The 144,179-nt window shown below is 46.9% G+C and overlaps 1 protein-coding gene, 1 long non-coding RNA gene and 1 pseudogene across 5 annotated transcripts; 1 reads left to right on the top strand and 2 right to left on the bottom strand.

Annotated features, from left to right (window-relative positions):
- Positions 1-30,364: 30,364 nt before the first annotated feature.
- On the bottom strand, positions 30,365-31,222 carry LOC149370926 (uncharacterized; annotated as a pseudogene).
- A 48,918-nt stretch (positions 31,223-80,140) lies between these two features.
- Positions 80,141-141,394, bottom strand: LOC149370925 (phospholipid-transporting ATPase ABCA3-like). Of its 3 annotated transcripts, XM_089563817.1 has the most exons (27): positions 140,446-140,496; positions 127,740-127,934; positions 125,593-125,870; positions 124,130-124,393; positions 122,473-122,711; positions 120,474-120,711; positions 119,029-119,217; positions 117,758-117,939; positions 115,237-115,374; positions 111,738-112,013; positions 110,427-110,582; positions 108,815-109,025; positions 108,129-108,289; positions 107,322-107,618; positions 103,570-103,730; positions 99,769-99,988; positions 98,329-98,565; positions 95,039-95,213; positions 93,725-93,850; positions 91,878-92,041; positions 90,490-90,610; positions 89,601-89,848; positions 89,296-89,511; positions 88,119-88,306; positions 87,001-87,174; positions 86,163-86,305; positions 80,141-81,894 (listed from the first exon to the last, which is right to left on the bottom strand). In XM_089563817.1, coding segments are annotated over exons 2-27 (5,073 nt in total). In that variant the 5' UTR covers positions 127,742-127,934; positions 140,446-140,496; the 3' UTR covers positions 80,141-81,625. The 3 variants fall into 3 exon arrangements, with proteins under 3 accessions (XP_089419943.1, XP_089419930.1, XP_089419938.1); XM_089563804.1 differs by lacking the exon at positions 127,740-127,934 and having other exon boundaries at positions 140,446-141,394; XM_089563812.1 differs by lacking the exons at positions 127,740-127,934; positions 140,446-140,496 and adding an exon at positions 140,647-141,394.
- On the top strand, positions 139,775-143,404 carry LOC149370924 (uncharacterized). Of its 2 annotated transcripts, none has more exons than XR_016286401.1 (2): positions 139,775-140,409; positions 143,184-143,404. It is a non-coding gene; the product is annotated as an uncharacterized LOC149370924 (long non-coding RNA). The 2 variants fall into 2 exon arrangements; XR_016286403.1 differs by having other exon boundaries at positions 139,775-141,185.
- The last annotated feature ends 775 nt before the right edge of the window (positions 143,405-144,179 follow it).

Raw genomic sequence — 144,179 nt, 5'->3', positions numbered from 1 at the left:
GAGTGAGGGTGAAATGACGAGGGGAGCACGGACAAAGCTAGGAACACGAAGGTGCATGTTGTCGTCTCATTGCCGTCAAAGCATGTGACGTCACTGCCTTTCAACTTCACTGTTTTTTTTTGTTTTTTTGTTCGCCAGTGGCTCAATAAACACCGACGAATAAAACTCTGTCCTGTTAAGTATGCTACCACGTAAAGATACAACACTGAAGAATTAGCTGACCCGCTCATGCACGTGGTATGTTGCGGGGAAAACATAATATCGGAAAAGAGACGGAGTTAATTAAAGCCTGAAAAATAAAAAAGAACATATCCTGAAAATGAATCAGTGCTTAAGAGCCTTCATCACTTTAGATGGCTGCGGGACATGATTGTTGCACCAGCTTTTCACTAAGTTCCTCTAGAAAACCTAGCAAAGATGCACTACTAATGAACTCCGTGCTGCCGCTGCGTTCCGGAACCGACTTCAATCAAGCAACTCCACAGCTTTATTGGCTTGTGTTCGTACTTTGGGCGCTTCGTCCGCAACTTTGCAACCATCGTTGCCCCTTTCACACAACTTCTCGGAGGCCACACTGACCTTTCTGCTTGGTGGCCGGCTTCCGACACTGCGCTTTCAAAATTACAGACCCCGCACCTCTACAAAGTGTACGGCGGAATTTAGCACACTGGTAGCCGTCAGAAACGCAGCAGTGACTTTCTGGTTTGGGAGCTCGTCGTCTGATGATGATGATGATGTCCTCAGGCTGAATGGCACATACCCACGGCGGGGGATTGGCCAGGGTGGCCGGGCGGCCACACTTCTCGGCGTCTTCTACGTCTAGCCGTTCGCCGCAACTTCTTCACTACAGTTACACCACGCTGGTGAGACCGAAGCTTGAATATGAGTCATTCGTTTAGTGTCCTCAAAAACTGCACCTTATTAACAAATTAGCGACACTGCAAAGCAGAACTAGTCGATCCATCACAAGTGAGTACTCGCGTTACTCAAGTATAACTAATAAGAAAACATACTTACCTTCCAAATTTGGATAGCAGACGTAAGATCCCCATCTTGCCTTTTTTTTCATAATTACATTACAACCCCACGTCCTATTCCGCAAAGATAATAAGGTGTGCTAAGCACACATTTAATCGACATAGCAATAAAAAAATGAAACCCCCAGCTGCACGAACAGGCGCAGCCAATTCTTTTTAACGCCTGACGACAAGTTAAGGCAATGTCCTATTCTGTAATTTACATTATTTATTGATGCTAACCATGCGTTCGCCTATTTTAAACTCTGCAGTGAATGCGTTTCCTTTGTTAGCCGCGTGCTTCAAGCTATTCTGATCGCCGAACACAGCTCCCTGACTTTTCAGAATTATTAATTATTCTAATTATTTATTAGTTAAAACGCTGAAATAAGCGACTTCTGTATTTCCTGTCGATATTCTAATTCTCGTCTTTGTGTCGGTATATTCCTACAGCCTATTCGCATCCCTACAACCTAAGAGCGCAGTACAACTCAGAACAAACAGACGGAACTTTATTCCCTTTTCCTGCATTCGTTTCATATTTCAACAATTGGGACTTTCGGGTTCGGAAGCAATTAAAGGTTCTCGCTTCAAAGATCAGAAGGGACAAAGGAATGCGATCGCTCGTAGTGCTATGCATCCTTATTGCAGAACGAGTGGCTTAGTGTCTTTTGTTTGCAATGCCGCGCTAGGTCCAGCTCTCATGACGCAAGAGTGACTTATCAAGCTGGTTCGCAATTCACTCGAAATTCATAGTCGCGTTGGAGGGGGAAAAAACAGCGCAATAAGAGGCATATAGGAGAGGCATAGAAGGGACGGACACCACCGCTTCTATGTCCCTGTCTTGTGCTTTTCTTTTTCGTTTAAACTTGGCTCTCAGGGCGCACCTGCGTGAAAGCACGAGTAATTTTGTTCGTGTACAAGGATCCTGTTCTGGGCATTGTTTCAAAGAGAAATCGAATAATGGAGAGGCAACAGCGTTGTCTGTGTTAATACGACCTCATTAAAAGCGGCGGTGTGGGGCCGGATTGCAGGCTGCCGTTTTTTTTTTCTTTGTTCTTATTGAGAGCTGGAGCCCTTTCGGGTTCACCGACCCTCATTAATTGTTGCTTTTTCCGTGCTTTAGTAATTAAAGTTCGGGCTCAGCAGTGCTCAGCGGAACAAGCTCTGCAATTGGCTTCGTTAATTTGCAGTCGCGAACGAATGTTTTTTCTAACTAACGACGTCGTGAATTCCTTTTGGACACTAGCAGCCTGAGCACTATGCTAGCTTTCTCATTAAATTCCTGACAAGTGGTAAAGTTTTACTTGCCGAATGGGCTTTAAGCACGCAGTAGTAAAGGGCTGCAGGTTAATTTTTGCCACCTGTCATTCTTTCAGGATAACTTCTCTACACGGAATTGTTTACCATCCCCCCCATAATAATACTGCCGTTGAGGTCTTTATTCCGCCTGGAACCTCAGCACCAGCAGCCTGATGCAATACAACGACTCAGTCTGCTCGGCAAATCATTCATTCATGAAAGCCGAACGTATTAAGGGCACAGGGTAAGGGAAAATTAGAAAAAAAAAATAGTTTTTTTGTTCTTTTGAAATTTGAGAAGTTCCATTCTTTCTACACATGTTCCATGATCGCACTTTCCTCAGAAAGCCATATTTCGGGCTAAAAAACGCTTTTTCCGAAACCAAGTAGTCAGCAGCCACGGCCCCTTTCCGGATATCCTCCGCGTTTATCGCCAATTTTTTCAACCAAAAAGTCCACCACCTGATTTGAAAGCTTGTCTGAAATTAGCTACATATAAAAAATTGTTTGCCAACAATTGTCCAGCTCTCTTTTTTAGCCAAGATAATCCTGAGACGCTGCGCACGTTTTTTCCACGTTTCTGCAACTGTCATGCAGCTGCGTACGAGTGCTTTCCCTGCCGATGAGTATTGTACTTTGTGCCGGTGTTGGTTGTTGTTGACAAGAGGAGATGCCTAGAGCAAAGAACGCCTTCGGCAGGCGCGAATTTCACGGCAATCGTTAGACTCATCGTGCAAAGTCAAAAGGATGTCCACGCCCTAATGAGACGCCGAACGCCAAACGCGCCAGCTCCTCGACATCGAAGCTTTCAAGATTTTCTCTGTGCTTCCAGGAAGAGGATGTGCTACAGAGCAGCAGCGAATATGCCTTAATGAACATGGACGGCATTTGTGCCGCAATTACACACAGTTGTGTGTGTAGACAGTGCGGTGGAAGTGTTGAGCTCACCGAAATTCTGACAAAGCACGTGTTTGTTAGGCTTCAAAGCACTGGACGCTGTTATTTCATTTAATGATGGTAGCATCGCATGGGCGAACGTTCTGAAGGCGTGTGGATTGAACCCAGGGCGCAGAACCATCAAGTGGCTGAGGGAAGCTGACCACAAGCGTATGTACTTTGCGGACTGAGCAACACGACAGCTGACAAAAGAGGTCCGGCAAGCAAAATTACAAGCCCAAACGCTAAACATTGACTGCGACAGTGACTACGAAGTAGGGGGCTATTAAACCAATGGCTATGAATGTGTTTGTTCGAATAAAAAATTGTTTTTCACATCTTTTTTCACTTTAGGCTCAATTATCTCGAAACAGTGTTTTTTCTTACAAAGGTACCATTATTTCCAATGTCTTTCAAGACAGACAGCTGATTTTCTTTTGCAACCATCTACATAAGTGTTGGCAACTACTGAACTAGAATTAAGCAATTTCACTCAGTAGTTTTTCTGTTATGAATTTTCAAATGTGAAAAGAAAGCCGAAATTTATGTACTACAGTTAGAAATTTCATTAAAAATGAAATTTTCTACACATTTTAATTATTCTAGTTCAGTAAAAAGAGCGCAAAATTTGGAACAAAATGATATATATATTACCAGGGTACACCTATTAGTTGGCGAGAAACATGTACCTCAACATGCCCTAAAATGCATGGGAAGTATAGGGCTTACCCTGTGCCCTTAAGTTGATTGGTTTATTGGTTTATCGGGGTTTAACGTTCCAAAGCGACTCAGGCTATGAGGGACGCTGTAGTGGAGGGCTCCGGAAATTTCGACCACCGTGGGTTCTGGAACGTATTAAGGCGAGAGCCTTATATGGCCCATTAGCAATGAAACCCGGCGGAGCCGGCGTCCAGGAGAAGTATTCCTCAAAACCCCCAATGACGTCATCAGGAAATAAAAAAAAGTCCCTCTAAGGTGTGGGTACTTCAACCAAGGACCTTCGGATTGTGAGGCGATCACGCAATCATAGGTGACAAAACCGCATTGCTTCTTGCCAAAGAAAGGTGACCCTCGTGTAAGCGTTGACTTACCACCGTAAACTAATGAAGTGTCTCATTAGAAAGGAAGAAAAAAATCTCAATTAGATAATTGATGCTTTCGCTTGCAAAGCACATAACTAGTCTTACATGCCCTCGTGCATGGTGGAAGCCACAGTCACCGAAGCCAAGAAGCATAGGTCACTTTTTTTTAATTTGTGGTGTTCATCAATGGGAAAATATTAGAGTAATTATCGTTAAATCGAAATGATTAGAGAGCTGACGAACAAAATCATATGCCGCCAGTTGGATCCGAACCCTTGACCTCGGAAGTTCCCTCGGCAATTTCGGCTTCTTTTGTATGTCAATGGCGTGTAAAATGTGGGCCAAATTTACACTTACAAATTGCGCCAGTGCTTCTCGGTGCTTTTTGAAACTACGAATGCAATAAAATGCCGGAGTACTTTTATCTTGCGATTTAGAAACAAGAAAAGTTTTTGTAGCTGTAGAAAACTTGAATCCTAAGAAACTGAGTGATGCAAGTTGAAATTTTATGCCCCTGCTGCGAGCCAAAGAAAACTACTTTATTTAGCATCTGGCACTCAGGCACGCGCAAGTAACATGAAGGGCCCTCTAGGTAAGGGCTGGGAAGATAACATTACTGCATTTGATAGCAACGGGAAAGTACTTGCGTGAAAAAAAAAATAACTCGACGAATCTTGTCTTCGCAACAAGTCTCATTCACTCCACTCGAGGTCTCACGTCCCAGTGTTTGCCCTTACCATCGTTTACTTTCTGCCGTTGTTGCCCCGCTCTCAACGTCAGACACGAGAAGCCCCCTTGAAACAGTGGTTTCAGAGGTGGACGCTGTGCTCTTTGTAAGCACTCAGCTGCCGTCCTACTCCCTGTCTTTCTCCTCTCTGCAACTCATATACTCCTCTGACGTCGGGTCTGCTGCCGTCTGCTTTTAGTGTAGTGAACAGAATGGTCAATGTCAAAATCAGTTCCTCTAGCTATTCAACCGAGCGCATTTTTTCAGCTCAAGTCGCATGCACAGTGTTTATCTTGTATCGTTTCCACCGGGAACAGTGTGTGGGACAATCATTGGGGTAAACGGCTTCGCGGCTTATGCCGTCGTGATGACTTGTAATGATGGGCGATTTCTCTTGACCAATGGGAACGTTAGTCATGCGGTCCTGGGGGCTCGTGGTCCTTATAATATCCTACAGTGGACACGTGGATTCATATCAGCCTAAGCCGTGTGTACGAGGAAATGAAGCCCTTTCATAAGCGTAAGACAGCTTTGGTGCAGTGCACTTATCAGCAGCACTTCCTCACTCCGAGGTAGGCAAAAAGTTAGGGGGTTTTGCACTGTATGCATGTTCACCCATATAATGGGTGAACATGCATATATCGCTCCGTGAGTAGAATTACAGCCGCAGTAGTCATTAAAAATAATAACATTTAACTGTCTCGTGTTGTTCAATGCTTAGAAGTTCCTCTTGCCTCCTTGTCTGGAATAAAAATAAGGCAATAAGACTACACGGTGACCAAACGCACATAAACGACGTATGCTGCAAACGGTGTTCCCTACAAAAACATACAGGAATATTCGTTGCTTTCGTACACATACAAAGAAGCTTGCTATCGGATCTTGCACTGATTACCTGATTACAGTAAAAACTAGTTGCTTATGACTACTGCCCCTATTTGATGGGCTAAAGTTGTAGCATGTCACATGAACGTTTCAGAGGGATCTTGTGACACTGCTTCGGGATTAAGAACACACCTCCAATTGGGTGGGGCCGCCGCAGTAGCGCAGTGGTTATGGCACTCGGCTGCTGATCCGAAAGGCGCGGGTTCGATCCCGGCCACGGCGGTCGCATTTTGTTGGAGGCGAAATGTTAGAAGCCCGTGTACTGCGCGATGTCAGTGCACGTTAAAGAACCCGAGCTCCGGAGCCTTCGACTACGGCGTTTCTCATAACCTGAGTTGCTTTGGGGCGTTGAACCCCATAAAACTAAACTGAACTTCAACTGAGTGGGACGGGTGCACCGGAGAACGGTGAAGAAAAAGAAACGAAACGATGTTGAAACACTGCAACGCCTTTCCATTTGCGGCAATGCAACCGTAACCGCAGCCGCTGCACTTGAGGACAAAACGTGCGTTTGCAACAAATACAAAGTACTTTTGCGTTCTACCAGTCTCGTCATTTAATGCTTTGACCCTTTGCTCTGCCTTGCGGAAGCAAAACACAAAAGTTCAAAACGAGTCTTTATAGCCAGACGCAGATTTGAGACTCATTATGCTCGCTACTCAGCAGAACCACCGACGGGTAGTCGTCAGCGCACAGCGACTGCAGTGAGCCCCGGCTCTTCAGTAAGAACCAAAAAGCGAAAAATCTACCAGACTCATTTCAAACGCCTTCAGGTTGATGAGTGGTAGAGAGAGCTGTTTTCTCATTCAAGCCAGACGGCTTTACCCGCTATAATCTGCTGGAAGGGGATTCAAAAATATTTCCACTTTGTAAGTCATGAGATGCAGCGACCGGTGCTTCGGGTCGTGCGTCGATGATTTCTACTCCGCTTCCTCCACTATTCCTCATTGCAAGAGGTTTATAGTTTTGGTCCAGGAAACTTCTTCGGAGTACTTCCGCTGAATAAGTTTTCTGCCACTCTCTAATTAATGCTGGTCGTTAGAACCAACCCTAATAAAGAGTAATCTACGCATAACGAGTTTCAGTGTGCAGGACCAACGGACACCAGAGTAAATGCGAAACGCTGAGGTCGCGAGCAATTAGTCGGAGCCATTTAGGTTCTCCTTTGCGCACGTCTTACGCAGAACCGCTGCATTTCTCACGCCCTCCTTGGCTGCACGCATTTTCTACGCGAATGCTTGGTTCATCTTGTGGGTTCTCTGAGCACGGTCAGAGAAAAAAAAATGACGCTCGATTTGAGGAGTTGGGCCAAATGCGAATTAGGTGCGCTAGCGCTAAGTTTATATTTAGTTCATCTTGCTTTCGCATTGCTTATCGTCGTTATGCTTGGTTGTTCATGATATTGTTATATGATTAAAGTGACATATCAAATGTATTCTATGTGTTGCGGGTGTTTGCATGGCATGGATGAGGCACAATAGATACATGGCACAATTTTTGTTACAGTCGTACTATGCATCCATACCAGACATGGCTCCCGTTCTGGAGAAAATCCGGTGTCGTCGGTGTTGTCGTCGTCGGCGGTTTTGTGGGTGAAAAAGCAGATGGTTCACCTGCCACCTAGGTCACGTGAGCTTGTGACGCCATCACAACTCGCCCACCGTAGCAGAGGGCAAACAACTCTTAACCTGAGGACCAGAACGACAAGAGGTTTTTTTCGTGAACATGGGCTTCAGTGCTAGACCTCTGAAAAAACACAAAAAAGCAAAATAATGTAAGTACCTAAAATAAGGGGTGTGGTTCCTGGCTTCACTGAGTTAATAACTGTGTCCCTTGTCTAAGAAATAACAGTGACCAAAAAAGACAATTCTCCTTAATTTAAAAAACATTCGTACACCTTGTCCTTACCATGTGCGGAACCAGTCTGAGAAAGGAGCCCCCGTCAAACGTTTTACCGTGTCACTGCTGGGATCAGCCACATGCGTTTTCCAATTTCTTTTTCTCGATAGGCTGATTTGCTGAGACCCAAATTATTGTATGCGCTAGGCGTTCTTTTGCTTGAAGCTACGCGTTTGAACATTTCAGTGATATTGGTAAAGCAATAGCAAGACAGGCAATTTAGGGGCGTAGTCACAAAACAAGGTTTTAATCGAAAACCAAGACTTTTCTATAACTGTTCGTGTTCTATTTCAGGAATCTGATGGAACTGAGCCTGTACAAAAACATCCGGTTTTCAACTTGGAGTTAAATCCGAACTATGCAGGCAATTCTGTCCAAGCATTTTGCGCTCAACAATTTCGAAGAAAATTCAATGTGTTTGAGATAATGACTTTGCGCTTTTGCGGTTGTGGAGACTTGGAGAGCTACTTCGGAGAAAACTGATTGGCTGGAATAAAAAAGACAGAAAATACATGAGCCCACAAAGGAAACGGGTCTCGACAGAAAAATTTCTGCTGCCGGATAATGTAGTTAGGTTAATGATCTGGCTCATCGCTATCATATCTTTTTCTTAAATTTGTTCCGGGAGAGCAGCTAATTAAGGAGCGCATCAAATAGGAACTATGTGACAATAACTAGGCGTGGTCCACCGAACGATGAATCGCGAATTCTGGACGAAGACACCTCACTAGAGATACCGAAACAAGCTTGCGTTTCGCTCTAACAGGGAGAATCTTCTGGACTGAGCACGGTGAACTATATTCCCACTCGTCCTCTTACTAATAGGCCCTGTGTAACCTTTCTCAGATCAGACGTCAACATTAAGGTTATTATAATGATCTTCGCAATATATTTTAGTTCCCACAAGCTTTGCTAAAAGATCTCCCTTTTGGTAACTCCTCTTTTATCTGTTGTGAATTTTCATTCTGAGAGTTTTCACTAGTGTTCAGTGCCTACTGCTCTAATGTGTTTATTGCTTAAAACTTAGGTTATTTTTGCTGTCGTCTACATGAAATGTATCAGTTTACATTAGTTGGCACTCTTAAACAATCTGTGCTGGGTCTCTGAACATGTTTTTTTTTGCATTTTCTTCTCTATGCAAAATAAACTTTAAAAAAAACTAAAATATAGAACGAATTGTTTTTGCTCTTGGCACTTTGCTCACCGACACCCAAATAGGCGCGCGATTAAAGTGTGTACCTAGTTCACAGAAATGTCCTTTCTAACTTTTGTCTTCCTCGCCATGAAAGAAACACTTCAAACAAAGGCAGTGCTGACACTACTGTGAGCTATTCTTATCTCTCCTTCTCTTGATCTCACCTCATTTACTTCATACTTGAGAGGGCATTACATTTCAGTCAGTGAAAAGCCCTACTAATACAAAAAAACAGCCAAATTAAAGGAGAAAGTTTTGCAAGGAAATTTTCACGAATACCTCGCACCATTGAAACAAATTTGAAGTCGCACATATATATAAACAAACGGTGTTATGATATTGTCTATTATGAGGACTTCGACCTGCCGAAGCATGACGTGGGCTATGCATTATACAAAAACATTATTATACAAAAAATTATATATACAAATATGAGCAGCTATGGAAAAACTTTGTGGTAAGCAATGTCCGTCTGTGGCCTTTTGGTGATCATCAACGCATTCCATGTATAGATGATCACAGAGATAATTATTACCAGCTATTGAAAAAATCTATGCTGCTAAATCAGTACTTTCGGAGCCATACAACTGTTTTAAGGTGTATATATAGAAGTATATCCGCTTGAAACTACAGCTAGTGGCGGCCATAGGAAAGGCGACAGCCATTTGGACCAATTGCCTATAGTCTGTCAGAGGATATTTTTGTGGGACGCCGTTGAGGGCTCAGTTTTTAGATTATTTCACACAACCATGAGTTTTAAGAGCGCTAGCTGTCTTCCGTATCTAGTTGTGTGATCACGTCACCGATTCATTCACGCAACCCGTGCCTTCATCCTCGTGCTATCTTGGTTGTCACTGTATGGGGTGCGTAGTCACAACACTCCCATATCTCTATCGTTCTCTTGCGCTGGTTTTCATCGCACTTCACCAATAGTGCTGCTACCGACTTCACGGTCGACGCCATGAGTTCAAGCAATTCGTCACCGACGTCGCTTTAGAGGGCTTCCCTATTCAAACCAGTCTAACAGCGCCTGTATGTGTGTATCTTCCATTAGTCCTTGTCTATTTCGCGCTGTTCCTCTTTAACATCACATACCAACTCACCCAAGGATCATTCCTAACAGTCTAACAAGTCAACAACATAAAAACACATGCATCTATATAGTACACCAGGCTGTGCGGTGTAAAAGCGATTACGCCCATACGCGCACATTTATGTGACCATATAGCAGGCATTAACAAGGTTGCAAGAACGGAAACGGCAGTGCACGTAGTGAATAAACGTGGAGGGTAAATGAAATGGTACGCCTTCTTCTCATTTCAAGGCGCACTTAGGACAACTCCATTCAATTTTTAGTCTTAGTAAAGATACGTGTTGTGGTTCTTTTCAGTTATGGAGATGCTCCGTTTTTTTCTGCAGCAAAAGATGCAGCTACTGCTGAGTAAATTGTATTTAAACATGGAGATAATTTTTTTCTCTCGCCATTCGATGCTATCTTGCAGTTGCAGGATTGAAGATTCCATGATCACTGTATTGAAATGAGTGCCATGTGGTGCGGAATGCGGGGGAATCAAATTGTCTTCACGTCACCACAGTTTGTCTTCGAAAACGGCCGGTCATGCCCATATGTGTATTTGTTGTTTTTCGACTTTTCCATACATTGGAGTCTGGTTACAGCGTTCGGCTGACCCAAAAGACGCGGGTTTGATCCCGGCCGTGGCGGCCGAATTTCGATGGAGGCGAAGTTCTAGAGGCCCGTGTACTGTGTGATGTCAGTGCACGTTCAGAACCCCAGGTGGTCGAACCTTCACTACGGCGCCCCTCATAACCAGAGGCGCTTTGGGACGTTAAATTCCCATAAACCAAACCAAACCATATGTTGGAGTCAAAGCAGCCTCTTTAGTTTAGAGCATGGTGACCTGCCGATACAGGCCAACTTCAAATATATGGGCTTAGCATTCATTCAATAGTTAACCAAACACCTTATGTATCGTGTCATTATTTCATGGATCGTTGAGCGAACCAGATAGTGGTGTTCAGTCGCTGTACAGTTGGAACCATTTTCTAATGTGCGTAGGCTTTTTTGCCGTTATAGAAATGCAGCCGTCAGAATTGAGGTAACCTTGATCTCAGAAAAAAAAAACTATTTTTTGTGTTCCCAATCCGCAAAAGCATATATAAACCACGCCACCCAGGACAGCTTGTGTTTAATTCTGCCTACCTCCTGCCGTTCTTTAGCGCGCACGAAACTATCAGTAAACAACAGGTATTGCGCTTCGCTTTCATTGGAATGCCGTCGCCGCGATTGTGCTGATTCGCGACATGCGGCGACACCTGAGTCGGCTCTCTCAGCCGCTGCAAAAAACAAGAAAGAATAAGATAAACATCCTGCCTGAAACAAGAACAAAGAAAAAAAGTAATTTAGAAGAGGAAATTGCGCCGACACTTGAGCACTTGTGCTTTCGTTTCTTATTCGATAACACTTGTTTCGTGGATGCCAAATTTAATTTATCCCGGAAACAGCATTTCCTAGAGAAAGAGTTTTTTTAATCCATGCGTCTCTTATCGAAAGAAAACAAAGCGGCATTCGAGCGGCCCTAAGTGTTTTTGTAATCACGCATGGATTTTTGTTTCTTTCTACTGAGATGTTAAGCTAATGTTCGTGATTTCTCGTTGCGATAGTAAACACCACTCTAATATTCCAGGCCACTGCAATGCACACAAACGCAAGTGTACGCCACTGGGCGTGGTCATTGATCTAGCCTAATCTAACTTTACGAAATGCGTCATCTGTGAGCGCGAATTTCTAATTGTGATAGGGTTAGTTCGTAAACTGGGGCACATACGTTTAGCACTTGTACGTCAGGTGTGCTCTTACACTGCAAGCGCACCAACCTGCATATTTAAACGCACGCATTGGGCAGTTAAGTATCAGTGTTTCTTGCGTGCAGTGGGTATTTCTTCAGGGCAGCTTCGACTGTTTTTTTTTTCCTTTCTACAAAAAAAAAAGCGTGCACAGCGTGCCCATATGTACATTCTATATGTTGCCGAAAGCGTTAATGTGCCCTTTGATTGTTACTGGTGGTCATTTTAAGCACCAAAAAACTTCTAAATGACGCTGCATGAAGTCGTCTTCTTGCACGGCTACAAACTACACGTCAAACTCAAAAACCCACTCTTTAAATGCTGCCTGTGAATAGAGCCTCTGTGGAATCTTTAACTATCTTTATTTTCTCATCTCCCTACGTGATATTTATATTGAAATTGAACTGGCTGCAAAGCGTTTGCGGAACATTCACCGAGTGGATAGCTATAACAAAGCACGCTTGGCAATGGCCCTGTCGCAAACCGCACTTATCCGAATTGGCTAGTCGGAGTTAATAGCTCATTCGCGGAACCTCATTTATGTCTGATGTACAAATTTGACAAGTGTTCATGGTCTCCTGATAACTGGCTCTCGTTAAGTTCAGGACAATGGTTGTCTTAAAAATTACGCAGGCATAGCGGTTGCAGTTGCTTCTTGTAGCTTGGATATATCACTGCGTGCTGTGACATCTGCGTGATATACTTGAGGTCAGGCACAACACTGCCGCCATTTTTTACACAAACTCAGTAACTGCCCATGGAGATTGCCTTTTCGGTGCTGCTCCGGAATCCTTTAATATATCAAGTGTGTTTATTAGATGCCCAATTTTTTTGTCTGTTCGAACAAAGAAAATTGTTCTTGTTGATTGTTTGGGGGGTTTAACGACCCAAAGCGACTCAGGCTATGAGGGACGCCGTATTGCGGTATTTTCGACCACCTGAAGTTCTTCAACGTGCACTGACATCACGCAGTACATGGGCCTCTAAAGCTTCACCTCCATCGAAATTCACCCACCACGGCCGAGATCGAAACCGCATTTTTTGGGTCATCAGCCAAGCTCCAGAACAAAGAAAATTAGTCATTATTCAACGAATCTGTTCGGCAAATGAACAGCCATACCGCTATACCAATTGTTATTCACCTCCGTTTATTCACTGGCTCGCACGGCTATGATATCTGCCGCTAGTTAGGATATTTTTTCTTCAGTGGCAACGAGTGCGAATATCATAAATTGTTCTTTCCAAATCGGGCGCCGGAATCCCAAATGTCTCGAGCTAAGCTATATAATCTTCTTCCTGGGGCAAGAACCCATTTTTCAAGATAATTTTATTTCCCCGCACATAATATGCCACAAAAGATGGTAGCCGTTTAGGGGCAAACCTGGAATAAAAAAGAAATTCGTTTTGCCTGGCTTAGCAGCATTTTGAAAAGGACATGAAGAGCCTCCATGTTATCTGTCTCATTTATTGGGTTTGCACCTCATCTGGGCAGCATTTGATAGGGTCTGCACTGCGAAAGTTTCACCCGACAATTTTGTTCAATGGCGTGCAAACCTATAATACTTGTATTGATTGTTTTCTGGCCGGAAAACTGTATGAGCTAAAAATTTATTTTGTTTCTTCACAAGTATTTTGCTTTTAGCTATGGGGAAATTTCGCGTATTTCACTCTGATTTTTTTTCGGATACAAGATTGTCTTGGCAAGTTCTGTCCCAATCTTACCTAAAAACAATTTTGCCAACTAAAATTTGATCAGAAAGAAAACACTTTAATGAAGCTTATATTATCATAAGTGTGTTTTTATTGTTCGATGTATTGCATTACATTTTAAACCTCATGGTTTTTATACCAAAAACTTTTAGCGGGAACACTCACAATGCGGCCAGTTTTCCTTCTTTATTGAAAAAAAATGGCAGTTGTTTAGCTCTGATTAAACCTGGTTACTTTGTGAAAGCAACGGCTGCTTTTCGTGTTGCTCGGCACGCTCCTCGTCCGTCTCTTCTGCACGCTTCCTCCTCTTGGTTTCGTTGCGACTCACAAGCCTGGCTTCTCGTAAAGGTGCTGAACTAGACGCTTCTTCTTTTCATGCCCCACCAATAGAGTGCAAGCGAGCTCGTTTAACTGCATCGGCAACTCGCCGCTCCTCGAGTCTTTTAGCACGATCTTGTACCGTTTCTTCGGCACGTCGTCTACGCTTTGTCTCGTTCCAACGCTGCCCTTCAGCTTCTCGAGAAGAAGCAGAACTTGAACCGGCCGCTTCCAAAGTTGTTGCACAGTCGCTCTGAGAAGCTGAACGACTTCTGGCTGCGTCTTCGTTCCAGCTCTTGTGTTGTCTCTTGAGCGTGATGTCTCCTCCTTGATTCGATCCATCGTTTTCGCCTGTCTTCCCCCAACTCCGTGCTCTCCATAACGACTAGTCTCCACTGAGGCAAACCGTATATATGCACTGGAAACGACACCTCCTCCCCCTATACTACGCACAACTGGCAAAGCGAGCGCCGGCGACGGCGGCGCCATCTGGTGGCGGCAGCGAGCGCCAGCGGTGGCGGCAGCTGCTGCGGATGCTAGCATTCGTGGAGTCGCCGCCACGGCGAAAGTGCGGCCACGCTGAAGAGGCGAAACTGTGGGCGTAGTGTTGCTTTCGCAACAAAAGTTTAACTGCCCACGCCAGAAAGATTGTTTCACCTGAGAAATGTTCGTACAGCAGAAAAGTATGCTTTACAGAGCGCTCAAAACAGAGTTTTTGCTTTATTTACTGATCGCTGTAGAATTGGACCACGTTTATCGTTTTTGGAGACAGTCAAGCGCCATTTCTAATTAAAAGTATCTTCCTCAAAGAGGAACTATTTTTCCAGATCATATTCGTGGTGGCTGAGTGGTTAGAGCTCTTTGCTGTCAAGCCGGAGGTCCCAAGATGGAACCCGACCGCGGCGGCCGCGTTTCGATGGAGGCGAAACGCAAAAGTCGCCCGAGTGCTGTGCGAAGCCAGTACACGTTAAAGATCCCCTGGAGGTCGAAATTATTCCGGAGGACGCCTCCATAGTATCCCTTTGTAGCTTTCTCATTCACTCCCACCGTTCTCCGGGGCAAAACTGTAGAGGTCCATGTACTGTGCGATGTCAGTGCAGGTTAAAGAACCCAAGGTGGTCGTAATTTCCGGAGCTCCTACGGCGTACCTCATAGCCTGAGTTGTTTTGGGTCATTAAACCAATATAAACCAAACCAGCCTTCTCTTATGGCATGGTCGGCATGACCGCCTCCATGAAGTGAGGCGGTCACTGCACTATTTCTTAACCTCAAAAACAAAAAAGAATCATCGAACTAGATGAATAGAAAGCCTCAGAGAAAGACATCCCAGTGGCCATATTGATAGGTACAGCTTAGACTCTAGAACTGGCTGGAAGCATTATATGAAGACAAGCCGCAGCTTAATCCAGCTAACAGGAGACAATTCTTCCGGACCTTCTGTTCAAGTTCTTGTGACTCTTCGATGTTTCAACAGATCACCTGTCATAAGCACTGCGGTGTACCAGCATGTAAGTTTGGTCATATATTACTAAAAATAAAAAACTAACAAACTTGAGATCATTGATGTTTTTTAGAGTTAAGACTCAAGAATATCTTAAGTAAAGCTGCAAATGGGGCAAGTTGGTTCATATTTAACTTCATCAGTGCGCTACTGAAGGCAACGAACAACACTGGACGCAGAAACCACACACACAGAGAGACAAGGCGCGAACTATAAACAGATTATAATGCTCAGGAAACTCATTTTATATCACGCCACCATATTTGGTTGTTCTTTCGTTTAATTTTTTTTTTTGAATCGTTCATATAAAATCAGTTTACGGAGCGTTAAATCAGTTGATTGTTTGCGTCCTGTCTGTGTCTGTGGTTTTTGCGTCCAGTGTTGTTCGTTTCCTTGAGTAGCCTACTAATGAAGTCAGGAATAGCTATTCATAAGAGACATTTTCTTGCGCTTAATAAAGGCTCTAACCGGCGTGAAGAAAAAATATAAACACTGCTGGAACTTTTCAAACTTATTTTCTATTCTACAAGAGCATAGAAACGCTCGTTTCGGCCAGGCCGTTTACTTTTCTTATCCAAATCAGAGAAACTGAGGATACGAAAATAAGAAAAGCTCCTGATAAAATATCTTAGACAATACCTAGAGCAGGCCTCGTGCAAGGCGATGAGCAGACCCTTTTTACCGCAACTAGTAGACACGCTGGGACTCCAGGAATTATGCCATTAATCTGTGTTATCTCACACTTGCTTAACTTGATTGAAAAAATGCAACGACAATTTTTTCGTACTGCGAAATGCTGAGCAAAATAAATTAGAAAGGTGAGTGGCGGTTGCAAGTGGTCTGGCTTTTGCCAACAGCTCTGATTCTATTGCTCTTCAGAACCATCATTTTCCTCAAGATACAGCAGCAATCGACAGGTAGCTTTTGTTCACGCGCTCAGCAAGAAATCTTCATTTGCAGTCAGATTCTTACATGGTTGTACTTCATAAAAAAAATACAAAAATCACTGGTTGCTATATTTATTTTTTCTTACCTTCGTTCGTTATCGATTTTTATAGGTGCCATTTTGTGCCTCCGAAGCAGAAGAATGAAGCAGCGTTTGTGCGCTCATACATACTAAAGTACATCGTCCTGTTCTCCGCTAGGCATCAAAACTTTTACACCGTGTTGCTTTAATTCCTAAAACAATTTCCAACCCATAACTATTGTGTCGACACTGTGCACGTGCAGTGTTCATTTCCCACTGCATCTATACCGGGTGTTTTTTTTTTTGGAAGGTTCAAAATTTTTGAAAAAAGGTGAATTTCTTTAGATTTATTTTAGCACTGGGGCTATACTGGAGGCTACGGCGGGCGCCAGGCAAGAGGAAAATTGCTTTAATTAGTTCGCTGATTAACTAAATATGTTAATAAAGTGTTCTCATTTTTATTTTAGGGGATCTGTTGTATTCGCAGAATTGGAGATCATCCTCTAAACAGTCCAACCGAGAAAAAACGATTTTAATTAAAAACTTTTTCACGCACGTTACGAGGCGCGAAAAAGTCGCCCTGGTAGGCATCTTCACACCGTAACTCAGCGGCGGTGAGCGCCTCTGATGTAGTTCGCTCCGCCGTGCGCTTTGCCTCACACGGCTGACGTCACCTTAAGCCCAGACGGCCGGCCTGCGCTATCGCTGCTTGTTTCGCTTCGCCCCGCGGCCTCACGGAATGCCGCGTTGGAACAAAAACGCACTGACACAAAGCGCAGGGCGGAGCGAACTACGTCACAGGCGCTCGCAGACTCTGTGTTACAGTGTGAAGCTGCCTACCAGGGCGACTTTTTCACGCTTAACGGGAGCAAATAATTTTTTCATGAAATTTTTTTTTCTCGGCTGGACTGTTTGGTAGACGATCTCCAATTCTGCTAATACAACGTATCCCCTAAAATAAAAATTATAAAAGTTAAATAACGTATTCAGTTAATCAGCGAACTAATTAAAAGTAGTTTGCCTCTTACCTGGCGTGCGCCGTAGCCCTCAGCATAGCCCCAGGGTTAAAATAAATCTAAAGGAATTTACTTTTCTTTAAAAATTTTGGACCTTCTAAAAAAACACCCGGTATAGAAGTTACCTTAAAATACACCCTGGCGCTGCCCCATTGTACCTTTGGGACTGAAAGAAATAGCGAACAAGTTTCTACGGCCCAGCACATCAGTCAAAGCACTAGATTTCATCACCTTTCTCCCGGCAACGTCAACCTACCCACTGCCACCAGTACTGTACCATATGTTGTCCTATTCACAAATAAACAAAGGCGAACAACCTGCCGGTGCTGAGATTATCGTTTCTTCTTCCTGTCTTGTTGCTACACCACTCGAGTAAAGGCAAACTGCAACCTCTGTCTCTTTATTTCAAAAGGGTTTGTGAGCTCAGCGTCTGGTTATCTAACGCAAGCTCTAGATTTATCAGTACTCAAAGAGTGTACTATGCATGAAGTTGTCGATAAGGAAAATAAACCAGCTGCCGGATGAGTAAAGCGCTAGCTCTAATGGTCATTTCCATTTTCATTCCTTACCTTTTTTTTTCAAACGTGTTCTTTTTTTCTCCGCTTCCTGCAGGCAAACATTCGCTTTGTTGCCCCAGCATGCGTCGAAAATGCGTCAACGTTCACAGGGAACTTGCCACATAGACTTTTTTTTTTCTTGCATCTATCCTCTCAGCATTTATACCAGGTGTCCCAGCTAAATGTAACCAAGCATTTAAAAAACATGGGATGTCCTAGCCGTCTGATACCAAATGAGGGTTGTTTGGAGTCGCATGACCTAGTCTGCAGTATTTTTTTCGTTCTTCAAGGTTGACTAATTAGTTAAGCTTAATTAACTAACTTTTTAATTATTGACTTGAGGAACAAAGTGTCAATGTAAAAGTTGTAGATCGCTTTGAGAAACAGCTTACTGAGACATTTGCAGCAAAGTAATATCTACGTAAAGTAGTTTTTTTTTTTACCGGCCTTTAACCATAACCCGCACAATAAGAAAAAGCTTCCACGTGACAACTGTGCCACTTCAACGTCCCAAGACGCGCCTTAAAGAATAAAATCCGTCACGCTGGTCACGTGATAACTGTCTTTTAAGGCCAATAAATGAAGCTACGGAAGTCGTAACTGGACGGAAACAGCACTACTAGCGGTTTTTGGAGGCGATCTGAAGCTTTTTCATTGACACTTTCTTCCTTAAGTGCATAATTAAAAAGTTAGCTAATTAAACTTAACTAATTAACTATGAAGAGCGACAAAATACGCAAGTCTAGGCCACGCGACTATGAACAACTCTCAGTTGGTTTCACTGGACTAGGACACTTCGTCTCTTTTAAAAGTTTGGTTACATTTAGCTGGGACACCCGGTATATTGCTACTATTGAATATGTGATCCATAGAAAAGGTGCTTCATTTTCTTCTACGACCGGTGGACAGCACTTCGTGGTTTAATGCATGAGCATCGTGGTTTAATAGCATCGTGGTTCGTGGTTTAATATGTCGCGGAGAAAGTGAAGGCCTAGGTGAAGTCCTAGGGACCAAGCCCTGCCCACCGGATTGTGAGCAAACTGACCACCGTGGCGGGTGGCAGTTAAATTACTGACTGGTCGCAAGGGGTTTCCCGGGAGGAGCAACCTGTGTCGCACAAGCCCCACCGGTGGCGGCACCTGCCATCGCAGGGCAATGACGCATCGCAGAACCGCTGCACCACTGCGCCAGGAGTGTTATAAGAATTTCCAAGGATCTATGAATGTAAAGGTAGGATGGTCGATGTCGCGGCGTTAAAATAATATGACGCAGAATAAAGACGCCAAAACCGAAAAAGAAATTTAAAAAAAGAAATCTGCATGCGGTCAATAATCCGTCATGTCGCTGAAGCGAGCACCATTGTTTTTTTGCTTTTTGTATCTAGCTGTCTTCCGCGACTAGACGATCGAGTGTCGACTCGTCTTCACGGTACCATGTCCGACTAGACAGGTTGTGTAGTCGTAGTTGCCCGCCCTCCTTTTCTTTCGATCGCCTCTGGGTCCCTGCCATGTTTGTCGTGATCTAAAAAAAATCGCCAGATCAAGACAGACACGGACTGCAAGCCAATGATCGAGGCTGTCTTGCCGTGCATGCAGGCGCTCGTCTCGTGTTTTCGCATCATTTGCCGCCGCTGCTTCTTTGAATTCTTGGGCTGTCACTATTTTGAGCCGCTGCCTAGGATATACTAGCGCCAGAAGCACCCTTTAACGCGAGTGCTTTCTTTACTGGCCTTCTTTGTTTCGTTTTGACTATCTCTTATTGATTCTTTCAATGCAATACTTTTTTTTTTTGAGGGGATATATCTTCCATAGCGACGATGCTGGGCACACGGGTGTCCTACCCGCTGCCAAACAGTTGTTGCTAAGGCAATCGTATCAGCTGCATTTATGCGAGCGTGTTATACCTGTACTTCCTTGTCCCTCTTCATGTAATCTCCCTTCTTTCTTTCGTTGCGTGTGCTTGTTTGTGCATTTTTTGTTCCTGTTTCGCTGTACTAACTTTGAAGCCCAAAATGAGGTCTTATGCATCAAGCTTTTCTGGATATTTATTGCAACTCTTCCTTCACTATTGTCGTCTTTCCGGTGCGGTGTGTTTTCACTGACGCAGTGCAACGTGGACTAAGAAACCCCAAAAACGGAGCACTGTGCAAAGTTTTCATTGTCCTGTTGTCCTGTGTCTTGCGCTGTCGCACGCCACGGGTTTCACTGAAAACTAGTTTAACTGGGATAACAGTGATAGGAGCACTTGGCTAAAATATCAGCGTTATATGCGTGAAGCCTACACCATCCATAAGCAGCACCCACCAGCCAGCAACCCAACGCACCCCCTACCTAGCTAGAGGGATGCCTACTTCCCCACCGCCACCTTTGATTCACCTCTCCAACTTCATCCTTCACAAGCGCTACCCACCTAGACCTACCACAATCACTAACCCCCCCCCCCCCCCCCCCCCACCGCCAGCTTTGACCCACATCCCCATACCACTTCTATCACCCCAGTAAAAGCATTCATTCTAATGATTGCTTTTACTGGATGGATTGGGGGGGAAGGGAATCGTGAGGCAATCAAAGTAATCATCGAGGGTAAATCCAACTGCTATCACAGCTTCAAGGCATCAGGTTTCTTTACTGTCCTGACAATTTTTTTTTTGGTATGCACAAAGACCTTCTATTCTTTGGTTCTCTTTTATTTGTTTCCTTTTTGAGTAATACAACTTAAGTGCTAGACCCTAAGCCCACTATCGAGCACCGCCTTACCGGCGGCAAGATTTATGTATCGCCAGTGCACCAGCGAAGGTACAATCCTCGTGAATGCTCAAAGTGTGTGAAACGAGAAGATTACAACACGTTCCTAGCTGCAGTCGACGGCCTCTCGGCCTTATGGAAAGAACCGCGCGCTCGGAAAAGAATGATAAATTTCGCGCAAATCTCAATTTACTTGGGCGATATAATGCCACAGGGGCGTTCGGAAGCGCTGCAAGAAGCGAGCATGGAAGCACCCCGAGAAGCAGGAAGGCATTTGTCACTTTAAGTGACAGTTCGGAAAGCAGCAGAGGTTTTCGAAACCGCGAGAATTTCGCTGATGCGCTCGAGATGATCAAATGGCCATGGAAGCGGGGGCAAAATGAAGAAATATCGATGTTACCCGGCTGGTGGTTGTTTGTGGCCGCGTGCGATTTTTCTCAAAGCCCTGAAGATATAATGCTTGGAAGCGCGTGGCAAACTCTTTCATTCTATTTGTGATCATAAAGTGCAGTGTGCCTCTATGACAGATTGATTTTAGGACACGATTTATCAAGACCTCTTGTTTGTCCTCAATTTCCTTCGAATTTCCGTTGTTTCTTTGCGTAGAGACAGTAAATTTATTTTGTGGCTGCACATTAAATCGGCCTCTTTTGAGCCAGTTTATGCCCACTCTGAGTTATCAGAACTGAAAAATTTTGACGCCATACTGTAATCTTCTTGCGTGATCCAGTAAATGTAGCCACCATTATAAAAAGCAGTTCATTGTTTGCTTTCAGTTTCGGGTACTCAATTCGTCCGATGCGTCTTCTCTTTCTACAACCAAGCGGGAACATGTGCAGGATAAATTATGCTCGATCTATTGATGTGTAGCTGCCGGCAAAGCTTGGGCCTCCTTACTGTTCAAATGAGATGCGCCTACACGTACTGCAAGCTAGCTGTTTGACTGTAATAGAACAAACATATTGAAATGAAGCAAACTGAAGCATCTTGTGGTACGTTTACAAACTTGCAAGCAGATCGTGAGAAGAGAGGTGAAAGGAGATGTCCTCATCTGACGAAGTCCTGCCTGCCCAACACAAATATGCCGAAGCTATGTTATATTGCGCTAAAACAACGACACATAAGAGAAGAACACAAGCACGGCTCGACCTGGGCTTGTGTTCTTCTCCTATGTGTCGTTGTTTCAGCGCAATATAACGTCGCTTATGTAGACGATCACCAATTAGCCCGACAACAGCTCTTGACAAAGATTCAACTTTAAGGAATTTGTATATTTCCGCGCAACAACAAGCATACCTCAAGTGGAGCAAAATTTATGAAAAAATAATTACTAACCAGGAATGCACAAAAAAATGTGATGCGACAATCATTGCATGAATCATGGTTTTTTTTTATAATTTCTAGCGATTTATTTTCCTCAATAGTGCACAAATATTCTTTAGAACTTCTTTGCGCTCATAAAAAGCAGCAGAGGTCAGGATGTGCAGGTTTAAGTCAGAGAGGTTTCAAATCAAATATCAGCGTATGGACGAAAATAAAAATTATGTTTTCCAGTTCCCAGCGATTTAATAGTGGAAAGGAAAACAGATGCAAATAATAGTGTGGAAGCAGAAAGTGGCCATTAGTGAGGATCACAGAACAGAGTGTGCGCAGTAAACTTTACTGGTGAGCGCCAGTTAGAGAGGCTTCATTTGTAGTGGCGAAGTTCGTTGCTATTGTTGTCCACAGCACCGCGAAAAAGAAAAATATAAGCGCAAAAGTCTGACGGAACTGATTTTAAAAACGACTGCACAGGCATGTGCGTCAGTGCGATAAGAAATCAGAGTAAGTAAAACCCATGCATCGTGCCTACAAAAACAGTGCATAACGCACCTGCGGCGAAAATTGTTGGCATATTCACTACGATAACCTAAGAGGAGCGCTACCTTTTATCGCCTTTAACATACTGTATCTAGAAGAACCGACACAGCAGTACCAGAAACGCTAATTACTGATAATTAACAATGACTCCATTTGCTCTTAACGGGTGCACAGATTGCAATCTGTGAATAGATTTCCCTCACATTGCAGTTTTCTGGAACCGATGGAACATAAGTAAACAAACGTCTGATAAAAAGCTAACACCCAAAAAGAAACAGCGTTGAGCAGAAATTCCCCAGAACGACATTAGCCACAATGCCTCCCTTATTGCTGCTTCTGCTTTTATATCCGCCTCCTGCAGCCGATATTGTGCAGCAACGGAGGCCCTCTTAACACAAGTAGAGCCACGCCTGCGTTTCCGCTTCCTCCAGCTTCCGGCCAGGAGGTACGTGGTTCTCCAAGCAAAGCGAAGCGTCTGCAAAATCTTTGTCAGCAAAATGTGTCCCGTTTTCAGGCAGTTACCTTGTTTTGTTTGTTTCGAATCTTACGCAGGCTTCTCCAGTTGGCTGGATGGATGCTCTCACTTTCGCCACTAGCGTCGATCTTGAGCGGTCACCTAACGCCTGAGCAGCAATACAGTGTGACTGTCATTTCTAAGCAGTTCTCGCAAATTGCGCAGTGTTGTCCCTTTGACTTTTGAAAAAATGATTCTGCGAAAAGTAGGAATGTTCTCAGGAATAGTTTGCGCCAAATAAAACATCTTTTTTTTTTCAGAGGCTCTGAGCCCGCTCTGTTGTCTTTGCTATTACCGCACTTGTCTCTGCATTTCTTTTCATATCATTTTCCTAGCTTTTTTCTCAGTTAAGTTCATATTAATTTAACTTTTCATTTCCGCGAGAAATATCGGGAGAGTCCTTTATAAGTTTATGCCTTCTTTACCACCGAGATTTTTCACCGATCCTCTCGTTTTTTCAAGTTTTCAACTATCCTCTCACAAACTCTCAGATTACTGAAATTACTAAGCGCTTCAATGGAACCCTCAGTGAAATGCTAACTATATACATTGACAGTATCCATAGCTATACGCTGCGTCCACCTCCTGTGCCACCGAAAGCACCCTAGCTACAGCCATTGGAATCATAGCCACTGCAAAGAAGGTAGAGGCACGCACGGGTGAGTTTCTTCTCTTGCGTGGTTCGTAGGGCTAGTTTCGCGATGAAAGCATGTGTAAGGAACTCTAGGTCACGGCAGCTGAGCAGCGCCGTCTCCCAGGCCTCTCTAGAAGAGGGGGGGGGGGGGGGGGGGGGGGTTGAAGGATTGGGAAGAGAGGAGATAAGAAGGGCCGACCCAGACCATGTGCAAAACATCTGATTACGTCACCTTCGGCTTCTTTATTCACCGACAACGTAGACCGGGCACAAAACTCACGAAACTCCGCATGTTTGGCGACCGGATAGGCCGTATGGTCCGCCGGGTCTTCAATAAGCAGAGGGGGGTTACGAAGCAAAGATGCCTTGCGTCTGGCAGATACCTTCATAACGAGTAGAATTCTCTACTCACACGACGAGGGCCGACTCGAGGTCATACACCGCGAAGCCATCAAACGAGCTCTTGACCTTTCCATTACCACATCCAACCAGCGTTTGTTGGACCTCGGAGGGGTCAACACCTATCGAGAACTCCGAGACGCCCATCTCCTCAACCAATGCACTCGCCGATCACAAATGTCATCAGGTCGCTACATTCTTGACCGACTCCATATCCAACACACTAAAAGGTGGAACGACAACCAGTTCCTTAAGAGGTGAGGGTACGCTGTCAGTGTGACACATTCCTTAAAGCCGTCACCTGCTTTTCGATAGCCTTGTCCTAAAAATATACAGAAGTAGTCAGCCACACACAACTTGGCTTTGCGTCCTCCGGCTAGGCTTTCAATAATGGAATTGAGTGGGCGAGTTGGTTTTCCATCTTGACAGTGAAAGCGCTCAAAAGGACAAGGACAGAAGAAATACAAAGCGCTTTGTATGTCTTTCCTTTTCTGTCGTCCTTGCCCTTTGGAGCGCTTTCACTGTCAAGAAGGTAGGCTTTCAAACAGACTTTTTTTTTAGCGCAGTTTCATCTAAATGAGGGAGGCATATAATGCTCGCAAACAGCACGCCTGTTTTATACCTTGATAACCATTCATGATCCCACTTGAAAACGACCACTGAATGTGGAGAGTGGCATGAAAACAAGAAAGGTGCTCAGCACACGCAAATTTTTATTTTACTCGTCCAACCACCGCTATTATTTGGCGTCGCTGTTAATGAGTGAAGAAGCAGGGAGTTCGGAGCTGCGCGTTCCTGGTGATTTGTCTAGTAGCCAACTACTCAGCTGTATGTTACTTTACGTCAGTGAAGGCTTACGGGAGCGATCACTTGCGATAATTAAATGCCCCACACGAACAAACCGACGCGGAGGGCATCAGACGCGACCCGCCTATGCTTCGCTGGCTTGCCAACATGTGGCGCTGCCCTCGGCATGTGCATGGAGTACGTCCCTGACGCTTCGGAGAGTAACCAAACACACAAAGCCGTGACCCCGCCAAACTCGCCGCGTCATACCCACCTAAGTAGTTTGTCTCAGGGTCTCTTCTACAGGTCCCAGTTTATCAACAAAATAGCTTTCTCGCTATGGCGGAGCTTAGCGTGTTCTTCAGCAAATCTCCCGCACCGTCGTCGCCAGTGATGTTAAACTGCGCACGTTGAGCGCCTAAATCCCGGCTATCTCCCGCTCGTTCTTCGTCGCCTGAAGTCGCGCGTTGGCTCCTTTATCACCACGGAGGCAAATGTACTGGAACAGTCAGACATCATAACACAAGAAGATTGTAACACAGAACCATCGGTGACATATTTTAGCAAGAAGCCCTATCAATGATCCCCACGTCACCTTAATATATTGATCACTGAAGTGTTTTATTTTATGACATTTTATAAGCCTGAGAAAACAAGCAGTTTATATCTTCAATCCTGGCAACTTCAATAAAAAAATTTGTTCAATGAAAGATTTCATGCACAATGACAAGCCTCATCACGGCCCTTTTTCTTGCGGTTACGCACTTAAACTGATTTTGTCACAGCTCGGTAACCAATCAATTTCTAATTTTTCACGTCAGCTGTCATTTCTATCCAAGCAGCGACTCAGGAATGAAAATTTGATGCAGGGATTTCATTAATGTGAGAACAGTTTTTAGCATGTTAGAGAGGTGACTTGTATTTAAAAAAAAAACAAGCAAGCGATTACTTCGTGAAGAGTAAGCCACCATATCGGAAACAAACACGCCACTGAAGCATACTTTATTCCTAGTTTTCTTAAAAGTTCTCAAGGAAGTAAACACAGATGATAGTAAATGATTACATGTGATACCCCAACGTTTCGACAAGATAACGAGATCGGTTAAGGATGAAAGCATAGCTTCGCACTGCCAGGGTAGCTGGGGTAGGCAGTGTCGCAGGCCGGAGCAAGAGAAGCGGTTGTCTCCGGAGCTTTGTTGCCTGTCACCGCCGTCGCCGTCAACCGGAAGCGGAAGCGCTGCTTCCGGACCGCAGCTGCCTGTGTACATACCTTGCGTCCCGCGCACAATGGTTCCAATTACGTACGGGCTCACTTACTTAAGCCCCGACTGCAGCGGTATTAATGAGAGTCTGAGAGGAAGGTCCTTCGGACAAGCACGGACCGATGGATTATCGAGGATAAACACCCCGGGGACACAGATGCCCGATTCAATTAACGGAGGATCTGATACTACGCCCTTCTGTGGAATGAAAAATAAATATATTGTGCTCTCTCAATCAACGAGATGAGTTTACAACTGCGGAACTTTGGATGCACTTCAGAACAAGGGGCTTCTCTCGGATGTGCAGGCTGATGCTCACGGAAGGCAACAATTTAAAAGCATCCATTTATTAATTACCCCTGAAGTGTGGGTGAGCAGCATAGTTTTCATTTTGTTTCTCACTCCACGTAATGACATTTTATTCTGTTTTAAAGTTAAATGATAAGGTATCAATAAATGAGCCCCTTCAGCTCGAAGTGCTTCTTGTTTGACTGCTCGTACCTCGACATTTCTTTTTGTTTGCGAAAGATTTTGGCCCTTGAGACGCCTGGGTGCTCCTGGTTTCTCTTCATATTTTGCGTATTACAAAGACCATAAAAGTAATATTATGGTTCAAAGCCATCCTTCCACGAAGCAAACCTGTATAATTTTCTAGCACTGCGGGCTATTTACTCAGCAAACCGTCTTTTTTTTTCATATCCGCCGCGACTGTAGGCGTCGAACTCCAGACGCTGTGCTGATCAGAACATCTTCGCTACTGAAGCCCCACGGACGGCATAGCGACATCTTACAGGTTGCATGGCAGCCATTCAGACTGAAGCGCTGTTACCAGCGCTGAGGACATTTTATGAGCGTTCACATCATGTATTCAAAGTTAACATATTGAATATATTTTCAGTTTCTGTACATATTATTCATGACTGTGAGATACACTTTGCTTCCTTCGGAAACCATACAAGCAATCACATTGGTTGGTCGTTAATACTCTTTAATTCGCTTTCTAGGGCAGTATTTTACTCGGTAACAGAAAGCGCTGAGTTTGACAGTTTCTTGGCTATACGTAATAATCCATCGAGCCATGTTTTTTTGTATTGGGTGTGGGAGCTAATGCATAGCATGATTGCTTCATTGCAAATGAATGTCAGTATACGTAGCCTAACACACACAAACTCTTTCCCCCAGGAAGCAAGCATAAAGGACAAGCACTTATTGTTACATATTCAGCACGACATGATTTACATGTCAAAGCTTTCGGCCTGAAGGCATGAAATATATTTGGAAATGTGCCTGTTCTACAGATGCCGAACAGATGTTCTACAGTGCCGAACACGTGGGGGACGTGTGCCACCAGAAGCGACCATATCTTTTGGGGGAGCACAGCAGGTGTGGCAAAGCTCTCCCTGGATTAAGGAGGGGGGAGGAATTTTTTAGAAAGGTGTACAGTGCGACGACTAGTAGCACGTGACACGACCAAAATGCGTGTGTATTTTCAGTCCCGCATGCCTGAGAGCGAGGGTGGCCAGGCCGGTTGATTACATGACGCTTGTAGAGGCCAGCAGATAGGGAATTAGTTTCCGCTTCTCTGATGCAAGTAGACTAGCGGTCAGCGAGTTCTGGAAAAACGGGAGAAAGGAGGCGGAGGGAGTGACACAGTTATCTGAGTCTCCAGCTTGTGTGTTTGTGGTGTGCATCGGGTTCATCCATAGGGCAGCAAACCCCTTCGTTCCTTTCCACTACGTGGTGACAGAGGACACATTCCAGATAGACTTGCATGGGACGACGGATGCTTGGACGTGTGTGGATTAGTCTTGATACCATGTTGGTGGCGAAGTAGTTATGGTTCTTTGTGCACACTGCGATGGCGTTAATTTGGTGAACGTGGTGAATATGGCTTTGACGGTCGCTTGTGTTTCATGTGAGAAGAAGTCAAGTACGCCGATATGATGACGGATGACGGGGGCTCCGCGATGCGCCGGCCTTTCGTTGATGGCGCTGCCGGTGCCTTAACAGTGCGTACTGACAACACCTGCATCGACAGGCAGCGTTCTGCTTTTCATAATGTGCCGACCGTGTCAGGTTACTTGATTTTGTCTCTTTGAAACTAGTGCAGTATAGACGCCCGCCTGAATAATTATCCTCATTTGCTTACTACACAAAGTCATCAGAAAAGGTTCTTTTATTGAGCCTGGGCTTACAGTGAGTCACGAACCGAGCAAGAGCGAAGCCATGACTCACTCATTAAAATCATAAAACAGGAGGTCGAATGAAATCATTATATGGGATGCAAGAACAGGTTCTACGCATTGAAGCGGATTCATAAATCGTTGCTATGAAGAGAGACTAAAATTAAATAAAAAAGAACGACCTGCCCGCAAGCTGCTTTGGACAAAGTCTATTGTACAGTCGTGAGCAAAACTGGTATACAACACGCAGCCGGTGGCAGATCTCGGGAACAGTGCATCGAAACGCCATCTAGGCACAGCGACAAGGGTCGAGACAGCTCAAGGGGGACCCATCTTATCTGCAGGCATGTAAGTTGAATTCTTTCGGTCTGTAGCGCTACCGCTCGGTGAAATGCCTAGCGGTGCCGCAGCAGAACCGTACCTGTGCGCCCTTTTTTTTATTTTTTTTCTTTTCAGCGATCAAGATACCACGGACGGCCGGCACTTGCTCCGGAGTGAGACTGATATCCCGCCAGAGCGTTTAGGTGATAAGGAGCGCGACGCATCAAGCCGAGCTAGCGACATGCTTGTCGATAAAATGGGGCACCGCCACGTTTGTCTCCATCCCAGATAGCTGTCGCTAGATGGCGTTCCAATGCAGTTTTCCTGAGTTCCGCGGCCGGCTGCGTGTTGTATACCACTTTTGCCCACGACTGTACATCTAGAGGGGCGCTCCTGACAAGTGGGGTAAAACAAGCTTGTGGCAGTCTTCTTTATGAGAGTCCCTTACCGCTCCTTGCTGTCTGCAGCAGTTTTGAAAGCTAATCGAGCCCTGTTACTAATCCTAGTGCCTCCAAAAAGGTAAGAGAAAGGTCCCTCTGCCACAGGAACTCAGAAAAAAATATCCGCGATTAATAAAAGTTAGCATATTGCAGTTTCATCTATTCACTGCCGAAAGTGATTACCGGTCACAGTCATTAGGCCAGGTGAGATGACGCAGCCGCTTCAGCAGCCATTCCGGAGATATCGAAGGGCTGGATAAAACAGCTGTCAATTAGGCTTCACAACCATTTTAAGGCGGAAGCCTTTAATGCCTCATCGTTGTAAGCAGGGGCTGTCTACAGAAATGTCACTCTTTTCAATTGACCGAAATGGTCGTGACGTCACAGTGCACGAATTTCAAACGAGGCCAACTGTACTTTGGCTAGTAACCATGCAACCAGTTAAAGGGATGGTATAGTGATGCTCCAAGTAAAATAAATAAATAAATAAAACCGAGTAGGAAATTGGTCGAGCTGGGGAATCGAACCAGGGTCTCCGGAGTGCGAGACGAGCCCGCTAACCACTCCGCCATGCAAGCTCTTCTTTTTTTCTTTCATAGTATTTATTTTACATGATTATGTACAGGAAGGATATATATATACATATGCGTGAGTGCATACACACACAAAAAAAAAATTACCGACGATTACGTTACTTCCTAATGCCAAATTTGAGCGCAGCAAATAAGCTGTTTCACCTTTTCGATAGTGAGTCAACCCCAGCTGCGGAGTTGGTTTCAGGGACAACGCCGCCGATGCCGACACAAACAATATGATACCCTCGCTTCCGCAGCGCTAAGAACCAGGTCTAGCCGTGGGAAGGTGGTCACGTATTCGTCTACGTGCCGGGGCCTACGTGAAATAACCGGCGCGTCGGCAACTGAAGAGCACCCTATCCGCCACAAAAGAACAGGGGGGGGGGGGGGGGGGGGACCCTTTCCTCCTCTTTCTGCATGGCGGCGACGGTGTTCTATGCAGTCACGTTATCTTGACTCTCTAGCGGCGTCAGCGGCATCCGGCGGTATCAGTCGGTCGCTGCTAGCGCTGGGGGGATGAAAGGGGGGCGGAGCTGGTTACGAGGCCGACGACAACGCCGACGACGACGCGAAACCCAGGAACGGACGCCAAAGAGCTGCGCTCTAAAACTATTTACAGAGCACCTAGGCAGGCGCTACGTGGCACAAACATGATAGAAAACATATCAGAACTAAAAGGCCGCTATGGATATACAGCGCATCAGGAGAGGAAACCAATCCGATAAAAAGTTCAATTCTTTGTAAATGTCCGTTACCTGCCGCAACATTCGGCTAAAATGAATTCTGGGCGAAACAACAGGTTCAACGTTGTGGTCTTGCATGCGCGTTTTCCAAAGGCTATGAAGTCCAATCAGAAGAATCATATCATAGGGTTTCAAGTCAGGTTGGGAAACAACAAGGTAGCGCACACTGTAGGAATTTAGAAGAAAATCTTTCTGCAGCGTCCTCTGCAACACATCCCAAAAGAAAATCGCGTCTTTGCATTCTATAAAACAGTGTTCAATTGTTTCAGGCACGTTGCACAAGCGACAGTTTACAGAAGTCACAAAAATGTTTTTTCTATCAAGCCACGTGCTGACAGGTGGAGTTTCGGTGTTTAGTTTATAGAAAAATGTTTTGATGCAAGCAGAAATTGGCATTTTACGCACTCGCTTTAAAACGTCATGACCCATGAGCCCAAAGTAGACAGAATGATACAGTGGGGGCGGGAAGAGCGTTGATATCAAATCCCTGTACAGATTTTTGCGCGAAACAGAATATAAGTAATCATTTGAAAAACGAACTGTCAAAAAATGCACGGAGGCATAAACTTCCTGCATAAAGCCTAGTAAACGAGGGCGTTCAGTAAAATTAGAAGAAACTACTAAGTTCAGAAGTAGAGTCATGAAGTTAACCTGCAAGAATGTTCTAATAATCTGATGGAAACAATCACGAAAGAAGAAGAAACGGGCGATCAACTGTCTCACATACAGGTGCTCTAGGCCCAGTCCTCATGTACAAACAGGCCTGAAAAGGTTATCAGGCCGCATGGGCTCAAGTTTTGAAGAGAAAATAGACGTCGCAAATATACGATGGAAATGCTCTATGTAATGTCTGACGCAGTGAAGGACCTGGAGTACGTAATAAATTCTTGTTGCCAGAAAGGTGTTACAAGCCTGGGCTCGACCAAAAATTGAAAGCCATGCGATACAAACATCTGAGCATAACGCTCAACGGCCGGAACTCGCTCTCCCCAGTAATGCGCACTTGATTTCTAGGCATGAAGTGGAACACCAAGATATTTAGGAGGCACACAAGACCATTCTATTCCAGCGTACAGGGGCGAAGTTGTGCCCCATGAACCAAACCACAGGCCAGAACTTTTGGAGCGATTCATTTGAGCACCAGAAATGACACCAAATCTATCTATCGTGGACAACACATCATCAACGCTGGGCTTGTTAATGCAGAAAAATGCAAGGTTGTCAGCATATGCTAGCAATTTGACGTCATTACCCAAAACAGGGAACCCATGGATGTTACTGTTACGCAAAACACTCAAACAAAGCGGTTCCAGGTAAAGAGCAAACATCGGACAGCCTTACTTCACGGAAGAGTGGATTGGCACGGGGTTCGAGAGCTGGCCATTAATGATCAATCATGTTGAACAGTTGCTGTAGCAAAGTTGCACCCTTTAAGTACAGCAGAACCCACGTTTGCTTGCTCTAGAAGTGAAAACAGAAATTAATGGCGAACGCGGTCAAATGCTTTCGCAAGGTCGATCTCAAGCAGAGCAAGCTGCTCATGACAGCTGGAGGAATATTCAAGAATTGTACGCGCAGTGTAAACCCTACTTTGAATGGAGTTGCATCTCAAACCGCACGTCTCTTGAGATCCAATGAGTACCAGCATTGTGAATTGCAGGCGATTTGATGAGACTTTCGCAAATATTTTGTAATCCACATTTGCCAATGCCTATAACCTTCTACGGACCGCAGTTTTCCTAGATCAGTAGTTTTCGAAATTAGCACTGTGTGGCTTTTTGTAAAAAACTGAGGAATGGCTCCTGTATCGAACCCCATCATGAAGACCCGCAGCAGGACAGGAGTGAGAATAGATTTAGAAACCTTGTAAAATTCGCCTAAAATTCCGTTGAATTGAGACAGATAACTGATCAATTGCATGTTCCACCTCTTCCTGCGTGAAAGAGACGCTAATAACAGAACAATCTTCTTCTGGTAAAGGGCTCACTAAGGTGCCGAAACGCGCCAAAATTTCCGAATTATGCGCATCAGGTGAAACACTAAACAAGTCTGTGAAATTACCGAGAATTACGGTCATTACCTCATTTGTACTGGTCACTAGTTTGCCATTGAACATCATCTCCGAAATAAACTTTGCAGTCGCATGACGGCGCTCATCAAGCAAAGCCTGCCATGTCGGGTGCTCACATTGCAAATCACGCTTGGTACGAGATCGAACACGGGCACCCCTGTAGCGTTCTGCATCAAATCTTTGTTCTTTGCAAACAATCGAGATTGCATGGCGGACAGATTTCATGCAGTCCGCCATGCAAGCTCGATGGTTTCCAATGAACAAAGGAGCGTCTAGTGAATACGGTTTCTTCGTTCACTCCCATCTTCCTCCCTTCCCTGACGGAAAAAATTAACAAAAACAACACAAAAATTGTAGCAATCAAGAAATAAAAATTATAAAACAATTCAAATGAAATAAAAATAAATAAATAAATGCAAACCAATGCGCAAGGAAAGTCTTTCGCCTTGAAGCACTTTAGAGAGCCAAAGTGCCTCCTGAATTTTTTTTCTGGAACAAGCAGTGCTGGTCATTTTTGGGCAGGATGAAACTTAATGCCGAATGCCGAACATTAATTCGCTAATTAATTCAGAATTTTGCAAAGTCACAATCAAATAGTAATCAGACTATATCGTTCCCTATTCATTTAGTTCTCACCATGGAACTAGCCATAAGCTATAATTTCTCGAGCGATTAACAAGGGATAATAAAATTTACCAGCACCACCATCTGGTCGTCCTGCTTGCGTGAAAACAGGATGCTGCCACTCTTCCCCAAGCTAAATTCGCGTTCATTACTAACAGTACACCGATACAGGCCACTAGCGAGCAAAATCTGATGCGGTACCTCAGCGCGGGCAATTCGCCTGCGTTAGACAACTGCTACGGCCTTGTTTTTATCAACTATAGGGCTTAGGTGCAGAAAATTGATCTGGATTTTTTTGTTTAATAGCTGCTAAACCATTAACATAGCACCTTAAGAACCTGCAAGACAGATGTGGGTTATACCTGCGTCGTTATGATGCTGAGGGAACAGAGAAAGTGTGCATCAGCTAGGCTAGGCACAGTTCACCAAGGCTAAAGAAATCAGATGAAATTCGTAACAGCGAAGCATGAGTTAACGAACACAAGGAAATTGACATGTTTCTTAGAGAAACAATGGATCATACTACAATGGAGTTCGAACAAGTACAGTCCTGGTAGACTCACCTGTTCGAAAAACAACCCCCTGCAAAACTGAGTTAAACAATACAATGAATTTGTCCTTGGTTGCTGCTTCTTCTCAATCTGCCAAGGATTGTAACAAGGAGAGCGATAATAAACGAACCGAAAAAGGCAAACCTTCCCGTGGAACTTTCCGTAGCACGAGCTAAAAGTTTCATGGCATACTTCGACGTATTTTTCCTTCAGCCGTCTCCCTGAACGGACACCGAGTGTCGATTTTTTATTCTGAAAATTTTGTTGACCCGGTTTTAACGAAAGAATGAACGATGTGCCGAAATTTTGGAACCAGTAATGTTTCTTTAGGAAAACCCTAAGGATCGTCCTGAGAAAATATTGCGCAAACTCTATTGCATTCCCTTTTAGATGTTGATGCAGCCTGGTCAAGTGTTCCTGTATAAATAAGCGAATCCCTGAGCCACGAGGCTGAAGATGTGACCACTTCTTTTGTTACGTTTTAGCTTGTCGAGCTTGCGTCGTGCAACTACTTTGCGTGTTATGGTTGCCAAAGAGCTAGGCGGCAAAAGTTCGCGCCTAGGAAGTATGTGCAGCCCTTAGAGACGCCTTAAGAAAAGTTGGCTGTTATGCTAATACCTTTCCTGGCACATGTTCTTATAAAGAAAAAACGTGCAGCAAATCGGCAGCCAACAGACCAGGCCTACCTCTATTGTCGTCTCTTCGAAAAGTTTTGGGAAGTGCATTTCGCAAGCAACTCCTGGAATGCAAATGGGGCGAACAATTTTTGAATTACTAAGCAGGACGCTGACGTGAGTACAACGGGCAATCCTTGAACAAGGTGTTCAAAGGGCGAGCTGTAAAAGCCTAGAAAGGTATCCAAACAAACCTTAATGTAAACGACATCGCGGATAACAAATGCGGAGCGAGGATAAACTAACCCAAGCGCTGAGTACTTAAAAAGGGAAATTGTATTTGCATAAGACTTGACGATGCATGCTTCGAGGAGGCAATTGTCTTTCCGACCGTTCATTCGTTCGAATGAATGCTGCTTTAAGCCTAAATCTACACCAAAACAAAAACAAGAGACATCTGGAAAGTTTTTATTCGTTTGCTAATAGAAACCTAGAAAATAGATTTTCTCTGCTAATTACCAGAAAAGTCTAGGCATTTAAAGATTATGCTGATGAGTCTTAATAAAGGGCTTAAAGGGGTGGAGACACCAAATTTTGAAGCTATAAAAAGCCTGCTATGGGATTCCTATGTATGCAAGGGCACTCACAGCCAGGTGTTGGACGCAACAAACGTTTAAAAAATATTTTAATTCGGTTCCAAAGATTACCTAAATGCTCACTCTCACGATCTAGACCCATCGCTAGCGCCATCAACCATGACGTCACAAGGGGTGTAGAAAAATTAAAGTTTTAGTGACGTCATACCAAAATACAGTGACGTACGATGAGCGGGGCACAGCCGCGTGAGCGCAGTCGACGCACCAGCGAGCCGCGTTTGCTGCTAACCGCCACTCGCTCGGTTTGCGGCGCGCCGTTGCGAACAGCGTCGCAACGTCCGATTGCAGCTCGTTGCCTGCGTCCGGCCTGCTAGATGTCAACGGCGGGCCGCTCGCGGCAACAACGACGGGAAGCGGCAGCCAAATGCGAGCGCGGAGAGCGGCAGCGTCATGATGACATAGGGCGCACTCCTTGGAGCCGGGCGGTCTGCGCCAGTCTTCGTGCCGAACGCCGGCATCTGAAGAACGCGATAGTATTGTTTGTTCACGTTCATAGCAAACCCTGGGATATATGAATATCAAAAATGCACCGTTTCTGACGATCGTTGGCAAATACCGAGTTCAGCTGGTAGAAGTGATGACTGCGATGCAAGCAAATTTCATCAGCCGGTTTTGTGCTGCTGCTATCTGGTGCGGTTCGCCTGCCGTCTGCTAGCTCTGTTACTCAAGACGTCGTGGAAATCGAACATATATTTTATTATGAGACGAGTTCACAGTAAAGGGGTGCCGAGCGGAGCACGTTTCTGAGCGCTGGCCAGTCCCGAAGCGCCCTCAGCTGCGGCGTCGATATGCGAAAGCAGCTAGGCCTAGCGACGACTACACTCTTAGAAAAAAGGGTGTGAGAAAGGGGTAAAAAGGGCATAGCATGGACTTTTACACCCTTTAGAGGGCCCTAGGAATAACTTTACACCCGTTAAAAACACGCTCCCGATCACTTACCCCCTTTTGGAAAACTTGCACCCTACTTACACTCGCTACCAGTGTTGATAACTACGCGTCCGTTCATGCCCCTAAAACAGCGGGAAGGCTATAGTTTGCTGGTGTGCCTCGACGGGGCGCTCGTGCAGCATTTTGTGCGGAGTGCGTCTTCATAGAGTTGTCGTTTGTGTTCCTCGTTCTCCTGTCTTATCCAATTCGTGGTTTTCTGCAATGAACCAACTAGGCCACAAGAACGTTCTACTTCATAGAGGGACGGCGAAGAACGTATATAATGGTCGATTTTTATTGTGTGGCAAATACATCAAGTAAAAAGATTAAGCTGAGCAGTCTATGCTGAAAACGGAATGCAAATCCTTAGAGCTCTTTTTCTTATAGGCTATTTCTAGTACGACAAAAAATATTCGATGCTTTAATATGACATGATGCGACGATAAACTCCTACGTTCACGTTCTATGCGCATTTAATCTGTGTCCATTATCAAGAAAATGCAATATTTACACCTCGCGCTCAGCTGCACGTAACAACAAGATCGGCGGGCCTTGATTTAGTGTGATAATTACACTTACATCATAAGCTCACGTTTGTCTGTAGGACATTCGTGGTTTACGTATTGCATCAGTCGATGTTGCGAGTGCTTAAAAAACCTAAACGCAGTTTGCACTTGACAACTTTGCTTTTAGGAGGACGGGGGCGGGGGTGAGTCTACGGTAATATTTTACATAGGAACAGAAGAAAAACTAATGATTTTTGGGAAGCAAGTTGAGTCCTCGGCCACTTTATCCTCCTCCCTAGCACTGCAAGTTTTTTGTTTATTTCTCCACTAAATCTGAAAAGTTCTTTTGAATACTATGCGCCAGGAGAAAAACAGAGCAGAAATACTGCTTATCATTAATTATTGTGTGATCAATGAATGAATGCTCAAACTTTGTTACATGTCATATTTCTCATGGCACACTCGCAAACAAATTTCTGTAGAAAGGGCTGTGTACGAAAGAGGGAAAGGAAGGCGCCTTCGGCCACGTATGACTGCAGCAAGTAGTCCAAATAGTTTTTTGTCGCGAGTCCACTACTCCGCATTTATAAACGACCAAAGGGGGCAAGAGCGCTTCGCTCGAAAACCGATGAAGCTCGCGGAAGGGCGCGCATTCGTCACTTAACCTGGTTTCCGTGTCTGCTGAATATATCATGATAAGAGCCTTCTGCATGGGCGTGGCTCGCTGTCCAGTGCAATAGTTCCCTCGAAGTCAATGCTGTGGTCACAAGCCTCACTCACAGTGTCCGCCACTGCGCTTCGTTCCCTGTTCATTTGTTTGACATCCTTTGGTCTCGCCATGACTGTAATCTCGCCGATGTACGATGCCGATCGCGCCGCCGCAGAAGGCTCTTACTTGAGTCATCAGCCACACGCGGCGCAATAAACCACACCCAAGAAACTCTTCCCCCCCTGTTACATCCACGGTTTACGTTCAGTGACCCGGCGGATGACTAGCAGAATCTTAAAAATGCAAGCTACAACTCGCCCACAGTCGCACGTGGTGAAAAAACCGAGTAGGTTCCGAAACGTGTTTTTTTTTTAATTTTTGGGTTGGCGTTCTCTCCAACTTAATTACGAACAAAGGGTCTAGACCACAAGCTCTTTTAAGATCACTTCGTCCATCTCCCATTGCCTAAACCACTATCGAAGAGGCTGCTTGCTTCTTTGGTCTCGTTTTTTTTTTTTTACTCATGGAGTGTCCTGGAGGTTTGAAATGCTGCATGTCCACCCTTGCCCCCTACTCTTCCTCCCCTCTCCAAGCCTTCTGGATATTCCCGTGAGGGTTCTCTTGCGTTCCCCGACGCGGAAGCACTTGCACAAAAGATCAGTCAGGCGCGGCCAGGTGTCGACCAGCGCTGCCGGCACCATGGCGTCCGCCACGCTTCCAAAGAAATGTGTCGGGAATAGAAAAAAAGCACGAAATGAAGCAGGAAGCGAAAAGAAAAAAAAAGACCCCAGCAACGAAGGATATCTACCCTGAGCCGACGGCGTAGCTTTCTGCTGCCCCGGCCGAAAACTGCGACATCTTAATGACCTCAACTATCAAACATAGGATGTGCTCTCCCCAGAAACATGGAAACCAAGGCTTAGCGGCGCCACTCCAGAGGTCAATGCCTTGCCGGACGTCTAAACGCGAAGACCGACCTTCCAATTCTCTGTGTACAGTTTTATTGTAATTTTTCTGTGACCCCAATGAGGAACGAACGAATATTTCAAAGCACGCTGTCGTTAGAGAACAGTACAGGAGCGAAAGAGACGCGGATGCTCAGCTTTCTAGAGCTTTTTAGTTTCGCAGCCCTGATAACCGCTTGGAAAATAATAACTCCGTGCTCTCCAGACTCCGTGCCATTGCCTTGCTGTGTGTGCAAAATGCTGACTCCCTGTTCGCACGAGTACAGTCAACGGTTTGAAGTTATCCCGCATTACGAGCTTTCCGTCTGACTTGATACTGCAAGCGCAAGTGAGTGCGAATGCTAAATACATGTGTAAAAGCTGCAATAAATAAACGTTGTAAAACTTATCTTTATTAAGTATGTTCTTAATAAAAAATTTCAATACGTTCAGATAAGGGCACATATCCATGTTTGTCCCATAACCTGTGGATCATCCTTTGCACCATCTCTTCATGCACCTTTTTTCGATTATGTATGTATGTTTACCAAAAGCTTCATAAACTAGTACCTACATGTTAAAAACAGATTGGCTTGATTTGCTCTCCTGCGATAATTACAATGTGACATTTGCATTGTTTTGGTAACTGGGACACCCTCTTGGCCGTTATTTAATAATGGCGCTTGGAGGAAGTACACCAATGAACATCTGAAATCCATGAAATTTCAAATTTAATGAATTTCAGATGCTTTATGAAATTTGAAACCATGAAATTTCCCCAGGAGTGCGCCGATGAGGACGACTGCACTTATACTCTTGTTTACATCGCTGCGTACGAACAGCTAGTGCTCGTTTTCATGAAATAAAACGCAATCTGCGCTTTAGTTCTATTAAACAATCTCTTCTCTTTTGTACTGGTTGTACCCGTGCTTGTTTAGGGAGGGCGAGAATCTGTGGGAAGCGCCGATGTGATCGCTCGCCTGAAAAACACATGACAGCCGGGTTGTTGCCATCGCGTAGGATCGGCACTTCTCGCTAATTGTCCCTGCTTCTTCCGAAGTGAGCAGTACTCTGTTTTAAACTACTTTATCCAGAAGTATGTTTGGTGATCGTTCGCCTTAACTGAAATGGCCTAACTAGTTATCCACAAGCTAGCGTCGGCGACGACTGCTCCTGCTCGGCCGTCTGGGTCACATCGGCGCTTCCCGTTCATGATATGTGCGCCCTGCGATGTAAGCAATGGTGGACTTCAGGTCACTGCTGTCGTAACTACACTCGCGGACCATTTGCATTTGGTTGTGAATTCGCTATTCACAATTCGCCGTAGTCACAGACCGAACATTGCGGACTAGCTAGGCCTAGTTGTCGCGAAAGGGAAGAGAGTCGTCGACTGAAATTTCACCAGCGCTTATCGTTGGTGAGTGTTCACTTGTGCAAATTTGAAATATAGCCGTTCATTTCGCTCATTTCTAACACGGATAATGTAGAAGCGCGAATATATTTCACACCGTCGCCTCATCAGGGTGTTTTCGCTCAGCCGCCGACCTGCCTTGTGCAAATTTGAAATATAGCCGTTCATTTCGCTCATTTCTAACACGGATAATGTAGAAGCGCGAATATATTTCACACCGTCGCCTCATCAGGGTGTTTTCGCTCAGCCGCCGACCTGCCGAGAACACGAAGGCTGACTGTCCGCCGATCGAATTCGTCGGTGTCATTGGCCTAAGGAAATTTTCCCACCACAATCATATTATAGTGCATTAGATAGTTCACTATAATCACACGCTGCTGTTGACCATGACAGTGTCGTTGTCCGACTAGTGTGACTGTCGCCGTCGTCTTCGTTGTGCTCTTAAAACAAGCTGAGGCTTATTCGAATGCGTTTGGAAAGTGTCGTACAGCACCGTGGGGGTCCGTCGAGCCCGAATTCCATTCCAAGTCACGAATGCCATTCGACTAGGATCTCATTCTAACGTATCCGTGTAGCACAGGTAAAATTCACCACGATAATCAACTATATTTCAGTTGGAACCATTTTAATTGTAATCGGTTTGCTATTTTCTGTAAGGTGTACAAGACTGATTTATAACCGAGTTGTGTCAGCTGTGTCCTCATTTTCTGAGTAAGGAATGCGGTTTGTATCACTGTTCATAGTTTTCCTATGTACGAAAGAGGTGGGGGAAAAGGGTAAAAAAATATTTTTTGTATTCATCTGTCTTTCCTCGGCTGTACTGGAGGGAAACGGAAACGGTAGAGGTGAAATACCAAGAAAGCAGACACGAGTGACACGCGGAAACCGGTTCAGAGAAGGAAAAGAAGAGAAGAAGCAAGAATCCGCCTGCAGGAGGAGGAAATAGTGAAGGGCATGAAGAAAGGTTGCAAGGGACACGTGGGTTCGCTCATTTGTCCTTCCGCGAATAGAGCGCGTCCCGTCATTGTACTGCGTGTTACTGGCAGCTGCTGCCGGATGTGGTTTGCACTTGGCGCCTCTGGACCGTGCTTCTCATGCTGTCTGCTATGCGAACTCTGTGGTGTGCAGTCGCCGAGGGAATAACGCGTATCGATAGCCTGCCAACAGGCTTACTTCGCGACGACGTCATCAATCCTGGTAAGTACTGTCGAACGTTTATCTGCTTGTATTCTGTAGAAGGGTCAGGAATTACTTATGCTCATGTACACTTTCACTAAAATAATTCAATTTCGTCACCGTCTTTCCATGCATCTTAATTAAATATATGCAGACTAATCGTAATGGTGAAAATTGCACAGTGCACCCTTATATCTCCAGCAATAAGTTTTGGACGCTCAGCTTTTACATGTTTTCGACGCAGTCGCCTTTCATGAGCTCTTGAAGGCGGATGTATGTTGTAAAATGCATGCAACTTCCAGCATGAGTGAAGCTATTAGGCCATTTAAGCTTCAGAGGTTGAGTCCTACTTTCATTTATGAACCTTGATGATTTCTCTGAATGGTTGAAATTAAAAAGAAAGTAATTGAATTGGAGACAACACTTTTTTATTATGCGGCCCAGAGCCATTTGGCAATCTTTGTTCCAGACGCACGCGGTTCGGGTGGTCACCGATATATGTGAGACACTTACTGCGTCATTCAGTTCCTTTCCTCAAAACCAATTTTCAGTTCTTTCTCTAAGTCGCTATATCCGTGCTCAAGCTTCACCTGCAAACATTTTTCTGTCGCTATTTCACGTCAATAAACCCTCACAACAGTTCACAACTTGCAAAATTGCCGCTTACTTAGAAGATATTTTTTAACACAGCAGATTTTTTCCCCAGACTGCATTATCACTTCCTGCTCGGCCCACAAAAGGGGAAATGCGTCAGTCGATCCCGAAATAGTTTAGGCTTCCTTTTCTAGAAAGAATGCGAGACTGTTCTCTGTGAACGAGTGCTTTTGGTCGGAAACCATCCTTCTTGAGGAGCTGACTTATATAATTTTGCAAGTTGTTGCAGAAAGAAACGCAAGATCTCAGTGCGCATGCGCTTTTGTGGAGGCTCTGTGGAGCCTTTGCTTTCGCTTTATTTTGTTTTTTAGGTTTCCGTGAATAAATAGTTTCATTCGCAGATGATACATCCGCAAAATAAGCCCGCAGAAATAAAAATACGGGTGGACTGTTTGCTTCTACGGATTACTACGTATTACTCCGCCGATGGCAGAGCGGCAAGCCGCCACAGGACTGGGTGAAAGGCACTCCACGCGTTGGTCGACTCCGCCCACCGTACGGGGGAGAATTAAAAAAAAAAGGCGGGAGCCGGACGTTACTTCGATTTAATTAGGGAAATCGGCCACAAAGGGCAATAAATCGAAGTTTCTAAGAATGCTCGGAACGTGTAGATTGAGTTCCCGTGGCAAAAAGACGGGTTCAGATTCCTCTTCACTGCAACTTTAAATATGTGTACTTACCGGCATATTTCAACGATCTTTTTTTTTTCTCACACAGGTTCCCTTGGAGAATGGATGCCATCACGACGTTGACAGAAGACTGCTGAGAATTATGTTGTTATTTTGAACTCAATACGAAATAAACCCTGTCGTGCGTACTGGTGTACTGTCACTGGAGTGCAAAACTGCCCTGTGATATGCTGCACGGCACGCCACAAACTTATCGCACTAACATAAAAATAACCAGGATTGTGGAAGAGAAAAACGTCTGTGAACTGCACGTAAATGAGGTAGTTATCATGTCTTTTCAGCAAGCAGCTTTGCTCTGTAGGTGTATGATAACATACACACTTGCAGGGCAATGATATGCCCACTGATACGGTGCAAAGTTGCGCTTCGGGAGCGTCGTTATGAACTCATTAGGTAGGTTTAACTATAACCCTTGTGAGGGTAAGTTTACACTCTAAGAAAAAAACCAGCCCAAAGGGAAGTAAAGACAATTTTAGTCCTCAAAAGGGCCCGCTAGTCCCTAAATTTGCACACGACACTCTTCTTGCCACAAATGCGCGCCGTGCGCAAACTTAACAGACTAACTGCCGAGAAAGAGACTAACGGGGGGCGAACCGCAGCATAGCAACACGCGAAAATTGCGCGAGAAGACTCCGACTGCAATAATACTCGATTTTTGAAGCGCAGGGCGTGGTAAGGCCAGTGAGAGCACCGCCGCTGCCTGTGATGAAGCGGATAGCCTTTCGCGTGAGAAAAAGGCTTCGTGCAACCGAAACGGCTGGCAGCTGTGCAAGTGCATAAACAAATACTACGAGCTTCAATACGTGTCGAATGTGAGTAGTAAAGGTTAGGGTTGGGCAAGTACACGTAGTTTCGTATCGCTGCCGTTTGTTTACGAGCTTATGTGATACTGTGCAAGTGTCGGCGACACTTAGCGAACCGGAGAGTGGCAAGCAGTCAATTCCCTGTTACCGCTGTCCGCCAGTAACAAAAAACGAGGTGAACCATCGCCTTCTATATTTGTTTTCAACAGGCTGTAATGTGCAGCTGCCAATTGCTAGAAGACCACCTTATAAGCAAAAAAAGAAACGAAAAGAAAACAACTGTTGTGGTTGTGAAGTACCGGCCGTAATGTACACGCAGTTCAGCACCTCTTCTTTGGCCAAAACACGATTTAGACAGTTGTGCGTGCGCATTAAAGCTTACCGCAGGTTGTTCCAAAAGCATATGACACAAAAATCACCATACTGTGCTCTAAACAGCAATATGTTTGATAACAGTTTGAGCGGTAAAGACAGACAATGTGTGTGTTACGCATATAAGGCTTTTATTTTCTGCCTCAGACCGTCTGTTGTGGTGGTGTAGTCGTATCCGCGCTCGGCTCGCAATCCAAAGGTTGTCGGTTCGAATCCTGGTGTTTTCATGTATGTTTATTTCTGCTTCCTTTATCGTTGTTATGTGTGTTAAGCTCTGTCGGAAACTCTCCCCTCTTAATTACGCTGGAAATCACGTGTAGTTTGCTTTCATTAAGCGTCTGCTTACCGGGGACTAACTGTTGCACCCTTTCCAGGGGACCAACAGTTACACCCTTTGCCTAGTCCTTTTTTTTCTAAGAGTGTACGCTTACCCTTTCTAACACGGTGTAAATGTGCACCTGAAAAGATCAAAACCATATGCTCTTGCAGAGCAATGTTACGCCCATTGATAAGGTGTAAAGTTGCACTTCAGGAGCGTTGTAGTAAGCTCATTTGATAGGCTTAATTGTAGCCCTTGCGAGGATAAGTTTACGCTTTGGGATAGAGCATAAGCTTATTCCGAGTGGGTGCAAACATGCACCAGAAAGTAAAGCATATGTTTGCACTTTCATGGCCTAAGCGTTAGTCTTTCTTAGGAAGGGTAACGTTAGTCATCAAGGGCTTACACTTACACTTGTCCAAACGGAATAACATTAGTCCTATTGCAGCCTAAACATTACACCATACGCACTTAGTCCCCCGACGAGGGTGCAAATTTGCACCAAAAGGGGTTCGCCACAGCGTCAGTGGATTTACCCCCTTAAAGGACTAAGATCACACCTTTTTTTCTTAGAGTGTAGGGCAGTCTGGGACCAGCGCGCAGGTCGTCGGCCGGCGTTGCCGCAGACAGTGTCGCTGCCGAAAGATCCACTTTTAGCACAGTCATGCTGTCGTATCTCGAATCTAGAAAGCATCCTTTCTGGTAGCATGGCTGTTTTGTATTTTCTTGTGCGGACGTGAAGTACGCCGAGTCTGCCGGCCGGTAGGTCAGCCTAGATACCGTCTGCCGACGTCTTAAAAGCGAGCTAAAGAGTGTGTGAAAAAAGTGTCATTTTTGAGGATCGCTGACCAATACTGAGCTGCTAGTAGAGGTAACAACTGTGATATGAGCAAATTTCTCACAACCGCGCCTAGCAGCTGCCGCTGGCGCGACGTTGGGGTCCGGCTCGCCTGGCGCCCGCTAGCTCCGCTGCCGAAGGCGTCGAGGAGATTGACCATACTATTATTTTATTGTGAGATGATTCTGTTAACACTACAGCTATTTGTGAAAAGTAGGCCTTTTATTATAGCGCAGGCGACTTCCGAAGCGCCGACCGCTTGCTAAACAGGCTATAGGCCTAGCGACGACCACGGCAGCCAGGCAGCAGCAGAGCTCGTCGCCCGGAGCGCCCGCGAGCGGTGCCGTTGCCGAAAGCTCCCAACATAAGCAGACATGCTTTGTCGCTGCTCGAGTATAGCTGGCAGTTCTAATAACAAGGCGATCTTGTCTTTTCTTGTGATATTCGTACACCATCCCAAGCAGCGCTCAGGTACTGCTGCACGGCAGCGAAGTGTGACACCGGTTGTGGGCAGTTGTGGGCGCAGCTTGGGTAGAGCGGCGCAGCGATGCTTACTGACATTTTGCAGTGTTTCGCATCCTCACGCGAACCCGCAAAGGCGATATTAGCGTGCGAACAAAAAAAAAAGTCGATGTCCTCACTCATTCGAATCAGATCTGTCAGAATCCGAGCTGCTGGGACTAGACGTGCAGTTGTTTGTTTTCATGCGCTGGTCAGCACGTGTGTGGGAAAGCAGACGATGCAGTAGTAGGTGCGTCACAACTTTTGTGGGCCCACGTGACCAAGCGAAGCAGTTGATCTTCCCCCTCTGTGACGTCACTGTACAACTCGGCGTTCCGAAACCGAAACCGAAAATCGTTCACCTAAAAATGCTATAATAAATTATTCACTGTGAATATATGAATCTCTGAGTGTGTATCATGCTTCCTGGAGCCATAAGAAACGTTTGAAACTAAGAACGCGCGAACCACAAATTTGGTGTCTCCACCCCTTTAAGGCGTTTTCTTGACCCACAATCACTGTTTTCTACTCAGCTGCAAAAACTTCAGAGCAGGAATCTTAAAATACGCATATATGAATGCAAAGACAGCGAACTAACGACGACTATTTGCAAATGCGAGAAGTTGCTACATCCTGGCCCGGTGTTAACAAAAATTTTCTTCGTAACTGTTTTTTGGCTTGCTTTCAACGTTCTCATTCTTGGTAATGATAATTGTCATAATGTTGTGTTGAACGGCAGACCGAACCTCTATGCATTCGCGGTGATCTGTTACGTAATGCAGAATTTGAAAATATGTGAGTGCATTTCTGATAGCTTTTTTGCATGACTGCACGACCCAGTATGTCCGCACGTGAGGGATGCAGTAGCTTAATAGATAAAAAGGTGACAATAAGATCAAGCGGCATAGACAAATAAACCGGAAAGACTCAATACCTTCCGAGGGTAGGCAGCTTTCGCGAAGGGGAAAAGAGAGGAAAGGATAAGAAAGAGAGATCCGCTGTTGGACCATTTTCAGTCATTCAGTTAAGCTTCATTTCAGCGTTAATTATTTTTCTTCACGTTTCAACAAGTTGTTCTCTGCTTACCTTGTTTTATCTTTTTTTTTGTCCCCAGCACTACACACATTCCTTCCAGCTATACTGGGAATATTTCATTTAAGAAAAACTTATTTTACCTCTGATTTCATTATTCATTGCAAAACAAAGCTTTGCCTGACTGTACATTATTTATGGATTTTTTCACGTAAAGTAAAACCTCACCATTGTGAAGGGGTTGAAAAACCCCTCTTTCGCTTTTTTCTGGCTTTCGGTGGGCCCGTAAAAAGAAATTGCAAGTTTCCTGCATACTCTCTGGCGTCATTTAGTGTCCTTGTCAACAGTGGTGTATCACAAGGCTACTGTTATATCTATCCTAATCGCATTCCCTTTTGAAGACAGCTTGCGACGCGGTTCTGGAGGAAATGTGGGTGGAGATGCGCGATGCGACACAGCTCTTAATAAATTCTGGACAGCTAGGAATTCAGCAGTGGCACAATAGAAGAAAATTTACCAAAGAACAGCGCTGATTGGCGGACCGTTCTAATTACGTCCCTGAAAGATGCCTGCTGAAAGGCCTCGCTAGTTCTGTTAGCCTCCACGCATATTTCTGCAGCATGAACTGTAATCACAGTCTGAAACCGTCGAGGGGTTGCATGATTATCAGCTAGAAAAGTTGACAAAATGCGTTAGATCTAGATAAACGCTGTGATAGGCACGAAAGTTAGGTGGAATTTAGAAAGAAATTTAAAAAAAAACACTCCTTTGCAGAAGTTTTACTACGTTGTATTTCTTATAAAATTGTTACCACCTTTCAAAACTGTTTTTGCTGCAGACAGAAACCTGGTTCACACTATTGGATCTTTTGTGATTGCGGCCTATGTGTTTCCTACATACCATCTTTTGATAAAGAACTGATGTAGTGACATTGCGGTATCAAATGGCAAACTTAGGCTGCGTTGAAAACAAATCAGCGGGCAGTGCAATCGCCCACTGGCAGTTCAAACCCAACACCTCGTGGCCTCCCGCGCTGTAAATAAGGTTTTCGCAGTGTAAAGCGGTTATAAAGAGCTCATCCGCTATAACCGTCAGTAACCAGTCCCCCGCAGCACCTGTTTTGCGCGCCTGATAAGAGATGGCACTACGGTAAGAGTGACGTCGCCGCCAACGTCATCGGAGTGCACAGTGCTATATCACATGCTGAACGACAGTAACAGCAGTTGAAGAAGTCCGATAAAGAAAGGCAGCGTCCCCGCTGGCAAGATACTGCCGTGCGCGCAGCCGAACGTGCAGCTGCTCTTCGCTGGGACAAACCTGAACATCGCAATCAGCTGAAAGCCGTCTATGCCTGTGAACGTCGGGAGCGACAGCGGGCGGAGGCTCTAGCTGTGCCTGGCCCATCGATGGCCAAGGTAACCGATGATGGAGCGTCGCAGTCGCAGCCTCCTCCATTTAAGCTCAAGCGGCCTCTAGACGACGAGTTGGGAGACCGGAGAAAGGCCGAAACTTTTCGCTGGAATAAGCCGTTTTGTGTCGTTAGCGACACAAAACGCTCCTGTTGCTGCTGTTGGGCATGCGATATAGCACTGTGCGTGCTCTCCGATGACGATGGTGGTGGCGTCAACACTAATCGTATGACAAGGCGGATATTGCATACCTGATAGAGTGCACTTGAAATAATTTTATTTGGTGATTTTTTAATTTTTGGTTTTACGATGAATTATTACAAAGCAGACCTGAAGGCTGTCAGGAATGAAGGCGAGCCAAGTTTTTAAAGTTTCTGTATAGACACCGTGGTTCCATACACCTATTCTAAAAAAGACGTAATCGAGAAATTTTTAATCTGGTTTTTCCACGGTTCACATCAGTCAAACAGCATTTTTGGGATTTTTAGAGCACAAAATGTAGACGCAGGTCATGTTTTCATTTATGCGCGAGTCCACTTTTTTTTTTTCACTGTGCTTTCTCAACAATGTAAGCGACTTTGTTCCAGCAATTGGTATTTTGTGTTGTTTGTTTCGCAATGCAGATTTTTTTTTCTTGCATGCGGAGCGTGGCGAGTACTGTGCTCCTGAACATTTCTTCTGGCTTTCATTCCTTATATCGCGAGCATATTAACACCAGCGGTGAAACACCATCGACATTCACTTTTAATTTCATGGCTTCTTCGAAAGATGTAATTGGCTTCACCTCGCTATGGAACGGTGTGTGGCGCAGCACGCTTTACAGAACATTTGTTTTTAGTTGGTCAGTTGACTTCGCTAATGAGTGTGTTAAATCTTGGGTGTACGAACCGGCACTAAACCATAATGCGGCATATAACGTTGCGTCGTTAAACAGTATTAAGGCCGACCCACATGGAGCGAACGGACGCTGCGAATTTCACACGGCGCGGCGAAACGCCGTCGCGCTGTCGCCATGCTGCACCACATACGGCCGGAAACAGGCGACCGCCGCCAGATCGCGCCGTCTGGATTTCAGTGTTGCTAACAGCGGCATGGCCTTAATCTTAGTAAACTGCAACAAAAAAAAATTTAACCTTACTCTAAAGCCATTGTTTATTAGAGGGTGGCAAAGGAAACAAACTATTATTTAGATTTGCTTCAGTTTTATCAATTTTGTCTTTATTTATCAGACCGTAGGCTAGAGTAGGAAGAGTAAGGGCGCATTCACACTTATCCAAAAATCCGGCGAGCGAAGCGGATTCGCTCGCCACAGAAACTAGTACCTGTTCTCATCTGTCGACGCCCGGGTGTGGCGGAACCGCCGCGCCGCTGCTGTTTCTCGCTTTTCGACACCACGTCGCCGCTTGCGGCGTACACAGATACAGTGAGAAAAGAGCATAGATTTGCGCTGTCTACGTACAATAAGTGTGTGCATGCATACGTACACTAAACACAGGCGCATTCCCACTTTTAGTTCAGCGTATGCTAGCAGAGACGCAAAAACAAACTCAGCTTATAGTGGCGCAATCTGGTTCTCAGGACAGGAACCATTACTGTAAACAAACCGACTCTCCTCTTAAGCCTAGAAGTGGGAGAATTGTCCCTCTAAATAAAAAAGGGCAAATTTATCACTTATACGTTTTCTTGGGGGCAAGGTGAGACGAAGCAAAAGACCGGTGCTCCATTTACGGCCAGTGAACGCAGTGAAAAAGGCCGCAACAACGAGAATTCAGTCCGAAGCGAGAGGTCCGGCTTCGAAGTGCGCCGCCATGTTTGTCGCCGTGCGGCGAAAATTGGTCTGGACCGATCGACCTCGCCTTGCCGCTTTCCGTCCCGGTCAGCGTCAAAAGCGGCCAAATCCGCTTCGCTCACCAGATTTTTGGGCAAGTGTGAACGTACACGCAAATTTGGACAACATGTTGACTGTGGTTGATTCGTAGAATCAAAAGCGGCAGGCGGAAGCTAGATGCGGGAGCAGAGCGCCCTCACTGGACCACGCTGACAGCTCGCATTCGCCGCTTCCGGTGAGCGGCTGACCGCCAGGCGAACGCATCTGGCACGGCTTGGTTGGCGGCGAACGGCCGCCGGCGGCCGTGCGCAGGTTTTTCGCGAGAAAATCGCTCCATGTGGGTCGGGCTTTAGTTGGGACATAAGCGCGAAATGCTTGTGCTACGACCTGGGCATTTAAGCATTTATGCTGGGCATTCGCAATATCAGGAAATGTGCACCTAACGTCATCGTTAAATAGAAATTACCAGACATCCTGGCCGAAAAGTACTATCACTAAATTTTTGCTTTAGAGAAACTATATCTCCTTTATTGCAACAGCACCTGGCAGCGGTAAAAAATGGTGGGGAAGAACCAGACCTCATGCTCATAAATTCATGCATACATATTCTTGTTCGCGTCATTACGGGCTAGTGGTTTTGTAGCGATAGCTACACTACGCCCGGTTTTCGCCTCTTCGCCGTCCATTACGCCAAGTTTTCGCCTATTCGCCGTCGCCGCACTTTTAGCCGTGGCCGCACTGTGACGTCACATCATGGCCGTCCATTCTCCACCAACTCGGCTCGTCGCGGTCGCCGCGTGGCCACCGCTCCTGCAGTTGGGCGCTCGCCGCGCCCTCTGTGTGACGTCACACCACAGGCCTCGATACTCCGGCAACTCGGCTCGTCGCGGTCGCCGCTCTTACAGGCGTGCGTCCGCCGTTGCCTGGCAACCGCCACAGCTCGCGCGCTCGCCGTGCCATCTGTGTGACGTCACACCACGGGCCTCGATTCTCCGGCAACTCGGCTCGTCGCGGTCGCCGTGCGGCCACCACTCCTGCCGTTGGGCGCTCGCTGCGCCCTCTGTAGACATCACACTCCGCGCTCCACAGCTGTGATAATCGGGATAAGTCACTGCAGCCATAGTTGAGGCCGCAGTATGGATGGTGAGAAGTCGGCCAGCCTGAAGGGGGCCAGGGATCGCCATAGAAATGAAGTGAAGAGCAGACAGCGCGCTGAAGAGACGCAAGAGAAGCGTGCCGAGCGGTTGGCCAAATGCCATAAAAGCAATGCCTCTGGACGGGCTCGCTTAGCCTCTAACGATGAATCTCCAGCGCCGACCTCTGATGATGAATGCTATCGCTACTCGACTAGGTTTAACCAAAGCTAAACCACAGACAATTTTTTCTTGTCTTTTCTATCCTGATTACCTACGCCTGGGACGGACAGCAATAGCGTTCGGGACATCGTGTTGGATAATACGTATAAGTGGGCAGCGTCACTGCTCTGTCACTACTTCTCATGCGACTTCTTATTTAAGGTTAACTGTAAGCTTGGGAATACTGCAGCACAGACGCCGCCTTCAGAGCTTACAGCATGTCGTCACGCAGCTCTAGCAGTAAAGGCGTCCTGTTCTGCTCAGGCGGCGAAGCGGACATTCGAGTGGTCTTCTCAAATGTGGCTGCAACGGAAACAAGTTCTGAGTGACACTGGACACGCGCCCGAATAACAGCGTTCCTTGGTGCGTTTAATATGTGCCAGTTGAAGTCGTAGACCAGGCGCTCTGAGCACGCGCTACGTGTGGCAAATGCGAGATTCGGGCGCTCGTACCCTGGAACCGTGCGCCGAGAAAATGGCGTGGCTCCAATGTACATTGTCAAATCATAGAGTAATGCATCTAAGCGCAGAATATATCACCGAAAGTGACCGCAAGTTAATAATAATTTAGAACAGACAGAAAAGGAAACCGATGGAGAGCGTCCCTGAAAGTACAAGAATGAAAAGCGAACTCAAGGCAGACAATTACGCCCTCAACAATTTCTGGCGTAAGAGGGCAAAATTATTACATCACGATATATTCAGAAATAAAAAATAGGTCTTTAATATTAGTGATATTTTGCATTTTTACTAAAAATTGAAAATTATCTTTTTGTTCACTACTGTACTTCAGTGTTCCATAGAAGTTCATTGTCTTATTTGGACATCATTTTTGGGAGCGCGCATTCTTCAAGCCTGAACTTTTTTATCGCCTAACCCAGCCACAGCTTTTTTTGAGGTCAAAAGGACCTGTATATAAATCATGAAATAAGATAAATGAATAAATAAAATTGTAATACAGCTGCAACTACAATCATTTGCTTGCAACAGCACTCTGTGTTATTGTTTGTGGTTTCGTAACTGCATGACATAGCGCTACAGGAGACATTTCGGACTGTCAACCTCACTGTAATACAGGTTCGCGCCAGTGTTAGCTGAATTTCACATTACCTTGCTGCAAACTTGGCGCCATTTTTATTCATTTCTTTACTTTCACGACTCATATCAGTTGCTCAATGGCAGTTTACGAATACCCCTCATCAAAAAGACAGCTGTGCTCTGCCGGCACACTACTATGAGGCAGAAAGTTGGGGCTAACGAAAAGGGTTCAACTCAAACTGAGAACAACGCAGAGAGCTATGGAAGGAAAATTATAGGTGTAACATTAAGAGACAATAAGAGAGCTCGCACTCGGCAGCGCTCGCACTCGTTTTTTGCGGCGGAAGCGTGGCATCCATAAATAAGATAAAAATATCCAGGCGCGCAGATTTTCAGTAATGCTAGCTGTTTCATTTTCATGCCCCTGTTAATAGAAACTGTTGTGTTTTAAATGAAGACGGGAGCTTGCACTTAAGCACTTTACATTCTACGTCAGTCATGATTATCGACAAGATGTCATCCTGCCTTGACAATGCAGATAACTCTGAAGTTTCCAGAGGGCTAAATAGTTTTGATCATGGCAATGAGGGTTTATATACCGTACATCAAGAGCACTGTCTAAGCTCGAACGCGCCTTTATTCATACCGGAAAAACTTCCAGTAAGGTAGAAGAAAGAAGACCGACTGCACGCTACTAACAAAGAGAGTCCGTGTTTGAAAATCCTCTGCGCTCGAGTGAGCATTTTCTTGGTTTTCCTTGCTCGACCATATTAGTAATCAGGACGCACATGCTCTTCCTCGCTCGAAAGCTTAAAAATAGATCGATGCAAAGTAAATGTACACAAAATACTGAGCTGCGCCCACTTTTCCAATTTGTTGATGTAAACTCAATTGGCAACGTGGCCTTCACGCAGTCAAGGCTTCAGTATGAAGAATAAGCGGGAACGCCTGGAAATGTCAGTGGAGAAGCTATTTTGTGTATGACTGCTGTCTGCGTTGGCTTCGAAGCAGAAGCTGCACCACAATTTCCCAATGCACAAAAGTCGCGAGAAGAGATAGCCCTGCTTTAAAGCCTCCACGAGGTTTGCTTTCTGTCCCACTTGTTTTTTTTTGTTTTTTTTTTGCGCCGCTGTTTTCTATCTTCGCTCTGCGCCACATACGCGTTCGCTTGCCCAGTTGCGCTAGGCATAAACAAAGAAGTGTGTCTGATGCGTCGCAATTTGGAATGGCAAACAGGTCAAATACGATCTTTCTATTGGCCGTCAGAACTAGTTTAGACGCAACAGAGGGAGTCTGAATGCGCACACTTTAGTATACAGGAGGGGAAGACACGAACGTCCACCATGAAAAGGAAGGAGACGAAATTGCCACTTTTTGGTAGCGGCTCCGCTGAAAGTTTTTTTTTTCCCCATCGTACTCGGCCAACGCAGGCATGCGAAGTGTCGCAATGCGTCAAGTTTAGGCTTCATTAAAACTTCTTTTTGGGCGAGTTGCTCCATATTGACTTAGTGAAAAGTTGCCGCTCAAACGTAGGCAACCACAGCTAGATGGCACACATACACAAGCGCTTGTGTATGTGTGCCGTCTTCGTGTGGTTTTCTATGTTTGCGCTATAACTTTTCATTAAAGTTTAAGCTTCGCCCCAACTGCCATGTGAAAAAGTTTATTTAGTCTACAAGATTAAAAAAATTCGGAAACGCGGGAAGTGCTTCTCAGAATACGAGCCTGTTATTTTGTGAGCAATCGAAAGTCCCTCTTTTTTCGTCTTCTTGCAAATCTATTTTTCGCGCGCTGCTTAACGGTAAAACTCTCTTGCGCGAAATTTTTGTCTTGAGAGAGGGAGGAGGAAGAAGAGTTGCTGTGAGTCGCACATTTTCACGCGAAACAATTTTATTGACAATGAAACTCGAACGTTTATCGAACACAGTTATGCAGCCGCCTGTGAGCACATCAACTTTACACGCTGCTAGGCGCAGCCATCATCATCATCCTGACTACCCCCCTGCAGTACAAAGGCCTTTCCCATTACCCTCCAATTAACCCTTTCCTGTGCCAGCTGCGGCCACTCTATCCACGCATGTTAAGTGCAACGTTCAGTGAAAGCAAGACAGTAGCTCAATTTTGGGAACAAACTAGAGCTGATGATATCTTTCACGCAATAAAGAAGAGCATACGGGAAGAGAAGGAAGGAAGAATGCAAAGTGATTGTACGTTCCGAAAAATCGAAAACGTAGCAGGAGACCGCAGAACCTTAAGTCGAAGGAATTACTGAAAGACTTTCGGCGGTGAGATGACCGCAGCTGGCTGAAGAGAGGGCAAATTGCAGACCCATCGGAGGGGCTGTTGTCCCGCCGTGGACGACGATAAGGGTGGTTAATCGCACAGGAGGCATTTCGACAGCCTGATTAACTTTGGTACCTAGGAGCTGCCCCGACCGCAGCTTTTATTGTGAAGATGATAAGCTCCCTCCGCCAGGCGTCCTAGGTGCAACAGTAGTATGTTAGTTCTGTACAATGACACTACTATGCGACATCCGGCTTAGTACTGCGCTCACGAGGATTAACTCTTGCTCATAGTTAATAGGGTTGCTTAAAATACGAGTTTTCAACATCATCGTCGTTTAGGAGCAACTGCAGGTAACCTCTTCCCACTAATGCCTTTCTGCCGGCGCCCCATAACTTTCTCGTATGGAGTTCTGCACTGGCTGCAACGCTAGACAGTTTGCGGAAAGAATGCACATTGAATCGCATCGTTTTACGTTCGGGACGGTGGAAGAAGATAAGAGAATGCTCTTGCGGTTTCCGAAATCAGCTGGACTGTGCTACCACCCTCTTACAGTGTGGTGCGCGTACTCTGAAGGGGTTGTTTGTGTGCATTCCCAGCAGGCAGATTCCTCCCCACTGTATTCTATATTCATTTCTTGGACCGCTACATTTTTAAGTGAATTTATGCCGCCTCAATTGGTCACGAGTACATGCAGAACTCTTTAACAACTTCACATAAAATAACTGGAACTCAAATATGAACACACTGGGGGAAATGGTTGCCGAAAATTGGATTTTACTTACATATACGAAAAGTGAAAAATTGAAAACCAAAATATTTCTTCCTAAAAAAAAGAGAAAATCATGTGTCCTACACTCGTTTTAAAATTTTTGGAAGGCGCCGACTATTTTCATTAACAGCAATATGTGTTGTAAACTTAGATCTCATGAAAAAAAAATAAAAAGGACACTTTTTTTTTTCTCTTATGCACTGCGTTTGGAGCATGGTAGAATCTACTGTTAGTGCGCCATAAAATCCACCATAACTAGAACAAGTCAGCTAACTAACTAAGATGACTTACTCGCGATGCAGCGGTCGGCGATCCGGGCAGAGTCTTGTTTCAGCTTATATTGCGTCCACTTTTCCCCTTCACTTATAGGCGACATAAAAGAACCACTCAGCTTCTCATGGAAGACTTGAGATTAATCGGCAGCAGATACAAGTAACAGCTCACAAAAACTTCCAGACACTGTCAGTCCGTTGCATGATTATAGTACGAAAGCCAAAAAAAAATAAATCAAAGAAAGTTTTATTCTCTTATTTTGTATAATCCCTTATATTCACTCGTAGAAAAAGCAGCGCCTCCTTTTGGAATCAAGCACCAAAGCCTATCTGGAATACGCAGGCTTATCAGGCCATCCCAAAGCCAGTAGCGCACTCGATTCTTTGAACTAATCCTATCTGGGAGCAGGGGGATAAAACAGAGCACAAGCACTAAATAAAGGACTCCGCTCCGGAGGCTTCTTTGAAATGGTAGTATAGAGAGTCTGGAAGATCAGTTTATGCGCAAAGACGGCGAAGGAACAACAGAAATAAATACAGATGAAAGAGGAGATAAAAAAGAAAAGACTGAGGGCTCGACATATGAAAGGAAAGAAAATTTACCATTTCCAGCCTCTTTCATAGTCCCAGCATAAGGTGCTTTTTCTTTAATGCCGTCTCGGAAACCTTCCAAATGCGCCTCACAGAGCTGATGCGTCGAGAATCTCAGTGGCTTCACTGCTTTTTCTTCTTCCTTATTTATAGCCTCTATGGTAATCCGTTTAGACGGCTCCTTCGCTGCAATATAAAAATCAGGCTTTGTATGACGAATTGTTCTATATATTTTTCCTGCTCTGCCAGTTTGAATGGCTTTATCACGGATGACTAGAGGAAAACTTTATGCAAACTCGCAAAGCACTTTAGGTAAGAGCGAAAGGCTCGTTAAGTTCACGTGCGCCTAGTCGAACGAAACTTCTTCGCTACCAAGACAAAATGGGCGCCCGGAGGCCGTCTGAGATTGCCTAGGCAGTCGTTTCACAGCCAGGAGTGTGTGCTATTTCCGGGCCTAGAAGGGAGGCTTTGCGATTACTTTAGCTTGCAAATGGTCGGTCGTTCATCTAGTAACTGACTTCTTGGCAAGCTTGCGGCAGAGGGAAGGAGAGGCATTTGAGCTGCGCAGCGATTCTTTGCGTGCGTGCGCAGTTGCGTGTTATCGACCCTGCGAGACCAGTGCTTGCAACTAGCTAGAGCCATTGTCTGTTTTATGCGCAGCTGAGCCCTGACTATACTCTATATGTTGAGTCTGCCTTGTGTATATGGCAGCACTGCATGAGGAGGGGGACGAATTATCGTCCCACTCTTGACGCTGTCTGTGCGCAACATCGGCTCTTTTAGAGCAATAGTGTGCATTACTAGCCTATTTTGCTGATTAAAGCCCTTTCAGGCTCTACTTGTGTCGTAGCACGCACAGCTCTCATTTGAAGTAGATAGATATAGCCGGCCAAAACTTTAGCTCGCGTGCGCGACGCCCGTTTTTTCTGCGCTCATGCGCTTTCGGAAAGCTCAATATTAAGCACGGGCTTAGTGAACCTCTGCTCAGATATTATATTTTCGCAAGTTTGCTACGTCTTAAGCTGCAGGGGCACGGAAACCGTGGCCGTCACGCACGCCAGCTAAAGATTTGGCCGGCTGTAGATGCTCACGATGGAAACAAGGCTCTCATCAGTGAGCTCCCTTTCAAACCTCTGAAAGGCAGAAAGCAATAAACATCTTCCCCAAACAGCATGAGTTTCAGCGTGGATGGCAAAGGTACTTTGTGCGTTCCTTCTTGACTGCCTACTGACACTGCCGTTTCGTGCCTAGATAGATGATTACAGGAAGGAAAAGCAGAATCAGCTGAATTTAGCGGTCTTCCAACTCTCCTGCACTTGCAAACGCAGTGGCTTAACGCAACGTGTCAATGTACCTGTAGGGTCCCTCGTTGACGGGTTTTATGTTTTCAAGAATTCCGGGGGTGAAAATTGGGCGATGTTTTTTTTACATTTAAGTTTGGGTGCAAATCGGGTTATTCAGGAAATAATTGTACAGTTTCAGTTTTTGGGGTCCTTTTTTTTCCAAAAAAAAGACAATTTGCTGTAGTCGGATACAATTCAAGAACGAAGTGGCAAATGCCCCTCAAAGGAGCCCCTTCAGCCAATGGCGTCAGCAGCAATGGCGTCAGAAGTAGCCCCTTCAGCCAATGGCCAATCGCGAAGGGTGGCAAATGAATGGGGAAAAACCGTGGCTTAATCAGATTAACCACGGCGTCCTGAAAGTCGGTCGACGCCATTGGCTGTAGGGCCTGCTTTGAGTGGTATCTGCCGCTTGGTTCTTCATTCGTATCCGATTATACTATAGCGCTCGTTTTTGTGCGGGACACAGAATTGCGTATTTTTTTTTTCTCAATATTCACAGGCCCGTAAGTAAACGGTAGCGCACAAAAAAAGTGCTCACCAAACTAGATTTTTTTTTCTATTACAATTATTTCATCGCGCGAACAATTATTTCATCTCCTGCACAGCACTTTGCGTGCATGCAATTCCTGCCTTCCTCGTACACTGTGAAAACAGTCATTAAACGTCAGAGGCTGTTTCAAAAGGGCAAGAGCCGAGGACCAAGACGTCGTTAGCATAGATGGCGCTTGATAGATGATGCCGAATAAACGCCTGGTCAGTACCCGTATTTTTGCGTCCTGCTTCTAAGAGCGAATTTTCGAACATGTACTCAAATTAAATCACGTCATTAAAGCAAACGTTAAGAGAGGTTTAAGATCACCGGTCAAAAGAACACTCCTCTGGAATAAGCACGGAATATCCGCTAATTTTCGTGCGATCAGCTTTGTTCAGGAAAACGCGCGTTCTCTGTGCCCTTTCATGTTCACGTATATATTAACGAGCCCTTCATTCCCTAGCCCTGGTGTCTACTCTGAAAGGAGCAATTTCAGGGAGTAATCGAGTTCAACACAAGTTTTAAGAAATGAGTTCGAGGTGCAAGAATTGGGTAAAAATTGGGTTTTACCCTAAAACGAAGGGCTCTATGTATGTGAGGGTGTATGATGTCGGGTTTAACGTCCGAAGCTGCATACAGGCTATGATGGCTTGATTTGGCTTCATTGACACGTGTTGGCACTGCAGACCCCACGGACTTGTTTGCATTGTGTCCCTGTTAAAATGCTACCAACGTGGCGGGGGTTAGACCTGGGCTTAGGATCCGTACTCCATAGCCGCCAAACTACCACAGCGGGCGCTAATTGAAAGTAATAAGAGCAATAGACAGAGATATGGAAAACATTAAAATTGATCACATCACTAAAACAGTGAGCACCCTTTTAATTCAAGTGGCTAGTGCCTCCGAACGAAATAGGTACAGATTCTATTCACGAGCAGTATATGCTTAGCAGACTGGTATGTGTGACATGTCGGTGAAATGTTCACGGTTACGTCATCCTGCATCAGCATGGCTGTCTGTCCCTCTTCCTGGTGTTTGAGAAAACACGAGAAAATGTTTCCGAAGTTGCCTGTTCCTGCCCTTCAGAAACAGCTTTCCCCTCCGCATGTTTCATGTCCAACATTATTGGGCAAAAAAATTGCAATATTTGTGTTCTTATGAAAACAATTGAAGGTAATAGTCCTTTGTTCTGATGTGTAGCAAAATCTTGCTTTTAACGTTTTTCCACCACTCGAATTGAGCTGATAAGACTGCTGTAGAAAACAAATCGGGAACGCTTTTTACGATCACAAAAACGTTAACACCAACAAAATGCAAGCCTGCTCACGTGAGATCCGCGAATACATTTATTGTTACAGGGAAATCTCACAATATATGAAAAAACGCGTTCATAAACTCTTTCCTGTTCAAAAATGTTTTTGTCCAGCATTGTTCCTTATCACAACTTCGCGCAATTCCGCACGTGCACTTCAGGCTGTAGGAGCGACAAACTTTACGCTCCACATCAAGGAACTCGACGAAGACGCTCACGCCACCTCATCATGGTCGGTCGACGCCTGGGCGGTCGCCTGTGTTTTCCCACGGCGGCTTGCACCGCCTGTTTATCTAAGCACCGCGCGGTGCACCCGCGAAGTTTGTTCAATATGAGCGGGAACCCGTGCAAGCTTTCCTGAAAGCCCTTAGGTGGTGAAAACGGAGGGTAGAACGTCTCGCGAGAACTCTGCATCCCCGCACTTTGCGGGCGAGACAAAGTAATCCCAACGAAGGGGCGGCCTATTTAGCAGAACTGCCTCTATCTCACATCAGTGTACGGCGACCTCTAAGGCAGTTCTCCTATAAATAGGCCACCTCCGTCGGGCCGGAAATGAGACTATTTATTTTCAACCTTTTCTTTCCTGCAGCCTTGCGTTTTTCTTAAGTGCTTCCTTTCTCCGCTTTCACATCCTCGTGCTCCTCCCCCTTTCTTACACCTCTTTAGTGCTCTTACTTACGGCCGAGTCCCGGAGGATTCTCTTGACCACAATGATACCTGACGGCGTACAGTAAACCGTCTAGCGGTGGCGCGCGGCAAACATTGTGGGCGGATATAAACTCTTGCATACCACACCAGTCTCTAATGCACTGGTTTAGCTGCGGTTTTCTTCCGGATAACCTCCCAGCCTTTCTTCCTCTATCTCCTCCTCCTGGCTTCAATTATTTTCAAGCTCGGATAAAAACAATGGGTTGAAAAGTCACCTCCCAGGAGCTGCCTCGAATCTTGGCCATTAGCCTGCTCCTTGCAGACTTAACGAATGGGAAAGAATTTTAAAGAAAACCTTGATATCCTACATTACGGTTTCCGCGATGTGCGCACTAACAGCGACTCATAGGCTGCCTCCGCACATAGAGGTTGAGCCTAATGCCTGAATTGTTCCAATCTCCGCCCTTTCTCTTTGTGGCAACAGTGCTCTACGGATATCCCTGGGGTCATTTTGCAGACAACGATGAATCAAGTTGAGATTGCTCACGTTGTTCTGTGTATTAGTGGCCTATGCATTACAATGGCAGCATGCAAGGCAAAACGAAAACGTAGCGGTGAGAGCAAATGGTGATTTGTGTTAAATTGCCGCTGTCGCTTCAGGCGGTGTTAGAGCTCCGCTTTTAGCCTTTGGAGTCGCCATAGTTGGCAGCTTAGCGTCAGTTTCGGCTGCCTGGTGTTCTTAACGCGAGCTGTGCAATGTGGCCGCAGTTTAAGAATTCCAAGTGGTCGAAATTAATCCGGAGCCGCCCATGGCATTGACTGTTATTGTATCCCCCCCCCCCCCCCCTACACTTTCTAGAAGCTGTTCGCTTGTCCACCCTAAGTGAAACCGCTGCCGAGCATTTCTTTTCCTCGCAGCGAATAATTGTAATATTTATTGATTGGTTATATTGCTACAACTACGGCATACGTCAGACTATTGGTCTGATGCTGAGAAAGAGACCTCCGCTAGCGTGGAGTCGAAATTATTTATTCAGGAGGTTCACTTTCTCAATCTGGAGGCAACTACTTTTTTCTTTCTACATTCGTTCATCGTTTCAGAGTGAGCAGAAAATAGAAATCTTTATTGTTTCAAACAGCCCGGATGCATTGTACTTTCACGCATGGTACATTTTAACCGGCTCCTTTGTCGGTTGTTTTCTCCTCTAACGCAGCTGCTGAGAAAAGTTGATCATTGGCTTTCGTAGTATGCAATGCACGTACTTATAATTCTACCAGGAGAGGTCCGAAGTTAAACATGGTAATAGAACTTTTTATTAAAATGAAAACAGAACTAAAAACAAAAAATGACGCGCACAATAACTACACCTCCGATTCACTGAATTAAGCCTAAACAAATTGCAATTGTAATTTAAAAATGTGTTTCAGAACAGAAAATAACAAAACAATATTTCGCATGCAAATGATGTAAAACTTCTCGCTCAGAAGCAAGGTTTCAGTGAAAAAAAAAATATGACAGAAAAGCGACGCATTGTTCGCCGACAAAAAGATGCACAAAGCATGTGTTTCAACACAGAATTAGTTTTTGTAGCTGGTTCAGGCTCCCACCCAATTATCTTTGTTTCGTTCTCGATTTCCGGGTGCCTCTGCCTCTTCATTAGTGGACCGGCCAACGTGCTCGAGCTTTGCTAGCTCTCTAATTGAGATTCCTCTCACAGAGACGGAAGAGAAAATTAGCTGTGAAGCGCAGGAAGAGCAAAGAAACTTGTTTTCTCATAACACTTTAAAGCGAAGAGCAAACGTGAGAAACATGATACAAGCATATTTGGAACATATTTGCGCCCGATATTTTTGATCCGCTGGCAAATTCTGACGCATGAGACTGCAGATTTAGACGCCTCGTATCATTAATGAAAAAAAAAACAGAAAATGATCTCGCAGCCTAGCAAGCAGACGCAGCTTGCGCAAGCATGCTCTTTTTTTTAAGATTGCAGATGATGTCGACAATTTTACAGGGTTTTCTTGCGCGTGTGTGTCTGTCATAAAAAGTTTTATATTTTCGTGCACAACTAAACTAAGCTGTGTGAGCTGCTGGCCGAAATAAAACGTTTCATTATCTATACAGCACATGCAAAAGCACGAAATTCGGATAACGAGAAAGAATGCACTATGATTTTTCTTACGACTGTCAGAGCATGAGATGTTCGGTTGTTTAATAAGCAGAACGAAAACTGTAGTTAAAATTACAGTCCTAACACGCATGACAGCGACGCGTTTTTAAATTCTTTCACGACGTCCAAGTTCGATGTCCTGCAGCAATTTCTCTGTACATCTACAGAGTACAAGAGAAAATTGAGCGGAAGCTACACATGTACTACAGGGAAAGGAAGATTTTTCTCGATGGCTTGTCCATTGCACCTCTGTCTTCAAGGTTTTATGTTTTATACTTCAAGGTTTTATACTTCAATGGCACTGTTGCTCAGTATTTGTCCCCGTGTAATAGTTCTACCCCGACGTTGCTTTGAAAACTGTAATAGGGTACGGTACGCTAATTTAACGTCGAAGAATTGCGCGCTAAACATGTGTGAAGCTCTAGCTGCGAGCTGCAAGTTAATTTGTATTATCTATATTTCTTCAACGCGTATTGACATCGTTCAGTATGCGGGCGTTTTAGCCTATTCCTTCGCTATCGGAATTCAATTCCGTGCCCTCTTGTAAAACATCTGAACGTCTTAATAGCTGATCCACAACAGTAAGTCTTGAAAATAGCATTATGTACGTGAATGTGACCAATGTTTTCATGTTGAGGCTCAAGCTGTACAAAGAAAAGGCGGTCGATGTCACGACGTTCATCGTCCGATTCACTCTGAAGAAGCAGAATCCCGTCAACTACATATCCTCGCCCTGGTTGGAGCAGTGGCTTCATCTCTCGTAGCGATGACGCAACTTCCTCCCCCAGGCTTCGCTGCGCTTCAGATGCGCTTGCACTTTTTATTCTTGAGCATAACTAGGAGTTGGATATTTTGGTTTAAACCGAAAAAAAAAGCACACTGAATTCAACTTTCTAAATTCATTTTTAACCAAAAAAAGTCAGTATTCTTGACATGGAAGACACAGATAGCTGGCTGTTGAAAACGGGTTACTTAGCCAAAGCTGAAATTAAGTTAACAAGAAGCCAGGGGCACGATGTGACGATAATGTTGGTGTATAACCCGCGCAGTTGTGCCATTTAAGGAATTGTTCCGCTAGCTTATACGCCTCGGCAGACCGGGAAGCACCACTTCCTCGCCGTATGCGAGCTAAGCACTGTTTATTGACTGTCATCACCTGATTAAAGCGTTTAGTCGGTTAAGTAGGTTAATCAGCTGTGCGAATGACACTAACAAGGAAATCTACATGGGCGTCACGAAAAAGTATTTTCTAGCTACGGCGACAATTGGACGGCAGTTCCAATGCTCCCATCAACAGGCAGACCACGTACAAGAACAGCTCCAAGTAATAGCATTTGCGCGCTAATTACTGGTAAATAAATTTTTCGTGATGATAAGAACACCGAGATACACTTCAATTGACTATTGACCACACCGAATTACAGCACTAAATCACCGAAAAAGTCAGTATTTAATTTGTCGAAAATAATTTCGCCGGAAAAAATTAGGTTCTCAAATAAAAACCAAAAAAAGACAGCCGAATTTTCAAAAAAATAAAAACCGAAAAGTCCGACCCCTAAGTATAATCTAGCCCAACTTTATCTTCAATGCAGTGCTCTTGTGTATGTCATGTCCTACCCATTTTCATGTTTTTTTTTTACTTTGCTTTCTTATTTTCTAGCCCTTACGCTTAGTAAGCTTTCAATTTTTAGATTTTTATTTGTTAACCTACCATACATGTACAGTAATCTTCAACGCAACTAAAGAGACCTTCCTCAATGGCTTTTTCTCTTCACTGGTAAAACTATATGTCGTAATACGGCTAGCAAGATTGTATGTTCGTGTCTTGCAGTAACTTGTAAATTTATGTCGTATAGAAAATTATTTGTGCCCTGCTTACAAACATATAGTAATTTGTGTTTATACAAACCACCATCAACATCCTGCTCTAAACCAACGATAGCTAGAATGCATGCAGAGCATGTAGAGGTGAAACAGTAGTCCTATTAATCGAAAACCATGATTACTTCTTCATTCGTGTTCGAAAGATTTTCATGCGCGAGCTACGAAACACGAAACTTCTACAAATGGGAAATGCGCACACACGTCATTACTCCATTCGTGTGTATTCTTTCCAAAAGACTGCCTGGATTCCATTTCTTGAACTCTATAAAAGGAGCTGTTCCGTTCGCAGCTGCTATTCGTGTATCTATTAAAACACTTGATCGTCATCAAACCAGATGCTCAAAATTTATTTTGCACTAGCGACAAAAGGTGATCAGAAGCCACTGATACAAATCTCAGAGCATGCGACCGTTCTCAGCTCCAAGTCATTTTCACCCTTGCTTCAAGGCCCCGTCTCCACCAAGCCCAATAGACAGGTTTAGCGTAGCAGAGACGCACTAGCGGGTGACGTATACCGGATTGGTGGACGCTGGTTGCGCATGCGCAGTAGCCCCACCTGGCTGCCCTTGCCAAAACTGCACTTGCGGACGAGGCGCCCGGTAAACATTCTTACGTCTACGCTGGTATGTCTTCCCTATGCTAAATCTGTCTAGATCCACTGCGCAGCTCCAGAACACGCCTCTCTTTCCGCAGCAGTCCCGGGAAGGCACGGCTCTCAGTCTCCTCGGAGTGGCGCGATGCGCCGGTCTAAGTCTGCAGCAGCAGCTGTTTCAGTAACTAAAACTACCTATATTCATATCACCATAACATGTTCCTGCGTGCATTCTTTTCCTAACCACCGCGATGGCTCAGTAGTTTTGGCGTTCGGGGTTCTTTGGAGGCGTGCACTGTGCGATGTCACCGCACGTTAAAGGTGCAGTGAAGAGCAATCTGAACTCGTTTTTTTTTTCGCGGGAACTCAATCCACACGTTCCGAGCATTCTTAGAAACGTCGATTTATTGCCCTGTGTGGCCGATTTCCCTAATTAAATCGAATTAAAAGTCCGCCTCCCGCCTTTTTTTTTTTTTTTTGAATTCTCCCCGTATGGTGGGTGGAGTCGACCAACGCGTGGAGTGCATTTCACCCAGTCCCATGGCAGCTTGCCGCCCTGCCATCGGCGGAGTAATACGTAGTAATCCGTAGTAGCAAATAGTCCGCGCGTATTTTTATTTCTGCGGGCTTATTTTGCGGCTATATTATCTGCGAATGAAACTATTTATTCACGGAAACCTAAAAAAAAAAAACGAAATAAAGCGAAAGCAAAGCCTCCACGGAGCTGGCTGAAAGGCACTCCACGCGTTGGTCGACTCCGCCCACCGTACGGGGGAGAATTCGAAAAAAAAGGCGGGAGCCGGACGTTAATTCGATTTAATTAGGGAAATTGGCCACACAGGGCCATAATTCGAGGTTTCTAAAAATGCTCGGAACGTGTAGATCAAGTTTCCGCGGCAAAAACACGAGTTCAAATTCCTCTTTAGTGCACCTTTAAAGAACTACAGGTGGCTTAAATTAATTCGAAGATTAATTCTCTCTTATTTATTTTCTCTATAGCGCATCTGACGCATCAGGTGGTTAAACTCCACTGGAATACAATATTTTAACGCCATAATGTTAAGGAGCTCATGTCGCAGAAAATCCGGCGTCAGTGGCGTTCACCGTGAGCGAAAAATTTAGGAATAATTCCCAAAGAAGCAACCTAGGAGGCAGGCGAACCTGCCCACCAGATTGTGAGAGAACTGCCCGTCATGGCAGGTGGCAGTTAAATTAATGATTGGTCGCTCAGGAATAGCAACCTGGGTAGCACAACGCCCACCGGCGGCAGCACCTGCCAACCGGGGGCAGTGATGCATGGCTTAACCGCTGCACCACTGCGCCAGTGCATTGCTCAACCACTGCACCGTTGCGCAAGAAGTAGTACGACCACTACCAGGGAACCATGAATGTAAAGTGGAGACTTACCAATCCTGCATATATGGGAATTAACCTATTACGCTATCGCGTCCATACCCTTAAGGCGGAGCTTAAGTGTCGCCTCCAATTTTTTTTTTTTGTTTCTCGACTGCATCAGTCACGTGTTCCAAAATGTTTCATCGATTGAAGCGTGATTGATATGCTGCCAGAATTCATCAAGAGATGCTGCTCAGAACTGCAGTGCGAGGAGGGTCGCAAGAAAAATTTATTTTCGGAAATAAAATTCATGAAGACCATTTTCGCAAATAAAATTGATAATGAGACATAAAACACTTCGCGAAAGTCATATTAATTTATTCATTTCAATGCATTGCATTTGATTTTAAAAATCATACTTGTAGTACCATAAAATTTTAAAGAACTGCCAAACAATACGGCCAATTTTCACTTTTAGTGGAAAAGTTCGACTGCCCACGCCAGAAAGATAGTTTCACCTCTCAAATGCTCGCATAACAAAAAAGCACGCTTTACAGGGCGCTCAAAACACGTTTTCTGCTCCGTTTAGATTGTTGTAGAATTTGAACACGTATATCGTTCTTGGAGGCAGTCAAGCGTAATTTCTACATCAAGATATCTACTCCGAAGAGCAGTAATTTTTTTTTAAGATCACCGGCGTGGTGGACCAAAGGTTAGGGCACTCGTCTACTGAGCCGGAGTACCCAGGTTCGAACCCGACCGCGGCGGCCGGTTTTCAATGCAGGCGAAACCCAGAAGGCGCCCGTGTGGTGTGCGATGTCAGTACATGTTAAATTAAGATCCCCAGGTGGTAGGAATTATTCCGTAACCCTCCACTGCAGCACCTCTTTCTCTCTTTGTTCTTTCAGAGCCCCATTGCTCTCTTCCCTCACCGCGCGGTTTGGGCGTACACATAGAAGTGAGACAGTTACTACACCTTTCATTTCCTGAAAACCAATCTTTTGTCTAATCATGCTTTAAGCTTAACGGCAGGACGCGGCCTCTGAGGCTCGAGAAACCTTTTTTTGGAGGAAACTAACTTGCTTATCCAATCGTTTGTTTGGTTCTCTTACACAATTGCGCTGATCTCCACAAGTTGGGGAACAAGCTTCTCAGAGATCCCAGCAGGGTAAAGTTTCTGCAGTGCTTCGAAAAGACGTTTTTTTTTCTTTCCTCTCTCCCCGGGGTGAAGCCACAAGCGGCTAAAAGGAGCGGAGCTAGAATGAGTATTACGTGCTCGGCAGAGTCGGACGTTCCGCCGGGACCAGTTGCCGCAGGCCTACACAGAGCCCCGCCGGCGGCTCAGCACGTCCGAAGCCCACAACTTCCTCGGCGACTTGCCTAACCTTCCCTCCGAAAAACAAAAAAAAAATGAATATTGCGTGGCCCTTCAGGGCACACGAGTATGTATGTGTGTGCGTTTGGAGAGCGTGTGTGGTTGTCTGTTCGTGCTGGCTTACTATAGTATGATCTAGCCTTGGGCTGCGGGCATTCGTTCTCGATTCTATTCCTCTTGCCGAGACCAGATTGCGTACCCTTACAGCTCTCCCGTGCCGCAGTCTTGCTCCACGCGTGCGGCTGTGAGATGCTGTGCGGTCTGCGGTTCGTTTTGTGGGGATCTGCCACGTCATTTGGATAGACCACTCGTTAGTGTTTTTTTCTCCCCGTACTGTGTTGCTATAGACCCGATGACTGCGAGCCTTTTGGTTGACTAAAACAATCTTGTCACTTGAGTGTCCAAAGCAGTTTTAGTTCGCTAGCACTAAATTTAAATATATTGGGTTGTTGACTGCCGGAACCCACCATCAGCTGCCATGCAGCTAATGTTGTTGTCCGGTCACCAACCACCAAACGCTGGGTCGCTTCCCACAGACGCTTCAAACCGCGGGTATATTAAGTGAGTTGTATGCGACTATAGCTTCTCTTCACTGGTATTAGATTGGATCAGGGAACCAGCTAAAGTAATCGAAGGTATGACCACTTGGCTTTGTTGTCTGGCGTACAGTCGGAATCCACAGGAAGGTAAAAAGAATTAGTCTAGCCTCTTTGGATAAAGAGCCATATCGCAGTTAACATTTTCAAAAAAGACCGAACAAAATACAGCTGACTCCTTTGCTCTTGTAGTAGTAGTAGTAGAAGACCTTTATTAGTTGTAGAAGACGATTAGTAGTAGAAGACGATAACAATAACAGTCTCAACAAAGAGAAACCCGGTGGCGTCCAGCGTCGTCTGTCCCAAAAATTCGCTGATTGGTCGGAGGGGTGTGGACATCAGACCACTTGGCATGGCCGAGCACTCATTGTTCGACGGCTTGTGTGACGTCATAAGACCTCGTGATATGACAGAGTTGGCAGGTGCGCTTATCCCGTGGCATGGCAGGCCAAGCGCGATGGTGGAGTCGACGTCAATTGGCAGGTGCGCTTGGTTGTGTGCAAACGTGCTTAGACAACTCCGCATATCAGGTTGCAATAGAGTCAGAACCAATACCGTAAGTGAAAATACCCGCAGGCGGAGAAGGCAATCACCGAAGTATGTCACGGAAAGGGGAATATCGATGACTGCTCAGGCTCAACGTATGCTGCGGCGGGAAGAAATAGCGGAGAACAAGGCTGTCGAGCGAACTTTCGACTTTAATGCTATTGCATTCTCAACAGCTAATGTCATTAAGTGTGCACTAATTTTTTCCCCTCTCTATATATTTTTTTAGGTGAGTCAGACATCGTAACATTAGAAACATTTTTTTTTTTAGTCCGCCAGCACTAAAGCGATCTCCTGCAAATTCACGCTGACTGAACAGTGAGACGTGGTTTGACTGTGATCACTTCAAGCCTAAGCTGTTGAGATAAAAGCGCTCTAAAGCAGTTTAATATTTCATGAATACTGGACAAATACAACTTCACTGTATCGTCCCTTTTAATGAAGAGCAATTGAACATCACACCAAGAAAAAAATATTTCTGGTTTTCGGCCTGAAAGACAATGATAACCGCTAAATAGTGTGAGACTGTACACCATTTCACTATCAGCGCATAGTAGACATCGACTAGTACGCAACAAAACATTTTAGGCCTAGTTTTTCTCCCAACATACGCTAACTTGTTTTTTCATGGAAGTTATATACCCCCAGATTCTCGACAAGCGCATCTTTTCGACGGGAAGTTCTTTATTAACGCAGTTTTTTCGCGTATTGCAAGACTTCAACATAAGAAACACGTCATTGGTTTTTATCGAAATCTTAACTATTAGGTGCGAGCGCAGGACAGATTATAAAAACAAGATTCTGCTACGCATCAGAAGGCTCGGCCATTTACCTCAGTATGTTCCGAACAGTATGTTACAATATTCCGCAGTTGCCTCACAGTTAAAAGTGATGTCAAAGAAAGCTGGGCTTGATTACTTATCACTGTACTGAAGTATATATGGAATTTGAAAATCATAAGCCTTAAATACTGCTTCGCTCATGGTGGCATCTTTCTGATTTTCGACCTTGGGAAATTAATATTTTACGAACGTTCACTGGCTGTTGTTATAAAGCCAGATACATTTACTGATCGCGAGCGCAGATTGCAGACGATAAAGATCATCGTGAAAAACTTTTAGGTTAGGTTGTGTCTCTCTGGTTCCACGTGCATGCGCATTTAGTTTAAGTGGCTCAAATGTCACTGCTCAACAATAACACTGCTTTGAAATATAAAATACACTTTTCAAACTGCAAGAAATAATAACACACGGAAGGTGTCTTTTCTTTTTATGCGCTCGGGAATAATATAGACCCGATAAAGGCACCGCGTTTCAAGTGGGCTGAAATAATATTGAAGATATCGTTATAAAATGGCTGAGGCTTAACTTGGTTAAGCCTGGAGAATGCGAAGCATCAGCGTGTCGCGTAATTTGGAGGCGCACAACCACAGCGACGGCGCGAGGTGGGCCCCCGTTTCTCCACTGTCGTGACGTCATCGTTTCACGTGGTGTGACTTCATGTATCACGTGATTTGGAGGCGCACAACCACAGCGACGGCGCGAGGTGGGCCCCCGTTTCTCCACTGTCGTGACGTCATCGTGTCACGTGGTGTGACGTCATGTATCACGTGATTTGGAGGCGCACAACCACAGCGACGGCGCGAGGTGGGCCCCCGTTTCTCTACTGTCGTGACGTCATCGTGTCACGTGGTGTGACGTCATGTATCACGTGATTTGGAGGCGCATAACCACGGTGAAGGGCTGAAGTGGTAGCTAAAGTAGTATGCTTCGCATAATAGAAGAGGCCACCCCTACGTGTCAGGCTCTGGTGTGGAGCACTCGTAATGCCTCCTCTTTCTCCATCTAAAATAAATCTGGACTTTTCTTTATTGCTCTACTGGGCGTTGGAACATCGAGTGAACGTTTATTGAATGTTCCACGCGATTTCACTAAATATTTTCTTTCTATCTTGGTGTTCAGTGCTCACAAAAAAAAAGAGAAATGAGAGGAGACTCGAAAGGAACGTGATATCTAAATCTCCCTGGAGCTTTTTTAAATAACTCAAAAGTCGGCGAAAGCGAGGCTTCTGCCCGTACGATTGAAAGGCATAGTGAATGATTGGAATTCCGCCTACAGCGCCGGGAAATTTTTCCAATTAGGGCACCCAGACAGAACATGCCCCCGTCAACAGCGAAAACTTCCTAGGCTGCTCAGTCAGCTGCTCTCTTGACTGGCGGCCTTCCATTCCTGCCAACCTAATTTCGACTTTCACCCGTCGCTTTGAAGACCGCCGCTCATTTATTAAATTTAGTCTGGTTAGGGCTGCGTGGAGTAAAACTGAAATTATAATTATTGGCATCGTACGTTTCTAGCGAGACATTTTATCCGCTGTGCGTACCGTTATGCGTTGCTAATAGCGACAAGTAGACCAAAGCGAGTGACTGTCTGATTGCTTGATTGGATTAAGAGCACCTTTAGGATAGTAGTTGGTAACTTTTTTCTTATTAAAGCTGTATATATTTGCTCCCGTTTTTTTTTTTTGCCTTTACTCAGCGCAAAAAGACGTTAAAATTATTTTTTTTTACTTCACTTCAAACCCGTGATGCTTACGTTGCTATGCATTTGGAACTCTGTGATCATCGCCCTAAACAGGCTGACGGTAGTGCCTATCCTAAATATCCGAAAAAAATGTCCTTCTCGTCATCTTACTTCACTTAGAGAAAAGGTCGTGGGGCGGCGTTGTTTTTATTTCATTTATAGTCTTCTTGCTGACGAGACGTCTGGTTGCTATAAAGTTATCGTCGTTGACTTTTGAACATGAAATTTAATTGTTGTTTGCCAAATTCAATTTTTTACCGCCTTTCAAATAAGTAGAACAAAATTAATATCATTGGGCATGGAACCAACCAATCAAACCTGCTAAATTCAAATCCGGTATTACTGTTCTCGTCGTCGGAGATATCTGAAGACGCACTGTCCTGGCTTCCCAGAATGGTCGAGCATTCATCTGACATAAGGATAATGTTCAAGTTTGTCGCACTCAAGTCATAGTTAAAACTGAAAGCACTCGAAGAGGATATGTTAATCGCGGAACACGGGCCGTGTAGTATGCAAGATTTGATCATGAGAGGTAAATAACGAGAAGAATAGGAATAGGATCGACCGCATATGGCAGGTTATCTCAGATCATGAATGGCAGTTTACCAATATCCCTCAAGAGAAAAGTATACAACAGCTGTATCTTACCGGTACTCACCTATGGTGCAGAAACGTGGAGGCTAACAAAGAGGGTTCAGCTTAAGTTAAGGACAACGCAGCGAGCTATGGAAAGAAAAATGATAGGTGTAACGTCAAGAGATCGGAAGCGGGCGGAGTGGGTGAGGGAACAAACGCTGGTTAATGACATCCTAGTCAAAATCAGGAGGAAGAAATGGGCTTGGCCAGGGCATGTAACGCAAATGCAAAATAACCGCTCGCCCTTAAGGTTTACGGATTGAATTCAAAGAGAAGGCAAGCGTAGCAGGGGGCGGCAGAAAGATAGGTGGGCGGATGAGATTAAGAGGTTTGCGGGGATACGGTGGCCGCAACTGGCAAAGGACAGGGTTAACATGGAGAGACATGGGAGAGGCCTTTGCCCTGCAGTGGGAGTAGTCAGGATGATTATGATGATGGCAGCAAAGTAGCTGTACAGATTTAGTCCAAAATTCGAAGCAGTAGCTAGCAAATGACCTAGTGGAGTGGCGGGGTCAGAAAGTTATCAGGTTGTGTATTGACCACTGCTGGCTTAAAAGGGGAGACACTATAAAGAAACGGAAAACGCTTTAGGAGAGGCATCTGTGTCATAATGCTGTTTACTAAATTCGGGCATGATAATTATCCTCGAAATACGCAGTTTAAACTTGTACCTTTTCTTTTATCCAAGCGCGATCAACCAACAATCAGGAGAATTTAGCTGGTCTTCTTATCATCCCTAAGGAGCAAGTAAATGTCTGCCGCCGTTACATGCACCGTTTCATTCTCATCGTTTCGCTTGCTTTACAAATGGTGTGTATCCTCCTCACACTCCTAGAGCTAATTGTGCCGCAGTTTTTCTCAAACAGTCCTGGTATAACAGTTCTCTCAGGAAAATTTCATATCGAACCATGTGGTGCCGGGCTATTTAGTGCATTACGGTTACATAAGTAGAAAGGGCGGCGATGGACCTGCAACTTCTTTCATCCGATGGCCCAAATTTCTCGCAGCCAGGCAGGCAATACAACATCCATGATATGGGTGTATTACTCTTTGTTGTATAGCAAACGGGTCTTGTTTTTCTCACGGATATAGAATTCATGCTTTTGGCTTGCCAAGCTATGTATGCAATATGCGTTTCGTGTGCGTTTCATTGGACCAGGCGCCTGCGTGCTCCTCTCACTGAGAAGTTTGTGCCATGCATCAAGTTTTAAATCAAGCATTGACATCTTCTCTTGTGTTGTGTCCATTTGCGCTTGTTTGACTTATTTAACCGCCGTAAGAGTGACTTCAAACATTTTTTGCCACGTTTCGAACTTTTGTCTTTGTGCTGCCAGTCACCAGCATATAATAAGTTATGAAATTTTTGAAGAACACGTAAAAGTTAGGGCCCTCATCGCTCAGATCGGTGTTTCCATGTTTGCTGCGCTGTTACGAGTGCTAAGACTTGCGTAAAACGCTTTGCCGCGTGTTGAAATTTGCGTGAATTTGATTACGTATTTTGAACGCCGAACCAAAGTGCTCTCATGCTGACCCCCGACTCTTTAACAGCTCCTCCAGAAGAAGGAAATCTATGTGACTTTGGTCATACTAACCAGATAACAGAACAGGTTCTAAAAGTAGCCCAGAAAGAGGACTCTACATTTATTCCCCGAGGTTTTCCAGAGAGTTAAGAGACCTTAGCCGCGCGGCTTGAAAGGCACTAGAAAACGCCAGGTTTTTGAGGAGGACTTTGGGGAAAAGTGCCCGGTGTGGAAGTCGTGCGGGCCGTTGAAAAAGAGGAGGCACTGAAAGAGTTCAGTGAAGTAGGTGATGCAAAGAAAGGCGACCTGGAGCAGGACTGGGCAGCTCGAAACATTGAGTAGCGGCGGCACGGCGGCGACATTGGCTACGTCACCAAAGGCTTGGCTTCACTCGATTGTGGCGCGCGAATCTGAAGCGTTGCCTATTTAGGAACGTCTACGTAATAGCAGCATCCGTATTTTAGCATGCCGACTGCGTTTTTTTTTTTGTTTAGTTTTGTTTTTAGGGGAGGAGAGAGAGGGTTTCAGGCCCTCGGCTATAGTTCATTTATTCGGCAACACTCCGAAATTGCATTATAATCGTGTTAATACTTATTTGAGCATTCCAGTGCGTTCTGAAACTTCCCCTGGCGTTGTATTTGTGCAAATAAGGTAAAATAGTTCCCGTCATATTGCTGCTACTGATTTCCGTCAATACAGCACTAGCACTAAAAAAGGGAGTTAGGCGGCAGCTAACACACAATTACGCGAAAAATTTTAAATGACCAATTTTTCCCAAATCAAGGCAAAATAGAGGAGGAGGAGGAAAACTTTATTTGAGGGCAGCACTAAGGCCCAATAAAACAAGAAGCCTTATTAATAGTTTTCGTTTTCTTTTACAGCAAGCAGACTGGGATCATATATTTAAAGACACCAACCCCAAAACAGCTTATCAAAAATTTCTTCATCAGTTTCTTTCCTGCTATAATACAGCTTTCCCTCTGCGAGAAAGTAAGACCAAAAATGGAAAAATAAGAAAACCATGGGTAACCAAGCATCTATACAAAAGAATTAAAGAAAGGGACAACATGTATCATGCTTTTATAAAAAATCGTGATCCCGCTTTGCTTGTTGGGTACAAAAAGATCAGGAATAGACTGAACTCGGACCTCAAAAAAGCCAAAACTGAATTTTATCTGAATAAGTTTAGCCAGATCAACGGAGACCAGAAAAAAATGTGGGACATGATTAACCACCTCATGAACAGAAAGCATAATTGTGATGCTGTGCAAGAAATAATAAAAGACAACGAGCATGTAAAAGGGCAGAAACTGGCAGATGAAATGAATTGTCACTTTTTTAACATTGGTCAGTACGCTGGGCAAAATACGTACACGGATAACTGTCCACAAGGACATAGGCTGCCGCAATCTGTTATGCTCTGGCCATTTACTCCTGCTGAAATTGAGACAATAATAGCGCAACTAAAGAATGATGCAGCAGCTGGAGACGATGGAATAAGAGCATTGCCACTTAAATACACTGCGCCTATTATTAGCCCAATACTGGCACATATCATTAATGCGATGCTTCAGTCTGGAGATTATCCTGAAGAATTAAAAATTGTTAAAGTCACGCCCGTGTATAAAGGTGGTTGTGCATTAGATATCAATAACTATCGGCCAATTTCCGTCCTCCCAGTTTTTTTCGAAGTTATTTGAAAGATCTATAAGTGATCGGCTTGTGTCCTTTTTTGAAAAGCATCAGATTATTGCCTCTGCCCAGTACGGGTTCCAAAAGAGAAAATCAACGGAAATGGCTTTGATTCATATTAAAGAAAAGATAGTGGAAAACACTGAACCGAAACTTTTGACCCTTGGGTTATTTTTCGACCTAAAGAAAGCATTTGACACTGTACAGCACGACATTCTGATAAAAAAGATGGATATGTATGGTGTACGAGGAATAGCACTCAATTTAATTAAAAGTTATTTATGTGATCGCTACCAGTATGACATTAATGGTATAGCATCCAGTAAAATGCGAATTCTGTATGGTGTGCCCCAGGGATCCATTCTAGGACCGTTCTTATTCCTTGTGTACATCAATGATATTACCTCAGTCACTGGCTTTACCGACATAGTTTTATATGCGGATGACACCAATGTCTTCTTCACTGGAGCAAACAAAGCAAGCTTGGAAAAAGCTGCAAATGAATACTTGCTTAAATTATCAGGATGGCTTTTAAATAACAAATTGAGTCTAAATACAAGTAAGACAAAGTACATTATATTCAAGCCCATAAATAGGGGAGACTATTCAACCATAAATGTAACCTATGATGGAACTCTGATAGAACAGGTAAAAGAACAAAAATTTTTGGGTGTTTGGTTCAGTGAAGAGCTTTCCTGGACTATGCATGTTAATAAATTAAAAGCTGATTTGGCGCTAATAACTGGGAGCATCTACACGATCAGGAATCTAATACCCACATCCTTAAAACAGGTGTTATATTATTCGCTTTTTTGCTCAAGATTAAGTTATGGAATATTGGTCTGGGGGACGACGACAGCCTATAATTATAATAAATTAATTGTTGCACAAAAGAAGGTACTACGCTTATGTGAGAACTATAAAGGCGATAGGCGCAACTTACGGACCGGGCCGCTTTTTGTTAAGTACAACATGCTAAAAGCAAACCGGGTCTATTACTTTAAACTGCTGCAGTGGGTCCATGGAAACAAACTACATATCCATCTAGGACAATATAGCAGTACATACCCGATCCGCGAGCCTAAACGAAGAGTGCCTATGATACGAACTAATTATGGTAGCCAAACGCTAACTTTTCAGTCTACTAAACTGTTAAACAGCTTTGGGATGCACATGGATTTCAATAAACCTTTTACTGTTTTTAAATGTGAATGCAGACACTTCTTGGTTAATTCAGCAATTTCACACACAACTTAATGATATGTGTTTCTAGTATAGCCTCATCAAATCGATTTAATCGTCAATACGTGTTCCGCGGTTTGCACATGGAATGTGGTACCTAACGCTTGCCATTGGATACAAAATTGTTTTGGTGTTCTATTTTTCTTTTCTTTTGTTCATGATGGGGAGATGGCGCGGTGGGGAGCACGATGAACGGAAAGGGAACGGCACGTGTTCCTTCTGCGCTATCTTTTCATCAAGAACGTTATCTAATTCGCCCAACTTTCGGCTTTGCTTTTCTTGTGTATTGGTTTTGATGTTTGTAGTGCCGGTTTTGCCCTTTGTATGCAAACCTGGATATGTTTACAGAATCCGCGTTTTCTTACAACTTTGGATCGTTTGAGACTGATGTACAGGACGGTAAAATTTTGCCTTTTAAAGAATTGTTTACATTTTTTCCCTGCTACTGGCCGAAGTATTATGCCTGAGTTCTGTTCGTTGATGCAAAAATTTGTACAAGGGGCCAAGACCTCGTCAGGCTCTTAGCCTTTAGCCTTGGCCTCCTCTTAGACACTGTCTGAGGAACAAATAAAGAAAAAAACAGGTTACCAAGCCTCTGCCTCATTTTGTTCTGGTCGTTCTCCTTGTGGTCTGCATGCACACCGTTCAGGTGCCGCGTAAAACCCGAACGTCGGAAATTCGCGAATAAGTCCTGCCACCTATTGTCAATATCTTAAGATGCCTATTGTGCGCGTTTCAGTCAGCTGCCGCGAGGCAGCGCTGACAGGCCAAAAGCGAACCCGAGTCTGGAACTCTGCATCGACTCAAGAAGCGCAAAGAAAAGTTCAGATTTAGTTTGGTTTTATGGGGTTTATCGTCTCAAAGCCGCTCAGGCTATCAGGGACGCCGTAGTGAAGGGTTCCAGAAATTTCGACAACTTGTGGTTCTTTAACGTGCACTGACATCACACAATACACGAGCAGGGAAGAATGGTGGGCCTGTTGGTAAGGCATGTCAAGGGAGAAAACCAGCCAAAAAAGACGGAAACACAAGAAGAGAACGACACAGGACAACGGCTGGACTAACAACTGGATTTTTCATTGAGTACAGACCGCCAAGTAATCACCACGCATGCGCCAAGGCAACACTCAAACATGATCACTCAAATAATCAAATTCTTTTGCCGTTAATGCTATCGATGGTGAGCTGACGCAAGCATCACCATGTTTGGCAATCTGGAAGGCCTCAAAGATTTCACGAGCCTTCCGTGTTTTTCCGCAGCCCAGGATGGTGACATCTGCGAAACGTGGGGAACATTTTCCGGGACATCTACTGCAATGCAGAGCAAGATTACCATCTTCACCAGCGCCGACTTTTGTTCTGTGCTTGCGCAACCTCTCGTTCACACAGTCCCCTGTCTGACCTATATAAAATTTTCCACAGGTCAGCGGAATCTTGTAGATCACTTCGGTCCGGCACTTTGTGTACATAGTTCTATGTTTGGTCGTGCAACGCTTCTTATTTCCGCCAGGCATAATTCGTGCGCAAAGACCTGAAAGCTTAACTGGCGCAGAAAACACCAAATTGACCCCCTGGCGCTCGGCGACTTTCTTAACATTGTGCGCAAGCCCAACGTCTATCTGATGCAGGCTTCCCAGGAGAAATGTTGAGAGCGGTCGCTGAATCCGTATTAAAGGAGATGAATGGCATGGCCAAGAAGGGAAACAATGATGCACCTGACAAAAGGAAAAAAGTGCAAGTCATGCCTTATTTGCACAAAGTGGCGCACAATGTTAAGAAAGTCGCCGAGCGCCAGGGGGTCAATTTGGTGTTTTCTGCGCCAGTTAAGCTTTCAGGTCTTTGCGCACGAATTATGCCTGGCGGAAATAAGAAGCGTTGCACGACCAAACATACAACTATGTACACAAAGTGCCGGACCGAAGTGATCTACAAGATTCCGCTGACCTGTGGAAAATTTTATATAGGTCAGACAGGGGACTGCGTGAACGAGAGGTTGCGCAAGCACAGCCTGCATTGCAGGTTGACATCTACTGCATGACATCTACTGCATGACATCTACTGCATTGCAGTAGATGTCCCGGAAAATGTTCCCCACGTTTCGCAGATGTCACCATCCTGGGCTGCGGAAAAACACGGAAGGCTCGTTAAATCTTTGAGGCCTTCCAGATTGCCAAACATGGTGAAGCTTGCGTCAGCTCACCATCGATAGCATTAACGGCAAAAGAATTTGATTATTTGAATGATCATGTTTGAGTGTTGCCTTGGCGCATGCGTGGTGATTACTTGGCGGTCTGTACTCAATGAAAAATTCAGTTGTTAGTCCAGCCGTTGTCCTGTGTCGTTCTCTTCTTGTGTTTCCGTCTTTTTTGGCTGGTTTTCTCCCTTGACACACAATACACGGGCCTCTAAAATTTCGCCTAGATCGAAATACGACCGCCGCGGCAGATACCCAACACGCGACCTTCGGGGGGAGGGAGAAGCCGTCCCACTCTTCAGTAGGACGGCTTTGGACATTTCTAAAAAGTCTACGAGAGCAAGTGACGTTCCTTTTCTTGATCCCGACCACGGCGGTCGCATTTAGATGAAGGCGAATGCTAGAGGGCCCTGTACCGTTACATGTCAGTACTCGTTAAAGACCGCAGGTGGTTGAAATTATTCGGAGCCCTCACTACGGCGTCCCTCGTAGCCTGAGTCACTTTGGAATGTTAGGCCCCATAAACCAAGCCAAACTTACTGTCAGAAAAATCCGCCTTCTCGGCTCTGTTCTCGAGAGTCCAGGTTATATTCATCCTCTGTGCTCGTTCGCTTTCTGCCCCTTTTAGCCCGTTTCAGCTGACGACAACTGTTTCGCTAGTGCCCACGTACATTTACTAACGTTGAGCAATGAAGAATTCAAGAAATTCGGATTATTCACCATTGGCACCTAATCTAGCAACTGCGCGAAAAAACACAGTGAAGTGACGAGGCGTAGGAAGCTGCTGCGTGCCGACCATTGTAAAAAAAAATGGAGGATGCTTAAGCTTTGCCTTAAGCTTTGCTGTCACGTTACTCTCAAATTTGAATTTGAATTTGAGAGTAACGTGACAGCGTGCGGCAGCGCTGCCACGGAGTCCACGGAACGACACCTTGCCCATTGGAAACACTTTTGAACGAATTTCGCATTTTTTTATTGCGAAAGCAATACTGCTAGCACTTTTCTGCCGTCGGTGATGGTCGTTCCTTCGCTCCGGCGCACGACCACGTGACAGCGTGACGTCACGACCAGAGGAGAGCAGGGGCCCCAACTCGTCTCTTCGGCCGTAGTCGTTCCTTCGCTCGGCGCGGCGGCTACCACGTGACGGCCTCCTCGGCCCGCCGCGTGAGGGCGCTCGCTAGGAGAGGATAAACGGGGCGCCGCAGGCGCACTCCGCTTAGTCATGTCTGAGGAGTTGTACAAGGCGTCGCTGGAGAACGCCGGCGCCGTGCCGAGGAGACAGATGAAGAAAGGCAAGAGCGTTTGGCTAAGCAACACGCCTATGCCGCAGAATGGCGAGCCCGGCGGCGTTCTGCAAGTTCAGTGAGCGAGAGTATTTTCATGGACTCTCTGAATGCCGAAGAATCGTCTGAGTAGTGCAGAGCGATATAATGAAGACTATGTAATTACCAGTGTTCACACCAAGAGTCACTACTTTCCGGACCACCAAAGCGTGTTCATTGGAATAAACAAACAGTAGAAACCATGTTGTGTCCAGAGTAAATCCTTTAGTTGCACAAAAGGCGAAGCCATGCCAAACCACCAGCAAAGCCAAGCGCAGCCAGGGAGCTGTTGCTTTCGCAATCACTCAGGCTTAACCAGAGCTAAGCCACAGCTAATTTTTTCAATTGTTTCCATACATTAATTGATCAATTACATTGTAAATTTTCTTTACGATCATCAAGCATGGGCTTTTTAATTCTTAGCATTTTCACAACTTGAACCCCCTTATTCAATTTTTTTTCATTTAATTAATGAATGACTATTATTTCAATATTAGTCATCTCCTATCACACAACGATGAATCATCGATCCCTAGACTCAAATTACCTTTTTTTTTTACGCAGCCCCCGATTATATCCGACACGCGGTACTGAGTACTACGCCGACGGCATTTCGACCTGCTGACCCGAAAGACGCGGCTTCGATACTGGCGAAATTCTGGAGGCCCGTGTACTGTGCGATGTCAGTGCACGTTAAAGAACCCCAGGTGGTCGAAATTTCCGGAGCCCTCCACTACGGCGTCTCTCATAGCCTGAGTCGCTTTGGGACGTTAAACACACATAAACCAAACACCATTTCGACCGAACGAGCTGTATACGCTTTCATGTAATAACGTCCTGGTAGCTGCGACTGAAGGAAAAATATAAAGGAAAATGCACGGGCCTGCCCACTGTGTCTAGGCGAGCCACAATCGCTACCTCGTGCAGACATAGGAGAGTTGAGAGAGACGCGAGAGGAAAGATTGAAAGACGCGCATCGCAAAACCGCGTCCGCCGAAGCGACGACGCCGGTTTTAGGAAGAGAGCCCCAGTCCCCACCCTATAATGGTAGAAGCAGAGCTCTTATAGTAGGATACAACTTTAAAAAAAGAACAACAGTTGTTAAGACTGGGCCACGGTCCGTGGTGTCCTGCATTACTACGCAAGAGAAATGCAACAGTAAACGAAATCACTTTTTTTTACTTTATTAAACAAGCCAGGTTTTGATATTCTAACGATACTACTTTTTTTGTGGAGAAATTATGTGCGCTGGTCCTGAATGTGTGCGGAGCTTTAATTCAACCTTAAGCTGTATCCAACTATAAATCCTACGAGTTGGCAAACTTCGCTTTAAAAAACAGGCTAGCCCTAGTAGCCACCGTACTGTAGCTTACGGATGTCGGTGCCATCTGGAAGCGGTCAGTAAAAGCTGTCGCCATTTATCGCGGTCAGCTTCTGAAAAGTGTTTTTCCTTGTGATACCTCTTAATTTATCTATAGGACTGTTATATCCATCGTGTTTTGTTGCTAATTCGCTTCAACGATTATTGTCAGGTGCATGGCTGTGCGTTTATCAACCATCTTGGAAGTCTGCAACTTAAACAGTTTGTTACTGACCACGGGCGCAGCGACAATCCGTAAACCCCCGAAGTTTGGATCAATCAAAACGCCACTTTTTAATACATGAACCCTCCGGAAAGTTTCGTGAATGGTGAGATCAAGGAACTTTGGTTAGAAGCGCCTGATGCTATTACTCCTGGATAGCTCTCACGTGCTTAGGTACAGATTACTCATGGATAGCTCTGACATGTTTAGACGGGTTCTTCGTACATGCGAAGAAGTTATGGCAGTGCACAGAGCTAGCCGGTTCGCCTATGAAATATGGTGGTTCCGACGGTCCCAGGCAGAGTCAGGGCGGAGATAGTGAAAATGTCTCGACAACACCAGAATTCACAAGTTATCAGGCAGTGGCTGAGATTGTGTTGGATCTAGCGCATGAGGACGAAACCGTCTGGCCAGTACGTGTTGTCCGTGAGTGCTGTCTGTGCGTGCGAGAGAGGATGGGGTTCTGGTAAGGGGCATTGGTTGAGACGCCGATCTCTACGGACACTGCTACGGATGATGTGCGACAAACTAGCACGCTATGAATAATGTAAACTTGACAGAAAAGAAGCAAAACAATCTTTCGAGGCACTAAGAAGTTAAGGCACAATGTTAAAACCGGACTAATGAGTACTGTCAGACGCTTTGCATACGCGTACAACACACGCCCGGTCCTCGTATCTAACACAAATGCAGTGTGTGGTGACGCAGCGTCCAGTTCGTCATGCTCGCGCACCAGCCACAAGGCATCTTTAAAAAACGAGCGGTTGAACAACGTTCCACTCCATCGCAATATGTACGCAGAGCCAAAGCGCTAAAGTAAGCTCTGCGCACGGTACGATTTACGACAGCACACAGGCAACGGGAATCCACACAAACGTTCTGCAACAGGGCTGTCATTAAAATCGCGTGGAACATCCAGCGCGCTCTCTTTGGAAACGCAGAAAGCCTCGCAGCGGCTGTGGGCATTCACTAACACCATAACACTCCGTGCAAACATTCCATGCACATGTAGCTCACTAGTCCACATGGCTTAGAAGCATCACTATAATCATGTAATTTAAACACTTAAAACATATGAAAATGCGCCGCTGAAATGTTCGATTGAGGCGCCTCTTCCACGGCACCAGCTGGTGGAGGCCACCGCTAGACCTGTCCCGGACTGGAGGACTGCGAAGGGCCGGGAGTCGAGCCGGTGGTCCGCTTGTGGCGCGTGAAATGTCGGAAGACCTCGGTGAGGCTGACGTCGCTGACGAGGTACTCGTGGATGAAGTTCTCGGCACGCAGTTCCTCCATGCCGCTGAAGAGCTCGTGCCAGGGCCTCGCCGGCACGATAAAGCGCAGCAGAGCGCCGGCCTGGCGTCGGCGCAGTCGGCAACCCGGGAACCGGGCCTCCATTGCCTCCAGCAGGGACTCTGGGTGCGTACAGTAAAGGTGCACCCATCATCACATGCGCGACACGAATTCCGTTGAGGGCGCCACTCGCTACACCATCGACGCACTCAAAAGCTACCCAAACTGCCAGCCTTGATCTAGTACTGTTGGGGAAACGAACTAAACCGCCTTGCTTTTGACACTAATCATGCTGGCAATGAAATAAAACCGTCTTTTTGGCGAACTCGTGCCCACAAACACCACAAACTGGCGGAGAAGCAAGCTAACTGGCTAGTCATTGTAAGAATGACCATCGGTTTCGCCATGCTCAGTTTGAAAAATTTTCTAACTTTTGAGGTAAGACACCTACAACACCTACGACAGAGTCGAACATCGTAGAAATAGTTTAACGTGGCTAAAATCACTGCAGATAAATCTAGTCGCTTCTCGGATGGCAAGCAGAGACTTAAGGCCGTGTTCCGGCGGCTTAAAACAAATCCCACGAAAAAAGGAAATTCGAGCTTCGCGGCATTAACACCCTTTAAATAAAATTGGTCCAATGTCTACAACGAAAACAAAGGTAATGATAAATACTATTAATGTAAACACAAGCATACATAAGCGCGCGTAGTACGGCTTGCGGCAGGAATGCGCGGCGCATCTCGTATGCAACCGGTCCATAATGGACGACTTCGTAGTGCAATTCTCCACGTCGTCGATGGATCTTGTATGGTCCGAAGTAATACCGCAGACTTTCACAAAGTCCGCAGTGGCTGATTTATGTGCACACCCACATGCAACTGCCGGGCTCGTACTGTCCCATGGTCGTAGGTCGCAGTGTCCGGCGTCAGTCCTCTGCTGGCTAAATGCGTAACCGGGTGAGCTGCCGACCCGCTTCTGTGCGCTGCAGGTAAGCGGCGGCGTCGATGTCTTCGTCAGCAACGTTACACAGCATTGCGTCGAGCATTGCTGTGGCCCCCTTACCGTATACGAACTTGAATGGCTTTATCTGCGTATTTCCTGCACCGCGGTGTTGTAGACAAGGGCTACAAATGGTAAAGCCTTGTGTTCATTGCCATCATACATGGCGAGAATGTCACCGGTAGTTTTGCTCAGCTAAACGTTAGCCGGTTATTTTGTGGGTTGTACGCCTTTGTCTTGCGGTGGCTCGCTTCGCTGTAGTACGGTATTGATTAGTTAGGTTGGGCAGTAAACGCAGGTCCCCTCTCTAGGATGTGAACCTCGGAGGCACGATGGCGAAGGAAGACGTTTTCGTCGAAGGATTTCGTGACATCAGCTGCGCTATCGCGGGACAAGGCTTTCGGTTCAGCGAAACGGGTCAGGTAGTCATTTGAAACTACTATCGACATTCACCGGATGTAGAGATTGGGAATGGGCCATAATCTACGGTAGATCTATAAAAATCTACAAGTGAAGTCTTGTTGGTGATATAATTTACTTTAAAGATCCTACCGGCTGCGCCGGCGTTTTGCGACGTTCAATGTCACGAAACGTCTTGATGCAGGGTGCGACGTTGGCGGTATCGAATTCGGTATAAGGTACGAGTAAACCCGTGATAGGCAGTTGTTAGTTCATCGTGCGAAGCTTGTACAATTTCCTCTCGAAAGCGTGCAGCGGCGACAAAAAAGCAGGTGGTTTTTTTAGGTGCAAAGTTTTTCACGCTCTGAAAGCAAAGGATGATATTCCACGCTTCAGCGGTGAGAGGCGATGAAGTATTTCCTTCAAAATATTCGATAAAACATAGCAGCTCAGTGTACGAGAGTTCCTTAATCCGCAAGCTCCAATATGCGAGGCGGCCCGAGGTGTCTGATATTGGCGTGCCAGCCCAATGCAGTCTGATCACTCAAGACCTGGAAAGGCATGCATATTGAGGCTATCATAAGACACTCCTTCACTGCGGATGATTAGCTCGCCTCATGCTTTCAGCTAAGAGCGGCTGCTGGCGTACGCTGCGATTCTCTAGCGGCCGTCTTTCTTGTATACCATAACGACGTCCATGCCTACGCATCCTGCGTTGGTTTGAATCGCGGTTTCGCCGTTTCCGTTGGAGTGTCAAAATACGGTTGGTGACCGTAAGCACCGTTAAAGTTGTTTGAGGTTTTCAAGTTGCGGAACTTCCCATTTTAATGGCACATCTGCACTCACCAGCTGCTTCAAGGGTTCGGCAATACACGAAAAGTTATCGGCAAGCCATCGGTTTTAAAGAGCACACCATCTCAGAAATATGCACACAGCTTTCTTTCCAGCCGGCTCCGGAAACTGCGCGTCAGCGCCTGTTTTCTACGGGTCCACGCGTACACCATCGTTGTCAACAATGTAGCCTAGAAACAGCACCTCCTCGTAAGTATGACACATTTCAAACTTCAAATTTAGCCCTGATGGCTTAATTGGCTCCACCGCTGTCCAAAGCATTTTCAGGTGATTGTCAAATTTCCTAGCTAAGGTGACGATGCCACGTAAGTATACAATACAGATTTGCTGCTTCAGGCCCGCGAATATTGATTCCATCAAAATCTGTAGCGTCGCTGCTGCGGAACAAAGTCTGAATAGCATTATCCTGAACTCGAAGAGACCATCCAGCGTGATAAATGCGGTCTCGAGCTCATTTATCGACTTCGGCCAGTAGTCGCTGCTGAGGACCATCGAAAAGAAGTACTTGGCGTCGCAAGGGTAGTCTGGGGTGTTGTGGATACGGGATAGAAGGAAGATGTGTTTATTCGTTAAGCTGTGGCATCGGCGTCGGCTATGGCTTTAATTGACGCAGAGCCGAAATTCACCGTCCGTCGTTACGAGGATTACCGTTGACTCTCGGGGGCTCCTTGACGGTTGAATGACGTTGTTGAGCAAAACTTCGTCCGCTTGGTTCCGGGTAGCTTTGGGTTTTCGCACTGTCACTCGGTAAAGACTTTGGTAGATCGGTTGGGCGTATTCAATGATTCGATGCGTGGCGAATCTTTGACGAGGATGAAAATCAGTCGTTGTAACATGAGATAGGCTGCGGATCCGGTCTCACCTGTGCTGGGTCAGGGCTAGGCTAATGTCGATGGTTGGCTCCGAGGTTTGGGTCAAGGTAGTCGCTGGCGACGGGGCTGAGGAGGCAAATGAAGCCTCGGTAATTTCTTTAAAGAAGGTGATGGTAGTGTCTTTCTTGATATGCCGGTGTTCATTGCCTAAGTTGGTCACGAACACTTTCGTTTGTCCGTCATGGAGGCTGGCAATGCCTCTTGCAATGCCGACGCCAGGCTCGAATAACAACGTTTTCTTCGACAGTACCCTCACTGTTTCCAATAGCGTCGACAACTACGGAGGCCATGATGCTTGAACGACGTGGCAGGCCTTCACATCATCATCATCCAGGACACTGAGGATCACATGATGTTCGAAGCCGGTCTTCGAGGTTAGGGCTTCGTCCATCGAAAGCGTGGTAAGTTTACATCGTAGGTCAATTACCGCTTGATGCTCAGTCACGAAGTTCATGCCCAGAACCATGTCGCGGGAACACTGCTGTCGAACTACAAAGCTGGCATGAAAAGTATGTTCGTTAATCGTTTCTCTCGCGATGCAAAGATGCATCCGACTCCCAGCGGTGGCTCAGTGGCTTCGGCGTCCGCCAGGTTAGCATATCCAAAAATCGGGGGCTCAATGCCGGCCGCGGCACGGTATTTCGATGGTGGCGTTATACAAAAACGGCCATGTTCTGTGAAATGTCAAAGCATGTTAAGAACTCACGGCGGTTTACATTAATTCGCAGCATTCCTCTACAGCATCCCCCATAGGTGATGTCTCGCTTCGGGACGCTTAAGTTCAGAATTTTACGAGAGGTTCTCCCGTGATGTTAATTTGCAGGCTCTCCCAGGTGGTCATAATTTTTTTGTTTTTAGCTTAGTGGTTAGCAGAGTGGGGAAAACGGTCTAACAGGAACACAATAGCCAGCGTCTATGTCCACCAAAGAAACATATACTAAGCATTACAATAGCACTTTATAACGCTATCGAATATCAGGACAAAGTGAATTAGAGGCCAGGCCCGGTAGGACAAAATAGCAGCAAGATACAAATGACTTTTTTTCAGTGATTGCTAGCCCATCCCTATCTACGAAAACGTTAGGTCACCGTTTCAGAAAACACCACACACGAAAAAGGCTTGTTCATGAAATTTGAAGACATTCCTGTTTGAGCAGTTGAGACCCCGTATTTCGGCTATTTGTTTTTTTCTCCCCTTTGACTCACTTTATGTTCGCACTACTTTTTGTCAATGAATGCGCATATAACAAAGAGTGAGCGCTCACGCGGGTTGGGGGACGCGCTTCGAGCCAGCACCGTGGCGCCGTGACCGATGCTCTCCTTGAGCTGCTGCGTGGAGCCGAGGCAGGCGAAGCGGCCGTCGGATAGGATGCCCACCCGCGAACACAGGGCCTCGCACTCACGCATGCTGCAGGAAAGATGCCACGACTTCGCGTGAATATCCAGGTGGTGTGAGACCACACAACTGCCAGAACGTTGAATCGCACCTAGTGCATTCAGAATGAGCATAGGAAAGCTCCGTATGGACCTTATAAATAAAGCAAACGCTTAACACTGCAGGCCTATGATAAAACCAAACGAAGTTTTAGAAAGTGCGTTATGTTCTGGCGCCTGTCTCGACAGTTGTATACGTCTGGGTACAAGGATCGTATGCAGGATGCATGCATGAGTTATGTTAGGAACGTCACGCTCGCCAGTCAGCTTGTCACATTATAGCAGTCACAACACAGACATGACTTGTCGAACTGAGGGGTATAATTAACCGCTCCCCGTCTCGTTTGCAACGACTACAATGCACTTTTGCGAAACGAACCGCGAATTCCTCTTGAAAGATCCATTAACGCTCTCCAGGTCAAGCAACCTTGATCAAAACTAACCTACGCATTTTCTTATAGAAAAAAATCTGCCCACGACATACTTTTTGTTGTGCAGACGAACTGCCACATATGCTTCTCTATCCTTGCATTTCCTGCGTGCTCGATCATTTGTCGTACGTTAATAATGGTAGCATTGCAGATGAAGAAAATCGCCGAAGTGTTTAGCACACGTGTAAATCAGCAAAAGACATCTCAGTGTCCGCAACGTCGTGTCATCTGGCTGTACCAGTGTGAGGAGAGGAGTATGGCCAGCTCCAGGTGCTGCTTGGCGGCGATCAGGATGCTCCAGATGCGCCTGCGCGCCGGAGGGTCCACGGCCGCCGTGGGCTCGTCCAGGAGGACCACGTTCGGGTTGCCCACGAACGCCACGGCCAGGGAGAGCTTGCGCCGTGTGCCGCCACTGCATGCGGTGAGTTTACACAAAGCTAGGATATAGATCAAGCGATGAGCATGTTAGCGAGGCGCATATCTTATGCCAGAAAGCTAACTGTGGTATTAATGTTGAAGAGGACAAAAAAGCAGACACCGCGCATATTTACATCGGCTGCTTGATTACCTCTGTCGACTTCAGACGTCGGCCGCCCCTTTAGTTAGGTCTTAGGTCTGAAAGTTAGGTCCTAGATACCATGCAGGTAGCCACAAGGGCGGCACCACAGTGTGTGTTTTGAATGATTTCTCACGAATACTATAGTAGCGGTTACGTCATGGTCAGGCTGTTGATTTACTGTACAGCTTCGACGAAGTAACATGCGTACCGAGACGAACTACACTTGTGGACGCAACTGCAGCGATGTCAATGTGTGCACTATACCAATGATGATGACCTGATCTTTACAACGATCGGGCAGCTTAGCCAAAAAGCGTCATGAGTGTTTTGTCCACAGAAAGTAGGGTCAAAGCCCCAAATACCAAGCATGCCACCCGAGAGAAGCCGAGCACCAGGCCTGTTGAAATCTTCGGCCCATTAGGATAACCGACGGGTACCCAGCGACACTGAAGATCGATACAGGCGTTTCCCACATACGAGGCAGGGGCTCTAAACCTTTTTGTCTTAGCGTGGCGCTTCCCATATTATACGAACACAAGCAGCCAAGAAACAAGTTCTTCCACCCCAAAATCTGTGCCGATGCTCATTGGCAGCGCCTGGTGAGCAGGCCAACCATACTTGTCAATTCGCCGTCGTTGAGCTTGTAAAATAGCATTAAGTTTGCTTAGTAAGCACACGATGTCCATTTGCGCAGCTGCATCTATGAGTTCGCAGTCATGTCAACCCTACTGAAAACTGCGCCCCAGGTGACAAGCACACCCAGAAAGCGAATTAAAGAGTAAGCGCAACACGCATACCTGTATGTACCGATGGTGAAGTCCGCGTACTCGGCCATGTCCACGAACTCGAGCGTCTGGTGGATGACGTCGGGCACGCTCTGCTCACGGATTCCCCGCAGCCTGGCAAATAGCGCCAGCATTTCACGGCCCGTGAGCAGGTCCAGGGCCACGTCCGCTTGGGGGCAGTAGCCGATGCGGGCCTGGTACTGCAGAACCAGGGGATGAGATGACACATTCATTCCCAGAGCACAATCCTGCTTCGGGAAATAGGACCTGATTCCCGAAACAACCAAATAACACTAATTTAAGGCTGGGGTCATTTACGTCAATGGATCTATGTTGGTGGGATCAACAAAGTACTGCTGCGAAAAATGCATGACGTCGGCGATTGGCAAGAGGGTAGTGACGACATACTATCAGGTTTTTTTTAATGCCCCCCCCCCCCCGCGAAAATTCTAAGTTTCATTGTAACATGGGCGTAGAAATCCCTTAGCCAAAAAACTGACGCATATCTCACGCCACCATGGTTGAATAGACACTAAAGAGAAATTGAAGTTGGTCTGTATCGATAGATATGGCATTATAACAACGTAGACCCCACTTTGCCTGAAAAAAGAGTTTTTACGAGCTTTAAAAGGCGGAAAAATGAAGTTTCGTTACCACCGGCTGATTTCACAACTAAATCGGATGCGTAGACGCAGTTTTTTGAACTAGTCTACACCGTCGTTCACTTCAAACAGTGACCACGGAGCCGTTCAGGCATATATGTCACAAGACTCAATGAAGTGGCGGGGAAAATTTTTCGCACAAAATTTTCTCAGGAATACATTCCTCAGCACAGCCAGAAAGAAGCACGGAATCGATCTGTACTAAGAATAAAACTTGGATGTAGCTGTCCTCTAACTTCGGCATCATTTCTTTACATGGATTACACCTACAGCAGTGATGCACTGTAGAACGGCGTGTTGAAATTTCGTTAAATTTCCTGTTAGTTGCCTCAACGATCCCAGAATGTTTCGTATTGCTAGCCGCCGTTCTTTACACTAGGTTTTCAAAGCTTGCCGCGATATCAGTGTCAGCATCTTGTCCTCTGAGACAGCATTCGCACAGTGATCAACGCTATTACTATCTAGCCCATGTAGTGATTTCGCTCCTGACACCACAGAGGCCGGAGAGAGTGTGCTGAGTGACTAGCCTTGCTCCTCTTGGTGACCAGGTCGGCGTCGTCGATGAACGCGTTGCCCGACGTGGGCGTCAGGTCGCCGGTGAGCATGCGGAACGTGGTCGTCTTGCCGGCGCCGTTCATGCCCAGCAAGCCGAAGCACTCGTGCTTGCGCAGCGCAAACGACAGACCGTGCACCGCCTCCATGGTGCCGTAGCTCTTGCTCAAGTTGCTCACCAGCAGCGCAGCCTGCGAGTTATTTTACACCAACACCAGGTATAGGAGGGTGAGGTCACAGCACCCTGTTGCTTTTGTCCAGCAGTCACGTGGTCACTCGCCTGTTCGACGCGGCCGTGCGAGATGAGGCGGCGAACGCGGCTGCGCTCCTCGACGACGCCGCCGTGCTCGGAGGGCAGGGCGCGCGAGTGGCGTCGCATGCGCGCCACGTAGCCCAGGCCGGAGTCGAGCGCCGTGACCAGAACCAGCAGGGCAAGCCCCACGAGCAACATGAGCAGGACGTCGCGACCACCGCTCATCTTCTCCCAAGTCAGGCAGCCCTTGGACAGCGTGCAGTCGCGGCACTTCTCTGCGTCCATGCACCAGTCGTCACGCCGCAGTGAGACGACGCAGCGTGAACGACGAGGCGTCCCCTGACGGACGCTTCGTCGTTTACGTAACAGGGAAACTAGACCGTACAGTCGGGGACAAAAGACTCCGGACCACGTGTTCCTCTAACGAAGCCGATAGCTCTGCTTTTATTCGGCGGCTGGAGGCCACACTTGTGGAGGTAAAAGTTAAATTTTTGTTCTTTCATCTCCACAAGTGCGGTGTCCAGCCGCTGTCTGATAGCAGATTTATAAGCTTCGTTTGAAGAACACGTGGTCCGGAGACTTTTGTCCCTGAATGTACATAACTTCTTCAATTCCACTTCAAACAGCTAGCCACGGATGTCGCAGGCAAACGAGATTAGCAACGATTAATACCTTGGTGCGGGCTAGTGGGTGATTCTTCATGGAAACTGGCAGCGCAAAAGAAATTAGGACGAAGATGTTGAAACGATGGATGAAAGTACTGAGTTATGTTGAAAAACAGGCCAGTTGGTATTCAGTTGGCAGTACAGCACTTGTACTGGCGTCCATCGGTTTAACATCTTCGTCTCCATTTCTTTTGCGCTGCTACTTTCCATGAGTAGCAGGTACGATGGCCGCGGTAAGTGTATAAGCTTACCTGGGCAGCATTCGATGAAGCGATTAAGGTGGTTCGGTATCGAGTCGAGTCCAAAGTTTTGGCAAAATAGCAGCCGGTCGAACGTCGACATGTAGCGGCACATCACGCTCTCCTGCGCAATCTGCAAACGAAGCCAGTCACCTGTCATGCAAAGGGTTCCAGCCATCTCCAAAGTAGGCTTCTCCAACCGTATAATTCCAAAATTATGAAGGAATCAGAGGGAAAGAAATAATTATCAACCGTTGCGCTAGCTACTTAACCCACATTCAAAAGTTCACATCGAGAATTTTTTTGCGTGGCTAAAACTTGGGCAATGGGAATGTCGCCAAATTACAGCGATTAGTATTTGGCCTATTTTGTGCAGGTAGTCCGAGACGTGTGAACGTCAGCTCCACGGTCTCGTGCAAAGTCGCGGGCCCACAGACAGTAATCAATTTTAGTTTTTCATGCAACGTTTGTCGAAAAATGAAAAACGAGGTATTATTAAGTGGCTCAAGTCACGCACTGCACCATCTCTTTTCTCACTCAACTTTATTACAGTGACGTCATGCATTTAGACTTGGCGGCGCTGGTTGCTGAGAATATGTTGACACCGAACTTTACATCCAAGCTGCACGTAGTATTGAGTAAATGGCGAGCAAACGGCGTGTGGTGAATACGCGACTCTGGGCAGTTAGGAGTTAAGGCCTTTACTACATTCAAAAAGCCCGAACTGACTACCACTTTTTCTGACTTCCGTCATAGAAGACTGTCTTCACGTTACAACACCACGTGCACACAAACATGACTTCGATCATCCATAAAACCATTAAAGTTTGCCTGTCCCAGTCTATATTTCCATCTTAAAGGTAACTAAAAGATTACTTCTAGCCAGCACATAGAAAGCATGTGCATATCAAATGTACTAATATATGCACCCTATCAGCGCCTGTGTAGAGCGTGAACAGTGAAGCGCACTGTCTGACCAAGTGCTCTCAGCTCACATGCGAAAGAAAGCTCGTTCCTCTGACCTCTCAAAGCCACTGGATGAGACAGCAAGGCGGCCTCTCCAACCACCTCTTCGTGCTGTTCATTGTCAGCCGGAACTGTGCCATTGCTCCCATTAGTATGCTGTATTAGATGCCCTATTTTTTTTAAACAAGGTATATAACGTCACCGCATGTCACAGACACGACGCCGATCCTAAACCTTAAATGACGCACACCATTCCGCTTAGCCGGAGACGTACGGTGCCGAACACTTAGAATCATACAAGGGGTTGGTAAGCGCTCTGAGATCGCGTGTTTCTTCGGTAACTTGTCCATGCGAGATCCCAAACGAGCATTTTCCCCTTGAGTGTTCCCGCAAAAAAAAAAAAAAAAAAAACACTTTGCTGCTTCGCGACGCACCTGGAGACAGTTGGAGATTCCCCAGGTGAGCGCGAAGCTGGGTATTCCCCTGAAGATCCACAGGGCGCCGTCCAGGTACGGCGTCTCGTGTGTGCCGTTGTCCTGGTTGCCCGTCAGCGCCGGCAGCAAGTAAAGCAAGGACATGCTCGTGTTCAGCACCATGCCTGCGCGTCCGCCAGGAAGGCAGCAACCCAGTCGCAATTTACACCGACAGCCGTGAAAGGCACTTTGTCCCGCGTAAACGGCATTGTCGGCGACACCGTCATTGTATGTCTTGACCTAAAACAACCATGTTCATCTGCTACCCGGAGACCAAGCTGCCTAGCTGTGCCATAAAAGATATGTGAGCCGCGGAGCGAGTACTCGTGCAGGCGTTACTACTTACGCTTTGGTGGCTCGCTCACCCTTCTTTCGACAATTCATCGGCATCACTGTCATCGTCATCATAAGCCAAATTACATATACTGCAAGAGCCTCTCCCTTACGCCTCTAACTGACCCTGTCCTGTGCCAGCTGCGGCCACCTTATCCCCAGAAACTTCCTAACCTCATCCGCCCACCTGACACTCTGCAGACCCTTGCTACACTTGCCTTCTCTTGGAATCCAGTCGGTTACTTGTAACGATCATTGGTTATTTGGCCTTCGCACTGCACGCCCTGCCCGAGCCCATTTCTTCTTCTTCTTGATTTCAACTAGAATATCATTAACATGGTCATTAATTTACCTGGAACCAAAAAGCTCAGCATTATGTACTTTCCTTATCATCGTGAAGAGTCAACTCCGGGCTAATACTTTCATTAGTCCTGCGCAAATTAGGCTCAAATACTTCCATAGATTGGATTGGATTGGAAAACATTTATTTCGTCAAGAAGAGCTTGGTGATCGGAGGGCCGTGTTAGGTGGCCGTTAGTCCGCGACTATTGGTGACCTTGTTGGCCCACTCGACGGCCCGGACTTGCTTCTTCGGGTCTGAGCTGGCCAGCACAGCCTCCCACCGCTCGAGAGAAGGGATTTGTACCAGCTACACCGGAGGCGGCTCTTCCCTACAGTCCCATAAGATGTGGTCGTAAGTGGCGCGTTCGCCACAGCGGAAACACAAGCTGGCGGCCGCTAGTAGAGGTATAAAGGTCTGAGGCAGGATACAATAAATAAAAAATGTTAGCAGCTTTATTTGAGCAGGCATGATCAGTAGAAGGCTTTCTTACTGCGAAAGTAGTGCTATAGTGTACGCCACCCCTCCGGGAATCTGATGTCTGCTAAAGTGAATCCTCCAGCACAGGCCAGGAGCTATACACGTCCACCCTACACAAGCACCAACCCCTAGCCACCTATCACCACCCCTCTCCCTTGATATGGGGCAGCCAGCACCAGCCAACACCCTCAATTCACCACCGCACACCATACCCGCCAACCTTTGCCGGCTAGAAGCCGCACCCACCACCCAGCCACCCAATTCTACCCTCCAGAACTTCCACCCATCACCAATCCACTCAAGAAAAGCCCACACAGAAACGGAACGAATAATCCACGACGAAACCGAATTCAAAGACGCAGTGCGAAAGCCAGATGCCTTCCAGAAGCAAAATAATTTAAAATGATCGAAAGTAAAATAATTCACTACAGTAAAGGCATCAGAGTAATCATTGAGTGTAAATACAACTGCTTCGCCGAATTGTTTCATCAGATGTCTGATCGAGCAGTAAATTTTTTCTCACAATTTAACGACAAATCAAAACACTAAAACAAGAGAAAACGCGATGAAATTTACATCGCACATTGTTTGAACCATCGCTCCACGACGCTGATAAAGCGCATGTTACACTGAAACCAGAGAGGGCTGAATATACCTGCCACGATGCTGACGCTGGCGATGGCCACGTATCCCGTCGATGGCTGGTCGCAGACCAGTGACGCCACGTAGGCAACCGGTATCGAGGCCCAGCCGTAGCTCAGCATCATTGCGTAGACGGCAGCTGCAGAAGAAATACGGCCCGGACACAGTGCCCCGAGAAATGGCGATAGGTATACAGATAACCTGTGGACGCTCTGCTTCTTTTAGAAAAAGCAAGGCTACCTTCTGACATAGCCGACCTTAAGAAGCAATGAGTTGCAGCCAAGTAAAAAAAAAAAATACGAACACTTTACGTTCATTCTTAATCGAAGCCTTCCGCTACTCCATGAGAATGCGGGATTGAGAGCAGACATGTTTTTTGCGCCAGTTTTAGCTTTTCATTTCGCGTTTTTTTACTGCATTTGTTTTTCTGGCACTTTTCTTAACATAGGGTGTGCCGTGTCTTTAAATTAGTTCGCATCTCTTTCTCAAGCCTACAAAATTTGTCTCGACAATTTCGAGCATTATCTCCAGAAATAAAAACCGACAACAAAATGAACCTTCAGGGGCATACGGTACTAGCCAGCTGTTCTGCGCATACGCATGTGTCTCGAGCGGTGTCACGCGCGCCGTGCAAACACTGGGACCGTGTCGAGAGCGAGGTTGCCGGACTTGTCATCGTCCTTCAATACAGCCCGCTCACTAAAAAAAAACAAGAAAAAAAGAGCGGTAGAGTTTTAACATAGTTAAACCGAGCAGACGTGAGAAGGAATGCGTTTAGCGTGGTTAGCTCAGGGTTTTGCTTTGCTGAGTCGTCTGGCACGTCTGGCCGCCGCGGGTTCCAAACCCAGTCGCGGCAATATTTTATTTCTCCAGGTTAGACAAGGTCACACTCAAGGTCACCCTGCAATTGGCTACAAATGGCGCGACACTCCTCCGAAGTTACGTGAGCTTCCTCCTATTGGCTGCAGTTAACACGACGCTCCTCCGAAATAACCCGAGTGTAAGGGTTCGGTAGCGTTCGCGGGGGTCATCGGAACGCGGCCGGGGGTGCTCAAAGCGAAGCGTCTCCTTTCTTGGAACGCGGCCGCTCGCGAACGCGCCGGCAGGTATACGGGTGTCCCCCCACCCGCGGTACTGATTCGCACACGTGCTGGCACGGATGTCTATTTGTGTTTGTGTTTGTGCTCCTCCGAAATAACCCGAGCTTGTCCGAGTTACTCCGAGGCTTCATATATTTTCTTCTTTTGTTGTTGTTGGAACCGCGTGAAGTAGTGCTTTCGCACTAAATGTTCCGAGCGGACGGTGCTCGCGCGCGCAGCGTACGCACCGAGCGTGTAGGTGTCCGAGTAGAGCCGGTGCCAGTCGAGCAGCGCGAAAGGTAGCAGCAGCACGATGGAGCACACCGCGTGCAGCGCCAGGTCCACCACGAACGCGCACACCCAGAAGGACATGGCGCTCGCGCCGGCCAGAAGCTGCAGCAGCTTCACGTTCTGCACCCGCTCCTGCGAGACGCCGTCCAGTTCACGGAGAAGAGTGTAGCTCCATGGCGGACACATGTACAGTGCGATTCGAAGGCAAACGTAGTGCTACAGTGGCAAGCCTACAGTGAAAAAGTTTACAGATGCAAGCTCAGAACCGTAGGGGCAGCTACTGCAGAAATTAATTATCTTTCAAGCTGCTTCTGCTGAATAACTGTTACAACCTAGCCTCCTACATTCACGGCCTTGCGTGAAGCGTGGGCTATATACATGGCCCTGTATACAATGCACGATTACAGTCGAGTACACTATAACGACCGCAGTTATAACGGACGCTCCTTATTACGACCGTGGGTGCTACCGTCAAATTACGTATCAGGGCAATTGCTGCCGTTCCAAGAAATGTTGCCGTCCCGCTCGGTTAGAGCGAACGAGGCGGCACCGTAAACCTCCATCCCCCCCCCCCCCCCTTCACCTAGTCGGAAAACGCATTTGCCATAAGCATGGAGACCGAAGAACGTTTCCTGGCCCCGGTGACACATTCCCGGAAAGAACATGGTGGTCCAAAAAAGGCAAAGATATGACAGGACGGTCACCATGTGTAACGAGAAATTCCGCGATAGCTTTTAAGGTATTTATATTTTACCATACGCTGACGTAGAATATTAGAGCGAGTTCATATCTGCTACAGTTCTCCAGCGCTCTTTTTAGTTTTCCCCACGTACTCGCTTTCCGGCTAGCTCTCCTCTACAGTCCGCTGCTCTAAACGCGTCGAGCCACCGACGACCCTCTCCTCGGTCGGAGCGTTTCTCAACGGCTGCCGCAGATGAACCGCAACGCATTCCTTCGTTCTCACCATACTCTCCCTCTCCTTCCATGGTAACCACCCTACCGATGGTTCCTATATGGTAATCACTCTCCGGTTACGCATTCCTACACTCGCGCTATACCCTCCTTCCACGGTAACCCTCCTCCTCTCAGAGTAACTGCCCTCTGAGTAGTTGCCGTGCAAACACCCTCCGCTTGTGTCTTATGCTCTCGCCCTACTCTCCTCCATCCAGAATAACCATCCTCCGGTAAGCAATTCCTCCGCTCTCGCCACACCCTCCTTCCCGGTAAACACCTTCCAGATGGTTTCCATACTAACCTCCTCCAGTAGCGCCTTCCCACGCTTTCTCCATACCCTACCCCTTTGCACGGTAATCCTCCTACTGCCTCCAGGGTGACTACCCTTCACCTGGTTCACGTGGCAACTACCCACCGGCTGCGTCTTTTTTTTTTTTTAATTGCACAAATATGCCCTCCGGCATAAGAGAGTTATAGATGCATGTGCAAACCGGTGGCGGCTACAAATGCCACCAACGCCCGGTATTGGGGCCCATGGGCCGAGATTCGAGTGTCTGGTGGTAGGCTGGGATGGAAACTCTGAATGCCGAGGTATCGCTTGTGTGCCCGGGGCAAGTTCGCAGAAAGTGATCTAACGTTGTGTCTGTAGCAGAAGCAGAGGCTGCGCCTTTTCACGCCGTCGCATAGCCTTCTTCCCCGGTAACCACCCTATGGATGGTTCCCTTGGCAATACACCTATGGGTTACGCGGACGATTACAACATACTACTGCTAGTATGACAATGCGAGACCCAGGAACAGGCGCAGTAAAAGGTGGCATTGTACTGCAGATAACAGCCGACCAAGAGTGGGCCGACGTGATGCTACGCATGGACAGTCAGTCATTTAATCCATGCTTTCCAGCTAGCTGGGAAAACCGTCTGATGTGGAAAGAGAAGCTAGGTAAGCTCGAGACAGAAGCAGCGTTGGAAAGCGACACTAGTGTGCATGGTCGATGATCAACCAATAGCAAAGCTTCGAGAAGTTTAGAGACGAGTCACGCGGCATATGAGTAGCCTCCCCAACCGGATCTCCATCTTCTGCGTTGCTATTACGTGCAGGCTGAGTGAACGCAGCAAACAGTGCAGTTGATTCGTTCCGGGCGCATGTGCGCTAGCTTCCGTGGCTGCTTGGTCCCAGGAACGACAGACGACGCTGTCCAGAAACCCACGAGGTCAGACGCATGTGGCTTTGGGCGACCCGTCGTAGATGCACAGCTGGTCGGGCCTGACGTCGTCTAATGTGACTTTGTTCGTGCAAATGATGACGCCGACGACTCATATCCACGAACTGGCAAAGCCGTTTAACACGAAAAAAGTAATATAGGGGAGATCGATTGCACTGATGCCGAAGATATGCGATGGCATTCGCCTTTGAATTATGCTTAGTCATTTTCAGCTTTGCTGAGTCATTCTCCGGCCTCTCCTCCTCTATCCTCCTCCCATCCGTGGCAGGTGGTAGGTGAAGAGAGAGAAATCTCCCTAAACACCACCTACCACATGCCACGGTTCGCAGGTGGAGGCTTCACAGAGATGCCGTTGCCGCCGCCGACGCCAGTTGGTGGCAGTCGTACTGCTATCGCATCTATCTCCTTTCGCCTATAAGAGGGGAGGGAATTTCCTCTCTCCACCTGCCACTAGCCAACAGAGCCAAGGGGAGAGAGGGAAGTTCCCCTACATCCACCTGTCAAGGTTTTCGCCTTCATGGCCATCCTAATGCCATCGCAAGTGATAGGAAGCAGTCCTACCAGCCCACGGCAGTCCACCAGCTGCCATGAACGCTTCAACCACGATTACTTTTGCCGTTTCCATAAGGTAGACTGCTGGTAGCAAAGGTCTTGGCGAAGAGCATATATATGACTGCTCTAGAGAGCTTTGAAAGCTCAGTGATACCATTTGCTTTGAAGCACACGCGCATAATAGACTTCGTAATAAGTGAACGCCACCTCTGTCGGACTTGAATTTTCGGGTGTAAACATGGGAAGTCGACTTAGAACGAATTTCGGATACGAAGAACGCATTCCGCGCGGCCTTCAGGTTCGTTATAAGTGGGCTCGGCTGTATATGCAGGTGATCCCTGACATAGGCTGTTATTCAGGTGAACCCTGAGGTGCGTACGCAAATGGCTGTCTCAAAACTCTGGCTTGCAAGGCATAAAATTGCATTACTGCGTTAAGGGAGACTTGTCTGATTATATTAGCTGAAGTGTGAAATAAATTCTCCGCCAGCGAAGTCTTGAGTGAGAGCGGCGTTCACCTGTACGGGGAAGAGGACATAGGTGGACGCGAGGAAGGCCAGTCCGACGGGGATGAAGACGCCGCACATGACGCGCGTGGCCAGCACGATCATGGGGTCCGGCTCGGGGCTCGGGTGCTCCTTGGGCAGCGGGTGGTTGACGACGCGCACCTTCCAGCCGGGCAGAAAGGCCCGGGTAGCCGCCGCCAGAGACACCACCGCCGAGTGCGGGGAGTACGCGCTGTGCCACGCTGTCACCTGCGGTGATCGCCGCAGCACGGAAAGACGAAAATTCGGTGGGGGCCAACACGCTCAAGACGAGCTTTCCGCTAAAACAGCAGGAGTGTTTCATAAAGCAAGCTTTTCAGCTGGCAACTAATATTTATTTACACAAGCATCATTATTTAGTAAGGACTTTTTCGCCATTTCCCCGCACACTAGCGGACTGGAACTCTCTGTCCCCCACGGACCAACACTGACTTGTTTGACACGAGCCACGCTTTAACTAAATGCATGTGTTTTTTTTCTCTCTCTCTCTTTGTCGACTGCAAGTTGCCATGTGATTTTTCTGACTCTTTCTGAACAGTGTCCGTCCTGCTTGGACCTAACCGTGATCTGCAGTATGTACATAAATAAATAATACATTTAATTGCTTTCTTGCCATTCGTCAGTCCGGCTTGCAATACCGGATCCGAAGGCTGGCAATGCTTGTTTAGTTCACAATCATGACGTCACTAGGGTAACTGTCCGAGCGCTTGATCAGTTCTGTTTCGAAAAATGGCTAGTACAAAGGGCCACTTTGGCGGGGGAAGCGATAAGGGAGTTAGGGGCTTAGGGTGGTCGCGCCATCTGGAAGCGGTAAACAAAAGCTGTCATCGTTTGTCGCCATTATCTTCTGAAGAGCACTTTTTCTTGAATGTTTACCTCTTTATTTTTCTCTTTTTTTACTGCATCTGTTGAACTTAATTCCTTGGCAGGCGGTTGCGCGTTCATCAACACAGGTGTCGCGACAATCCTTAAACCACATGAGTTTTGTCCCAATAGGACCACCGCAACTGGCAAGATTAATTAGCTCTGCTAACTATCAATGATGGGTTTAAAAAATGGATTAAGAAATCACCTCTTATAAAATGCGGTCCCTGGTTCTCTTCTATGATAACCAGTAATGCCACCAGTGCAAAATCAGCGGTTCCCAAGCTCAACAGTGGGACTTCGCTCGTTGTAATGCTACACCGCGCGATGGACGCCATACCAGGTGGCTTGCTATGGTCACGCGAAGGTCAGTATGAACATGTCGATGCTATTTGCTTTTGCGCTGCTTTCAAACCGACGTTACTGCCTCTGGAAATATAACCCAAAAGCCTGCACTTAGTATCAGCATGTCCTAACCAATCAGCCACCGCGGTTATCGTAGAAGTGTTTGACTCCGCGTTTCCTGTCTCCCGTATAGCCGTCACCAACCTCGATGACAGTCTGCTCGTCCTTCAGGGTTCCCGACGGCGCGTGCACGAAGGCCTGCGGAGGCACGGTCGACCAGTTGCTGGTGAGTCGGTACGCGGCGCCCACGGCGAAACTCCGCCGGTAGCGCTGGTAGTTCTCCAGCGCCTGGCTCTCCAGCCACTCCCAGGGCTCGTCTCGTTCCAGCCGCCGCACCTTGGCGCCTTCATCTTCGCTCAGGTACCTGGCGTCGCGAATAAACACACATACACACGCTTATTCGCTCAATTTCTGAATAAACGGCGGGGCATGGCCATCTTGTTTAACCCAGGCAGCTGTTCATGAGCATAGATTGCTGGCGTCGGTCTGCCACTTACGGCAGCAAACAAGACGAGAGCTAAAGCGGTGGCTACCCACGAAGCGATCAAAGCAGGAACAAGGTATCGCTCTTTTGTTTTTCTGCGGTGGCAGCTGTGTACAAGACTTCATGCGAAGCAACCGCAGTCGGAGTAGCAGTATGGTGTAATCTAAAGTTCACCCTCCGGTCAAACTGTCTAGTTTGACCGGAGGGTGGAACGGAGAGTTTGCTCCCTTGACAGTTACGGTCAAGTGACCCCGTCGAGCATAGCTCGCGTGAAACTCGAAAAGGACATATTGACGAATTTTGTCGCTCACTTCAGCTATGTTCTGCTCTTGACACGTTGACATCTGCTCAAACAGTATGCATATTATTTGGCGGTCTTGCTTAATAAGTGTAATTATAAGCCATACAGAAACGGTGAGAGGGTAATGAAAGAGTATTTTGCAAGGGGAATATTTCTAAAACGAACTTGCAGCGGCGTCAAAAGAGCTTTTTCTAGGCGCTTGCTGCTAGTACAACAGAAAAAACTGCCCCACATACTCGCTCTCAGCTCTGCTCACAATTCCGTACAGTATAACTAAAAGAAAGAACCATTTTGCGTTTTTAATGTCGCACTGAATAAGCATTTGCGACCGCAATAAAAGTGACAACGGTAAGAATAAAATTTCATCGATCGCCCATTTCTTGTGTCCTCAGTATCATTTTCGCATTTGAATGCTCGGTATAACGCGCAAGCTTAAACAAAAAATACACTCGCGCAAAGACGATTATTTTTTCTCTGTACGAACGTTGTGTATTTCCTTTCATTCACTGCCGCTCCTTTTCCGCAATTAACGATTTATTTTTTTAGGCATCGAAAGCAGTCGCAGATTTAATGTGCTGTTTTTAGGGTAGAAGGCTGAAACATATCCAAGCGCCACGTCTGTGAATAAGTTTACGCGCAACAAGACTTCTGTCGATAAATGTATATCTAAAGAATAACGTTGAGTTGGGATAGTTTTAATGAATTCATAAAAAACAGCGCAAAAGACGACGGACCAGAGAAAGGAGAATGGTCCGTCGCATTTCGCGCTGTTTTATTATGATACATCTACGGAGTGCGCAGCAGTCAAACGGCAGCAGAGACCTCGCTACCAATTTATTTATTTATTTATTTATTTATTTATTTATTTATTTATTTATTTATTTATTTATTTATTTATTTATTTATTTATTTATTTATTTATTTATTTATTTATTTATTTATTTATTTATTTATTTATTTATTTATTTATTTATTTATTTATTTATTTATTTATTTATTTCACCCCCGAGGCTTACAAAAGCATTGTAGAGGGGAGGGGCAGATATACAAAGGACACTCTGCAATCTGGTTAAGAAAAGGAAAAAAAATAATAAAAGAGAAAATAAAGGCAACAACAACGACGAAAAAATAACAAAAACGGCAAGTATTCAAAGCACACGGGTAGTTACAAATACGCAATAGTTTGGTTGAAACAGAATGAAGCAGAGTACTGCATCAACGTATTAAAAAAATATATAAAGAAATGAAGGAACAGTCATACAGAACATGATAAACGCCGAGTGCAAGTTATAAAAAAATAAAAATGACTTTAAAATATGTTAGTAAGGGAAGTACGAAAGCGGTGGTTGTCGGTGACAGCGCACAGGGCAGCAGGTAGATGGTTCCTGTCACGGGATGTTTTTGGTAGAAATGAATGTGCATACGTCATGGTGTTTTGGCGAGGTATGGCGACATTTTAGCAATGATCGACACGGGCAGAAACATGAGCAGCATCTGTGATCAGGCGCGTTCTGAGTTGATGGTTACGATGATAAATTTTTTGAAAGAGGCGAATACGAGAAATCTTACGACGGACAGTGAGAGGGGGCAAATTTAGACTTTATTTCATGTTAGCGACGCGTGCTGTGCGGTGGTAATTATTGAGGATAAAACGAGCAGAGCGATTTTGTATGCTATTCAAGGTTTTATTCAGTGATACATGGCCAGGGTCCCATAAGGATGAAGCGTGCTCGAGATTGGGTCGGACATAGGTAGTATATAGCTGTTCTTTCAGTGAAGATGGAGCTAGTAAAAAGTTACGTTTCAGATACCCAAGCATGCGATTGGCTTTGGCTGTTAGGTATGTAGTTAATATGAATCTTCCAGTAAAGGTTATTCGTACTGTGTACTCCAAGGTACGAAGCTGAAACGGAGTCGAGTGGAAAACCATTAATACAGTAGCTTGGACAGGATGATCGACTGCGGGAAATTCGTATTGTTTTGCATTTTGCAGCATTCAGTTCCATCTGCCAAAGGGAGCACCAAGAAGCGATGTTATTTAATTCAGTCTGGAGTAAAGTCACATCAGAAGCATTAGTTATTTTACGGTAAATTACACAGTCATCAGCGAAAAGACAAATAGAGCTAGAAACACAGTTGGGTGAGTCATTAATATAAATAAGAAAAAGCAATGGAGCCAGGACAGATCCCTGAGGCACTCCTGATTGGACGGGTGCCTCAAGGGTAACTGCTAAAGGTTAACTCAAGGGGTGAACTGCTGTTCCCTTGCGAGACTAATGAAAATTACTTTGGTTTTCTGCAAGTCAATTTTTAGACCCACCGTTCTGCTCTGTCTGTCTAACTTGTTTATCATGTTTTGGAGTTGATCTCCTGAGTGACTTACCAAGGCAATGTCACCAGTGATTCGCAAATTACTTAGGTATTCTCCATTAACTCTTATCGCCAACTCTTCCCAATTCAGGCCTCGGGGTACCCCCTGTAATAGGTGATGAATAGCATTGCCGAGATCGTGCCTCGCTGTCTGACACCCTTCGTTATTGGAATTTTATTGCCGACTTTATGGATAACTGTGGCAGCCAGGCAGTCGCCATAGATATCTTCCAGTATTTTCACATAAAACTCTTCCACACCCTGATTCTGCAATGCCTGCATGACAGCTGAGGTCCCCACTGAGTCAAATGCTTTCTCATGATCAATGAAGGCTATATGTAGGGGTTTTTTTTTATATTCTGCGTATTTCTCTGTCACCTCATTGATAGTGTGAATATGGTCTTGTCTAGTATCCTTTACGAAAGCCTGCCCCATCATTTGGTTGACTGAAGTCTGAGGTTGCCCTGACTCTATCAGCGATTACCTTAGTCAAGTATAATTTGGAAAGATATAGTCCTGTTAAGAACAAGATCAAGTCTTTTCTAGCAGAAACGTCTCCTTAATACCGATGCCTTATTTGCAGCTCAGACTTCGCAATTTATTAAATGCCTAAGCAGCAAGAAATAATTTTTTCGGGTAAATAAAATTATGGTGCATCAAACTGATCTGCACACTTCTCTAGGTCGAGATTGTATGGACAGGTAACGAACGAACGAGTCCCCTAACCAGCTTAAGCACTGGTCATTGCAATAACAGCAGGCCTGAGGCAAACGTTCAGGGCCCTGCTTACCTCGCATATCTTCGAGAAGCCACGTTGTTCATGCTCTCGTCGGTCGTGTAAAAGGCGACCGTGCGGCCGAAGATTTTGCGGAGGGAGTACTCCACCGGCCCGGAGTAGATGAGCTTTCTCGAGATGTGCGTTTGGTTCATGAACACGAAAAGGAAGATGACCTGCAATTGCAGACACACGCCGACCTGCTGCGATACCCACTCGAAGCACTGCACTGCCGCCTTAATCCTCAGCAAGAGTTCTTATGTCTGCCCTAAGCGCCTCAAGCCATCACTCTGATGTGGCCTTGAGCGTAACACTAGACCGCTTGATATATCACTGCGGAACTGCAGAGAAACAGACAGCAGTAGCTGAACCTCGCTATAACGAGGTCGAAGGGGCGCCGCAATTTCTTCGCTATAGTGGTTAGTTCGTTATAGCTGTCGGTCACGTTGGCCGCATTTTTCACATGCCAGAGGGCCATTGGCGTGCACATTTATACCGCTTTCCGTACTGGCTCCGTATTAATCTCCCGAGGGAGCCTTACACATGCGCATCCAGCGCCCTCAACGGAGTCGAATATGGTTATACCAACCGAATACACCAGCCTCGCTAACTTGCATCAGTTTCCTCCGCGGCCCGCATAGGCTTCTGAGCCCATCAAGCAGGCCTTGAAAGAACAATGTCTCCGAGGACAGGCGGAATCCTCTTTGGTATATTAGCCCCGTTGTCTTAGCCATGACGTCGATACGACCCGCATAAAAGCAGGGGCTCGGGGACGGTTCATTCTCAAGTACCCGGCTTTCCCGCATGACGGAGGAGCACGCTGATAGAATAGAAGCATTACATGGCATAAGCGCATGACAATTGTCTTTTGTAGTGGAGAATAGAAATGCCAAACCGAATTAATTCATCCATTAGTGCTTTGGTGATGACCACCTTCTAGTCAACGTAAATCGTCTTGCGCATTGTTTTTCCACCGCTGTCAATACTCTTGGCCTTGTTAAACCAGCGAGAACCCAATCAGCCAAGCATATGAAACACACTGCAGTACGCTCAAACCACCCAACCACGTCGTGAAAACGTGAACTAAACTGCACGTGGCACCAGAGTAAGAAAGTGCGCTCGCAGCAGGCCGTGTGCAAGGACCTGTTTGAGAAAAGGGTGAACTGCAATTTACGTTGGAAACATTTGCAGTAGGTCATACGTACCTAGCTGCTTGATATCGTTCAGGGGGGCGCGTATCATTGTAGCCCATATACGCACGCATACCATAGGTCAATAGACTCAAGGCCCTTGGACTCGATATAAAGGACACCTGCAACCTTCACTGTACAACTCCTAGACAAACAAAGTAAATCGCGGGCCTTCTTCGCAGAGTGACGGCACCAAACCACGGTCTTCGGAGAGGAAAACCCTTAATGTGACAGACACCTTCTCCACCAGCCGCTTGACTTATCACCTTCTTTATCATCTGCTCACCAAAACGCAATAAGTCAAAGCTTATGATCTGATTAGAAAGGCGACCACCCCAACGCTCCGCCTACCAGAATCGGTTAGCACAAATTACTCGCAACAGGAAGCTAGCGACTACTCAAAGCCCAACGAAGCAACGAGACACTTCGACTAATCCGCACAGGAACTAACCAACATCTCCTACGGCACCTTCACTTGAACCCCACCCTCTATCACCTGCCCCAACTATCTAATCATGCCCCCTGATATCCACGGCCAAAAGCGCATCAAACCTCTACCCGGAAATATGAACCCTGGGCTACACAGGGGAAGACGCCAGGCCCGAGCTGAATATTAAACCAAGCACTACAGAGGCAGACCCGACGTCCTCTACGGGGACGCTGCTCAACACGCTCTACCAGGCTATCATAGCGTTGTCGCCGCCTACGAGGAAGGCACCATCAGGACCGCAGCCGCCCTCCATACCAACAACCCTGCCTAAGCTGAGGGTGCGGCCATCGCCTTGGCGCTCATGCACGCTACACAAGATCCCAACAGCACGGAAGTCTTCACCGACACCCAAGCTGCGTACCGTCACTATCAGCAAAGTATCATCGCACCAATCACCCGACGCATTCTCGCATAGGGCACACGCTTACCCAAGAGACAACTCTCACGTGGATTCCTGGGGATGCCTGGATTCCTGGTAATCCGCGCGTAATCCCGGAAGATCGAACACCTAGACCCACCCAGGAAACCTCATGGGCTCTACTTGCATACCACCAAATCACCACTCATTACAAAAATAGCCTCTTCACACTCCCACCACCTCGTCCGACGCTAGACTCAAAATGCAATGTGGTTTGGCGGCAACTGCAGACAAACTGCTACACTTGCCTCCTTCATCGCTACCACCCTACATTGACCCTCCCACTCTGTTCAAAATGTGGGGCGTACAAGGCAAGCCTTATACACTACCTGTGGGAGTGCCTCCAATCCATGGCAGTTTCCTCCATACATACCCTACCCATCCCCCTCCTCATCGAAGGCCGCTTTGCGAGTTGCTCAACCAGTTGTCCAAACATGAAGGACTCTCCCTGATGCCCAGGCCCGTGGACTCTTGCACAAGTAGGAGTCGTTCTTTTGCTTAAATAAAGTTGTCTCCTACCCCCAGTTGTACGTCGCGCCGAAGCCGATGTCGACTGCTCGTCCTGAGGAACTCCCCATGCGGGCCTCGCTTGAGCAGGGAAAACATATTTTGCGTCCTTGTTTGACAGAGCAGGTTATGCGCGGGTTATTTGGACCTGCCGCATCAAATTTTGTATGAAACTGCTGAGCACTGTTGCACATCGATATAATCCACGTGAAATAGGCAGCGGGACTCCTTTCGTGATTCGTTATATCCTTTAGAAATTCTAAATTTTACTTCGCAAAAACGAGATATCATATAGATGAGCTTCTCGGGAAGCTTCTACGGGAAATAGTTATTTCTTTGTTACATCCATTAATTCGTTACAAACCACTTCGTTATAGCGAGAAATGACAGTTTCGGAAGAACTTTGCATTTCTATTTGAGTTTGTATTGTAACCAGCGCACCCTCTCCTCATAAGGAGCCATCCGTTTTACAAACTTATCAGCGCAGCATGTCGCTCCCATGCCATTGACGCTCGAGACCGTGGGTACTTTTGGCGTATATTTTTTTTATCTGTGAAAGCTCAAATTTAAAATAATTCCTAGTGCAGACAGGGTACTTCAAGTGCACTTATCGATGAGATATTTGAGGTAACAAAAGTTTCCAGTATTCTCTTCTCGGGCAAAGGGCACAAATGTGGCATGCAGTTTAAGACTGTGAAGACGGCAGTGATCCTGAACTCTTGTCCAGAACTGTTTATGAGGAAATTTGTGGGAAGCGCTGTCCCATGACGTTCTGCCTCTATCGGTCTTTTTTTTTTTGATTGACATGAATTCTTACTTGTGCTATTGCCATCTAAAATATTTTCTGGCGTTTGATTGGCACAAGGTGCTGTGCATGATACTGAGCACTGGGCTCTCCCGGCTCTCCGTGAGCGTTAGTAATGAAAATCGGCAGTTGCAGACGTCTGGAAGTCCATCGCGGAAAGGTGAGCGAAGCTAACTGGACACGCAGAGACATCTACCGGGATTGCAGTAAACCAGGGGCTCAAAAAAGAAATTCTTGGTGCTAGATTGCGCCTTTTCGCTTCACATTTAGTTTTCTACTACATTACAAAGTCGTTTTACGCATGCCTCCTCCGTTATAGCCGTCGCTTCCGTTTCCAAAACATGGTTGTGCGCTCACCGAGAGCGGCAGCAGCAGCATGAGCATTGGCAGCCTGAAGTCCCGGCGGCCGTAGTGCACCCTCTTGAGGACCAGGGCTAAGAGTCGCTGCTGGGTGCTCGGGTGGACGCCGCCGGCGGCCACCTTGTTCGCATCGACCAGGGCGCACGGGCAGTCGGGCAGCTCGGGTATGCCATCGTCCTCGCTCTCACCCGGCTCGCGGTCCACGTAGCGCAGGACGTCCTCCAGCGCAGCGACGAACACCGACACCGAGTCGAGCAGGTACCTCCGCCGGTTCTCCTCCAGTTCTCTGAGCAGCTGCAAGACAGACAGGGTACTCAACGGCCGCGCTCTTCGGAGTTTCCGGAAGTCTTCAGGATAGTTACTGTCAACGCCGCCTCAATTTCACTGCCCACCTGGTCAGCCGGCTTCGACAAATCAAGCCCTGCCCTTTCTCCCTCCCCCATAGCCTAGTTTGGGTTCGTGCTTCGCTCGTGGAGTAAGGGGAAGGGGACTCCCCATTACTATCGACGTACCAAAGGAAATGGGGGAACAATATTTGTTTTGTTTTTTTTTTTCTCCTCGCAAGGCAGCGCTCTGCAGAGGAGCATTCCCCAGCCGTGCCAGCAGCATGCGATATGACTTAAGTCATGCCTCCCCATTAGTGCACCTCATAGGGAACCAACATAAGGCGTCTGAAGGGATCCCATGGCAAAGCGAGCTATGTGACTGATATTGAACAGAGGAGGCGTTGTTGCTGTAATAGGCCTTGCAAGGAGAGGCGACGTCCTACCGTCAGCCACTCCCCACTTCTCGTCTATGCCGCACCTGAATGAGCGTATTGACGCCAGGGTCGCCCACGTTGGCATTGAGCGTCTGGTGGTCGTCGGCCTTGATCTGGGCACGAGGAACGTAACGCCGCACCAGGTCGGCCAGAGCACGCGCGGGGCTGAAGTTCTTCATGCCAGCTCGGATCCAGTAGCCTGTGCCTGCGCCGCCCATTGTGTACTGCTAGACTGTGTGCGGAAAAACATCCAACAATGCACTGCAACCTTGACGAAGCCGCACCAGCGGCTGGTACGCGAAACTGCGAGTAAAATTCTTGCTTGTGTTTTCTAATCGGACTGCTTCTTCGTGGGGCTGAGTGCTCAGGTCAAAGTTTAACCACCTCGCTCCCCCCACCCTCCACTGAGAATAGACAGTGCCTTCAAGTTCCACCTTCATGGTTGTTTGGTATTTGCAGAACATTCCGCTGGTTTTGGGAGGCCGCGCTGACCAGCTCGAGCCTGGAGGAACAGCTACAGCTCATGGATTGGCAGAAGCAGGCAGCAAAAGACGTAGGAGCCCTGTACTGAGGTCCCCTCCCACGACGGGACCAACTACTTTTGCGAACCAATAAACATTATCATCATCATCACTGCCTGAAATGCTTCTTTTATAACACTCCTTCGTGCATGTCACCACGAGCAGACCCGATCATCTTCCGCAAAGAGAGGCACGAGAGCAGCCCTCACCGTAGGTGGTTCGCAGGAAGAGCGGGGAGCCGCAGCAGCGCAGCCTGCCTCCGGACAGCACGGCGATCCGGTCGCCCAGGGTGTCGGCCTCCTCCATGCTGTGCGTGGTCAGCAGCATCGTCTTGTCCTCGTGGAAGCGCAGCACGCACTCCCACAGGGCACCCTTGCACTCCGGGTCGGCGCCCGCCGTCGGTTCGTCCAGGACCACGATCTGCGCCAACCAATGCGAGTGTGTCCCACTATGTTTGCAAATAGTTACGGCGGCACGTTTGAAACAGGAAAACGGCAGCGCTACACTCCAGAATCGAAATGAACATAGTGAGCGAGATACCGTAATGCCAGCGGGAACCTCAGACTACGGATAGTTGTTTTTTTTTTTTCAGACTTCTGCGTGACGCTGCGTAACAGCTTTGCAAAGTGCTTGCGACCCACCGCGAAGTTGCGGAGATTGCGACGCAACTTATGTGTGAAGACGTCTGGCTGGGCAGCTACGCTACATTCGAGCGAGTTTGGTTTGGTTTATTGGGGTTTAACGTCCCAAAGCAACTCAGGCTATGAGGGACGCCGTAAAGAAGGGCTCCGGAAATTTCGACCACCTGGGGTTCTTTAACGTGCACTGACATCGCACAGTACACAGGCCTCTATAATTTCGCCTCCATCGTAATTCGGCCGCCGTGGCCGGGATCCAAACCGCGTCTTTCGGGTCAGCAGCCGAGTGCCGTAACCACTGAGCCACCGCGGCGGGTCACGTGGCGCAAGGGTCAACGACTTCCATGTAATGCACGACACACGCAAATTCACTAAGAACGCACGGTTCTTGTGCTTGAATTTCGTTTTTCTTCTTCTAGACTAGAAATATTTCGTGTCTGCATTCTTCAGTCTTCTTAACTCTATTAGAATGCTTACTGACGCTCTCCTATCAGAGAGATTTCTTCCTGTGCCAAGTTTCTATGATAGGGCAGCTGGCAGGGCGGGAAGTTGCTGCTCAATTATCTGTGCCCCTTGTAGCGGCCGGTTCTGCTCCTGTATGAAATTGCTTAGTGATTAGTAAGAAAGCTGTCGATGCACCTTGGTACGTTTTTGGCAGTATAGGTAGAGCAAGGCTTTCGTCCTGCGAACGCAAGCGAGAAAGGACAAGTGGAGGTAAACACAGAATTACGGAAATATGTAAGTATAGATGTTTTTCAATGTGTCTACTACGGTGTCGGAAGAACTATGCGTGTAGAAGAGGACACTGTAAACGACAGCTCAACTGAAATAAGCATTGTGTAGCAGGGGCGCACTGATTCATTCATCTCTTCCCTTCGTGATTGGTAACTGCGATCGCTGTAATGAATTCAAATAATATTTTCTTTTCTTTCACAACTCTGTTTTAACAAAACAGGAAAGCACTTGTATCACCCCAGCACCCCACTCCAGATAATTTGCAAGTGCTTGCAAGTTTGCGGTTTCCTTATGTAAAATGAAACGCATTGCCGTAAGAAATGTATCCCAACTAATGCTTATGGTATTTTCAATAAGCAAGATATCTCGAAACAGGCTAGTACTGAACAAAGTAAGCATTCATTTTCGCTATAAAAAGCCAGCTGATGACGCAGTGGCCCGCCCTTACCAGGGGACTGCCGACGATGGCCACTCCTAGCTGCAGTTTGCGCCTGGTGCCCCATGAGAGAGAGCTGGCCAGCGCGTCGCGCTTCTCGGCCAGGTTGAACGCCTCCATGATCTCCTCGATGGCCTCGTCCGCCGTCGCCCAGCTGTCGCTGCGGATCTGCACGCGCAGGACGGGTTCCCCTTAAGGGCCTGTCGGGCTCAGCTTGCACACTCTCAGGAGCAAAAGTGGTGATGCATATCATACGCGGTTATGTGGTTCACTGCTCCTATGGCCCCTTTAGGCGCTTTCACTAATTAAGAGCACCACGGATGGAAATGAGCAAACCTGCCGATAGATAAAAACGTTCACTTCGACACCTATCTCATCACCATACGTTTGTAACTGTCCGACGGAAACTCACGTGGTAAAAACATTTTGCTCTTGACAGCACTTAACTCTAAGCAACCACAGAACATGTTGCGGTAGCGCTTGCCTTGTCTAAAAGTTGCCAGGTAACCTTCGTGAAAGAAAAGACTGCAGCTCTTAATAATTAAGGCCCGGCAAATGACTAACAGATGCCGAATGCTTAGGTGGTGGGTTATTCAAGGAACAATTACCACTTGTCTGTGATAAAAGCTTGTCTCGTATCACACTAAGCAACCAGACCAGCAGCCACTGGTCTTAAGCCTACCGTGGTGCACACGCAGCCATGAAAACTTGAGCGTTTTGTAATGACCTGTCGCCATTACCTCAAAATTGCATGCAGAAGAGTTCATATTGCAAAACAAAAGTTCCTTATCTAAAGCAGCTGCACTACTTTTGCGCACACCATTTGTAAAAAATTTAGAGCTCAATGGCCGCTTCTGGGCAATGTCGTGTGGCGCGCTAGGCACCACGAACGTTCCGGTTCTCAAGGGTAAGATGAGCTATTTTCCTGACTGCTCCGACTATTAGGACTTCCAGGGATGCTACACAAGCGTCACTACACGGATAAGAAGAAAGCCCTATGGACATTTCAGTTCTGACCACGGTGGTTCTGACAAATGTTGTACAGTCGGAAACAAAAGTCTGCAGACGACGTGTTCCTCAAACGAAGGCGAGAGCTCCATTGTTAGCCGACAGCTGGAGACCACACTAAAGAACAAAATTTTGACTTTCGCCTCCAGGAGTGTGATCTACAGCCGCCGGCTAATTGCAGAGCTGTCGACTTCGTTTGAGGAACACGTGGACCACAGACGTTTGTCCTCGACTGTACGTTCCTAAGGTTTCAACACGAGCCATTCTTCTGCGGGCTACGGACAGTGCGCAAGCACCAATAGCACAAGCGCGCACCCTGGCGAAGAACTGCAAGTGCTCGAGGACCGTGAGCCCCATGAAGAGCACGTTCTCCTGCGGGCAGAAGCCCATGGAGCGGCGCGCGGCGTCCGTGTCCAGGGCCACGTCGAATCCGGCCACGTAGACGCAGCCCTCGGTGGCCTGCTCGAGGCCCGTGATGAGCCGCAGCAGCGTCGTCTTGCCCGCGCCGTTGCGCCCCAACAGCACCGTCACGTCACCGGGATAAGCCTTGAGACTCACGTGACGCACGGCCACCGTCTGGTTGTGGTACATCTGCACGGACGGAGAGAGTGGGTACCCACGTCATGAGCGGTCCCCATGAGCTATCAAGAAGTCGGGGTTGTAGCGACACTGACCAAACATTGGTGTTGGCCTATACACTACGATCCATGCAAACGAAACTTTATAAGCTAGAAAAAGTAAAAAAGAAAAGAAGTACATGAATCGCTATCACAGGCCGTTTTCACAGCCAAGCAGCGATGACGCGAAGGCAGTTTTTTGGCGCGGATCTCTGATTCTATAGGCTACTCCACCATTCAGTTCCAAAAGGTGATCAAGCAGTCATTTTCGGTGCCGACGTCACGAGTTTTAATATAGTGGCGAGGCAGTTTTTAAACCCAATTTTTCTCAGAAATAAATGCCTTTTGCCCATCGAACAAACATCAAGGTAGCCAGAAAGGGCCATGCAGTCTATTTTTACGAGGAACGAAAATTCGGCGGAGTCATCCTCATGGTTCCTTTAAGCACTGCAGCTGATTTTTTAAAAAAACTGGGACACCTGCATGCACAAAGAAATTAAGTATAGCCATCCTATTATGAACCCTATGAACTTCTGGAATATGCAGTTTTTTTCCCGATTCGCTCTCCTGCTCTCTTACTGCTGTTAACTAGAGTATGTCACGTCGCGGCAGAAAGCTAACAAGAAATCTTGTTTGGCGGCTCTAGAATTATAGGGACACTGAGGAGAAATTGAAGTTGGCTTGTATCGCCAGAATACCAGCTCCTGATTACAAAAACGCCAGTCATACTGAAAACAAAGCTCTTGTAACGTAGAAAAGAGCAAGAATAAAAATACAGGTATCGCCGCCACAGGCCAAACTCGCAAGTACAAAAGTGATGACGTCATAGGACAAAACAATGTTGCTAGAACCAATGGTTCTAGCAACATTAACAATGGTTCTAGCAACATTAACAATGGTTCTAGCAACATTAACAATGGTTCTAGCAATGGTTCTAGCAACTATAACACGAGAAGCCACGAATCACTAAGCCGCAGCCAATGCATGCGCAAATCTTTTTGACGTCGCCAGATGGCGCCACGTACCCGGCAGCTACGCGCGCGCCTGCAGCATCGGAACCAATCAGCGCCTGCTCATCGGCGGTAGGCGGGCTCCCGGTATAGACCTTATGCGAAATGCACTGCCATCTAGCGGTCGCCGCGTGCGATCCGCCATGTTGGAAGATAGCCGCCGGATTCACAGCACGTATCGGTACACGCTCGTCGCGCGCGCTCGAGTTTCACCGTCCTCGATATGCCCACACATTGCTCAGTGCCTTGTTGTACGGGTCACAAAGACGCCCAGGGAAAAAGCGCTTGATTTGAGCGCATTTCTAATTTTGGACTGCCATCCCCGACATCCGCGGCACATATGTTGCAGAACCGTCGCTACATGTGGAGGCATCGCGCAACAAATTTCGTTATCTGCATGCAGCTAATGAAATTAGAAATAAGCTTTGTAGCACGGATAGCTTTGTAGGCGTTCGGAAAGTGTTTTGGACGCATAATAAGTGTCTGCGAAGTCACTTTGAAACTTGGCAGCAGAGACGGGTCGACTGACCATTCAGTTGTGTTTACAGGCCCGAGTGAGAGGAAATAAGACTTTCGAGCCAGCACAGCCGTAAGGAAGCTATCGCAGGGCGCGCCTAAATCCAGAGAGCAGAGGCGAAACGAGCTTCAGTTATCCTCCAACATGGCCGCTTTCAACTGGTTCTTCTTTTCTCCGATAGATGGCAGCAATTTTGCATAAGGTCTATTCCGCTAACGGTAACAATGTACACGGTAGGCTAAAGGTGTCTATTTGCTAGAACTTCGTTGACGACTTCGAGAACGGGATCCATCGTACCGCTGGCAAAACGCCGGTGCAAACGTAAACGAAGCGACGGTAGCGATGGCCGCAATAGCCGATAGATGCCTTCAACGTGCGGCCGGCGGTATCTTTCTTTTCGGCTGCTGCGAGGCCGCACTGCTGGCCGCCAGAAATCACGGAGTCTGCGTTACGCCATGCGCACGTCATGTTTTACGTCACTTAGTCCTGTGTCTGCGTAAGAGAATCCCAAGTTTGAATCACAGCGGCGGGAAAAACTTTTTCAACTTCGAATCCAAATTCCTTAGATATAAATGCATCTTTCGCTGTCGGCCAAGTGGCAACAAAGCCATAAAATGCCGAACTATCGGATTTTGCTGTAAAAAAAATATTGATAGAGCTCTCCTCACTGTCCCTTTAAAGACGATGGTAACTGCTACGGCTCAAAAAGTTGTAGCATGCGATGTTGGTGATAATGTGCTGGGAGCGCCGGTTGCCACGCTTGGTGCGACTGGTGCACCAGTATCATATCACGTTGAGTGATCGATTGTCTTCTTGCACTGAGGACTATAAAAAGAATACGCCATGCACAAACTTTCACCCATCCGACAGTCCTCGTGCCTCCTTCAATCTGTCCACTTAGCTCTGCTTGTCGCTAGTAGGCAGCACAGCACTGGCCAGTGCCAAAGTGATAAAAAAAAACAGTAATAAATGCATTGACCTTGCTAATTCCAATCACATTTGTTGTCCTTTCTCCAGATGCTTATTGCGAGCTTCCAGCACCTCCACTGCATACAGCACAATTCAGATACTTTCAAGCGATTTGAGCTGCGAAATCTTGATTTAATACATGCGACAAGGCTCCGATCCATCGTACCCCGACGTACTTAATAAGCTCATTTCTATCTCACGTCGAGGTTCATTCAAAGCATTTTTCCGAACTTTTCATTGTTGTTTACAAAAAGGTGGCCTTCCCGATCCAATTTCGTAGTCCACAAAGTACGCCTCACGTAGCACGGTATACATCAGGCGTGTTTCACAATCCTCTATTTTCACTGCGCTAGAAGCGTACTTCCCTCTCAGCGTATTTTGTCTTCGGACTCTTCTCAGCACCGTAGCAGTCAGGTGACTTGTACTTCACCTTTGTACTACACATTTCTCAATAAAGAAAGAAAGCCTCATCTAATGAACTGTCACATTACCTCATCTATCCCTCCTCCCCCCCCCCCCCCTCCAATACCTAACGTATATCTGATAATTGTGCAATTTCGCTTTTCTTGGTAGCACCAGAAATTCCCTGGTCCGTTCGCATTTCACTGCTGACTCCCACGCCTTCGGTCACAATCACTAACATTCATTGTGAGCACAGTGAAGTGGGCATTCCTCTGGTGCGCGCCCTGAAATTTACTCGCCTTGGTGACGTCGTTGAGCACGATGCCGGGATTGGTGCGGTCTCCGATGCCTTCCATGGGGGCGCTGGCTTCTGAGGAGTCCGAGGTCGACTCGGTCACACTCGCCTGGCCCCTGCCGCGTGATGTCCAGTAGCTCATCTACGCGGCGAAGAAAAAAACAGCGGCACCACAGCGCCATCTTCTTCCGCAATTTCACCGCGCTGACAGAGGCGCGACTTGCAATAATTCGACCACACAACGAGAATGAATACGTTTTTATCGGCTTTTGAACATGCTGGGAGGCACGATTTATTATTTTGGTTCTAAGATGCTTGTTGTATATGTGCCGCTGTGAGCTGTGTAGGGTCAGAGGCCTCGTCAGGCACCATTAGCCTTTAGCTTCTGTCCCTGCATCAGACTGTGTTTCGTCTGATGCTGAAATAAAGTCTGAAAGTCTGAAAGTTTTTTCCTGGGTGAACGGGCGGACGAGAGGCAGTCTGCGCGTGCAGGATCGTTGAAGGGGGATATTAGGAATGCTGGAGAAAATCGCCAGTCGGCTCTCGGTCGCTTGTACTGTGAGCCCCTAATGAAACGTCTCGTCACGCACAATCATGGAACGTTTACTGGATCAGCGATACGTGGTCAAATTTTGCGTAAATCTTGGTAAAACGGGCAAAGAGACTCACGGCATGATTAAGGAGGCCTACAATGACGCTTGCATGTGTAGATCGGGTGTTTTTTGAGTGGCACAAGCTGTTCCGAGAAGGTAGGGAAAGAGTGGAAGACGGCGACCACTCCGGACGCCTTTCGACCAGCAAGACCAACGACGATGGGTAGCGAGTGAAACATATACTATTGAACATTGATCGTAGCATGAGTGTCAGAATGATTACTGATGACTTGAGCATTCCTCTAACCGAAGTTTTTGATATCGTGACAAAAAACTTAACAAAGAGGAAAGTGTTCGCGAAGTTGGTGCTGGGAGTGTTGTCAGAGGAGCAAAAGGCCAACCGGAAAGCGATCTGCCGGGATCTTCATCATGTGAATGAGGACCCCAATTTTTTGCCCAGCACAAGGCGGCAACGCTGCCTCAGGCCCCCTAAAGCTCCGACTTGGCCCCGCCAGTCTTTTTTTCTATTCCCGAGAATAAAATCGGCGCTCAAGGAGAAGCATCACGGATCGGTAGAGGCGGTTCAACAGGCCGTGACGAGGGAGCTAAACAGCATTCCGGTCCAGGCATTCCTGGAGGCGTACGAAAACTGGAAAACTCATAGGCATCAGCGTGTAGGTGCGGAAGGGTGCTACCTTGAAAAATTCTTATCGTTTGTACTATTCTCATGAATAAAATTTAAATAAAAAATGATTCCTACTACTTTCAGAACAGACCCTGGATTCTAAGTGATAATCGATCTAGCGACTAAAAAAAGTCCTTCTGGTTTTCCGATTAGAGTACGTTTGGTCACAGGCTTTCACTCAAACAACAGAAGGGAATTTAAATGACAGTTCCGATCACGTACGCTGTGATTTTCCCGTAAACAAAACTTTAATATACATTGTCTTTAAGCAAATTACTGGTTTCCTTAGACCAAAAGTTTCTAAATAATATTGTCGGGGCCTGTCCTTTGATATCGTACCTAAAGAGTGACAATGGGATTCGGCAATTATCGCCTAATGCGAGCCAGGGTTTCCGCCAATGAAATTCTGATGCCATGCTAGTATTCGTTCAAGTGTCACTGCCTGTAACTCTCATTTACGATTTCTGCCGTAAGCGTCGCGGGATATCAGGTCACAGTTCGTGTTCTCCAACGACAGCTGTTAGATGTTCTTATACATCGGATCCGGCGGCGCCCGCGGTCACACTTTTCGCCCCCCCCCCCCCCATTTTATCAGCGGAAGTGTACTACTTCCTTCTTTATACACCGTGAATAGGGTACAGAGCATCCTGAGTGCCTTTAAAATATCCAGTTTAATTTGCATTTCGCACGCACGCACGTGCACGCACGCACGCACACACACACACACACACGCGCGCGCGCTCGTCTGGGTTCTCAGAAGACAAGTCCTCTCGTTGAAACTTTAACAAGCATCCTGAGGCTTCCCTCTCTCTTGTTCACTTGTGTTATATTCTGTGTCGGTTTGCTGAGTTGCACGTGGAGAGGCATAGTCTTAGCGCCAACCCCATTGGCCCACGCTGACTTTCCGATCATTACACAGTGGTGTACGCCTGTATCCACAGCTGTGAGCACAGTACTCGTCGCAGGATAGTACGAGACAGCAAAATTCGGGGTTGATGGCGCAGCGGTTAAGACCATAATGCTCAATAAGAAAAATATCATGACGGTAATAGTTATGAACCTTGAGTTCAAAACACGAGCTTTCTTTTTTTTTCTTTTTTTTTCTTCTGTGTCGAAGATAGTGCAGCGGGAAACGGGTGCTAGAGGAGTTTTCGATGTATTTTTACTCTGTTCGTGTTCGCATCGTTGTTGGCTTGCTCAAATGTTTACCAATGTCCTGCAGGGCGTACTCGGTGAGCACACCTTACCTTTGCGAAGAATAGCGGCTCTTTGGGGATGCCGTACTGCCAGGGCCAAACGTTGTCCAGGTACCAGACCACGATGGCGTACACAACGCAGTAGGCGCACACCACCAGCGACATGCTGACCAGCGTCACGTTGTCGTAGGGAGATCCGGTGGCACGCAGGTTGCTCCAGCGGGCCCCTTCGTCTGCGCAGAAACCATGGTTTGGTTTGGTTTAATAGGGTTTAAAGTCCCAAAGCATCTTAAGCTATGAGGGACCCCGTAGTTAAAGGCTCCGGAAATTTCGACCACCTGGGGTTCTTTAACGTGCACTGACATCGCACAGTACACGGGCCTCTAGAATTTCGCCTCCATCGAAATTCGGCCGCCTCGGCCAGCATTGAAACCGCGTCTTTCGGGCCAGCAGCCGAACAACACAACCACTGAGCCACCGCGACGGCGCGCAGCAACCATGGGAGCATGTGGGGACACGAGCTAGCATCATTCATTGACGGCAAGGTCATTGTTGCTTCCATGAGCACTGTTAGTGTCCCGCAACGAGTTCGACAAAAACGCGGTTCATCATCAGCCAAGTAAGGCCAACCGTAAGAAAATGGCCCTTCCCAGTGGTGAACATTTCTCTTATTATGCCAAAGCCAACCAACCCAGTACACGCATTTTCTTAACATCCACCCAATTTCCTGCCTCGATTGATATCGCATCAATAGCTGGCTTGCAAGTTACGTTTTCGTGGTCACTTTTATAACACCTGGATGCATGTTATATTCCGGCGTGACGCTGAAAAAAAACGCTCTGGTGGGCGATGGAGGTAGCACTGAACAAAGAAACGCCTGTGACAAAATCTCTTGGGTATACAGTTCGCGAGCACGAAGAGTCCCTTGAGTCTCGTGCAATGTCATCGTATTAAAGTCCCTGGCAAATAAACGCGATAATACCCAAAGGCACCGCTAGGATCCTTTTTTCTCGCAGCATTTCGACGTGTGAGTTCTAAAATTAGGGCTGACGATTGGCAAGACGGCATTCAAAGAACGTGTGAACTCGATGCACTCGAGGCTTTCCGTGATTGCCACACGAAACGAGGATCAATTAATGGCACTCTCAGATCGGCAATCAAAAATCATCAGAGTGTTAAGTAAAGCGTAATTCAGCTTCTAGCACAACTATCAATAAAGACCAAGCAGTTGTCCTTGCAAGCAGGTTGTAACATTGCAATCCTCTGCCACCGATGTCTGCATAACAAATCTGCAGAGCTGAAGAAGAGCGAGATCACTCAACTGTTCTCCTCGTGCAGGGTGATGATGCGGAATATCCAGTGCACGGCCATGTTGGGGAAGATGGAGCTCTGGATCTTCTGGCCGATCGAGAGGTCCGCGTACTCGGCCGACCCCGGCACGTCCATGAAGAAAATGGGCACCTCGTAGGTCAGCATCCAGAGGCAGACGGTGGCGAAGACGGCGTACACCGCTGCGCATGGGGTCAATAAACGAAAATAAAGGCGCAGGTGCCGCTGTGCTACATACTTTACCAAATGGGGCGCAATAATTACACTCGGTGCCTGATTGGGGGAAGTAAAAGCTGGTAGTGTTTACAAGGCTACACCTCTGAACTAGGAGCGTTTGGTGTCCAAACGTCATCATGCTTCAGTACTACCACTTCAGGTATGTATACTAAACATCGATAATAATTAACGCACATCTAGGATTGAAGATTTCTTGGTCAAGATGGTTATCCTTCACCTTTATAGCTGCGTAAGGATCAGCACAGCGCTAAGTGCATGGATTCTGTTTAAGTGTATGGGGTAGTCGCGCTGTTCTGCAAGAACATCTAGCCTGCACAAGCGAACATGCATGGGATACCTGAAAATAAAGCCGGAAATTAGCTATACATTTACCAGAATAACAGAGATCGCAGTCGTAACACCGCTACCATAATAGTGAAGTTTTGGGGAATAATGTGTGATTCAGTGATATGCCAAGAATGAACCTTTCTTCACGTTTTTGATAACGCCTGCCGCTTCCAAGATAGCATGATCTTGGCGGCCACTGCTTGGGAATCTAAATCGCCGGAAGGTCTGTGTCTTTACCATCCAAGCCTGATTGGGACGGATAACAGAATAGAAGTTTTCAACAACTGATGAATGCTTTCTAGTGCCGCCCATAAACTCTTTGTTGTCTGCGCAGACACTCGAGGGATATTTAATGTTCGCTTTAGGTCGCTTTTATGTTACAGGCCCCTTTAGTAGGCGAGGTATATAGTCAGTAACGTTGAGAGCTGAACTGCATCTTGTAAGTTTTCAATTAAGGAGCACGGGGCTCTGATCAGCACTAAGTGGTAAGATTAATCATTCACTGCGAATACTTAAAAGAGTAAGACACCTAAGTTCTGGGTGCGTGTTTTTGTCTTCCGCATCATTATAGAAAAAACATGCCATCGAAATTAGGTGTCTATACTCCTTTCATTCTTTAAAGAGTGCTCAGCTGTCGTATACAGTGGAGTCTTTTACTGTTACAGCCCACTGAATCACGAATACGTTTAACAGTGCAGTGATGGGTGAACAACCCGAGAGCGAACGCCCACGTCCTGGCCACGTTGGTAATCACATTGGACGGCGCGGATCAATACAGAGGCCAGTCTAAATACCCGGCCGGTGGATAATTTGGACGAAACACTTCCGGTGGCTGGGTGCACCGTACAATGAAGAGTGAGAGTGCGAAGCTCACGCGTCTTGACGACGCAGCTGACGAGCAGGCAGAAGAGGTCGCAGTAGAAGGCGTAGAGCATGATCATGGCCAGCACGAGCGTGAAATCACTCTGCGGCAGCAGCGCGGGCGAGCAGAAGATGGGCAGCTTCATCAGCGCAGTCATCAGCACCGCCACCACCGACATGCCCAGCAGTCCGCTCATGTAGGCGGCCAGCCAGTACACCGCGTCGGACACGCCCGCAATGTGCAGGAGTTCCTGCGGCCCATGACAGCACGCACATGCACATCTTAGTATTGCGGCCGCGGCCCTTCAGTGACTCGTCAGTACTGGCGTTGTCATCTTACTTTAGTACCTTAAGAACTTGCATTACAGCTGCAGGAAAATGTCAACTAAATACTTTTCCATGACAGTTTTAGCGATTACCTGATGTTGGATCAAAAAGATGCAGGCCAGAAGATGACAGCCCTTATCGAGATGACAGCCAGTTATCGAACTGTGGCAACTTAAAAGCTGTGGTGGTTTGCTTCTCATCGTGTCGTACCAGAAGCCAATAATAGCCCGAGCATCAAGCAAAAATAAAAATAAGCGCGGTTGTCAAACACATTTTGTTGACCTATTTCGTGCATGCATGGTTAGACAGGGCACTGACACAAGAGACACGTTCGCAGTATTGGGCAAACGCCATGTGTATACTGAATATGTTCATCCGGTCTCAAATCCCAGCTCAAACCCGCTCTTTGTTCGGTGCGAGCAGGCTCACTCATTCTTTACCTCCTTCGCATGTGCCAGGGCGTTCATAAGCACGTCAGATATATCCAGCTTTCATGACAGCAAACTTTATTTTTTAAAGTTTAGTTCCAGAGCAAATGCTGTTCAAAGCAAGAATCAAGAAGGCTTAGTTTTCAAGGAGGTTATTTTGCATCATTAGACTATTGTAGCGCCCGTAAAACAATCGCACATCTCCATACTCCCTACCATTCAAAATGTACGATCATTGTGCGCCTTGTCTACTTTCAGCCATCGCTCCAAGTGTAAGAGTATTTTACTTGTCTAAGCTACACGTTCTTCAGCACAAGGAATCTGGAAGTACCCTGAATGCATCTGATTTCTTTCAATTTACTTAATTTGATAATTTTGCGGTGGTCCTCGTGAACGCCAACACGTTTTCCGGTTTTATTTTTTTTTTAATTGAATCTTTTGGTGGCCATGTGGCCGCATTTCAGTGGAGGCGAAATGCAGAAACGCCGGCCTGCTGTGCGTTATCAGTGCACATTAAAAAACCTCAGGTGTCTAAAATTAACCAGCAACTCCGCACAACTCTGGCCATATGACATTTTCGAGGCCTGACCAGTCAAGTCTAAGTTACCGAATGTTGATTACAAAACCCAACAGCACGCCACATCGTTTTCGTCGGGCTGCACTAATGAAGAGAGTCAAGGGGATCCGATCGCCCTCATTCAACGACTCGGTAGAAAGTGTTCCACACGTTTTATTAACAAGGGTTAACATAACAGGAAATAGCATGCGCGTAAAAAAATGTGCGTAGCGTCTACTGCGAGACACTTTACAAAATACATATGTCGGCACCTTCGATGCCCTGACACATGACAGTCTCCAAAGAATAAAGCCCGTGTTATTCCTAATTCGCGACCCGCGAAAAAAAAAAAAAAGGCATCCTCCGCTCAATACGCGAAGCCCTTTTTTTAATATACACGCAATTAAACTAAGACTTAGAAAGAGGCTTTTGCTGCCCACACTTTTACATATATTTTTAGAGCGTTCGAATTTCGTACATTGTGGCGTAACATATAGTTGTGGTTATCGTGCATAATTCATTTAAAACGGCAATTGTCGGTGACGAGTTGCATTATTTCACGACTGATAGAAAGTTTGTACACGATGTGCGGTTCAGTCCGTGTTTCTCCTTCGCATCATGGAATATTCATAGCTGTGTCTGCTTCCGCCTTTACAACGCGCGCAATCTAGGCCTAACGGCGCGTCAGGCTGCGCCACTACCTTCATGCCGACGGACTTCTCATCCGCGATGCGCTTCACGGTGACGGGCGCGATCACGATGAAGCCGTAGACGACGCAGATGTCGGTGATGCGGCGCGCACCCCCGCCCCAGCCGCGGGCCTTGGGCGCCGGGAAGCGACGCGTCTGGAAGTACACCGGCGGCAGAGGGTTGTCCAGGCGCCGAGCCTCGGCGCGCGCTACAGCCATGTTCAGCCGCGACACCATGGGCAGCAGGATGCCTGCAGAAAAAGAATGACTAACTTTTTATGCCCAGCTAAAGGCAGCTTTTCACTGTACCACAAGTTCTTTTTTTCGTCCCTTAATCAAGCACCGTACATCACAGCAGCAGAACGCATATCATATCGAACCAGCCATCCACTTCAAGTTGCGCGCCCACATGCCCGGACCACCACCTTCACTGCCTCATTTTTTTTCCGAACCGCCACAGACTGGAACGGCCTTCTCCAAGAAATCGCTTCTACTACCTGCCCATCTTCGTTTTTGCAACTTGTACCTGACCATATTTTCAATAACTGTTTACCATGATCCTTACTGTTTGTATAAAAACCCACCCCTTATGTTATGCCCCTACGGGGGACTTTTAAGGTAATAAACTGAACTGAACTGAACTCAATTTGCGAACTGCTAATATGCTATGAGCGAATTAAAATAGGAGCCAGAAGAACGATCAATCTCCTCCCTCGCATATATAATGAGCAATTTTCGATGAAAAAAGCTCATTGGACTTTTTTTTCTTTCACCCGAGAAAGTTCCAGAAAAGGCTTTGCGCTAATAGGACTACACTTTCAAGAGCTGCCCATTAATCTCCCCCTGTTATGCGCGAACTTTGATGGCCCATTAGCAGCGAACAATAATAGGCTTCTTTCGCATTGTATGAAGGTCTGCATTTTAGCAGATGCGGTTTCCTGCTGGAAAATGGTCTGCCTTTTGCTTAGAGTGATGCATAGCACACATAACTCAAGAAAGAAACCGCCAGCTGAACTGTCCAGAGGCCGTCTCGAAAGAACAAGCCCCGCTAACTGAACCGAAGGCAGCATCCGCCGGGATCATGGGGAAGGTGACATGGTGATAAAGTTTCGTTCATGACGCAGTAATAATCCGACTATACAGGTGGTGGAATCTGCCGAGTTCAGAGGAGCCTATCTACACCGTGAACCCAGAGGAGTGTGCTGTATGTTCCAACGTTTATAGGTTGGTTGGTTTATGGGGTTTAACGTCCCAAAGCGACTAAGGCTATGAGAGACGCCGTAGTGGAGGGCTCCGGAAATTTCGACCACCTGCGGTTCTTTAACGTGCACTGACATCGCACAGTACACGGGCCTCTAGAATTTCTCCTACAAAGAAATTCAAGCGCCGCGGCCGGGATCGAACCCGCGTCTTTCGGGTCAGCAGCCGAGCACCATAACCACTGAGCCACCGCGGCGGCCGCAACGTTTATAGATATACTAAAGTATGTCAATAAACGTTGGTACGTTGGTAAAGACAGGACATTTCGCCGGCCTTTGAGGTTTTTGTTCTTATCTCGTACTGCATCGAAAAAAAAGCCTGTGTTTCGCGGAGTTCGGAAGATGCTCACAAAGCACAACCAACAATCGGCATCTTCGGCTTGTAAGACGAGGGAGAAAATGGTAGTCACCGTTAAGCCAGAAGGGCGGCTGTTTGTTGGCCCCGCTGGCCACCATGGTCTGCTTGGTGTAGAACTCCTGCCAGGAGGGAAAGCGCAGCGTGTAGCTGAGCACGCCCTGTCCGGCCTGTTGGAACACCACGCCGTAGTTGTTGGCCAGCCCCAGGGCGTTGGTGCGCACCGACAGGTTGGCCACCATCTCGGCCTCGGTGCGGAACGCCTCGAGCTTCACTTCGGGAAAGGCCTGGCGGAGGATCTCCTCGCCGGTAGCGGTGCCTGCCGCACGTCGTCAGACGGCACTTTTCAGTGCTACAATTTCAGAATGCTAACATTGGCGTGCGCGGAATATTAAGAGCCTACCAAGGGCACAGAGGATAACGCCATGTAGCGCGGAACTTTATAGCTTATAAGCATTGGGAGCAGTATTTGCAGCAGGAAGAAAATTGGGTTAAACTAAACTCAGAGAAACAAGTAGCACTGATGAAAACATTTAAGTTATGTAGGACTGGTGCCTTGACACTACTGGCCTTACTGAATCGAAATATTTAATTTTGCAGACAAAACTGTGAAGAGAGGCTTAAGGAGGAAGAATGAGGTCTCTATATTGGCATACACGATGGACAACAAATATTTTTCAAAAGCATAGGTCACTATAGACTGTGCATCAGGTGAACCAAACATATTTCACCACAAGTATCGCAGGAAAACGCTTTCTGCAAACAGAACAGTGACGAAGGCACTTTAAATTAAAAGAATAAATCGCAGTTTGCATTTATTGCTTCTCATAATCGACAAGCCGGACAGTACTTTTTAGGAACTGGCCAACCCCGCTGCGCTGAAATAACGGACAAACCCGGTGGTGCACACTCTAGCCCACTTACAACGGCCTCGGCTATAACGAACGCTCGCGTGTACGCCGGCTGGGCGAAGCTTCTACAGTGGACGCAAAAGCACACTACGTGCAAGACAGGGGCAGCGTTGAAAGCGAAACTACTGCACACGGCCCGTAATCAACCAATGGCGGCGATCTGAGAAGCGCGGACACCGGTCACGCGGCGCACATCACCTGCCCAGTCGGCTCCACGTTTTGCGCTGCTGTCGCGTAAGCAAGCAGCGCGCAGACAATATACCGGAGATCTTGTTTGAGCTAGTTCATGGCTCAAGAAATAGTAACAATGAGCATCCTACCAATCTTTGTCCTGCTGAGAGCATAGCAGGACAAAGGCTTCTTGCAATGACCTCCAATCAAACCTGCCCTGAGCCACCTGCGACTACCTTATCCCCGCCGGCTTCCTAATCTCGCCTCCCTCGCCTGACTCTCTCTGCAGCCCCCTGTTAGTTTGCCACCTATTGAAACCCATTACATTGCTCTAGGGGATTATCGTTTATCTTATCTTCGCTTTGTGTCGAAAGACCACAACGTCATCCGTGCCAGCCCAGCTGGCCACGATAGGCTGGTTCAGCGCGAGACGTGCCTGGCGCCGGTACGAATCCCACGGTGGCGGGAAAGTAGAGCGAGGGTCTGACCACGCTGGGTGCGTCGGCGTCGCTTCCGGCAAACGTGGTCCCCACGGAGGGGATGGGCAGAGGAGCGTCTCCCAGGCTGTGGCCGTTGCAGTGCAGGTACGTCTGCACCAGCGTCAGCAGCAGCGGCGTCAGCACCTCCAGCGCCGTGATGATCCAGTTGCGCCGAAGCTTGTACAGGTAGACGCTCTTCCAGAGCAGAAGCCGCAGCTGCCGCCAGCGCATGGCCCTGTAAGCGCAATAGAGCACACGCTCATCTAAGAACCAGAAAGGTGCACTGGCGTCATTAACGAATGATCTGGGCTCCGTAACAACTTCCTACGGTAAGGTGTGTTTTTCCATGCGATGTGGATACCTAAAAAAAGCTTTATCTAGCCAATAGGGCAGTTACGGAAGTCGTCAGAGAGCTCCCTAGCAAATCATAGGAGCGCTCTAGACAGGTGTATGGAAGACTGTACAGTTGTCGACAAATTTTCCGTCGTCAGAGTCCTCCAAATCGTACGAATCATCCGAATTTTCCGAGACTTCCAGCTTTGGACTAGAAGAGCGTACCACTGGACGCGTTGACGTCCTTTATTTCTTAATGCTTAGTTGAGCATTAAATAACACTACAAGGAGCAATAATAAGCAATTAACAAGTACTGAGTCAAAAAGAGAGACGCAATTCTGCTGCAATCACGCTGAGGGTAATTATTCTGGGATCTCAGCTCGCGACTGGGAAGTCCTCAAACGTACACATACGCCTGCTGTCACCGTTCTTGGATCTTTCGATATCTTACCGACCAGCTGACGTGTGCAGCAGTTGTCAAAATGGATGCCTAGATTAGATCATTTTTCATTAATCACATGGCACACGACTTCGATGTTTCGTATTTTGCGCAGAAAGTCGGCAACAAAAGCATTTGTGTTAGTTTACAGGGTGCGAATTTCCCTTTTCTCCAGTAAGCAAACTGAAAGAAAAGTAGTGGGCTTCGCCGCAATGCAGCCAAGCACGGCAGAAAGCAAAGTACCGGTTCGTCCAGAGGCCAAACTGAAACTTCCGTAATCAGTCATGGAAAAATAACTATACCTCACTGATTTCGCGCCTGATTATCCAAGCGTGGGGCACGTCGGTCTTGCATGACGAAGCAAAGGACACATCTTAAAAGCGGGGTGAGCGCTATTGTTGATCCCTCCCCCAAGCTTTTCGCCATGTTACCGGAAGTTATTCCGGAGGTTATCCAAGGGTTATTCATTGCGCCATGTTACCGGAGCCTCGAATGAAAGACGTGCTTTGTGATTAAAACATAAAACAAACCATTTGCGATCAACCATATGATCTCCTCTGAAGTCAGCTTTAAATCTCTCATAATCATCAGCATGACTCCGTCCAGTGCAGGACAAAGACCCCTCCTATTGACGTCCGATTAATCTCGTCCTACTTATACGTAGGGGCCTGGGATGATGGTCCCAAGCTTCCTTCTGAAATGCTTATCCGAAGGTCGCTATTACTAGCGCACTAGCCACGGCGCCAGTCGAGAGGGTTGTTGGCATGACAAGTGTGTGGCCACGTATGGCCTGGCGTTACCGCCGGAGACGAGGTACAAGCGCGCTGAACTGGTAAAAATGTGTTGCTACGTCGCCCGACTCGGCCCAGGCTAACTCTGTGGCAACGAAGCTGGAAAAAAGGGTCGAGCGTACAGCCTGGGCGACTAATATCTCTCAGAGACGCGCGGTGCAAGTCACAGGACCAGGCTTGGGCAACTAAACGAAGGAAACACCAAGCATAGTTCAGGTCCCCCGCCTACGAAAAAAGTTTACAGCCTCTGCTGTGCTTCAGCTCGATGCAACAGCGTCGCAACGCTTTTCACAATGTTATAACACCTCGGTTACCGAAGTACACAGCCATCGGGCCAAAATATATTTAACCCACTGCGCTGGCCTTACTGCGACACCTTCGCTTGCCACCACACATGCACACATGAAAGGCTACGCGTTCTACCTTCAAAGTATACGGCTGCGTAGGAAAGAGCACAGCGCGAAATGGGGTACCGCGTCACTTCTCAGCCGAGAAACCTAACGCTTCCGGCCGGGCGATGAGAAATCGGATAACACTCACATTGTTCACGGTGAGCCGCTTGCGCCAGGCGCAGAACGCCGAGACGTAAGGCGATCGCGAAAGAGGACAGAAGGCGAACCGGAAGGCTGTCAGCTCGGTCGTTCTCTCGCGTGGCACGGACTGGCACGTTGGCTCGCGTGCGGCTCGCGATGAACGTCTTCTTCGTCTGCGCCTCTGAGTGCCACCAAGTGACCACTTGGCGGAGATTGATTGAAAGCACGTTTATTCCACATTACAATGCGCTGAAGGCGCTACGGTTCAGTGGAGAGACACAGTTCAGTGCACAATTTGCCATAGACGGGGCGTTTACCTAAGATGCTCTGCAATTTAAAAATAGGCTTTCTGAGTTAAGAGAGCGCAGTGCTTTGTTCGGCATAGCATTGTCAGCGGTGTAGCGCATCGGAATGCAGTTAACTCGTGCTAACCAGTAGACTGGTTCGCTAATATCTAATAGTTATTTTCAACTATTACTGCTAGTTCTCTTATTTATTGAGTGGCATGTATCCCACCATGAGTAATATTTTAGACTTTCAGAAATGCAGTCACCCTCAGCGCAGTGGCCCAACAAATTTCGCCTCCATCGCACCAAAATACAAGCGCTTTCGAAAAGCTGGCAGGCAAAGCAACCCCTCCAGTGCACGCAACTCGTCAAAATAACCAAAATTTGTTGGGCTACAGCGCCGAGGGTAACAGCGTTTTCGAAATTCTAAAAACTGATATGCATATTACTTACGGTGGGTTACACGCCTCTTGGTAAAAAAGGAGGCTAACAGTAATAGTTGAAAAGTTAACTACTTGCAGGTTAGCACGTCTTAGCTGTATTCTGATGCACTACACCGATGACAATGTATGCCGAAAAATTCACTCTTGTAACTCTAAAAGCCTATTTTCAATAATGGCAGAACATCTTAGACGAAACACCCGGTAGAGTGCATTACAGCCGTACAACTAAACGTCCACAAAACTGCAGTATGATGAGGGTAATAGGAAAGAAGAAAGGAGGGAGCCTGTCGTGTCAGTCTAATCCGCACAGTTTGGTGGGGCGGTAGTAGCGGCTACAAACAACGTTCCAGGGCCTCCGAGTGCGTGCGATCTCAGAAGGAGTAATCAGTGCTAGGCCGAACAATGTTAATACATCGGAAGGATGAAATAGGGCTGGCTAGGGGTCCTGAAAAAACGTAAATTTAGAAGCTCTGCGCCTCTAGACGTCGCTTTTCTTCGAGGACTCTACCTAAAGGGCAACTGAAGAGGTTTTAGCATTCGACGAGCTTAAATGGGTCGAATTTGGGAAACTTGCAGGTAAAGAAAGAGTAGTCTTTTAGTGCTAGCATTTGAAATGGTGGCATAATCGCCGAGTGAAGCCGCGTAGTTGATGAGGCTACTCCGCTGTGCACACGACGGACAGGGGCCGCGGTGATGGCAGCATGTATGGCGACACTAGATTTACAGCAAAGACTCGCCTGCTTAAAGGAATAAAACCAACGCCACTGAAGCTAAAGCCCACGAAGCGTTGATTGGCGGCGTCAGACAACGCAAGGTAGCATGGGAGCTAAAGCATCAGAAAAAAATTTCGACATTAGGGACGTCATCGCGAGTTTCTCCGCATTGCTCCAACGCAGTGAGCAGAAGCTTGAGCATTGTCGTTGTTTTAGTCAGAGATTACGTCACCATTTTAAATGGCTGTGCTAAACTACTTGCCATGCCCCATCTAGAAGTTTTATACGAGTACATGCGACCGTTCAATCAACTCGAATTCTAAAAAAAAAAAAAAACATTTCAATGCCTCTCTAACATACTCTCGGGTCTCGCATCGGGCGAACTACGGAGTCAAGATCCGATAAATAAAACTAATTTTGTCGTACAATCTCTGTGGCACGGACGAAATGAGACAAAGCGAAATGAAGACGAACAATTTGTCTGCGAACGATAGCTGTCAGAGGGTCTCTCGCCACAGTAAACAACGTCGACGTCTTCCTGATCATTAGAGACCGGATTTTAGGCAAATGCCTATTTTTTTCAACGCTTCGTAGGCGCACCATTTTTACATATGAGCACGAATTAGGTGTTGACAATATGTTTAATACAGTTTTTATAGTGCCTATAAATGCCTATTTTGGGTGTCAGTGCCTATAAATGCCTATTTCCGACGTCGGTGCCTAAAAATGCCCTATTTTACAGAAAAGAGGCCTTAAATACGCTGTGGTTTTGTTTCAGATTCTGTTTGCTTTTGAATCCATTTCGGTTTTGAGTAAAACACACACGTGGCAACATTAGATGACCTCGTCAGTTGGCTGTGGTGAACACTGCACCTACGCCGGCTGTGTACACAATACCAACCACGTCAGCCGAAAATATCGAAGCAACATTTTTCCTATTTTCTGGCATTTTATCGTGGCAGCTTGTTGATGATTTTGGCTGTTAAAGTGGTAGTTGACCAGATGGCACCACATTTCGGAAAGTATACGGAGTAAGTTATAGGTTCGTCCAAAAAATTCCCAGTTGGTTCCAAATGAAACCAGCTGTAAAATGTTCCGTAAACCTGCTGGAAACAGTTTAACTGAATTTTTTTCTGAACAAATTTTTTTTGCTTTCTGAAGAACTCAGAAAGCACTTCAAGGACGTTAATGAACTTACTGCTTCAGACAAGGGTGAGTTTTTGAAAGCGCCTTCTCGTTTTTGCGCGTTTAAAGAGCAGTTCTCGGAAGTGCCTCTCCCGCCAGAGCCTATCATCACACGTTGGGGAACGTGTCTGGAAGCCGTTGAATACTACAACGACCACCTTTCTGACCTGAAGACCGTCATAAACAGTTTCTCAGGTGATGAGAGTGCTCTAATCAGGAGGGCTCAAGGTGCCCTCTCTCCGGACAACCTCCAAGGCGACCTCGCGTACTTGTCTGCTAACTTCACTTTTCTTGCGAGCACTATAAAAAAATGGAATGTGGGGGTGTAATGCTCACTACCAACATTAGACTAATTGAGAATGTAAAGCAACGAATCGCTGTTTTTCCTCACGGAGAAGTTGCCGAGAAAATCCGCGCAAAGTTGCAGTCCGTCTTGGACAAAAACGAGGGGTTCTCAGTCCTCAAGCAAATTTCAGGAGTACTTACCGGTGAACATTCTATAATACCGAACAGTGTAAAGCCATCGAGTACCTAAGTACAAGCACGCTCCTGTAACATCCGTTGATGTTGAGCGTTCCTTTTCAGCATACAAGCTTGTTCTTACTGATAAGAGGCATAAATTTGAGTCTATCAACCTGGAGATGGTGCTTGTCTGCTACTGCTTCCATAGCTTTAACAGTGATTTCTAGATGGATGATGTTTATTTTACCATGGATCCTCGTGGATGTAGTACGTAGGCCCGTGCAGAACTATGATTCTTTTCGGCATATTCAGCATCAAGCAGCACTGTGTGTAATATTTTCTAGCATCTCGTATTTATGGTTTCCAGACCCTTCTAATGGCAAGCACCATTTGATAGTCTCGTGGCTCCAGACACGTGAAGCCACAAACTATAAAACACTGTTCAATTCCTGTGTGAGCGAAGACTGAACTCATTTGTCAGATGCTTTGAATTGACAATGTTTCTATCAATTTCTAAATGCATGGCCTCCTGTTAAGGTGTTCATTGTTTCTACTTTTGTACGCGACAAGCGAATTGCTTGTTTCGAAGTGTACCAAAGTGTTTTAAAACGGTTGGTAACCGTTACTTTTGCTCTGCTGAAGCATGTGTATTGTACGAAAAGTTGCGCGACAGCCTTAAAAAAACGGCTTCTAATGTTCGCACCTTGCTTAAGGTCCCAATTCATTCCTGCTGTGTTTTTGTTTTATTTTACGGCAGATATTGCGCGCTGAAGTTCGGAACTGTGCGCACTTTTGATAAAGTTTATAGTGCCTATTTTTCTCCGTTAGGTGCCTAAAAGGCAATTTTAGCCGCCTCTTTATGGCGCCTAAAACGTGCTTTTTAGTGCCTAAAAATCCGGCCTCTACTCATCATCCTCAGCCTAACTTTGTCCATGGCAGGAAAAAGGCCACTTCCGTACACCCCCAAATTAACCCTGTCCTGTGACAGCTGCGGCCACCTTATCTCCGCAAACTTCTCGACCTAATCCAACCTTCTTACTCTCTGCTGCCCCCTCTATACCCCTACCTACCTACGCTTACCTAGCTCTGTTCCCTGCATAATTTTGCTCTCTTCACTTCTCAGAGTAAAACCTGCCATGTTCGTTTTCATAGTACGCTGCGCTATCCTCAATTCAAGTTCAAGCATTTTCACTAGCCTCCAAGTATCTTCCCAGTAGGCAAGTGTACAGTAAGTGTAAACTTCAGCGTCCACATGCTGCGAAGAGACTGTTTCCAGGCTGCGCCTGAAACTTAAAGCGGTGTAGACGCCTATTATGCGAACAAAGAATAACTGCGCAAAAAGGACGGGACCAGAGAAGAAGAACCACCCGGGCAAGCACAGACTAACCACTGATTTATTGCACCAATGCCTCCTTCCTTCAACACAAAAGCGCGTGGACACCAACCACAAAGACAAAAGCCACAATCATCTCGTTAAACCAAGAAGCTCCAACTACTTGCGGGACAAATATACGGAAGCATCGCTAACACATTTGTCAGGACCTAATCTCGGGATTTCCAAGGCTTCGATAATTTCACATTCTTTCTTATCTCTCGCGCATCTGATAACCTTAGTCCTGTCGAAAAGCGGATTACAATATTCGTCATCATACAAACAAGTCTTACAATGCTTAGGCAGATGCTGCCCCCTTGAAGGTTATCGGAGGCGCGAGGGATAAGAAAGAACGTGTAATTATCGAAGCCTTAGAAATCGCGAGATTAGAGCCTGATAAATGTGCCAGCGATGCTTCCGTACACCTGTACCGCAAGGAGTTGGAGTTTCTTGGTTTCACGAGATAATTGTGGCTTTTGTCTTTGTGGTTGGTGCGCATGCGCTCTGGTGTTGAAGCAAGGAGGCGTTGGTGCAAAAAGTCAGTGGTTAGTCTGTGCTTGTCCCGTGTGCGTCTTCTTGTCTTGTCCCGTCCTTTTTGCGCAGTTATTCGTTGTTCTCATAATGTCGTAACAACTAGCCCCTCACCACACTCTTCTAGATAGAGGCGTCTCTCATAGCCTTAGTCGCTTTGGGACGTTAAACCCCATAAACCAAAAAAAAAAAACCAACCTCTTCTAGATAGACACCTAGTTTTGGTGGCATGTTTTCTTCTCTATAATGGTGCTGAAGACAATACCATGCATGAATCGCCATGCGGTATTCGCCTCCGACCACTAAATAATTTATAATTAATTTTTTTCTGTCACGCTGTTTCGGTTTCGGTTTCAACAGACGAAAGATGGCTGTGACGCCAAAGTGGGGTTATATGTCACGTGAGGCGTAGAAAAACTGCGGTGTAATCGATGTCTTACCGTGTACCCATAGCGGTGCCACTTACTAGTAGATAATACTGAAGATCGAATTTGAAGTTATTATGTTCTAGCACAGTTTTGCCGAATGTTTCTCAAACCTTTCGGATTTAATAAAATGGAAAGTTGAGCTCGTTAGTAGGTCATGTTTGTAAAACATGCCTTTCGTCTTAGAGATACGCGAAGACTCTGCTGGTCACATGATTCAAAAAGAACTGCCATGCCGTCAGTGTATACGTTTGTGTAAAGATGTGACGTCTATAGTTACAAGAAATACCGCGTCAGGTGTTATAGTGGCTATTTCGCGGAGAAGGTAGTTTGTATGTTTGATATAGGATGGATGTGTGGCCGGAATATAATTGATCAGTGCGTCGATGTACTTTGAAATCGGTTCTGATGGTACCTATCCTTGCAATTATTGGGCGTTCAGGGTCACTGGTTTTACGTATTTTGGGTAGCATGTAAAAAACACCCACGAGAAGGATGTGTAGCTCTGAGTGCCTTCCATAGTTTTGGGGAGATTTCGTTGTGCTTTGTAGAGTACGGGAGGATATCGTATGTACCAACAACACTGTGTACAAATACAGAATATGGAAATAGCAACAGTGACAAAAATTGCTTTTTGGTTTTATGAAAACGTGCCCTTAGCGCCAGTAGAGTGAGAAGGAATAAGAGAAAATGCATCAACAATAAATCGCGTCAATTAAATGGCGTTTATTCTAAGGCGCTTATTTGGAGTTACTCCGTTCGAGTCCAAAATTTTGCGCCACCACTCGTGGCATAATTTCTTGGCATTTGTTTGGCACTGCGCAGGATTCCAGCAACGTATCTGAAATAATTATACTATATGACTGCGTCTAAAAACGCTCGAGGGATGACCTTCTCAGCCGATACCTTTCGTTTTCTTCCCAACATAAAAAATAAGTGCGGTTTCGGTGAGTACGAAGAGACTGTGACGCTTATTCAAATACCGCGGCAAACTTTATATTGTTGACAGTGGACCAATTAAAAAGGGACAAGCATAAATTTGAGCCATGAGCCCCCTTGCCACTGAGGAATACCGGCATTTCACATTCCCATAGTGTGTCTGAACACGCAACTCACAGCAATGCCAGGTGTCCATCATGTTCTTGTGCTGTAGAATGCCACGTCTGAATACCTAGTCACGAGTATTTACTTGTGCATCTCAGTGTTCACCCCGTCGAACCTTTACGAGCGATGCGGTGGGGTCGAATCACTGTAGATCACAATATTAAGGCGAAAGCCTTTAATGCCTCATCGTTGCCGACAGGAGGCTGTCAGCAGAGGTGTCGCACTTTTGACGGGTGTCCACCGAGATATATGAGACAGTTACTGCGTAATGTCCTTAAATACAATTTTCATTTTCTCCATAATGCCCCCTCTTTCTCTTTCTTCTTTCACTCCCACTTCCTCTCTTCCTCTACAAACGGATGACGGGTGTCCACCGAGATATGTGAGACAGTTACACAGCAATTTCATTTTCCTTAAATACAATTTTCATTTTCTCCATAATGCCCCCTCTTTCTCTTTCTTCTTTCACTCCCACTTCCTCCCTTTCTGTACGGTGCAGTTCAGGTGTCCACCGAGATGACAGATAATTACTGCGCCATTTCCTTTCCTCAAAAAGCGTTGCGTTCAAAGGGCAAGGCATCGCGCCGAACGGGTGGTGGCGTTCCTTGGATCTTGGGGATATCTGTTGTTTCAGCCGGCGTCTTCGCTTCGGCGGACGCGGTTGTTGCGACGCGCGTCTCTTCTTTCACTCTCTCTCATCTTTTAACTCTCCTCTATGTGCACGTGGCAGCGGTGGTGGCTCGGCGAGTCGGCTCGGTGGTGGCTAGTCGGCAAGCCCACGCACTTGCCTTTTCATCTTTTTCTCAGTCGCAGCAACAACAACGTTCCGTGGACTCCCTGGCAGCGCTACAACACGCTGTCGCGTTCCACTCCTAAATGCGAAGCTTAAGCGTTATTAATTATCACTTAATTAGTATGTAGTAATTAATCTGTAATTTTTAAATAATTATTAAATCACATTGCTTAGTAATTAGTCATTAATTATGTGTGACGTCATACAGTGGTGATGCCACCAGTGCCACAGAGGCAGTTAAAGTGGTGCGAAAAACGCTTTCGCATCTACGCACTTTTGATAGTCAAAAGTGCCCCCTGAATTTTTTCTTACCTGCCGGCGGTTTGCGCCTCAGAGAACAACATATTTGGAGATTCGGCTCGCACATTTACGGTTCTCCCTTTCCCTTCCAGCCCTGGTCTCCTTCGGTGCAAACATCATGGGACATGCCCTAAAGCCAGTGTACGAGTTTCTCCGCAGTTACATCATTGCAACCGTCATATTCTTTGTTAACTTGAAAATTTATTTCAAAATTGAATTTTTTCTCTTTAAAAATCTCATTAATAACCCTTTGCAGTCCCTAACAATATCACTAGCCCTCCCAGCTTCCACAGCCAGTGCCGTTAGGCCTCACTGAGCATGGTGTTCCATCTGTTGTTTGGGTCTGCCCTAAACCCTAGCTAATCGCCTGCCGTGGTTACGTGCCATTTCAACAATGCTATCAAAATCAACAACACCCCGAGATCACGAGATCTCGGCCGTCCCGTCTGCTGCAGAATGCAGCCATCTTCGACGCTATTTTAACGTTTTCACTTCGCCACTTTTTTCCCCGTCCGGCCTGCAACTGATGACTGCCGTCTACGTGCCCCCGAGAATGGAACGACGCTGCTGGATCACTATGCTGAGCACAATGCCCCTCTAGAGGCGCTGCTGTCGGCACCGGCGCCGTCGACGAAGATGAAGATAGCGCGAGCGTAGACGCTCGAGGAGCTCAGAACAGCCTCTACGAGCGGCCAGGCAGCAAGACGCATGGGTCCGCTCTGCCGGCCCTCTATACGCGGCTACCGGTCTCACTTCAATCAACGGAGGCGGCCTGCGAGCACCGGTCGTCTGTCACAAGTTGGCCTCCTCGGACGACAACAACAGCGCTTGCAACCCAGCAGCTGCCGCGCACACTTCGTTCTCGCCCCACCTTGGCCCTGCCGCAGCACGACTGCTATCCATTCACCGGAACTGGCAGGCGACATCGCCACAGCTTCTTACATCCTGCAGTCCCCTACCGTCATGTCAAAGCCTTCGTTTTTTCACGGTGAGTTCCCCCTCTTTATAGGCTCCCGTACTTCCCGAAGCTACCAAATTTACCAGGCTTTTATGCCAAGGACCTCATCTTGTGGCTGGCGCTACTGGATTGTCGCTTCAGTGTCACAACATTTCCAACGAGTGTCTGCGCAATGGCCACGCCGTTCGCGATCTTCCCAGCGGTGTCTTGGCACAGCTTCGGTTACCGTCTCGTGGCCTCGGACGTCTTGAAGTCGACCACCGCCGGCTACTTCAGCTTGACGTTCCCGCTGCCTCCCTGCTTTCTCGGGCTTCCTTTTACGCCTACGCCGCCTACCATCTCCCCGCAATCAGTAGAGCGGACATCCACAGCTCCGCTACACCTCTCCATGATACCATGGAGCTCTCCATCCCGACCATCCTTTTCCTCAAGGTTCGCCAGGAGCCACACATGGATACTTAGGACTCCTGCGCACCGTTTCTACCTGCCACAGCGTCTTGCGGGGAGGCCAACAACCTAATGGTTTTCGACACACCTCGCACACCTGCCGCTGCCTCCTGTGACAATTCAAACATGGCGCAAGCTCTTCTACCCAATGTTTCGGAACCAGCAACGAGCACTTCACAGCAATAGGCGACAGTTCTGTCCTGCTTAGGATCCCGTACGGGGCCGACTACAGGACTGCTGTGATATCCACAGCGCTCACGTCGCCCGTTACTCTCCTCAACGATTATCCCTCGCTCACACCGATCCGCATAGCATTTCCCACCCCTCCATCACGTGTTCCTGCACCCGCGTAACGTTAGCTGTAATGGGCGTTGCCAAACGTAGCCTCAGATTCAGATCTCCCTTCACTCGGCGATATGCTCGAGACAGCCGCGCACAAGACTAGCACCCATGAGTTTCCGCACGCGGCAACAGACCATATACGTCAGCGACTTCACTTCCTCAGCTTTATACGTGCCAGTGTCAATCAAATCCCACACTCGACACCGACATCACGGAGACGGAAGTCAGAGCGGCCCTCCTGATTCTCCGCGCCAACTCCGCACCTGGTGCAGACCAAATCACAAACTCCGTGCTCCGTAATCTGGATGACCAATCTATCACCCACATTACGAAATGCTTCAACCAGTGCTGGAGGGAGGGTAACCTCTCGCAGTCCTGGCGCCATGCGAAGGTAATATTCATACCCAAACCCAACAAACCGATTACACTCCAAAACCTTTGCCCGATTTCGCTAACCTCGTGCCTCGGGAAGCTCCTCGAGCATGTTGTGTTAGCGAGACTCGCAAGTCACATGGCGGACAACAATCTTTGGCCGCATAGCATGGTGGGATTTCGCCCCCATCTATCCGCACAGGACGCCATGCTGCAACTCACACACGACATTTTCGACCCGCTTCTTCCAGGTCACACCAAGGCAGTCTTAGCTTTGGATCTCTCCAAAGCTTTTTATCGCATTGAACATCAGGCGATCCTGACTGCTCTATCCCCATTGAATGTTGGTGTGCACACGTACGCCTACATTCAAGCATTCCTCACTGACCGCACGGCTGAGATACACTTCGGCCCTCTGTCTTCCCCCTCCTACACGCTTCAGAGTGTCGGCACCCCTCAAGGGTCCGTCCTTTCCCCCTTTCTCTTTAACATAACCCTCATACCCCTCGCCCGGAAATTGGCAACTATTCCCCACCTGAAGCACACTCGTTATGCCGATGGTATCACCCAGTGGACCACCCACGGCAGTGACGGCGGCATAGAGAACACCTTACAGGAAGCAGCCACCCTCACCCAAAATTACGCACGGACCATCGGACTGTCTTGCTCCCCAGAGAAGTCCAAACTGGTCCTCATCCGGCTTAAGAACCGCCGCTCTCCCCGCTCCCCCATTGCCATTGAACTGAATGGTAACCCGGTACTGGAGGTTGACACCCTCCGTGTATTGGGCCTACACATACAGAACGATGGGAAAAACATCACCACCCTCAAGAAACTCAAGCAGGTTGTAGGCGCGATATCGCACCTCATCCGAAGGGTTTCGGGACATCATAGAGGCATGAAGGAGCGCGACCTATGTCGCCTCATTCATGCCTGTCCTCAGCCGTGTGCTGTACACTACCCCATACCTACAACTATCCAAACATGACATAAACGCTTTGGATGCTTTGATTCGCAAGTCATTCAAGGTAGCACTTCATCTTCCCCTCAACACACCTACAGTCAGATTACTGGGCCTGGGCCTCCAGAACACGATCGGGGAACTGGTGGAGGCCCACCGACAGGCCCAATATATCAGGCTCGCAAAAACTTCCACAGGTCGGTATATCCTGGACTCCCTGGGAATCAGAATACCGGCCAACGACCCAACCCTCTTCGCCATCCCACGACCCCTTCACCGGGAGCTCCTCATCAGGCCGCTCCCGAGGAATATGCACCCGTCCCAGCATGAGCAGCGCCGCAGAGCCCGTGCGAAGGCACTCCATCGAGCGTACGGCTCCGAGCCGGAGTCCGTATGGGGATCGCTGCCTGCACGGGTGATGAAGCGACAGCAGCTGTGGTGGACTCCTCTTCATCCACCCTCCTCACACTACCTCCCCCTCCAGACAGCTCTCCTGAGGCTGCAGAGGAAGCCGCCATTGCACTTGCTATCACCCGCGCGGAAGCACGGTACATTTCAAGTGACTCTAAAACTGCGATTCCAAAATTTTGCTCGAGGCCGAGTCCATGTCCCTGTTTTTGGCATACTGGACACGCCCGATGCACCCCCACCCCGCCAAGTGGAGCTGATAAGGGTGCCTGCGCACTCCGGGAATTCCGGAAACGAGGCCGCTAACCTTTTAGCCCGAGGTTCTCTAAACCGAGCCATAGTCCTTCAAAAGCATTGAAGGACTATGACCGAGCTCAGGTGGCCTCGGATCGGGGATTCACGAAGGAGCGCATGCACTCATTCAGCGAGCTGACGCAGGCATACAGAGCCTCACGCCAACCCTACCCCTCACCCCTCGGTAGATAACCAACACGCAAGACTTTGGCGCAGACTACTGACACTCTCTTCCCTGTCACGGTAGTGACACACCTGTCACTACCGCCACTTAGCTTAAAGCACGGTTGAGGTGTCCACTGTTCCAAGAGGGCAGTTATGCGCCTCCCCTCTGGTTCAGGTGTCCACCGAGAAGTGGACACCTCGCCCTCATCTCACGCTACCTATGTCCTGGCATAACAGAGCTAAGCCACTGCCACTTTTATTGCGAAAGCAATACTACGCCAGGTCTAACCGCTCGTCGCGTGGTCCGTGGACTATGCGACGATTGTATTTGAGGAAAGGAAACTGCGCAGTAACTGTCTCACACTCGCTCCTCGCGCATGCGCAGTTTGGGCTCTCGGGCTCCGCGAAATCGCTCACACCGAGCGTTGTGTTGCTTCCGCAAGAATAAATGTTTTCCAGTCCAATCCATGCCCCCAGAAACTGTGACGCCCTCCGACGTGAATGCAAGAGCCGATGTCAGCGTTCATAGACGGCGCCCTTGCGCCGGCTGCGAACCCTGAACGATGACGACAATAAAGATGCGCGGCGCGTGCTGTGAGCGCAAGCACGGCACGGGCAGAATCGTTCCAGAAGCCTGCGGAATCGAACATCATTACGCGGCGCGCCGTGCCCGTCCCCGCTAATCTCGACAGTGCCGACTCCGGCCTAAGAGGACCAACGCAACCAGCCTTCCGCCTGCGCAATACCTCGAGCCCGCAGGACGCCTCTGCCTTTTAGCTTCGTCAGCCATCCCTCTGGCGCAAGCCAGCAAGTGCGGTTCGTCGAAGTGGAAGCATCTGTTCAATCTCCACCGCATTCCCTCGGAGGCTTTTCGGTTTTCCCCACCTGATTTCGAACCTGTCTCCTAAGTGGCTCACGAGGTGACCGACGCCATCGCTGCACCCCTACGCGATCTACCAAGGACTGAAACAGAAGCTTCTGGAACGCACACTGGCGTCCGAGAACGCGCGCCTGCAGGAGCTGCTTGCTAGCGAAAACCATGGCGATAACCCACCTCTACCATCTGCTCACTACCATGCGGCAGCTCCTGGGCGGAAGCAACATCGACACAAACGGTACGCTGTTGAGCGAATTGCTCCTGTAGCCCTTACCGCTGTTCCTCTACCTCGTCTTGGCTGCTGCGGAGGACGTGACCATCGAACGCCTGGCTGCGCTGGCTGACAAGGTGCACAAATGGTCTCGCTTTCGACCGCCACCCTCCCTTCGACACCAGCGACCTCAGCCATTTCATGGTTGGAGGCACAGATCGACCGCACTCCAGACGACCTCACGTCGACAACGCGGGGACTTACCACGTCAACGTCGCCGTTTCCTGCCTCAGCGGCCCCCGCTGGTCCATTTCTAACAGATTGCCACTCTGCAGGTACTGTGGAACATTTCATCGCACCGCGCCCACAAATGCGGATCTTCATACAGCTGGTCGGGAAAGGCGGTGCAAGATCACTGATTGTGGGACGCGACCTCGCTCTCCAAACCGACCACCTCTTCATGATCATGAACAGGATTTCTGGCCTGAGGTTCCTCGGTGACACGAGTTCGGAAGACAGCGTGCTGTCGTCCACCAAAGCTGACCACACTTCCAACACTCCGGGACCAACGCTAAGTTTGGCGAATTCGTCCATTGCCGCACGTGGTCTCGCTCCCTCACCATCGACCTGGGATTGCGGCAACCGTTTCGGCGGGTGTCGTAGACTTTGAGCAGCCTGCCATCTGCGGGGACTCCCTGTCCCATTTCGACTTTGATGAAAAGCCTCCTCGATAACACGACTCGCCTTTCCATCCCACTCGCGATTTTACAGCCGGCTTGTAATGCTGCACGGTATTCAGCAAGGTGAGCCTCGTCAAAGCCTACAGTCATATACCTGTTCAGTGTCCCGACATTTTGAAGACGGCAGTCACGACGCCGTTTGGACTGAGCCCGTGCGAATGCCTTTTGGGCTTCGTAACGCAGCCCAAACGTGCCAACGTCTTAAAGGTGCACTGAAGAGGAATCTGAACTCGTATTTTTACGGCTGGAACTCGATCTACAAGTTCCGTGTTCTTGGAAACTTCGAATTACTGCCCTGTGTGGCCGATTTCCCTAATTTAAATCGGATTAACGGCGGGCTTCCGCCTTTTTTTTTTTTTGAATTCCCCGCAAACGGTGGTAGGAGTCGATCAACCTTTCACCCAGTCCCGTGGCGGCTTGCCGCTCTGCCATCGGCGAAGTGATAGGTAGTGATCGGCGAAAGCAGAGTCCACGCGTATTTTTAAATCCGTGGGCCTAATTTGCAGCTACGTAGTCTCTAACTAAACCTATTTATTCACGGAAACCTAAAATAAACAAAATAAAAGTGAAAGCTAAGCCGCCACGCGACTGCCTGAAAGGCACTCCATGCGTTGGTCGACACCTCCCACCGTATGCGAGGAATTCAAAAAAAAAAGAGGGAGCAGGACGTTAATCAATTTAATTAGAGAAATTGGCCGCACAGTGCAATAAATCGTAGTTTCTAAGAATGCTGGGAACGTGTAGATCGACTTCCTGCGGCAAAAAGACGAGTTCAGATTCTTCTTCAGTGCACCTTATACGTCGAGGTGACGCGCGGGCTCGCAGCTGTCCTCACCTACATCGACGACATCCTCGTCGCCAGTCCGACATCGTAAGGTCACGAGCATCGTCTGTATGTCCTGTTGCAGCAGTTTTAACAATATGACCTCGTTAACATCCTAAACATGCGGCGCTGGCAGACGAGGGACGAAGGAAAGGCGAAGGAAAGATGAGGCCAAGTGTGCCTCATCTTTCCTTAGTCCCTCGTCTGTCAGCGCTGCATGTTAAAAGGAAACACTTTAAGGTAGCCCCTTCACAAAAGTCTCACCAAAGCTCAAGAGGTTAGGTGGAAACAACTCTGAACCATACTCTCCCAAACTTGGTAAGAATGCACCACATCAACCCAGACGAGTTCGAACCCGACTGCTCAAAACTTGGCCAGAGAGCCACGATTGAACACAACTTTCGGGACTGCCCTGCAGGCCCACCGCCAGAAGCTTGTAGGCTCGCAAAAGTAGCAGACCCTGCTGGCCAGCTCTAATCCGGAAATACAAGTCCGGGTCCCAGCACGAGCCCAAGAGGTCGCCTTTAGCACCGACTGAAGGCCATCTGGTGGGGTAGGCAGAACCCATCACTCCCAGTGGCGAGTTTTATGACTACAAAAGGCGTGGAGGTGACAGCGCTGAACTAAATTCGCTGATGAGAGCGCTGTAACCGCGGCACTTTCGGGTACACGGAGAATGAATGAATCAATGAATGAATGAATGAATTTTATTCCCGTCTGGACGCTGCCATGTTTTTTTTTTCCCGCGGACTTTCTTTTTGCCGAATAAAAACTGCTATGCTAAGGCTACCTCGTCGGAAGCACCTGGGTCGAACCATTTTCATGGCGCTCGACAACTTTCCTATTCACAACTGAGCGTAATAGGAAAAATACTTGCCGGTATTTTACACAACTCCTGACAACACTGTTAAGCACATCAGTAGCATACAATTTTGTCTAGCATTCTTGTCGGGTAGCCCAGACCATACTTGTTTGAACGTTATAAAACTGTATCAAACACAAGCGTTTCTAGGCCATTTTTAACATTATGCTGTTGACACGTACTAGAAACGCTGCAGCTTAATGTAACATTCGTTGTTGCTGCAGTTTATACAATTTGATAACAATGCTGAAATTTAAGGTGTTAACTAGGAGCCGATTTACCACGTCGTCACTCATTTCTGCGATTCCGTCAGGCGTATGCGATGTCTGAACTGCTGATGATGGCTCCGTGCTGCGTGACGTCCTCCTCGTCGCAGGCAAAAATATTGATGGCAGAGAAACCTGGGAGACACTGCTAAGAAGCCCGGACCCAGAGCTCCAGCGCCCCACCATCCACGCAGCGGAAAAGGCCGCTACCAGTCAAGGACTGCCAGCCAGCTAACTGCGGACGCGCAACTCCACGTCTCCCAGGCCTGCGTGCTGGAGGCGGGGAGCAACGTCTTTTTTGATGGAAGTAAAAGTTGTTCAATCAATCGCCTCCCATGCTCCGCACTCTCCTCCTCTCCACCTGTGACGGTGGCCACGTGACCGCAGACGCGAAACATGGGGTTGTAAAAAACGCGGTAGATCCGAAGTCCTGTTACAAAATCTTATCCATTCCCTCAAGGCGAGGGGAGATGAGACCGGTACTAAACATTTCATTCCTCGTGAAATATTTGAATTTTGCTTGAAGAGATTAAATTTGTACCTTCTAAGCACCGACCTTTTAATCAAAAACATTGCAGAAATGCTGTCTGTAGTGACCATCATAGTGCCGGTTACAGCCATATGAGATTTGATAAGGTCGTTCTAGCCAAACTAGTGCACCCTTTGTCTGCAGAGTGAGAGAGACCTGTAATGCCTTCCGGCTAGGGGTCGCCTGCGCATTGAGCTGATGGAGAGTTCATATGAGCAGTTCGTATCGCAGGATGGGGGAGATGTTGGGGGGGGGGGGGGGGGTTAAACATGGGGACCTGTTAAGCGGTGGTGCAGCTGTGCAGAGATATGTGCTGTGGTGACTTGCAGTGAGGAGCAGTTGTGGCAGTGATGCATGTTTCGATATCAGGTTAGGTAGTGGTTACAGAATCTGTTTTCAGAAAAGGAAAGGCGCAGTAAGAGTCACTTCTCTGTGAATACCTCAACAGCGCTGTGAGGGAAGAGACTACGGAGGGAGTGAAAGGGAGACAAAGAGGCGCCCTCGTGGAGAGCTTCGGATAAATTCAAAATTCTGACCAGGCACCTGGCGTTCTTAACGTGCTTTGGCAGCAGGGTAC

Source organism: Amblyomma mixtum, chromosome 1 (genome assembly GCF_055824585.1).
Source record: "Amblyomma mixtum isolate Tamu chromosome 1, ASM5582458v1, whole genome shotgun sequence".
In the NCBI taxonomy this organism is placed as follows: Eukaryota; Metazoa; Arthropoda; class Arachnida; order Ixodida; family Ixodidae; genus Amblyomma; species Amblyomma mixtum.
Note: the sequence above shows the minus strand (reverse complement) of the source record. Positions and strands in the feature narration are given on the sequence as shown.

What these genes read in the sequence shown, in the direction of transcription:
- LOC149370925 (XM_089563804.1), bottom strand. Translation starts at nt 140,585, where the DNA reads ATGAAATGGCTGAGGTCGCTGGTGTCGAAGGGAGGGTGGCGGTCGAAA. An exon ending in CCATCGTCGGCAGTCCCCTG is followed by an intron (nt 109,026 to 110,426) that starts GTAAGGGCGGGC and finishes TGGTTGGCGCAG; the next exon opens with ATCGTGGTCCTGGACGAACC. An exon ending in ATACTCCTCTCCTCACACTG is followed by an intron (nt 86,306 to 87,000) that starts GTACAGCCAGAT and finishes TCTTTCCTGCAG; the next exon opens with CATGCGTGAGTGCGAGGCCC.